The sequence below is a fragment of the Equus quagga genome, chromosome 3 (assembly GCF_021613505.1).
Source record: "Equus quagga isolate Etosha38 chromosome 3, UCLA_HA_Equagga_1.0, whole genome shotgun sequence".
Lineage (NCBI taxonomy): Eukaryota > Metazoa > Chordata > Mammalia > Perissodactyla > Equidae > Equus > Equus quagga.
Window position 1 is genome coordinate 145,535,900 of NC_060269.1, and position 144,179 is coordinate 145,680,078.

The 144,179-nt window shown below is 36.9% G+C and overlaps 1 protein-coding gene across 3 annotated transcripts; it reads left to right on the forward strand.

The window, feature by feature from the left end:
* The first annotated feature begins 21,393 nt into the window (after positions 1-21,393).
* On the forward strand, positions 21,394-111,401 carry RAB28 (RAB28, member RAS oncogene family). Of its 3 annotated transcripts, none has more exons than XR_006888029.1 (8): positions 21,394-21,682; positions 26,358-26,454; positions 31,779-31,867; positions 44,688-44,817; positions 48,549-48,590; positions 60,463-60,551; positions 96,190-96,293; positions 101,483-101,560. XR_006888029.1 is itself a non-coding variant. In XM_046657302.1 (8 exons), the coding sequence occupies exons 1-7, from the start codon at positions 21,608-21,610 to the stop codon at positions 109,206-109,208; spliced, it is 663 nt and encodes a 220-aa protein (XP_046513258.1). In that variant the 5' UTR covers positions 21,394-21,607; the 3' UTR covers positions 109,209-109,213; positions 110,455-111,401. The 3 variants fall into 3 exon arrangements, 2 of the variants coding, with proteins under 2 accessions (XP_046513258.1, XP_046513257.1); XM_046657302.1 differs by lacking the exons at positions 48,549-48,590; positions 60,463-60,551 and adding exons at positions 109,119-109,213; positions 110,455-111,401; XM_046657301.1 differs by lacking the exons at positions 48,549-48,590; positions 60,463-60,551 and adding an exon at positions 110,455-111,401.
* Positions 111,402-144,179: the final 32,778 nt, after the last annotated feature.

A 144,179-nucleotide genomic window follows, 5' to 3' on the forward strand; every position in this document is an offset into this window, starting at 1 on the left:
AGTTGTTTCAGGCTTTGTAAAGTGGGGGCCAATTTCCTATGCAGCTGTTTGAGAAGCACAGGTCTTCTGTCTCTGACAAGTCCCAATGTCCACAGGTCCACACCCACGGCCAACAACACGTCCTGTGCACATGTCCTGACCCTCCGGAGCAGACGCAGTCGCCCCACTGCAAAGGCCCCCCCACACTCCACCAATGCCCCACACACTTCACCCATTCTTCACACCTGCCCTACCCTGCAGAAGCAGACCCACTTGCCCAGCTACAGAGGATCCAGGCACCCAGTCTTCACAGGCTGAAAAGTTGCCTGAGGCCTTGCTGTTAGGTGGGCAGTCCCTTTGGCAGGCTGCCTGCCCTGGCTGAGCTGGATTTAATCAGTCTCTAGTGAGTAGGGCAGACCCTGGGCTAATAGGCCAGGGAAAGAATTCCAATGTTGTCTGCCAGCATCTGTGTCAGCACACCTGCACCAGGTCACAAGAATGGCTGCTGCCAATATCCTAGCCCCTGGAGACATCCCACCTCCCACCAACATGCACCCAGAGCCTACCAGGTGAGTCTCTTTTCACCAAAGGACTTTGCACCTTTCTTTCTGGTGATTTTAGGTTGCTTTCTGAAATTGGTGAGTTTATGCATGGGCCCTTTAAGAGCTGGCTTTTTTCTGCTTATGTCCAATAGCTTTCCTAGGGGTATTCTCTGTTGTAGTTAATAGCCAGCAAAGCCAGGTATTATAACACTCATCTCAGTTCTGCTGAGTCCAAAGGATGCTCATAGTGGTAATGTTCTCCCGTTCAGGTCCCCTGCTCCTCCAGGGAAGGCTGCATACCTTAGGGTTGTTCCTGACCAGCTGTGAAGCTCTGCAGCTTAGGAAGGTGGATTTTTCTCTCTAGACAGGAATTTCTGCCTCTTCCACCTCAGTCAGGACTGTCCCTTGCTGTGGGGATTCTTTTTATCCAGTTTTCAGTTTTCTCTCAGGGGTAATTTTTCCAAAAATATTTGTAACTTGGTTGTGCTTGTGAGAGGAGGTGAGTTCAGAGTCTGCCTATGCTGCCATCTTGACCTCTGCTGAGACGGTAATAATTTTTAAATAAAGTATATTACATTATCTAATTTTGTAAAGTCAAATCAACGTTGCATTTCTGGCGTAAGCCCTGTTCATCATGATTTTAAACCATTTTACTCCATTTACATCTTTCTCTGACTTATATGTTATTATTGTCATGCATTTTAATTCTACTCTTTTAAATGTCACAAGATATAATTATTATTATCTTATATATTCAGTGTCATTTGTTTATCCACATATTTATCACTTGCTTTGCTATTCTTACATGTCAGTCCATATGGGATCATTTTTCCTGCCTAAATTGTATTCTTTAAAATTTTCTTTAGCATGACTCTAATGATGCTAAATCATTTTCATTAGCCTAATACCAATCTTTATTTTACCTCCTTTCTTATATAGTATTTTCTCTGTATATGGAAATCTTGCATGGCAGTTATTTTCTCCTAGAACATCAAAGATCCCATTCCTTACTCTTGTGACTACCACTATGGCTGTTGAGAACCCAAGGGTCAATATGCTACTCTTCTGATGATAACCTAACTTTAAGACCCTCTCTTTGTCTTTGAAGTTCTGCATTTTCAAGAATGTATCTAGGTGTAAAATTATTTTTATTTAACTTGTTTGAGATTCATTGTGATTCTTGAATCAGTGGATGAATGTTTTTCATCAGTTTTTGGAAAACTCTCACCTCCTGTCATTATACATATTGCAGCTGCCCTGTTTTCTCTGCCATTCATTTCTCTTTCTCTTTGTGAACTGCCCATTTTCTTAATTGTGAGGATTATTTGTGGCATAGGGTAAAGGTGCCTTCCTCTACAGATTTGTTTTTGTTTCTTTTGTGTGCCTAGGGGTCAAAGATCTTTATCATTCTTATTGCAGGAGATTCCAAGGGGTTTAGGAGTTCTGTGCCAGCAAGACCAAATATATATTTCTTATTATAAATCACAATATTACAACATAGTAGAAGAAATTGCCTCAAATCAAAAGCTTGCAGAACTATTTTAACTAGAAGGTTGATTGATAGGTATAGTGGGTTGAATGGTGGTCCCTAAAAAGATTTGTTCATGTCCTAACCTCTGAAACCTGTGAATGTAACCTTATTTGAAAACGTGTCTTTGCAGATGTAATTAAGGATCTCAAGTTGAGATCCTTGTAGATTATCTGTGTGACCCCTAAATCCAATGACCAGTGGTTATTCTAAGAGACACACAGAGGAGGAAGATACAGGGAGAAGGAGGAGAAAGCCATGTGGAGATGGAGGCAGGGATTGGAATCACGCAGCCACAAGCCAAGGAATGCCTAGAGCCACCGAAAACTGGAAGAGACAGGGAAAGATCGATTGCTAGAGTCTTCAGAGGGAGTGCAGCTGTAGAGACAACTTGATTTTGGACTTCTGGCCTCCAGAACTGTGAAACAATTTTCTGTTGGGGTGATTTGTTATGACAGCCCTAGAAAACTAGTACAGTAGGAATTACGCATTTATTGTGGTTTTAATTCTTTTTCTATTTTATATGTTGCAAACCTCTTCTATGAGCCTGTCTCTTATCTTGTAAGTGAATATGGGTGATCATTATCTCTCTTCACACAATAAGAGTCCCATTGTCTTCTAAAATGTCTGGGAGTTTTTTTCCAGAAAGATCAACAGTTTTTTTTTCCCTGAAATTAAGGTAAAGTTGGAGTCAAAGTAGTCTCATGGAAAGGTATGTTTCTTATTAGAGGCACTTATAGCAGGGAAGTTAACAGTATCTTTTGGCAAAAACACAAATCAAATTCATAGTTGACATAACATTATTGACAGGACCGAATGATGAAGGACTGCACTTTCACACGGAACATGAAGACAGTGTTTTTATTATCCTAGAAAAATCAGAATTATAGAAAAGTCACTAAAATTTATACATTCAATATATGCTTAGGTGAAGAATTCTCTGTGCATTTGCCTGTGTGTGTTTTAAAGTTCATTGTCTATAGCATTTAAGATGTAGCCTTTTCTAATTTCCTTATATTATTTTTCTTCATTTGAGATATATAACTTTGTATTTATAAATATTTCCCTTTAGGATGACTTTACCTGCAAAATCTCAAACAGATAATATGATGACACTAAGTATTAATAGATGATTATTCAGTAGCTCAGAAATTAAAGTGCATTATCTAAATAGAAAATTATTTTTCAGATTTCTAGGATGGATATTAAATTGCCGTTACTCTCTGAAAGCACAGATCTTCCCTCCCTCGGATCACCAGCAGAGGACCTTCACACACAGTCATATCAATCAGTAAGCATTTTTTCTCATTGATTAACAAGAAAATTGATATTTTTGGTGAGGACGTCGGAGGGGGGAAGCAGGAGTCTCTTACTTGAGCATATCATACAATGGAGCTCAGAGACAGGTATTTTCCCCTCAAGTACTTCGGCTGTGACCTGAACTACTGGAGTTCAGCTTCAACATAATTGCAGCACAGCAAGGAGTCCCTTCTGGAAACCAGCTGCTTGATCAGGGATTCATTTATCAGGAGGATTATGACTCCAAACATTTTTCTAGGCTGTTGTGGCCATTTAAAGGGGGAAAAAAAAGAGAGGAGTCTGGGGAACTAATTAGGAAGGAGTGGCTCCCCTCCGAGTCTTGACCTTAACCCCACTGAGAAAGTATGGGATTTACTTTACCTAAGTAAGGAAGGAACATAAATAGCTGCAAAAATGCTTTGTGGTGTGAGTTCCAGCAAGTAATGAATTGACCTGATACAGAGAGAGAGAGAAAGAAAGAGAGAGAGAGAGAAACAAAATGCAAAAAAACTCAAAATGCTTTAAAAATAACTGTTAACTATATCACAATGAAATGTTATTGTTTTGCATTTTCCTGATTCCAATAAAACAAATTAATTTGAATCTATGATTAGCAAATACAGAAAATAACATGAAGAAACATATTTTTTTGGTCTTTAACAGGTTATGAAGTGTTACCATGGTGAGTCTAGGTGTCATTTTCTATTAATCGACTTAGTGTATTGTGTTTTCTCTGTATTTTAACGCCTTTCGTTAGTTTTGGAAAATCCTCAGGCTTTATCTTTTAGAATGTCGCTTCTTCTGCATCTTCTCTCTCCTCTCTTTCTCCAACTCTATTTGTATGTTACACCTTCTTGTCTTATTCTCCATGTTTCTTAGTCCTTCTCATTTTTAAAAATCTTTTGATTTATTTGTGTTACATTCTGGGTAATTTCATTATATGTATCTTCCAGTTACTGAGCTGTTCCAAAAGTACTTCTTAATCCAGTCATAAAGATTTTTACTTCAATGATTATCATTTTCATTTCTAAAAGTTCTATTTTTTAAAAAAACCCAGAGGGTTAGTTTTTGAAAGTCTTTAATTTTACGTAGGAGGACTTTATAAAATATAGTTTGCAAAATGGCTAGAAGCAGAAATTTAATCTTTTTTAAAGTCTCTCTCTGCTATAATAAGTAAACTGTAGTACAAAAGAAAACATAATCACTAGGAAGCTCAAATTAACAAAAACAAGTACTTGCACATCCTTGTATAATTTATAGAGTTCTTCAAAATACTGATACTTAATTTGATCTTCATAGTATTCTTGTGAGGTTCTTACTCTTATTTCCATTGTATGGGTAACAAAACTGAGGCTATGAGACTTACCAAAGGCCTCCAAGCTAGTAATAAGTAGAGCTGAAATTAAACCCATGTTTTATGACTCTCATCATATTCCATACTTTTCCCCAGTATCTATCATTAAATAATATTTGTGTTTATGTCATGGTGTAGTGGAGGGTTGAGTAATTAGTGAAAGGTGTGCTTTATTCCACTATATCAAAGTTAAACTTTCTTTGGAAAAAGTTAATTAGGCTCATCTTGAGATAACTCAGAATATTTCCTGAGTAAATGACAATGGATTTTCAGAGTAATTTCTTTTCCCTACTTAAGTTGTTCATTTCCGCATTTTCTTATTTCCAGCTTTGTTTTTTGTATTGTTCTACCCCTCTGATTTAGGATCTTATGGTCTGTAAAACAATTCATAAATTGCAATTTATAATAATTTCAGATCTACTACTTTTTAATTTGTTGGACCATTATGAGAATAAATTATATAATGTATATACAGTTGCTCATAAAGTGTCTGGTTCATAATGGGCACTCAAAAAAAGAGGAATTGGTAAATTCTTTTATTTGCAAAGGTAGCATAAATACTAATCCAGTGAAGTCATAATTCTTCATATCTCTCACAGCATGTATCAGCCGGGGTTCTCCCAGAAACAAAACCACTAACATGTGTGTGTGTGGAGAGAGAGAGAGACAGAGAGACAGAGATTGATTTTGTAGAACTGGCTCATGTGACTGTGGGAGACTGGCTTGTCTAAAATTTGTAGGGTAGGTCAGCAGGCTGGAAACTTAGGCAGGATTTCTATGTTGCAGTCTTGAGGTAGAATTTATTCTTGTCCAGGAAGCCTTAGTTTTTGAAAATTAACCATCACACAGCATGTAGTATTCATCCACAGCTTTAAATATACAGGGACTATATCAAATGTTTTTATTGAATTCAGTTATATTTTTTAGGAAAGTTTTTCTCATGTATCATACCAAACTTTAATTTATACATACTTAGTCAGAAAGCTTGCTCTCCCTCCCTTCACCCACCTTTCAAAAAAGATACCTGAAAAATATTAGCATCACTGGCTTAACTGTATAACTTGCCATGGTGACCTCCTCATAGGCAAAATTCACTTGAATATTTATATTCTAGTGTGCTTACTTGATATTAAAATGAGACTTTAATAATAGGCTCTAACATGGATTTGGTGTTGTACCAAGCACTGTGTATGCATTATTGATAAACTTCAGAACAACCCTATGAAGTATATTACTATAATCTCTATTTTATAGATGAGGAAACCAAAACTCATAGAATTTAAATTACCTGTCCAATAAATGTGACTACATCTATCTGAATCTAGGCCACGGCTCTAACTACTATGCTTGAGTAGCTCTTCACATTCTTATGATAATAATTTATTTTGGTAATAATGACAAAGGTGCTGAGAAAGCTTTAAATACCTTCTGAATCAAAACATTTGTATGTTGTAAGATTTAACTCTCTATATATGTAAGGAGAAACTGAGGCCTTTTGCATATGAACCTTTCTATAATGAAGATTTGAGTATTAGAAATCAGCTTCTTTCCTTTTAAGACTTCTTTCTGTTCCGGAATGTTTTAGTTTTATAGTGGGGTTTCTGAAATAGTGTTTTATGCAACATTAGTTCTATACGATATCTGTAAATATTACTTTGGTCAAATAAGTTTGGGAAATTTTGGGTTAAAAAAATCCAGAGAGATTTTTTTATCGTAGTATTTCTCAGAGTATGATATGCTCAATTGCACTGTCACTTTCCAAAAGTACGGTAACTACAGCTGTTTCCAAACTTTATTTGAACAGTAATTCATGAGTCTAGTGTCCTAAAGAATTCGCTTTTGGGAAATGCTTATCCCAAGGTTAAGATAACATTTTATAATAGCATCTCCCTTGTCTGAATGTCTTAAACCTAATTTTAACAACATACATAAACTAGATATCCAGATGACATATACTCATACAGCAGCTACGCTAGAGAGCAGAGCTGTGCAAAACAAGGTTTCAGAAGGGATCAAAGTAGAGGACATTAGGTCTTAGGGAACATTTGTACCACTGCCAGTCCATGGAATCTGGAAATGCAGAGTTTCCTTAGAATCACTGAGTTTTTTCTATGCCGGTTCTTGATGGTCAGGGAAATTCATGTCCCAAGTGTTCCCACAATCAAGTTTCAAATAATATTTTGCATTTGTACCATAATTTCTAGTTTTCCGAAACATTTCCACACATATTACCTTATTTAACCATGCCAGATTCACTGGTAAGTTGTGATAGGTTTGGTTTTCACAGCTGTAGAGGGGATTTGAGAACTCTCCTGCTTTACAAATTTTTGGTTTTGTCTGGAGCTATGCTTTGGGAATCAATGAAGCACATCCCCAAGCAATGAGGCAGAACTGTGGACAGCTGGGAAATCGCAGCTCACACACCAGCCTGGGGTTCTGTTACAAGCAAGATTCTTTTTTCTTTTCAAACAAAGGCTCAAAGATGATTATGAGACTAGCAGGTTTTCTATTTTAGTGGAATCTACTTGTCACACCACGAATTTCTCATCTGCCCACTCTGAGAAGGACTTTGGGTAACTATTTAGTCTTTTGCTATTATTGATGTACTTTTTCTTTTTCTGATTACAACACACATTCATGCACACTGTAAAAAATTCCTACAATAGAGAAATATATAACATCGAAAGTGATAGTTCCTGAAATCTTGCTACTGTTAATGGCTATTAATAACTTGATTTGTATTCTTCTAGATTTAGTTTTACTATGAGTTTACTATTGACCATATATGTATATATTCATAATTTTAATTTAAGAGTAACATACTTACAGAAAATTGCACTAATCTTAAGACTTTACCTTAGTGAATTATAAGAAACTGGACTTACCCATACAACAACCACCCAAGAAAGAAAAATACAATACCAGTACTCTGAAAGGTTCTCTTGTAATCTGTCTTCATTACTACATCCGCCTTTTTCCCAGAGTACCCATTATTTCGACTTCTAATACCAGAGTTCTTTTTTTTCCCAAACTTTATATAAATGGAATCACGGAGGATGTACTCATTTGTCTCTGGCTTCTTTCATTCCACATGATGTTGATGAGATTCTTCTGTGTTGTAACATGTAGCAATTTATTCATTTTCATTGCTGCATAATATCCCATGGTGGCAGTATACCACAATTCAACTGTTGATGGACATTTGCATTGTTTCCAGTTTTGGGATATTATGAATAATGCTGCTATGAATATTCTTGTGCTCATCTTTGAATGCATCTTGGTTGGATAGATACTGAGAAATGAGATTGTTGGACTACAGGGCGTGTAGCTAGCTCTGGTAGATGATGCCAAACAGTTTGCTGAAGTGGCTGAAGAAATTTATGCTCCTATCAGCAGTTCATGGAATGCTTAATGGCTCCACCTCTGCAACACTTGGCAATGTCAGTCTTTGTAGTTTTAGCCATTCTGGTGGGAGTGCGGTGGTAGCTCATTATAGTTTTCCTCTGCATTTACTTGATTACCAAAGAAATTAAAAACTTTTTGATGTTACTGGCTATTTCGTGAAATGTCTACTCAAGCCTCATATCCAATGTTCTTTTGGGTTATTTGTGTCTGTTTCTTATTGGAATAGGTATACTTTCACAAGTCCCTTGTGAGTAATCTGTATTGAAAATATCTTCTTCAATTATGGAGTTTTCACTTTTCCCTTTCTTTTTTTTTTCCGAGGAAGACTGGCCCTGAGCTAACATCTGTGCTCATCTTCCTCTACTTTATATGTGGGATGCCTACCACAGCTTGGCTTCCCACGCGGTGCCATGTCTGCACCTGGGATCCAAACCGGTGAGCCCCAGGCTGCTGAAGCAGAATGTGTGCACTTAACCGCTGTGCCACTGGGCTGTCCCCACTTTTCACTTTCTTAAAGATGCCTTTTGATGAGCAGAATTTTAAAATTTTAATGTAACTCATTTAATCAACTTTTCCATAAAGGTTGGTTTCTTTTGCATCTTCTTGAAGAAATCTTTCCCAACCACAAGATCATGAAAATATTTTCCTATGTTATCTTTTGAAAACTTTCTCTTAGATTTAGCTTTACAAAATGCCTGGAATTGACTTTTGAATATGATGTAAGGCAGGAGTCAAAATTCATTTTTGTTCTATATGAATACCAATTGATCTAGGACTATTTATTGAAAAGAGAGTCCTTTTCTCACTGCTCTGGAGTGCCACCTTCGTGATGAATCAAGAAAAAAAAGTATATCTCTTGGAACTCCAATTATACATTTTGACAGTATTCCATATGTCTCTTACCATCTTTTCTGTATTTTCTATCCCAGTGTCTTCAGTCTAGATACTGTCTTCTGACTTGTCTTCTGCCTTATTATTTCTCTCTCCAACTGTGTCTAACCTGCTATTAAACATACTTATTGGGCTAATTTCAGTTGTTGTATTTTTTATTGCTAATTTACGTTTGTTTCTTTTTTATATTTTCAACTTCCCTGACAAAATTCTCAATCTTGTCATACAAACTCTTACACATATCAGCTATTTTCAGTCCATGTTTTATATGTCCATTATCTGGATCTCTGTGGTGTACTTCTATTGTTTGCAATTTCTCTTGATTTTTAGTCACAAAGTCTTGCTCATTATACACCAAGTTTTTGATTGAGTGCCAGATATTGATCAAGGAAAATTGTGGAGATAATTTGATGCTCCTTCAGGTAGAATATAACTTGCTTCTGGTTGTTCACTGAGGGGCATAGCAACCCCAGATCATCTTAGTTCAAATAGGGATTGAGATAACACAAAAACTGGCTTCAGTTTCTGTGGAGGTGATCTATTTCTGGTTCACCCACCCTTACTCCCAAGATGTAGCTTTTCAGGGTCTTAGTCCAAAGAATTGGGGGCTGGTTTATGAAGGGTCCTCCTCCATGGTATGCCCTGAATGCCAACGTTTGACCCTTCTCCTTCCAGCTCTGTGAGACTATTAAAAGCCCTACTTTTCCTCTCTGTTTCTCAACTCTACTGTTGAATCAGCAGATACCTTCTGGGGAGAGTGGCTCTGAATGCTGACTTCCAATCTTTGGGCTTTCTTCCTCTTAGCCCCATAATTCCTCATATCATGACTTGGTAACTCTCTGATAACTTCAGACAGATTTAAAAAATGTTATAAATAGCTTTTATAAAAAGGTAAATAGTTTTTCTAGTTTTTCTCAGTGAGAATGTTGGTTCTAATCATCTGTTTTATATTTGGTAGAAGCTTATATGATCCTATTGGTGCCTTTTGCCACATGAATGTTTAAAATTTTATGTACCCAAATTATCAATATTTAATTTTTTGACTGAGATTAATGCCATGCTACGTGAGCTATTTCCAGCTTATAAATATTTACCCATTTTTTTCTAGTTTATTAAAGCTTCATCAAAAAATATACTTTAATTTCATGTGGAATTCATTTTGAAGTAAGAAATGAGGTAGACATTTAGTTTCAAAAATTAACACCCAAACACCATGTTTTCCGCCCTTATTAGAAATACCACCTTTACTATGCATTTAATTTGTTCATGTATTGAGACCTTTCTTTTTCTTTTGGTGAGGAAGATTGGCCCTGGGCTAACATCTGTTGCCAATCTTCCTCTTTTTTTTTTTCTTCCCAAAGCCCCAGTACATAGTTGTATATCCTAGTGGTAAGTCATTCTAGTTCTTCTATGTGAGATACTGCCACAGCATGGCCCAATGAGTGGTGCTAGGTCCACGCCCAGGATCTGAACTGGCGAACACGGGGCTGCTGAAATAGAGCGCATGAACTCAACCACTCAGCTATGGGGCCAGCTCCCTATTGGGACCTTTTTTCTTTTATAACTTTTTATTGAGATTATGATAGTTTTACAACCTTGTGAAATTTCAGTTGTACATTATTGTTTGCCAGTCGTGTTGTAGGTGCACCACTTCACCCTTTGTGCCCACCCCCCACCCCACCTTTCCCCTGGTAGCCACTGATCTGTTCTCTTTGTCTACACGTTTAACTTCCACATATGAGTGGAGTCATATGGAGATTGTTCTTCTCTGTCTGGCTTATTTCACTTAACATAATACCCTCAAGGTCCATCCATGTTGTTGTGAATGGGACGATTTTATCCTTTTTTATGGCTGAGTAGCTATTGGGACCTCTTTAAACTTTTCTGTTGAAAGAATTCAGCTATCTATTTCAGTGTCTATTTCACATAGCTTTAATTATCGTGGTTTAATAATACTTACAAAAACCCTGGAAGTTCTAATCTCTTTTCAATACTTAAAAACATTAGGCAAGTACCACTTATGTTTCATGTAGATATTGCTATGGACTGAATTGTGCCCCAAATCTGTTTAGTCAGTTCGGGCTGCCACAACAAATATTGTAGATTGGGTAGCTTAAACAACAGAAATTTATTTTCTCACAATTTTGGAGGCTAGAAGTCCCAGATCAAGGTTTGGCAGGGTCAGTCTCTGGTGAGGGCTTGCTTCCTGGCTTGCAGCTGGCTGCCTTCTCACCGTGTCCTCTGCATGTGTGGGTGTACAGATCTCTCTCTCTTTCTCTCTTTTCCTCTTATAAGGCCACCAATCCTGTAGGATTACAACTCCACCCTTATGACCTCATTTAACCTTTTTTTTTTTGAGGAAGATTAGCCCTGAGCTAACATCTGCTGCCAAGCCTCCTCTTTTTGCTGAGGATCATTTAACCTTAATTACCTCCTAATATCCCTATCCAAATACAGTCATATTGGGGGTTAGGGTTTAAACATATGAATTTTGAGGTGTGTGTGTGTCTGTGTGTGAATGGGAGAGACACACACAATTTGTATGTTGAAGATCTAATCCCCAAGGTGACTGTTGCTCTCCTGTCTCATCCACCTTCTTCTTCCCATGTTAAGGTTATCACTAACTAGAATTTTATGTTTATGATTATCTTTTGGACAATTTTTCATCATATATGTATACACATAGATGTATATACATTTAGTTTTGAGCTCTTGTTTTAGAGTTTTATAAATATGGTATTATACTGTATGTAATCTTTTGGGATTAGCTTTTTTCATTCAATGTTATGTTTCTAAGATTAATCCACATAACTATAGTTCATTCATTTTTCTCTGCTACGTAATATTTCCTTATGTGAATATGCCAAAATCTTTTTGCTGTTGAAGAACCTTTGGATTCTTTCTTTTTTTTTGAGGAAGATTAGCCCTGAGCTAACATCAGCCACCAATCCTCTTTTTTGCTGAGGAAGACTGGCCCTGAGCTAACACCTGTGCCCACCTTCCTGTAGTTCATATGTGGGACGCCTGCCACAGCATGGCTTGCCAAGTGGTGCATATGTCCACACCCACTATCTCAACTGGCAAACCCCAGGCTGCTGAAGCGTAGCATGTGAACTTAACTGCTGAGCCACTGGGCTGGCCCTGGATTATTTCTTGAAGGAAAATGAGCCTATAAAACCGGCACATTTCTCCTGGTGCATTTATGCATAGGATTTTCCAGGATATATGCCTAGGAATGGCATTGCTGGGTCACAGAGTATACAAATCTTTAACTTTACAAAATAATGACAAGTTGTTTTCTAAAGTGGTTCCATGTACTCTCTACAAGAAATGTATGAGTTCTTGGTGACCCACATCCTTCTCAACAACTGGCATTGTACTGGTTGTAAAGGTCTTTAAGCTCCAAGCCTATCTGCTGTACCGACTGAGTGTGATGGGTCTAGTACTCTCCAAACTGTATTGCTCATTTGCTTCCTTTTAGCTTCTGCCAGTGTCAAGAGGCACTAGAGGGAGTTCCAAAGGTACAAGAAGGCCGAAGGGGCTTCCTTTCCTGTTAGTGTGGTATTCCTATCAATGTTCTCCCAATAATGGCATTTCACCTCAGCAGCAGCAGCTGGTTATAGCTGCGGTTATTTCCAGTCTCTTTCTGCACTCCCAGAATCAGCCTCATTGTGCTCATTGTGAGGAAACAGTGGGACAGATTTCTTTCCTCAGAGCTGAGTTCCAGCTCTGTGGGGCTCCTCTACCGATCTTTCGATGAGCGGCCAATAGCAGCCAGGGGAACTCCCTCCTTAGAATTCTGACTATCAGCTCCTTGGGTCCTTCCTCTCTGTTCCTGAAGAAGAGCAGCGGTGAGACAAAAGTCTGGATGCCACTTCCTCAGACTTTCTCCTTCAAGCTTCGATGTCATGACTATCCTTGACCACTTCCCTTTGTTTTCCTCATCTTAGGGGTAGTAACTTCTTCCTCTAGTAAATAACTTTGTGTTTCCTCAGTGTTCTCGTTTTGTTTTTTCTCAGCCCTTCAATACTAGTTAACCAATTCCCTATGTTAAATTCTTTTTGATAACATAACTATGTGGTTTCTATTTTCTTGACTGATAAAGATATTGTTGGGCTTCTTAATCTTTGTTAGTGTACTGGATATGAAATAGTATCTCATTAAGCTCGTTTCTTTGTGTTTCTCTGGTTATATTAAGGAGGTTGAAATTTTTTTTTTTTGAGGAAAATTAGCCCTCAGCTAACATCCGCCACCAATCCTCTTTTCGCTGAGGAACACTGGCCCTGAGCTAACATGCGTGCCCATCTTCCTCTACTTTATATGTGGGATGCCTGCCACAGCATGGCTTGATAAGCAGTGCGTAGGTCCACAGCCGGGGATCCGAACTGGCACATCCCAGGCCGCTGAAGCGGAGCGTGCAAACTTAACCACTGTGTCACCAGCCAGCCCCAAGGAGGTTGAACATTTTTGAATAAGTTTATTGATAATACATGTTGCATTTTCTCTGAAATACCTTTTCATGTAATTTGTTCATTTTTTTACTGGATTTTTCTTCTTATTGATTTGTAGTTCTTTCTAGATTCTGGATAACAGTTGGTTGTAAGTTTTATGTGTTGAAAATATCTTCTCCCAGTTTGTGACTTAACACTTTCACTTTCTTTATGGTATCTTTTGATGGAGTAGTTTTTTTTTTCTTTTTAAAGGCTGGCACCCGAGCAAACATCTGTTGCCAATCTTCAATCTTTTTTTCTTCTTCTTCTTCTTCCCAAAGTCCCCTAGTACATAGTTGTATTTTCCAGTTGTAGGTCCTTCTGGTTGTGCTACATGGGATGCCACCTCAGCATGGCTTGATGAGTGGAGATAGGTCTGAGCCTGGGATCCAAACCGGCGAAACCCTGGGCCACCAAAGCGGAGTGCGTAAAATTAACCACTCAGCCATGGGGCTGAACTCAGTAGTTTTCAATTTTAATGTAATTTTCTTTATATTATCTTTTATGATTAACTCTTTGTGTTACGTCAGGAAGTATTTTTCTATCCCAAGATAAGAAAGTCACCCCAGATTATTTAAATTTTGATTTTCATATTTATATTCTTTTAAACAATTATTTTATTGAGGTCATATTGGTTTATAACATTTTGTAAATTTCAGGTGTGTATCATTGTATTTCAGCTTCTATATAGACTGCATCGTGTTTACCAACAATAATCTAGTTTTTATCTGTCACCAGACATATGCCCCTTTACCCCTTTCACCCTCCCCCACCCTCTTCCCCTCGGGTAACACTAATGCATCCTCCTTATCTATGTGTTTGTTTATCTTCCACATATGAGTGAAATCATGTGGTATTGGTATTTGACTTTCTCTGTCTGACTTATTTCACTTAGCATAATACCCTCAAGCTCCATCCATGTTGCAAATGGCATGATTTTGTTTTTTTTTTTAATGACTGAGTAGTATTTCATTGTACATGTATATCACATCTTCTTTATCCATTCATCTGTTCATGGGCACATGAATTGCTTCCAAGTCTTGGCTATTGTGAGTAATGCTGTGATGAACATATGGTATTTCTATTTTTAATTTTTTGGGAAATCTCCATACTGTTTTCCAAAGTGGCTGCACCAGTTTGCATTTGCACCAGCAGTGGATGAGGGTTCCCTTTTCTCCACATCCTCTCCAACTCTTGTTATTTCTTGACTTTTCTTTGTTGAGGAAGATTGGCCCTGAGCTAACATTTGTTGCCAATCTTCCTCTTTTTGCTTGAGGAAGACTGTCCCTGAGCTAATATCTGTGCCAGTCTTCCTCTATTTTGTATGTGGGTTGGTGCCACAGCATGGCTTGATGAGTGGTTTAGGTCTGCACCCAGGATCCAAACCTGTGAACCTTAACCACTACGCCACCAGGCTGCTGAACTGGGCTGCTGAAACAGAGGGCAAGAACTTAACCACTACACCACTGGGCCGGCCCTTTGACTTTTTAATAATAGCCATTCTGACAGTTGTGAGGTGATATCTCATTGTAGTTTTGACTCGAATTTCCCTAATAATTAGTGATGTTGAACATCTTTTCATGTGCCTGTTGGCCATCTGTGTATCTTCTTTGGAAAAATGTCTGTTCATATCCTTTGCCCATTTTTTGATTGGGTTGTTCATTTTGTTGTTGTTGTTGAGTTGCCTGAGTTGTATATATATTTTGGAAATTAACTCCTTGTTGGATATATGATTTGCAAATATTTTCTCCAGTTGATGGGCTGTCTTCTTATTTTCTTGATGGTTTCCTTTGCTCTGCAGAAGATTTTTAGTCTGATGTAGTTCCAAATGTTTATTTTTTCTTTTGTTTCCCTTGCCTGGTGAGACATAGTATTCAAAAAGAAAGTGCTAAGACAAATGAAAAAGAGCATACTGCTTGGGTTTTATTCTAGAACTTTTATGGTTTCAGGTCTTACATTCAAGACTTTAATCCATTTTGGGTTAACTTTTATGTACGGTGTAAGATAATGGTTTACTTTCATTCTTTTGCATGTGGCTGTCCAGTTTTCCCAGCACCATCTATTGAAGAGACTTTCCTTTCTCCATTGTATGTTCTTGGCTCCGTTGTCAAAGATTAGCAGTCCGTAGATGTGTGGTTTTATTTCTGGGCTCTCAATTCTGTTCCATTGATCTGTGTGTCTATCTTCAGGCCAGTACCAGGCTGTTTTGATTACTATAGCTTTGTAGTATATTTCGAGATCAGGGAGTGTGATACCTCTAGCTTTGTTCTTTTTTCTCAGGAATGCTTTCACTATTTGGGGGTCTTTTGTTGTTCTACAAAAATTTTAGGATTCTTTGTTCTATTTCAGTGCAAAATGTCACTGGGATTCTGATTGGGATTGCATTGAATGTGTATATTGCTTTAGGTATTTGGATTCTTAATTCCTCTGGAATTTGTGTGTGTGTGTGTGTGTGTGTGTGTGTGTGTATGTGTGAACTTATATCAAAGTTCTGCGTATTTGGGAGCCTATTTCATGGCTCTCTATTTTGTTATAATGGTCAATTTTTCTATTCCTGAAACGATAAATACATTATATCTTAATTACAAATTTATGTGAAGTCTTGATATCTAGTAAAACAAGTTCTTTGCCCCTCTTTTCCTGGAATAGATTTGCCATTCTTGGATCTTGCCTTCCATATGCATCATTTCAAATTTCATGAAAAATTTTATTAGAATTGCATTGACTCTGTAGATCATTTGGTAGAATTGATATATTTACAATATTGTGTTTCTATACATGCATGTGGGATATCACTCCATTTATTTAGTTTCATTTAATATCTTGCAATGTTTTGTAATTTTTCCATACATATATTTGTTTTAAGATGCATCCTAAGTATTGCATGATATAATTGCAATTGTAAATAGCGTCTTTTAGAAAAATTATGTTGCCTGTTGATGATCCCTTCATTTCATTCTCCTTCCCTTAATTTTCCTCATATGTGTATTCTTACAGATGAAGTTTAGCATTGTTCTGTCAATTAAAAAAAGTCAGGGAGGTTTTGACTGAAAGTGAGTTTAATCTGTTTGTGTGTAACAGACATCTTTATAATGCTAAACGAAACGCTATGTGGAAACTGAAGTTTCAGTGGAGACCACTAGATACAGTAGATGAGACACTCCAAGAGCAAATCAACAAATGTAGATGTTAAAAAGGTATATCCAAGAACCAGTCCCATGATTAGTAAATACTCCAACATTTCAAGACTGTAAAATGTAGATGGAAGAATGTGTGTGTGTGTGTGTGTGAGGAGAGGGCTATTTGTGGACTGGGATTTCCTTTAGACAAGGGGTGAGGCAGCCTAAAGGGCTAAAGATATTTTTATAACATCCCCTAACTTGAGACAATCTCTATGTCCATCAACAGTAGGGTGGTTAACTAAGTTGTGGCTAATTTACACAACAGAATAGAAGGTAGCAGTGAAACAGAACAACTACTGCTACACATAACAAGGTGGATGACTCTCATAGACGTAAGATTTAGTGAAAGGAGCCAGATACCGAAGAGTACGTACTCTGTGGAGCCTATTTATAGGAAGCTCAAAAACAGGTAAAACTAATTTATAGTGCTTGAGGTCGGAGAGATGGCACAAGGGAGCCTGCTGAGATTCTGAATTGTTGTATATCTTAATCTAGGTGGTGGTTGCATGCACATACACACACACACACACCACACATGTGTGTAAATGGATATAGACATATAACCAAGGGAAAAAAGAATTTCAGGAAGAAAGACTTATTTATTTATTTTTTGTCCTTTAGAAGCTTAATAAACCAATGAATTCTGGAGATCTTTGTTAATTTTTCTTATGTTTTTAGAGAAATATGGCAATACCAAGTACACAAGCTGGGAGCATGGCTGTTATTTTGCCTTACTCAGCAATATTTTCTCTCTCTTTCCAAATCTATATTCACTTGGACTTTAGTCCTAAGCTCTGTATCTTCAGAATTGTGAAATATTGCAAAAAGAGGAAGGGAAAATGATGGATGACTATAGAATTTCTTAAGATGATGGCAGAAATTGGCGGTTTTTGAAATCACTTTACTCTCTGATTCACTTACTATTTTCTTACCTTCATTAGTGATGACTAAAAATGTTCAGATATTTTTACTCTTTATCCCATCTATCAGCTGTTTTGCTATCTTTTAAAATCTGAATCTGAAATTTTTCTGTTGACTTATAAAATTTCTATTTCTCCTTGTATTAGTTTCCTGTGGTCATTGTAACAAGTTACCGCAAACCTGGTGGCTTAAAACAGCATAAATTTCATCTCTCACAGTTTTGCAGGCCAGAAGTCCTAAATCAGCGTTCGTTGCCTGAAGCCAAGGTGTCGACAGGGCTGCACTCTCTTGGAGGCTCCAGGGGTAGAATTTCTTCCTTGCCTCTTCCAGCTTCTGGTGGCTGCCAGCATTTCTTGGCTTGTGGCTGCGTCACTCCAGTCTCTGCCTTTGTGGTCACATTACCTTTTCTTTTTCTGTCTGGGTAAAATTACCCTCTGTCTCTCTCTTATAAGGATACATGTGATTGCATTTCGGGCCCACCCTGATAACCCAGGATAATCTCTCCACCTTAAAAAGCCTTAATTTAATCACACCTGAAAGGTGCTTTTTCCAAATAAGGTGACATTTACAGGTTCCAGAGATTGGGAGTTGATATCTTTGGGGTGGTCATTGTTTAGTCTATTTCACCTCTCCATCAAATTACAAGTTCCCTGGGAACAGAGCCCTGTTATATTTTGGTCACTTGCGTGTCCTCATTGTTTAGAGGAGTTGTGAACAAGAATGCCTGGCACACAGTAGGCATTCACTTAATATCTGTCAAATCAATCATTAATTATAATGGATCAATTCGAAGACATTCCTTTAGAATGGGGAAGTTCTGTTTTACTCCAGAAGACATACACAATACCATTAGTTGGAATTTATAGTGAGAGACTTCAGTTCATCTCATAAAGAATATTCTAATAACCGGGCTTATCTGTCCAGAGTCCAAGTTGCTTCATGAGGGAATAAGTGTTTTGAATCTGGATATATTCCAACAAAGTTTGGATTATCATCTGTTAGGAATTCTAGAAAAGATATTTTGAAGTTAGGTGGAGTGGTGGTTTCACAGAGAGCAGTCAGGGTTATCTTGTGTAACTACTTTTGCTTCTTCCTATCTAAAGAACTCTAATTTCTTGAAATTTCTAGAACTCTTCTCTCAGTATTTTGTTAATTTAATTTATTAGTTTTAAGGCCACTGAAAAAGATTCCCCTAGTTTATAATGCTGTTGTGGGCATTTTACAGAGGCTCCAGAGACTTTTTTCTTTTGTGGATCAGCTTTATTTATCTTTAGAATGAGAGAAGCTTTCAGTGCTAGCTAGCACAGTCCTTCACACAATAAGAATATTTTTTCCTTTTAATTTATAAATATGGCTCCAACTCTTCAAATCTAATTTTCAACCTGGAATATTGCCATAGATGGTAAAATATGGTCACTAAAATAACACAATTGACTTTTTGTTTCATATAGTGACACAATCCTAGGGATGAATCCATATCCAAATAAATTATGTCTCTCCAGCAAAGCAGTTGTCTAGGAAATTGATGATCGGAAAATGCAAAGTTTTCTTCTAGATATCCCTTCATATGAAGATATACATGAAAATCCGTCCTATGCCCTTAGCTAAATCTAGTTTTTGGCCGCAGTAATCATGCCAGTGGGATGTGTTTGTGCAAATAATAGAATACACTTTTGTGCAAGTAATGAAATATATCCCCAAAGTGCCTTAGCATTATCTCCTATAACAAGAAGCCTGGAATGTGGGCTGAAGAAGGCTGTTACAGTTCCAAATATTATGCCTTTATCCAAATAATGACAACAAAGGAAGGGAGGGGGAGATCTTTCCTTCCACATCTATCTTTTATTTCTTTCTCTCTTTTCTCTCTTTTTTTAAAATCTGAGAGGAAAATCTTTCCCAGATGTCTCCTAAAGGGCATCCTCTTGTGTCTCATTGGTCGGAACTGGGTCATAGACCATCTCCATTAAGAAAGAGTGTAAAAGCAAATTTCTGCCATATTAGTTCTGCCATTAGTTCCCCTCTTGGACAAGAAGGGGTTAATTCCATCCTCATTAGAAACAGATTCCTCAAAGAAACAGTTACAAAGAATTTTGCAAACCCCTTTCACATATTCTTCTAATTCTCATTAACTCACTGAGTGACGTAGAAAGTCGTCGTTGTTGGTAGAGGTGGTGGGGAGTAGAGAAAGAACTGGGAGCTGATACTAGCTACTATTGTGGACCAGCGTTATCTACAGATGAAGAGACTGAGGCTCTACACAAGAAACCTCTGTAACATGACTGGAAAGCAGTGATGCTCCAACATGGACCATATCTAATAATGATGATGAGTGTGATAATTACAGTGGTTAACATTGAGGGGCTTACTATATGTTAAGTACTGTGTTACTTTACATTGATTACTTTATTTAATTCTCAAGCCTATGAAGGAGGTATTATCTCTTTTTTATAGATGAGGAAACTGTGGCCCAAGGTCACACAGCTCGTAAGTGCAGGTCTGTGATTAGAACTCCAGGGCTGTCTCCAGGGCCGGGCACTTCTTTTCACTGTGCTGCTTGCCATTTTCCACGGACTACTGCCTCTGAGCTAAGCTTCTTGTGACGTAAGCTTTCTTATCTGTAAACAGGGATAATTCTACCTATTTTACGGAGTTCCCATGAGGAGTGAACCGATAATTTATGTAAAGTAATTCACAATGGGACAAACACAGTAGGCAGGAATTACTATTGTAGAATTTGTTTCCCTATATTGAAATTTTCGTTTACATCTTATACCTATCCTACTGGACTGAGATCATCCAGGACAACAGTTCTCAAACTTTTTGGACTCAGGGCCCCTCTACACTCTGAAGAATTATTGTGAACCCTAAAAGGCTTTGTTTATGTGAGTTATAGCTATCATTACTGCATTGAAATTAATAGTGAGAAATGTTTGAAACAGAATAAGAAGCAAATGCTCCTTCAGATGCCAGAGCGATAATGTCATACACATCACGAACGCTCCGGAAAACTTTTCTGTGTACTTTTGAGAGAATGAACGTGGAAAAGGAAAAAAAAAAAAAGGTGTTTGTATTATGAAAATAGTTTTGACTTCATCAGGATTCCCCCACCCCTACCCTGATGGTTCCCCGGAAGACACTTTGAGCACTACCGCCCTAGGGTGTGCGGTTGATGAATGAATCTACGGATTCTGTGGCTCCTACGAAGAAGCTCCAGACAGGCCAAAACAAGAGGCAGTGACAGAGCTCCACGGCACTCAGGGCGGCCACTGCAGCTTCCCCACCGGCAGCTCTGGACTTAGCAACCGCCCCCTCCGCAGCCGCGCGGCCGCTCCTCCCGGGGCGCGACCCCCGGCGCCCAACCCAGCTCCAGGGGCCCCCTCCTCTGTGCGCTACGCCTGGCAACTAGCTTGCCGGACGCCCAGAGACAGGCCCCGCCCCGCTGCCTCTCCTCCAACTCCCGGCTTCCATGGCAACCGCGGCGCGCAGCCCAGGCGTCATTCGCCCCAACACACATTGGGCTAAACCATTCGCCTCAGGGATCTTCTCAGGGCGAGAGCGAAGCCAGGGAATTTGACAGAACGTCTGCGAGCCACTCTGCTCCAATTTTTCTAACTAGTGTGAATAATACATTTCCAATTTTCCTCTCGCCACCTGCCCCTCCGAGGATAGCGCCGGGCTTCGCCTGCTCGGCTAGAATGCCTACCCCATCCCAGGCCTGCAAATGGCCTGGCCCGCCGGGGAGACTCGCGGTCAGCGCGGGTTGGCGGAGAGGCGGGGGTGCGCGCCCGGCGTTGCGCGCAGGGGGCGGGGCGTCGCGCAGGGGGAGGGGAGGTGGGCAAGATGGCGCCTGGCGATAGTTTCCCTCTGGATACCTTCAGCGGCCGCTGAGACACTGGGGCTGGGGGTCCTGCCCCCACTGCCGCCCTTCCTCTTCTCCCCCGCCCCCGGAGACCCCTCCTTCCCTTCTTTCCTCTACGTCGGGGGGAGGGGGAGGCGGGCCTGGTTCCCAGGACACCATGTCGGACTCTGAGGAGGAGAGCCAGGACCGGCAACTCAAAATCGTCGTGCTGGGGGACGGCACCTCCGGGAAGGTCAGTCCTCGAGCGGGCCCGCTGTCCCAGGCCTGCAGGAACCCCGGCGCGGCCCTGGCGCCCCCAGCCTCCTCCCCGCCGCCCGGCGTCGCCTCATTACCCCGAGTGCCGGGACCTCTGGGCCCGAGCCCGCCTTGGGCCGGACACGAAGGAGGCGCTTGGTGAAGGCCGACAAGAGCCGTCCACCTCCTCTTAAATTAAATTAAAAAAAAAAAGTCACTTCCCAACTCCCTGCCTGGATGGGAACTCCTACTTCTTCTTCAAGACTCGGGTCAGCATCGCCTCCTTGGGAAGCTTTCCAGCTTCTTGTCTCTGAGGACTGGCAAGGATCTGCCAAGGCATCTTACCTCTTTTTACTTTAGTCCGGGTTACACTTTGCCGGCCCCCGGACCCCCCGCCCCCTTTTTACCGTTTGGATGCATTGGGAGCTCCCAAGAGCTTGGCTCTGGAATCAGATTCCCGGGGTGAGAGCTGGGGCTCCATCACTTAACTTGTCGGGTCATTGGAGGGCAAATTGCAAGCCTATTTGTGCTTCATCTGTAAGATGGGTATTGATAGGGGTCGCCTCAAAGGGTTAAGTGTGCAAATACACATTAAATGTGAAAATCCACATAAAGCTTTCAGAACATGGTGTGCACTCAATAAACGTTAGTTGGTGTTTTATAGCATCATACCTGTTCTTGTCTGTTGCCAGCACAGCACCTGTCAGCACAAGCATTCCTTCAACAAATATCTGTTGAGCTCCTGTTATGGGCTGGTTGCTGAGGGTAGAGCTGCTAGCATGATAGAGAGGATCCTTGCCTTAAGGTCTAGACTCCGGTGATGGTTGGTTGAGTGAATGAGAGTGAGTGCGTGCGTGAGAATATCCGGCAGCCCAGTCCCCTTAACTCCTAGGCAGAGGTCTTTAACCCGGGGTTGTGGAGCTCCTGAAATGCAATAAACATTGTCTGGTACTTGCTCTTTGGAGAGGGTCTGTAGGATCTCAAAGGGTTTGTGACACAGACCGCAAATAAAGTGAAGAGCCTCTGCCCGGGGTGCATTCACACCTGTCGATTCTGTCAAAGATGCCAGCACTCTTTCTGGGAATATTGCTAAAGTTTGTCTCCTTTCTTCTTCACTCCTTTTCCCCCAATCAGAGTCTTCAGAAATGTAGCTGATTACAGTTAACAGTTTCCCGATTCCAGCTTCACGTTTCCCTGTTGCTAGTATAGTTTGGACCTTGGTTTCTGTGGTGACGATTGCTCTTTGCCTCTTCCCTGGCCGTTGGCACTGCACAGCTGCTCCTGTGTTTGGTTCTGAGATTGGAGTTCGGAGGGCCTATGGGAAAGATGTCATTCAAATGCAAAATTTGGGGAATTCTAATTTCTTTCTTGCCCTCCCCGATATTCTGTTATTGATTTTTATGGCTGAGGAAAATCAACTTAGTATGCTCTGATTACTTTTAAATATTTTGGAGAAGGAAAGAACTTGGGATCACTTTTCTTTATAAAGTATTAACTGTATGAATTTTTGTGCAAGAAAAACAATTTTCTGAATGGATGAATTGTTTTAAATAAATCGCCGTTGTTTCTAACACCCTTATTCAATAAAAATTTTGTTTTATATTTTTATAGTTTTCTCATCATTCATATTTTCTTTTGAATGCCTTCTAATTTTTCATTTCCTAAATCTTTTTATGGTCAACTCATAACTGAATTTATTTCCTGTTTAAAATTATAATAATCTATAGCACTAATACACTTGTAAAAAGACAAAAATTGCCCATCATTCTGCATTCTATTGCAATTCTTTAAACTTTTGTTTTTTTTCTCCTAGTAGTTGTTACAGTATATGTATTAGTTGAAATTTGTTCATAATTTTGTATCTAGGTTTTTTATTTAGGCTGTCATACATTTTCTTCGTGTTGCTAATTTACTGTGAATAATTATGGCTTTTTATCTTTGTCTAAAATTCTGTCTGGTGTAGGACAAAGCATAATTTTTGCTGTTCACTGTTGTTGAATTAGGATTATTATTTTACTTCAAAGGATAAGATAACAGTGATACTCTTTATGGTGTTCTGATTTAGTCTTCATCATCTTGACTAATTTAAAACCGTAAAGGCTTTTTTCTGCCATAAATTTCTGCATATAAGCGTCAGAAACCTAACCTTTTTTCGTTGTTCATATGTCAAGCGTTTTCTTCCCCCCTCCATACCCTATTCAGCTCTCAAATTATTGTCAGCTACCAACATTCCCATTCTGTTTCCTTTGCTGTCCTTTTCTTCTATGAATTCAGCCTCTCTTTCCTTCTTATTTGTATCCTGATTTAACTCCTGGCCATTTTTCTTAGCATTAGTTTTTCTTGCTAGGTCTAACTCAGGGCATTTTTATACACACTGACAGAAGCAATAAAGTTTGAGATGACCACTTACAGTTTCTCCAAGAGAAATATAGCTCCTCCTCCTAGTAACACGTGTTTCTATTTCTTTCCTGTGTTGATTCATACTTTTGATTTTGTTAACATATTTCTTAAGATTTTTTTGAGGCAAAATATTCTTTTATGGTGTTTTCTCAGTATTAGTAAATGTAGTATTGTTAAAATTGTTAGCAGAAGTGGGCCAAACCAAGAAAAAAATTTTTTTTTGAATCAGATAAAAACATTTTAGATATGGTAGATGATTGTTCACCTCATAAGTGTTTAAGAAGGGCATTTATACAATGACTTGAGAGAAATTATTAAATGTGAAAGATGGCACAAAGTCTAGATAATTGAAGAGGAAACGCCTCCCACTGATTTGGCTCATCTTCTGTTTAATTTTTATAGTAAGATGTCTGGAGAGGATATAAGAACCCATTTTAATTGTTCTGTTTTCTCAATGACCAGTACTTCTAACAGATTGTCAAATAGAGGTCCTATCTTTATGTTTGCCTCAAAAATGTGAGGCTAGGGCTTTCAAAAATCTAGAAGTCCCATTTCCAAGAAAAGAACCTTAGAGTTTTTCTGAATATTCATTAATATAAAAATATTGAACTTTGAGAATCTTAAAGGAAAGTGAAAAATTACCTTAAATGACATTATGCTGATGTTGTATGTGCCTTGAATTTCTCTTGGACTTATAAAAGTGTTTCAACCATCCATATAAACATTTTTAAATATCTGTAATAGTATAAGTAGTGATAATTCTTTTTATCTAGAACTCTCAGCCTCTTTACAGATGATTTTGTGCTCTAAGTTAAACAAGCTCAATGGCATAAATAAGGCTAAATAAAAACCAAAAGGCTTTAAAAAGGAATGCTTACCTTTTTTATTCTGACCTCTGAATTTCCCATATTGTTATATGCTTCAAGGAAGCCAAATACATTTTCATTTTGTTGTAGTGAATTTATTTCTCAGTGTCCAGCAGAACCTCCTTTTCAGGGTGCTCAGTAAATATTGACCAGATATCTTAGAAATTTATTACAAATCCTGAGTATTAAGAGAACTGGAGTTAGGGTGTGCAAATTGCCATTTGTGTGAAAAATATGATTCTTGTGTCAAGAGAAATTTTAGGTTTTTTTGTTTAAAAGAATTGAAATTTGGCTAGGTTTTCTTTTGTACTGCTGTAATTATGTGATAATTAATTATAATAAGCTATCTTGGAAATTTTGTCTTAGTTTTTGTAATTTTAGGAGTTGACATCTAATTTTAACTTTAAAATTAAAAAAGACTGTTTTTCCTTAATTTTGGGAGTCTGTCTTGAAGAGCATAAAAGCTTCATGAAGCTGTGTTTCCCTTCTTTTTGGGAAAGTTTACAAGTAAATAGTGCATTTAAAATGTTTAAGAAGTTTTTGAGTTATTGAGTTATTTCTCTTATTAACAGAATGATTAATTATTCGTTTGCTTTGATAAGAAATGGTACCCTAAAAGGCGGCTTGAGAGTTTTGAATAGGACTTTGAGTCGTTGTTACAAACGTGCAGATAGATATCTGATCTGGTTATAATACTCTTGTGACTTTTAAGCTTTATGATTCTTGGATGGAAAATATTTATTTTTGCTTGCTTAATATTAATCTTAAAAATACCAGCTTCTTTATTTGAGAGATAAATATTATCAGAGTCATTCTGTAGAATTATTTTCATTTAACATCTTTAATACAGAGAAAAATTAGACCCTTAAAGATACTTTTCCTGTGGGGAAAAAGAAAAGAAATTCTATAAACAGATTTTTCCCTCCTTAGTTAGTACTTCTTATTATTGGCTGAGAGCACAAACTACTCAGAATATTTAACCACAGAAGTGAAACTTTTGAGTTCTCTGAAATTTGTATTGAACTGATACATGTGGATATATAAGATTCAGATCTTCAGTCTGAATCTTTAGTTTTAGTTTTCTAAACTAAATCTTTTAGTTTTCTCTTTTGATAAATCTCAAATTCTAATTTCCCAGCAGGAGAAGGAGCTTGACAATCAGGGGATTGAAAGAGATCTAAGGGATTAGTCTGTTGTCCTCAGAGATAGCTGCTGGCAAGTGAAACTTACCTGGTGGAGTGTTTAGTCCCTCCTCCCCTTGTAACTGATCAGAACTGCTTAAAGCTGCTTGTTGGAGTAATAGGAGTATAAATATTAAGATTACTTAATAAGATTTAGTAGTGACTTTATGTTTACATTTCTAAAACAAAGGCAGTAATTTTGATATTCTGTGCATCAATTTTTTAGACCTCCTTGGCTATGTGTTTTGCTCAAGAAACTTTTGGGAAACAGTACAAACAAACTATAGGACTGGATTTCTTTTTGAGAAGGATAACATTGCCAGGTAAGAGACTAAAAAGTCTTAACATAGAAAATTGTGCATATCTTACAATAAGAGACATAAGCAGAAATGTTTAAATAAATTTTGGGGCTGCTTTTGCATGAACATATATGTAATCAGTAAATCTATCTTAGGGAGGTTAAATTTCATCAGCAGCATCTACCGTGAAGACATATTGTCCCTAGGTGTGAGAAAAAAGTTTATATACTCCCTGACTCTCCCACTGTTTTTGACCACTACATATTTTTCAATGATAAACAATAGTTGCTTATAAAATTCTGAAAAGTTAAAAAAAAATCAAATGCCATGCAATTATCAACAGATATGGTATAAACTAAATGTGAAAAGACAGGAAAGGATTATTTTTTTAAATATTATTTTGATTAGCCTCTGCTTCAGTTTTTTGTTTGAGAGAAAGTTGGAACAGAAGTATAATGTAGCTATGGAACTTCTCTGCTCTAATATGTGAATGCTGTTTTATGCAAGGCAGCATGAAATTGCTGGCATTTAATAGACCACTAAAATTTAGGGTCCCTAGGCACTCATAAAAATACAGTTTGAGCATTCAAGATGTTTCAGTTCACCATGCAAAGAAACTATTTAGATGCCAGTTGCAGCACATTTTGTGGGAAATACAGGGAAATAATAACAAAAAAAGAGTGGTTTCTGTTTTAAGTTAGTTTCTGAACAATTGGGGCTTTAAAATGCTCTGTCCATTCACTTGTGATGGTTAAATTATGTTTAAAGTATTTTATTAAAAGCAGTTTATCTTTGTAACTTTGTAAACCAGTCCATCCCTCTCTCCTCTGAGGAAACACATTTGAATAAAAACGGTTACCTATGTAGTGTCAGATTCATATACTGAACGTGAGTGATATAGTGGGAAGGGGTTTAATAAATTTCAATATTGCTGAAGTATGTTCACTTCTCAAACACCCCATCTATCAGACAACTCTCCATAAAAGTTTTAGAGCAGTTAATGAAAACTTTTGGTAATGGAAGGTATTCTGCTTATCTCTCTAGTAATATACCCTGTTATATTGTTTGATCATCTGTATTTGGCTACCAATGAAAAATAAATTAGAAGATATAGCATGAGAAAAGAATTCCAATTTTCCATTACTAAGTTATTGTTCAGCAAGAGGTTTAATGAGAAACATATGCATATTTTGTTTCATTTGTATTTTCTTTTAATGTATTCAAAACTGAAAATCTCATTTTATTTTTATTATTCTCTTATAGGTAGGTTAATGCTACATTCAGAATATTAACAGCAGTCATCAGCAGAATGTGTGCACAGATCATATAATATACATGCTGAAAACTTATTTTTACAAGAGTTTTTTCAGAAATGCCAGTTATACACAAAGAACCTCAATATGTATTTAGTATTAACTATTTTGTTTTGAAGCTAATTAGCAAAAGCACCAATTTTCTGTATTGTTAATATTGTTTAATTTTTCTGATTTTTTTTTAGTTCAAAGAGTTAAATAAAGGAACAAGCACCTATTCAAACATTAAAAACATTTTAAGACTGGTTTTGGACATTTTATATATGTGATGTGATGATTTCTGATCTGTTGCACATTACTACCAATATTTAGATTTTGATTACTTTGTAACACATATTTGGTATTTTTGAAATTCAAATTTATAGTATAATATTTTAGAGTTAGAAAGTACTTAGGTTAAAAAATGTTATTAGGAAATGTGTCCTCTTAATGAATGTATATTTTAATTTTTCTGATTAAGTTTTTATTTTGATGGGCAGAGTTCCAGAAAAAATTTTTTTTTAAAGGCAGTTGGTTCTATGCTACTTAATGGACTTAAAATTATGGTAGAAATTTCAATAGGAAAAATTTGTTTTAATGTAAGTTGATTTTATATAATTAATAGGTACATTAAGAAATGAAGTGAATAAATTACAAGGTTTATAGTATATCCTTTATGTACTTTAACCTTAATTTTAATTTATTGTAAGTGTCAAATGTAGGATGATTAATAATTGAATCATTTACTAAAATATTACAGGCAGCATTATTGAATTTATAGTAAAGCAACACAGTAGGTGAATCTAATATTTGTTAGTATTCTAGTAAGTCTTCTGTCCATTTAGATTGTTAGAGAAGTAATACCTCCTGTCCATCTATTGACATTTTCCTCATGCAAGTTTTCAAGGTCATTACTTTGGAAATACTCATCCATTTTAGTATATTTCATGATTCGGTATGCTGTATAGTCTGGATGCAACCACTGTGCAGATTTTACTGCTTAAAACAGGGTATCTGTTAGTCAGAGATTCTGCTGATAGAGCTTCTTAAGAGCCTTAGTCAAAATACTTTCAGGAAGCTTGTGGGTACAGTCCAGTAAACAGCGTTCTACTGTGAAAAGGATTTCTAAGTCTTTAGTACAAGAAGTGGGCAGACTTGTGTTTTTAGTTCCATCTTGACTATGCAGCACTTTAAGTAAGGTTAACCAAGGCACCAAGTGTACTTTTACAAGGTCACTGTTGAATCCTCTTGGTGGCTTTGGTTCATACCAAAAGCAGCTTACCTGTATTTTGTCACCTCATTTATTTTATTTTTTCCCCTAGTTACATGTCGTTTCTTACAGAGGAGCAGGAATTTTTTTAGCATTTTGCATTTAGGATTAAATTGCTGACAATTTCCTTAATGTTCTTTGATTAGTTAGAAATTTATATTAGATGGATTCTTGATTTTTAAAAATTTTGCAATATTGATTATTTGAATACTTTTCTATAGCTTTATAGGTATGTCATTTTGAAAATATACTAGGAGACTTAGGTTTATGCTTGCAAAGACCAAAATGAATATTGATTTGAATTCCATCCTTCTGTGATTTGGTTCTCCAAATAGGGAACCCCTATTTATGTTTATTTTTATGTGTTACCAAGCCTAAAATTCATATGTGGAAGTTAAAAATATATTTCTAGATGTTCGATATAACTATGAGGTTAATATCATTTATTGAAGCTATAACGATAGTGATTTTTTTTGTTGTTGGCTAGCATTGTATATTAGTGGGTTATCAGTAATGCATAACTATTTTTATTTCTGAGGCACTAGAATATGTGTATTAAAAACAAGCCAACAGCAACAAACAGTGTTTATTTGGAAAGGTATGGATTTAAAAAAATACTCTCAATGCATGAATATAAACCTATCAGGAGACAAGTGAATAAACAATTTAGAGTCTTGAAATGATGTAGTCAGAATTTGAAAACATGTAATGAAGATCATGTGGCTAAAGGATGTATTTGAAGTGTTCACAACACCTAGTTCAGGTAGGATCTGAATATCAGAATTTAAAGGAAAAAAAGCTTCATATTTCTTGATATGAAGTTAAGTGACAAGGTTTATTGGCCTTGAATAAAATGGGAGTAAATGCTTTTTATTAAGTATTGCCTGAATTCTTACTCTAAAAAAGTTAATATTGTTAGGCACTGTTTTTTGAAGTATACAAATGGCTATAAAGAATTTTGCAAGTAAAATGAATCGAGTACTGCCTGTTTATCTAGGGGCTCCTGAAACTATTTTATGCTATAGTTCTAGTGACAGCTAGTCCTTTCTCACCTGCTTGATTTGAGACAGCATTATAGGAGAATGAGTTCAGCTTGGAATCTTAAAATTTTAGATTTTTAAGAAATTGGGTTTTTACAAGTTGTTGGATAAGTCTTAGTCTGTGACATTCTGGTTTTCATATTCATAGAGCTTTAAGAACATTTTGGTCATTACTCTGTGAGCATTGAAAGAGGATGTATGTGAGAATGATGACGGGTAGTAGCTCTCATTAATGCTAATGGAAGTACCTCATGTGAATCCTCTGCACACTGACAGATGGAACAGACCTACATCCAAATAACGGGAAGATTGTAATACAAACCTAACAAAACTTGAGTTAAGGGTAAAACTTGGCTGGTTAATCCAGTGTCATATTTTGTTTTCAGTTGCAAAGTTGAAGGGTGTGACTAACATTCTCCAATTTTAGTGTTTTACATTGGTATAAAAATTCACGTCTTTATAATCCTTTTTTTTTGAAGTGAGACAATGTTTTTAGTGTCTTTTTATTTTGAGTTTTCCCAATTTGCAAATCATTCATAAATATACATTTTTCATGTGGGAGCTCATTTCTAAGGTACTGTTTGAGAGTTTGTCTACATTTGGAGAAAACTTCATGATGCTATTAGGAGAAATAATTTGAAATGTTAAATGAAAGGGTATAGTGGACATGGTCTTTAACTTTTGTAGTTTAGTCATTAATTGCATTGTTAAGAGAGAATAGTTTATAAATTTTTCTGTCAACCAAATATTTTGAAAAATGGACAAAAGAATTTTAAAGATTGCCTTTTAGTATTTTAGAATGCTTTTATAATACTTGTATGGGGAAGAAGATTTGTTACAGTGTTTTATGAAGGCTTTGAAGCACATATAGTTTGTTTCAATGGAAATTCTTTCAACAGGTATAAATGCATCACAATATTTAGTGATATCCTGGGTATGTATCCTATGTCAGTTCTGAAGAGGGCTATCAAACGTGTTTATATTTATAGGTTAAATTTGAAAACATTATTTTTAAAGTATGTTAACTATTGTGTATAGAGCTGACATTCAAGTTAAAATTTATTCATTTGATTTGAAAGTATGGGTCCATTTTTGTAGTCTGTTATTAATCTATGAGTTTTAGAACGTATAGAATTTAGAGCTTACAGCAAAATTCATTATGTGCAATAGGGTAGGTTAGTATATAAAGTTCAATTTTTATTTTAAAGTATATTTCTTAACCCCACATATAAGTGCTTTGTTGTTCTATTCTCTGTTTAAGAAAATTTTGCTTTATTTTCTTTTGTTTGTTTTTTGTTTTTTTGAGGAAGATTAGCCCTGATCTTACATCTGTGCCCATCTTCCTCTACTTTATATGTGGGATGCCTGTCACAGTATGGCTTGACAAGCGGTGCGTAGGTCCACACCTGGGATCCAAACCCATGAACCCCTCGCCGCTGAAGTGGAATGTGCAAAATTAACTGCTGCGCTACCAGGCCGACCCCTTATTTTCTTTTGTTTTGAAGGTGATTATAAATATGGTTACATGGAAATGAGGTAAAAGTATAAACCTAAATTCACCCACTATGATTTCTTTTGACAAGATTATTTCACAATTCCACATATTGGACCAAATGATCATGCCGAATAAAAGGCAAATTAGGTTCAGAGTTTATCATTGTGACTTAGTGTTCTGTGAAACTGGATTCAGTTGTTATATTGTTACTTAACTTTTTTTGTATTCTTATTTTTCTTTTTTTATTTTAGGAAACTTGAATGTTACTCTTCAAGTTTGGGACATAGGAGGGCAGACAATAGGAGGCAAAATGTTGGATAAATATATCTATGGAGCACAGGTATGACATGAATTCTATGATTATTCCAATACTGAAAATACTCTCCTCACTAACACACAAGCAGGTACACAGACACGCAGACACACACACACACTCTCTCTCTCTCTCTCTTCCTAATTTGATTTTTATCTGATATGTGTAGACTAATTTTACATTCGTGCTAATCTTTTAGTCTCATCTTTCCCAAATTGTGTTTGGAATGATTTGGGTCAGGGAACTGGTGTGATTCTAATAGCTTTCATATACTACTTGCATTACTAGATATTGTTGTCAGCAGTTGAATAAATGCAGTGATAAATGATATTTTGATATTTATTAGCTGATTTGGTTATAGTGACTACTTTCAGAATATGTAAACAGAATGAAAAACATTGGGAAAATTTAATTCCATTTTAAGTTGTAAGGACAAAAAGCATATTTTTATGTCTATTTTTGTGCTGTGAATTAGTCTACTAAATATTTATAGTTCTACAGATTTAATAGATATCTTAATATAACAGAAAACTAAGTATGACTATGTATGAAGCACATAGTATTTTAGCATGATAATGATATTTTTTCAGAAGAAAATCTATGTAGAATAAGAAAAACCCCTTGAGTAATTATATAACAAAAATTCTTTGGCAACATGAGTTTATATAGACATAATTTATAAGTTTTTAAATTAAATTATTATACAAATAGAAAATATGCATGATAGTAATATACTTTAAAAAGTTAATTATTGACATGCCATTTACTTTTGCTTTTTCTTCCACTTTTAATTAGTGTGTATCTTTCATATCGTGAGGCATTGGGGGGATGATATTCATAATCCTCATTGTGTGCTTTATTGGAATTTGATGTTTTAAGTGGGAGAATCATAACTTGGTTATGTGGTACTATGTTACACATAAGAAATAAATCTGGAGAATGTTAAGCACTCTTCTCTATGAAGTTTGATGCTTGACAAATACTATTGCTTTAATTTGGGATGGAAAGGAGATTCTAAATTATTTTCTAAAATATTCAGAGAAGGATAAATGACGCTCATATGGTTCTGAATCAGGTATATAGGCCCTAGAGTTTTGCTTTTCGCCTTATTAATATATAGATTTGGCTGTTAGAACTCTTTCTTCTTTGCCTTTTCTTCTATATTATTCTTTGTCTCCTGGAAAATCTTTTTGCTCATTTCATGTTTTCACTTCTCACCATATGATTTGATATTTTATGCATGTTCATTTTTCTTTTAAAAAGTATGTCTCAGATTTTTGTGTCTAGCTTTTTTGTTGTTTAATTTTTTCTGTTTTAAACCGATTATGTTTAAAGTAGATATTAAGCTAAAGGAAAATTGCTAGACAGAGATTTGTGGGAAGCCACAGTCCTTGTTTACTCACTAGTTGGGAAAATGGGATTTGAAAATAAGCTCTTCTTTGCTCCATTAAAGTGTATCTTCAGGGACACATACTGGATTTAAAAAAAAATTACAGTTAGGCTAGTCAACCTTTTAATGATAATGTCAAATAGAATAGCTTCTGATGGTTTGTAGATATATCTAGTATTAGTGGAAAACAGGAAGATTTTATTTGTCTCAGTGTAAATAATATAAAATTCAATTAATAAATTTTTCTTCTCTGAAAAACTAAGGGAATATAGTGCTCATGAATTGGATTCTCTTAATTTTACCTTCAAGTCATTTGAAAAGTTTTATTTGATGTATGTAAATTTATTAGTTAATATTATAAAAATTATCGTGTATAAAAATTAATATTGATGTAAAATTAAACTAATATAAAATTAACTATTTTAAAAGTATATAGGCAGTCGCATTTAGTACATTCACAATATCGTGTGACCATCCGCTCAAGTCAGGTTTTTACAGTGATGTTTTATGCTATTACATAGCTGCTTAATATCAGCAGGCATTAATGGGGAAATATGTAGAAATTTTAAAATTTCCATCTCTTTTGATGGTACTTGAGTTAAGTAAAATGTCTCTCTTCTCTTCTAATGTACCTCATATCTTGGAAGAAAGAGAATATTATATTCCTTCTTAGAACTTGTCACATACGATTTATATTTTGGAGGTACATGTTGACTTTTTTCTCTTTTTGATGGTGTATTATATTGTTTATACTTCATAATTTCTATGAATGTTGTAAGCATATACCCTGTTTTATTAAACAATAATGTAGTACATTATTTCTGAGAAGTTCATAAGCATTTTTCTGCAAATGTACCAGGAAACTAGGAATTCTAAGATGACGAAATGAGTTGTCATAAATTAGTGATAATTTAATAAATTTTCTCTCCTTTCCAGAGATTCTAAATTAAATGCTATGTGAAATCATAAAGTACATTTACCAGTAGTTTCTTTTGTTAAAATATATATAAGTTTTTATCTAGGCCAGAGAAGCTCTCACTATAATTCACTATCATAAACTGGGAGAGATGTTACTTTTCAAAAACAATGCTTTCAAAAACATTCTAATAGCAGTTTAATATATTTAATAACATATAATCATATAATTATTCTTCAAAATGGATCTATATGGTTCCTGGAGTTGTTGTAGATGCTATATATTGCCCATCTGATGAATACTTTGGATTTTGGTATACATGCTATGGGATAGAAGTCTTTCAGAAATAATGATACGACAAACTATTTTAAGGACATTAGTTTAATGTATTATTTAGGGTTTTGTTTTAGTTTCTCTAGCTTATGAGTTGTGAAAGAATTATCTTATACCTGGCTATTAAGTGTTTTTTTTTTAAAGTGTTTTTTAACATCCAGGAAGAAGCTTATTTGTAGGCTAGGAGTTAACTTAGATTCAAATAAAACTGATTATTTTACCCTCTTCACCTTTCCCTCCAATAGCATTAAACTTTAGCAATGGTGTATTGAATAGTGTTGGTTGAAACAAATTGAATTGACACCCAAGAAAGAATTAGTGAGGTATTTTGACAAGAACTAGTAAGTGTGTCTCAGTTATATTCCTAGATTTTTAAATCAACTTAAAATTTTCTGGGAGTCTTCAGAAAGATGTTATAGGCTATTTTTCCTAGTGGTTACAAGCAGACACACAGAACATAGTGTTTAGTGCCTTGTAACCTGTGGCTAACAGAGGCTAATAACAAACCTCAGAGAAGGACTGGATGTTTCATTTTTGTAGCTCTTTCCGTCCTGGAATCTAAGTGGTTTGCAAACACTGTGCTACTGAGCATAAACTCAATGAAGTGTAGTCATTTGTGAGGTGGAACATAACTACTATTGTGTGCCAGTGCCCCACACAGATGAGCTAGCGTGTTAACCACCAACAAAAGAATTTCGTGCCTGTATGACAGTTGGGGAAAGAGCTCATCTCAAAGCTGTACTCCCTGAGACCTTCTGCTGTCTTTTACTATTAATTTTTTAGTTGACTATTTTAATAACTGATTATATTTACAGAACTCTCTTGCATTAGTGTTCCTTCTTACAGGTTGTACTTATACAGCAAAGTATATGTTGTATGACTATTGTATAATCTGTATGATTTAATTCATTTCTATATATAATTAAAAATGAAAGTAGCTGATTTGTTGTACAAATCAGGGTGAAAAAATACCTGCATTTTTGGAATGGGGAAGCTTTCATTTTGGAGAAGGTTAAATTGTGTAGGTACAGTGCATGTTAAACATTAGAGCTAAATCTATGAAATACCTTACTGTTGGCATACTGTTAAGTGTTGCCATCAGTGTTTGTTCCTTCCAGACTGCTATCAGTTTTTCCTTTGAAAATGGTATCCATTTGATTTACTGACTCATCATGCTTATTAGATATGGTGATAAGTGAAATAGATGGAAACAAAGTACGATATAAAGTAACTTTATGTAATATTTACTAAAGGTCTTGAGGTTTAAAAGAGAAAGAGAAAGGTGATAGTATCTTCTGGGAATTGCAGGGGGAAAAAAGTGAAGTTAAGGCATAGAAAATGTAGGAAATTTTTGTTGAAGAATTTGCGGATATAGAAGGATTTATTAAGCTTACAATCTGATTTCCAAAAGTCATGGCAAAAAGATTTGGGAAGAAGAGGAACAGTTGGAGGGTAAATTGGAAAGAGGAAGCAGAGGGCAGTTGGGGATAAGACATAGGAGAGAGATGAATGGCAGAGAGATGGGTGATAAAAGAGGGTATCAGGAACATGAGACGCAGTGATGGGTTTAGACGGTCACAAGATTGCCAAGAAAATTGTTTCCAATAGTTCCAAGTAGATTCTTCTCAGACCTCAGTTGTTGCCATTATGTGTTGCATTTCTGAGGGAGTTGTACTTTCTTGTGCTAAGAAGATTGTGATAGTTTTCTGGAAGGAGTCGGAAGAGGCCTGGATTGATTGATGTGGTGAGAGACTCAGATCTTGAGGGTACGTGTATTATAGAGGTGAGTACTTAAGAGGTCTGGCTTTGGTGTGCTGACGCTGGTGGGTAAAGACCTTGGAGTCAGTGCCTGCTTGTATGAGTTTTGGTGGTTTGTGCCTTGCAGAGAATTGGGCCATTTCATCAATGTTATCACATTTTTGGCCATAGAGTTGTTAATATTATTTCTTTATTATCCTTTTAATGTCTGTGAGATCAGTAGTGATGACCCCTCATTAATTTATGACTTTTCTCTCATTTTTTTGTTAACCTGGCTAGAGGTTTACCACTTTTTGGTTTTGTTAATTTTCTTTATTGTTTTCCTCTTTTCATTGATCTCTGCTAGAATTTTTATTATTTTTTCTTCTGCTTAAATTAAGCTTAAATTTCTCTTCTTCCTCAATTTTCTAAAGTAGGAGCTAGATTATTGTTTCTTCTTTTCTAATGTATGCATTCAATGCTCTACATTTTCTCCTAAGCACTATTTTTGCTGTATCCCACAGTTTTGATGGGTTGTATTTTTATTGATTTAAGATATTTTTAAGCTTCTCTTGGAACATCTCTTTTGACCAGTGTGTTATTGAGAAGTATGTTGTTTAATCTCCAAATATTTTGAGTTTTTCCAGCTATCTTTCTATTATTGATTTCTAGTTTAATTCCATTGTAGTCTGAGAACATGCTTGGTATGATTTCTATTATAAATTTGTTAAAGTATGTTTTATGGTCCAGAATGTAGTCTGTTTTGGTGAATGTTTCATATGAGCTTGAGAAGAGTGTAAATTCTAATGTCTTTGGATAGACCACTCTATAAATGTCAATTAGATGAAACTACCGTTATATAATGGTATGATATATGATACCATTAGATAAATTTCATGTGTATGCCATTATATTTCAATTTCTGTTTAGACTACATCATGTTTACCACCTAAAGACTAATTAACATGCGTCATGTACACATGTGCCCTGTTACTTCCTTTGCCCTCCTCCTTCCCATATTCCCCTCTGGTAACCACCAATCTAATCTTTGTATCTATGTGTTTGTTTGCTGTTGTTGTTTTGTCTGTCTTCCACTTATGAGTGAAATTCTATGGTATTTGACTTTCTTCATCTGACTTGTTTCACTTAGCATAATACCCTCAAGATCCATCTATGTTGTCGGAAATGGCAAGATTTCATCTTTTTTATGGCTGAGTAGTAGTCCATTGTGTGTATATGCCACATCTTCTTTATCCATTCATCCATTGATGGGCACTTATGTTATTTCCATGTCTTTTCCATTGTGAATAATGCTGCAATGAACATAGGAGTGCAAATAGCTTTTCAACTTATTATTTTCGTGTTCTTTGGGTAAATACCCAGAAGTGGAATAGGTAGATTATATGGTGGTTCTAGTCCTAATTTTTTGAGGACTCTTCATACTGTTTTCCATAGTGACTGCACCAGTTAACATTCCCACCAGCATGTATGAGAGTTCCCTTTTCTACATCCTTTCCAACATTTGTTATTTCTTGTCTTGTTTATTATATAGCCATTCTGATGGGCATGAGGTGATATCTCATTGTAGTTTTTATTTGCATTTCCCTAATAATTAGTGATGTTGAATAGCTTTTCATGTGCCTGTTGGCCATCTGTAGACTTCTTTGGAAAAATGTTCAGATCCTTTCCCCTTCTTTTTTTTTTTTTTTTTTAAAGATTTTATTTTTTCCTTTTTCTCCCCAAAGCCCCCCAGTACATAGTTGTATATTCTTCGTTGTGGGTCCTTCTAGTTGTGGCATGTGGGACGCCACCTCAGCGTGGTTTGATGAGCAGTGCCATGTCCGCGCCCAGGATTCGAACCAACGAAACACTGGGCTGCTTGCAGCGGAGCGCGCGAACTTAACCACTCGGCCACGGGGCCAGCCCCGTCCTTTCCCCTTCTTTTAATTGGGTGGTTTGTTTTTTGTTGTTGAGTTGCATGAGTTCTTTATGTATTTAGAATATTAACCCCTTATCAGATATATGATTTGCAAATATCTTCTCCCAATTGTTAGGTTGTCTTTTCGTTTTGTTGATGGTTTCCTTTGCTGTGCAGAAGCTTTTTAGTCTGATGTAGTCTCATTTGTTTATTTTTTCTTTTGTTTCCCTTGCCAAATAAGACATAGTATTCAAGAAGATACTGCTAAGACCAGTGTTGAAGAACATACTGCCTATATTTTCTTCTAGGCTTTTTATGGTTTCAGGTCTTACATTCAAGTCTTCAATCCCTTTTGAGTTAGTTTTCGTGCATGGTGTAAGATAATGGTTTACTTTTCCTTCTTTTGCATGTGGCCATCCGGTTTTCCCAGCACCATTTATGGAAGAGACTTTCCTTCTCCCTTGTATGTTCTTGGCTCTTTTGTTGAAGATTAGCTGTCTATAGATGTGTGGTTTTATTTCTGGCGTCTCCATACTGTTCCATTGATCTGTGTATCTGTTTTTCCACCAGTATCAGGCTGTTTTGATTATTATAGCTTTGTAGTATATTTTGAAATCAAGAAGTGTAATAACTCCAACTTTGTTCTTTTTTCTCAGGATTGCTTTCGCTATTCCGGGTCTTTTGTTGCTCTATATAAATTTTAGGATTCTTTGTTCTATTTCCATGAAAAGTATTGTTGGGATTTTGGTAGGGATTGCATTGACTCTGTAGATTGCTTTAGGAAGTGTGGACATTTTAACCACGTTAATTCTTCCAATCTATGAGCACAGAATATCTTTGCATTTTCTTTGTGTCATCTTTGATTTCTTTATTTTTTGTAATTTTCATTGTCCAGATCTTGCAATTCTTTGGATAAATTTATTCCTAGGTATTTTATTCTTTTGTTGCGGTTGTAAATAGGATTATATTCTTGATTTCTCTTTCCACTAGTTCATTGTCAGTGTCTAGAAATGCAACTGATTTTCATATATTGATTTTGTACCCTGCAACTTTACTGTATTCATTTATTATTTCTAATAGTTTTGTGGATTCTTTAGGGCTTTCTATGTATAAAATCCTATCATCTGCCAATACTGGCAGTTTACTTCTTCCTTTCCAATTTGGATCCCTTTTATTTCTTTTTCTTGCCTGATTGCTCTAGCTAGGACTTCCAATAGTATGTTAAGTAAGAGTGGTGAAAGTGGGCATCCTTCTCTTGTTCCTGTTCTTAGAGTGATAGCTTTCAGTTTTTCACTGATGAGCATCATGTTAGTTGTGGGTTTGTCATATTTGGCCTTTATTATGTTGAGGTACTTTCCTTCTATACCCATTTTATTCAGAATTTTTGTTGTAAATGGATGCTGTATCTTGTCGAATGCTTTCTCTGCATTTATTGAGATGATCATAAGATTTTTATTCTTCATTTTGTTGATGAAGTGTATCACGTTGATTGATTTGCAGGTGTTGAACCATCCTTGCATCCCTGGACTAAATCCCACTTGATCATAGTGAATGATCTTTTTAATGTATTGTATTTAATTTATTAGTATTTTGTTGAGGACTTTTACATCTATGTTCATCAGTGATATTGGCCTGTAATTTTCTTTTTTTATGTTCTCCTTGTCTGTTTTTGGTATCAGGGTAACGTTGGCCTCATAGAATGAGTTGGGAAGTGTCACCTCCTCTTCAGTCTTTTGGAAGAGTTTGAGAAGGATACGTATTAAGTCTTCTTTGAATGGTGGAATTCACCAGGGAAGCCATCTGGTCCTGGACTTATATTTTTTTGGAGATTTTTGATTACTGTTTCGATCTTCTTACTGATGTTTGGTCTATTCAAATTCTCTATGTCTTATTGATTCAGTTTTGGAAGGTTGTATAATTCTAAGAATTTATCCATTTCTTCTAGATTATCCACTTTGTTGGTATAGCTTTTCGTAGTATTCTCTTATAATCCTTTGTATTTCAGTGGTGTGTCCATTGTAATTTCTCCTCTTTCATTTCTGATTTTATTTATTTGAGCCTTTTCTCTTTTTTTCTTGGTGAGTCTAGCTAAAAGTTTCTTAACTTTATCTTTTCAAAGAACCAGCTCTTAGTTTCCTTGATTTTTTCTATTTTTTTTTTGTTTCTATTTCATGTATTTCCATTCACATTTTTATTATTTCCTTCCTTCTACCGATTTGGGTTTTGTTTGTTCCTCTTTTTCTAATTCTGTTAGGTGTGGTGTTATATTGTTTATTTGAGGTTTTTCTTGTTTGTTGAGGTAGGCCTCTATTGCTGTAAACTTCTCTCTTAGAAGCGCTTTTGCTGCTCCATAAATTTTGGTATGCCATATTTTCATTTGTCTCCAGGTATTTTTTTATTCTTTGATTTCTTTGTTGACCCAAAGTTGTTCAGTAGGTTTACTGATTTTCTGCTTGCTTGACGTCTCAATTAACGAAAAAGCAGTATCGAAGTCTCCAACTATAATAGTGGGTCTGTGGATTTGGAATTCCTTACAGTTCTATTAGTTTTGGCCTAACATATTTTGATACTGTTTTGTTAGATGTATATACATAAAAGATTGTTATGTTTCTTGGAGAATTGACCTCTTTATCATTATGCCAATCTTTACATCCAATAATTTTCCTTATTCTGAAGTTTGCTTTTTCAGAAATTGATGTAGCTACTCCAGCTTTCTTTTCATTAGTTGTTAGCATGGTATTTCTCTATCCCTTTACTTTTAACCTGTCCTTATATTAAAGCAAGTTTCCTGAAAGCAATATATAGTTGAGTCTTGGTTTTTCATCCACTCTAACAATCTGTCTTTTAATTGGTATATTTGGACCATTCACTTTAAAGTGATTATTGATAAAGTTGGGTTAATATCTTTCATGTTTGTTTTCTATTCCTTGTGCTTGTTCTTTGTTTTACCCTCTCTCTTTCTATCTTTTCTGGTTTTATGTGAGCCTTTTATCTCCTCTCTTGGCCTATGAATTATTTAAAAAAAATCTTTTTTAGCAGTTGCCCTAGAGTTTGCAATATATATTTTTGACAAACTCCATTTTCATATGATACTATTTTGGTCCATGTTTAGTTCAGATACTTCATAGAAGAGTATTCTCAATTCATCCCTCCCATACCTTATGATATCACTGTTATTCACTTCACTTATCCGTATGCTATAATCACTCAATATATTGTTACTGTTATTACTTTAAACAGTTGTATTTTAGATCAGTTAAGAATGAGGAAAATAAATGATTTTATTTTACTTTTATTGTTCCTTCTCTGATACTGTTCCCTTTTTTTGGTAGAACTGAGTTTTTGACCCATATCATTTCCTTCTCCCTGAAGAACCTCTTTTAACATTTCTTCCATGGCAGGTCTGCTGGCTATGAATTCCCTCAGTGATTGTTTCTTCTTTTTTAATGTGTGTGTGTGTGTGTATATGCACATATATATATATATTTTATTTTATTGAGGTAAATTGGTTTATAACATTATATAAATTTTAGTTGTATATCATTATATTTTGACTTCTGTATAGACTGTATCGTGTTCACCACCAAAAGTCTGGCTGCCATCTGTCACTGTACAAATATCACGCTTTACCCCTTTCACCCTCCCTCCACCCTGTGTCTCCTCTGGTAACCACCACCTCAGTTTTTTTTTAATTTGAGAAAGTTCTTATTTCTCCCTCACTTATGAATGATAATTTTACATACAGAAGTCTATATTGGTCCTTTTCTTTCTTTTAACACTTTACTATTTCACTTCCTTCTTTTCTTACTTACATGGTTTCTGATGAGAAATTCTCTGTAATTTTTATTCTTGTTCCTCTATAGATAAAATATTCTCTCTCTCTCCCCACCTCCACTTACCCACCAGAAAATCTTCTTTTAAGATTTTCTCTTTGTGTTTTGTTTTATGCAGCTTGAATATATGATGTGCCTAGGTATAGATGTTTTGGTATTTATCCTACTTAGTGTCTTTGGAGATTCCTGGATCTGTGGTTTCGTGTCTTTAATTAACTTTGACTATTTTTTGGCCAGTATTTCTTCAAATATTTCTTAAGCTCCATTCTGTCTTCTCCTTCTGATATTCCAGTTACACGTATGATATACCATTCTGAATTGTCCTGTAGTTCTTTGATGTTCTGTTTTATTCATTCTTTTTTCTCTTTACATTTTAATTTTGGAAGTTTCTATTACATGATCTTTAATGTCACTAATTCTTTCCTAGGCTGTGTCCAGTTTACTGATGAGCCCATCAATGGCATACATTACTTGCCTGTTCTTGGATCTTGTCTACCTTTTCCATTAGAGCTTTTAAAATATTAATCATGGTTATTTTAAATTCCTGGTCTGGTCGTTCCAAAAGTCTGTGTCATATTTGATTCTGGTTCTGATGCTTGCTTTTTCTCTTCAAACTGCCTTTTACTGTGCCTTCTAATTTTTTTAAAAGCTAGATATGATGTATTGAGTAATATAAATTGAGGTAAATAAGCCTTTAGTGTGAGGTTTTATGCTAATTTGGTCTGTGTTTAACAGTTTGTTGAAGCTCTAAGTGCCAGAGACATCAAATTCCTCTAGTGTCCTTGTTTTTTTCCTCCCCCTTTTGTTGGGGGAATCCCAAAGAGCTCTTCCTTAGCTGAAGTTTGTGTTTTGCAGCTCTTTTGTGTGTAATCAACTACTGTTTTACTGGGACTGGTTGGTGTTGTGGTAAAGTATGGGGGAGGGAAAGCATTCTATACTCTCATGATTAAGTCTTAGACTTTTAGTGGACCTTTGCCCTGGCCTGTGACTTTCACAGATGTTTCTTAGCTCTTCCCACTTAGGTGAGACAGGATGGCTAGAAAGGGCCGGGGTTGGGAATTGCTCTTCCCTCGTGAGGAATAAGACTCTGATTAAGCTTTTTTCTTGGAGAATATGCCTTTTTTATGGATAATGTTCAGGGCATATTTTAGAATGATTGCTTTCTCCCTCCCTGTGCCAGAGCCACCGGGGGATTTTTCTTGACTCTTCACCATGAGGATCTGGAGGCAAAACCTGTGAAAGTGTGATGGTACCTCTAAGACTGTGTCCCCAGGAGTTTCTCATTCTCAAGCTAGACCCCATTTACCCTCTAGCAGTTTGTCAAAATTACCATTAAAATGTTCTACCATTTACTGGCTCTAGTGGTTTCTGCTCCTGGTAAGCAGATTTTTACTGTGACTCTGGATTCACCTGTCTCTCCAGATTTTAGGATGGCAATTTGCCCTGCAAACTCAGCTCTCTGCTGTGTCCAAGAAAAGTCATTGCTTTTGGTTTGTTCAGCTTTTTTCTTATCATAAGGATAGATGTGATGACTTCCAAGCTCTTTACATGTCAGAGCTGAAACTGAAAGTCCTAGAACTTCTTTTGTATTTTAATGTCTTCGATTTTTCTCATTTTCCCTTCTCAGATTTTCGTGACATTGGTGTAGTTGAAAACTGATACAAAATTTTAATGTTAGATACGTAATAGGTGCAAAAAAGTAGTCAACATTTATGGTTATAACCTAAGAAGAAGGAGACATAAATGCTATTAGGGTCCAGACTTATACTGTATGCAGAGCTTTGTATTAAATGTTTGACCACAATCTGGATGAGAATCAAGAATGTGGCACTTTTATTTTTGTGTATGTACATACTTATTCTCCTTCCCACACAAAATAATGGGATATATTAAACGGAATATGATATATAAGAGGCAGGAAGCAGTCCCTCTGTTATATTTGGCTTTGTTCAGGCTCTTATTACAGTATCATGTCCAGTTTTACATTGCTCATTTTAAAGAGGATGTCAAAAAACTATATGTAGTGTGTCCTGGGAAGAACCAACAACTATGATTAAAGGGATAGAAAATAGGTCCTTTGAGGCAAGTTTTAGGAATTGAGTTTGTTTATTCTGGAAAGGAGATGGTAAAGAGTTACTTAACTATCTTCAAGTACATGAATGGTTATTATAAGGATGATACTGTCATGTTGTTCTCCAAATGCACAGAGGACCCAAAGAGGAAATAGACTTATTTCATTTAAAGAAAATTGTGTTAAATGCTGAAATTGACTATCAAGGGATGTCATGGAATCTCTGTTTTTGAAAATATTTAAAAAGAGCAGCAGCAGATGGTTATTTATTGAAAGGCTTAAATGTTTGACGTCATGAAAGTGACAGGCAGGATTGTAGACCTTGCAGCTTTTTCCACCTCTGTGATATGATTTTCTTATATTTATTGTAACTTACTAAGCATATCCCAGATATCTTATTGGGAAGCCTCTTACAATTTGGTAAAATTATTCTTGAGCTTGCATTGCATCTTTTGTTGGATTTATCTTGAATGGAAACATTTCAGTGTTATCTGTCTGCTAGTAACTAAATTGAAGTCAGTTTTATAGAAAACAGTCTACATTTGTATTTTTATACTCTACTAGGCATATCTGAAGTATCACCTGAGTGTTCAGTGTTAATATTTTTTTCAAGTACTAAATTACAAATATTCTGTAACTTTTGTGACAGGGAATCCTCTTGGTATATGATATTACAAATTACCAAAGCTTTGAGAATTTAGAAGACTGGTATTCTGTGGTGAAGAAAGTGAATGAGGAGTCAGAAACTCAGCCGCTGATTGCCTTGGTGGGCAATAAAAGTAAGTTATTAATGCTTATTTATGTATAGTAAAGTTTATTTGCCTATCTTGTAGTTTTTATTCCTAAAAAAATTTCATGTTTGGCAACATAAATAGGTATAGCTTTCCTGGAGTGAGCAAATTGCTAAAGGAGAAAATTCCTAAAGATGAGTACACATCTTTTCAATAACAGTTTTGATTCTCAATCTATCATAACTGCTCTCCTGCTTTGGCCAATTCCTGTTAAGGTAAGTTCTGTTTGGACAGTGTGTGTTTTGGCTTCCTGTGGTCTAAGGAAGCAGCGTGGACTATTAAGAACAGCAACACAGCTGCAGATTTTATGATATTTCACTGCAGCTTCAGTTCTGCCCCAGAGATTTTGAGAGATACATTTCATTAAATGACCCTCTGTTCTAGGGAAGAAAGTAGTGTCTGCGTGGAATTTTGTGTGCATTGTTTCTTGCACCCATCTCTCAGAAAGTTCCTTTTATGAATTTTTGAGGTTTGTCCTGAAATATAGATAATTTTTTTTTTGAGAAAGAGTGTATTAATTTAGGGGAGGAGTAGTGCTTGGTAAAAATGATGGATAAGTAATTTTTGATATTTGTCTCTTGGGCTATGATTACAGCATATAAAAATTATGAGACTGAATTCAGTACAGGACTGTTATTTGGTTCATAGTCCTGCAATGCAGTTACCTGGGAAAGGAGACATTAATAAGGATTTTAAAATGTTTAAAATACTATTATATGATCTAATCTTTTACAACTTATTTGAGGTCAGAAAAAGAGAAAATAAATTCAGATTATACCATGGAGGATTTAAGTCAGGAACTGTTTCCTGGCTGTAAGCGTTCTTAAATCAATACCCAAGTATACTACCAAGAGAATTATCTTCTCCAATGGTCTTTAAAAATATAGTGTATTTTTGTTAGTAATTGTTTAGGAAATAGTACTTCCTAAAGGACCAAACCAAGATTTATTCATTATGTGGTTTTGCACACTTAGATGAACATTTAATAATTCTAAGCCTTACTTTAAAACCATTGCAAAACAGGTGTGAATATCATTTCTCTGAAGAGTTCATAATGCAAATTTTATAATACATTCTAGAAAACAGTATTACATATAAGAAATGGATGGCTTAGGTAAAAGGCACAGTTTTTTTTAAGCTTTAGTTAAATTTTGCTCATCTGTTTTATAAATAATTCTGATTGAGTGAATCAGCTGCTTTTCAATTCATTGAAATCCCCCTTTACAAATCATAAGTTTTGATGAGCTTAGGTTCTATTTCTGAGTGCAACTTTTCATTTTAGGGGATCATTTCTTAGTCAGTTGTCATGTTACCAAAGCATTGGCTTATATTATGGTTAACTTTGTGCTTTAAATTGGAGATTTCCCATTACCTTTTGGGAAATTATAGAGTAGGGAAGAGATAGGGGGTTGGAATTTGATTTCATTTCTTTGAGGTTATAATCTAACTACCATCTGGAGTAATGGTGTACTGGTGCATAATTATATACATTATGTTATGTATTTATGCTGTCCTGTGAGGCAACCACCATTGGTCACTGTCAAAGACAGGATATCAGACTAGATGGGCTATTGGACTGTGCTGGTGATGCTATTCCTAGGTTTTAAAAACAAACATTTATGTAAGTTGTATGAATTTATGCAAAAAATTATTGCAATGTTGTGTTTGAGATTTAATAGCATAAAAGTCTGGAATATTTTTGCTTATTGCTTAGCTCTAACCCTTTTCTTGTATATATAATACTGTATTTTAGAATATGTAGTAGAGTATATAGTCATACAGAATGTTATAAATGTAAAATGAAGAGATTATAGGTGAACATTTTTGTGGTTATTATTTACTGCATAATCTGTCACTGACTTGATTTCATATGATCATGTAATGGAAGATCTTATAATTTCTGTTTCCAAGTTGATGTTACATTAGCATAGTAGTATGTATTCATTTCCTTTTTTGGGGATATAATTGTAATAAAAAGCAAAGACTTTACATACTGGTTAAAGGCAAAGAAAAAGAAACGTGATGGGAAGACATTTGAAACTTAATTATTATTTTCATTATCTACAGAGTCATCTTCTGCCTAAATGTGCTTTTGAAAATTCATCGTTGTGTCCTATTCTTTGCAGCTTGAATAGAAAGTATATGTTGAAAAGAAATATGTATAGGCTGTGAAAACATTGGCAGCAGTAGCCAACTTTTAGCCAAAGATTAGCATAAGGATAGGATAGAGAGATAATTTCCATACAAAGAGAGAGAGAGTGTATGTGTGAATTTGTTCTATAGTAAGTGCTTGTAATTAGTAAGTTATAAACTCATTTGCTTTTTATTAAAATATAGCAAACTCTCAGAAATTTGGACTAATGATTGAGGATAGTCTTTGGTGAGGATGAATTATGGCTTTATTTTTGTAAAAAATTGAGTTTTATTATGTTTAAATATAAAGAGTAATTAGAATAGGTTAATGAAATAGCCAGTAGAGGAAGGGACTTGCTTTAATGAAATAAACAGAATTGGTAATTAGTAAATTAATTATTTCAGTATATAATACTTAAAACAAATTATTTTATTCTATATTCTATTCTGAAAAGCTCTAAGACACTAGTTAGTGTTCTTTCTTTGTACCATTTAAGATTTTAAATGAAGTATTAAGCCATAGTTAAGATCGTAGGGCTTTGAATTTACAAAGATGTTGCTTTCAAGCCCACTTTCTTCACTTAACGGCAGTGTGACTTTAGACAATTTACTTTATATCATTAAGCCTCAATTTCCTCATCTGGAAATAGGGATAATAGTTTCTGTTTAATAAAGTTGGTTTAAAGATTAAATGAGATATTTCATAAAAAGCTCTTTGCATGTGGTCTTATACACTGTAAATGCTCAATAACTATTAATTATTGTTATTATTAATCATAATAGCCTTTTAAAAGCACTGACTATAGCTTCAATTCAAATGATCACAAATTACAGATTAGAAGAGCTGAGATAGTTATTTTACAAAAGTGGCCTGGAGGAAATGGGTCCTAGAGAATTCCTTTGTCACCATCTTATTCCTTGTTTCGTGTTTTTGTTTTTTTCCATATTGTTAGTTCTCATACCATGTGTTGGGTAGGACAGTTCATTCAGCAGACATTCTTGAGTGCTAGCTGTCTGTGTTTTCAGCTAGCCATTGTTAGTTTCCACAAAGGTTGAGCCGAAGAGAGTGCTTAAGGAGTGGGACCTGCTAACCTAGGTCTTAATTTTATTCTTTTTCTCTGTCTTCACGTTTTCTGAAAATTTGACTGCCATTCTTTTGCTCTGTCTGGTTGTTGGGATTAATAAATACAAGTATATCCAAATCTTCATGGAAGGCCCTACTTTTCCCTAGTGAGGTAAAAATAAATTCTTGGTAGGTAACTTTCAAAATGGGAAAGAGGGTAAGCCATATACTTATTCTGTGTATTTTACGGAAGTTCTGTTGAAGTTTGATCATGTCTGCAGCCCCATGTGGAATGAAATGTCTGGCAGGCTAGAGATCCAGCCACACAAACACTAAGAAATAATTATATTACCATCTAAGGCAACTTCTGCAATTCAGGGAGCCAAATCCACCAGGCCGAATACCTGATTTCCTAGCCTTGAAGGTCTTGCTCTCCTGGCATCGGGGCATTCTCACTTGATCATAGCCTGTGCTGCAGAGCCTTGGGATTTTCAATTTATGTCCATTTATGGACTTATTACAGGTGGACCTGGCTGTGACCTAAAACACCATCATCACCTCTCAGGTAAACTACTGCAGTAGCCTCCTAACTGTTCTTCCTGCTCCTAACTTTGCTTTCTTACAATCTGGTTCCCAAACGGCAAATCATATGACTTCTGCTTAAAACCCCCTAGTGCTTTCTCATCACACTTAGAATGAAATCCTAACTCCTTAATCCGAGTTTGCCAAGCACTAGTTCTCAGACCTCATCTGCTACTGCATGCTCCCTTGCCCCACTATATGCATAAGGTACATTTGTCTTTTTTTCTGTTCCTAGAACATTCCAAGTTTGTACCTTAGGGTTTCTTCTGCTTGAATGCTTTTCCTTCTGGTCTTCGCTTGGCTGGCTCCAGTATGTCATTTGGATCTCATCTTAAATGTCATCTGCTCAGAGTTGCATTCCTCGATCACTGTCTAAACAAGCCATCTAGTCCCTTTCTGTCAGGACATCCTGTTTCAGTTATCTGCGTAGTCTTGTTGCTATCTGATATTGTTTTTTGTTTGTTTCTTGTCTGTCTTTCCCCACTAAAATCCAAGCTCTATGAAAGCTAAAGACCTCATCACTTAGAACAGTGCCTGAATGAATGAATACTGAATGAATGAATAAAAGCCTTTTCATGAAGACTGTTGAAATTACAAGTGTTTATGGCCTGGGATGTGTTATTCAGGGAAAATGGTTTTCTTAATGAGGAAAAATACATATGTAGATACAGGGAATCTATTAGATGGCCTTCAGGCCCTACTGGCCTGCTGAATTCCAACCTGGTGAAGAACATCAGAGAGAGTTTCTTAGGAAATACATAGAAGTTATCTTATGCTGGATCATGTTTGAGATAAAATGTCATAGATTTTATGTCATGATTTTAGGTTAAATAAACATTATAAAAGAATTAAGAATTTTGCTTGTCTTTCTTAACTTGTGACTTTACATAAGGGTAGAAACCTATACTTTTTACTTTATTTACAAATTTTTTGTTTTAGTGTTTAATTTCAAAAATAATAATCTGCACTAAAGTACGGCTTTAATTTTTCTTTAGTGTTTCAGGGAAGGTTCAAATTGAAGTGAATAGACATTCAGGAATATTAATTTTTTTAAAAATTAATTTTAAATTCAATCCGTGTTTTATAATCACATGGCATTTTAATTTGTCATTTTGTTATTTTCTATCTTTAAGCTGTTATGTTTTCCTACTATCTGATCCATCAGCTAGTTTCTCCCCTGACTAGCTAACATTCTCAGTTGGATAGATTGTAAACAGAAATTAACAGGGGTTGCATAGGAGCTGCCCTCTTCTTGATTTATAGCTTCTTAGTTAGTGGAGGGGTGGTGGTTATCAGTAACTTGTATTGGGGGTAGGAATTATCACGCTCCAGGATAGAGTGGATGGATGAATGATTTCTACTCTTAAAGATATTAACCAGATCCTTTCCCAAATAAAGACTAATAACTCAGATTTTTAAACAATCTTCATGACAGATGAGGGCATAGAGAAGAGTGCATCAACACTAATTAACAATGTTGAATGTATATTCTTCTTAACAGTGATTGATTGTTCTTGGAGTACTATCTCTGCCCAGGAAGTGATGTTTTACACTGTGAGGTTCAAAGGTTACATTTTAATGTACCTTGTAAGTTGTGTTCCCTGAACTCAGTGGAAATGTATTATTAAAACAAGTAAATTTCAAGTTGAAAATTTTACTGATGCTCTCAGTAAAATTATCACAAGTCTTTTTAAAAGACTATTCTTTATTCTCAGTAATAAAGGAGAGTAAGAAATGGTTATAGGTCCAGCTTGAAAAACTTCACAGGAATTTACATGAAAGTACTTGCCTATACAGTGACTCTTTTGAGTCTTCAAAAATTCTTATTTATCTAGAGAGTAGAAATGTGAAACTATGAAGTAGGTAACATTTACTCTGATTCCTATTTTGAAGAATTCATATTCATATCAACTTCTATAAAATTTGTCATCTACAATATTACAACAAAGTGAATGAGTGAGTCATTATTATCAGTTTGCTTGAGAGAGTTTCTAATTTAAAAGCATAAACAAAAACTCTTTTGAGGATTTGAAAAGTTCATTGTGTTTATACATTCTAAATTTAAACATCCCGCGCCCTCATCCATTTCTTTTAATACTTTAGTTCTTTTTTGTTCCAGGAATAGTAATCCCGAAGTATCAGAACCAAGTGTCTTTTTCAGATGAGTGCAATATTTCTGTTTCTATTGCTTCATTCTTTTGCTTTTTCCTCTCTTTAAGTGTAAATTTGTCAGACAGAGCTATGATTACTTACTGGAAGATGCTGATCGCATCTTATTTTGATACTGATCGCATCTTATTTTGATACTGATCGCATCTTATTTTGATACTGATGATGTCAGTATCCTGAGTAAGAGAGTATTTTAATATACAGGCATGCACTCCATAACACTGTTTCAGTCAACAACAGACCACATATCTAATGGCGTTCCCGTAAGATTGGTACCATATAGCCTAGGTGTGTAGTAGGCTATACCATCTAGGTTTGTGTAAGTACACTCTGTGATGTTTGTACAATGACAGAATCTCAGAGTCACAGAATTGTGACTGTATATACTTAAAGCTGTTCTCTTATGTGATACTTCACACCCTTACTGTACTTTCAGAACATTTTGATAGCATTTCAAGTTTAATTGGTTGAATAGTTTCCTCAAGTTAAATACATAAATTTGCATTCAGACTGATGTTATGACTGATAATTATTGGGTAAGAAAAATGTCAGATGAGTGCCTTTTCATAGTACTGATCAAAAACCATTTTCACCTGACGGTTGTTGCGGTGATGTGATGTCGTTTCATAGTTACTCTTTTGAGATAACCTCCTTCAAACCATTTTGGCAGTATTACAGTTTACCTAGCCTGAGAAGTAGTAAGGTTTTTGTGGTTTTGTTCTGGGGGAATTATGTAAGTGTTTCAGTCACAACAATCTGTTTATAGGATTTCTGTCCATTTTCTCATTGTCATAATGGAGAGAGCTTATTAAATGCTTAAGGAAGCGTAATCCACCTTACTTTTGTTTCTTTTATGATGAATCTCTGATTTTAAATTTGAGGAAATTAATTATTAGATATTAAATAAAAGAACACAGCTTTCTTTTATTTAATAAAAAGATTTCTTCGTGAAAAGGAGATCTGAAATTTTCATTAATGTAATTAAGCCCCTTTAATAATTTATTTTAATTTATATTTGCGATAATTGTGGTACAAATCCAATATAGATTAAAGGAACACTAGAGTGGAGATCGGAAAACTTCAGTTTTTGTCCTGGTGCTGTCATTTTATCTAGCTTCATGACACTGGGCAATTTACTTAATCACTTAGGATCATCTTCATGCATAAAGTGAGGGGATTGTACTAGGTAATCATAAGTATCTTCTATTCCTAAAATATGATGATCCAAACTATGTTTAGTTGTAAGTCTGCTTAACTGAACATGTTTATTGACATACAATTTTAAGAGAGTATACTTTTAACTTTTTTTTAAAGTGTTTATTTAAGGTATACTTTTTTTTGGTGAGGAAGATTGGCCCTGAGTTAACCTCTGCTGCCAGTCTTCCTCTTTTTTCTTTTTTTGTTTTCTCCCCAAGGTCCCAGCACATAGTTGTATATCCTAGTTGTAAGTCACTGTAATTCTTCTTCTATGTGGGATGCTGCCACAGCATGGCTTTGTGAGCAGCGTGTCGGTCCACACTCAGGATCTGAACCAGTGAACCCTGGGCTGCCAAAGTAGAGCATGCGAACTTAAACCACTTGGCTTATGGGGCTGGCCCCATAATTTTAACTTTATGTGCAGTGTAAACCCTGTTTTCTTATCTTTGCAGAGATGATTTCTTAGGCTCATTTTATCATTCCATTGATAGATTATTAAGAATCTGTTTTCTATATACATAGGTGCATATACCTGATAACAATAATAATAATGAATCTAGCTAAGATTTATTGAATTCTTACTATTTTCCAGGCACACCCTGGAAATTTGCTGAGCTAGGAGTGTTTTGGGGGCTCTAAAAGTAGCATTTCTTTTTAACTTAAAATTGTTCTTGAGCTTAGAATTTAATTATTTTTCATTTTTTGTTATATTTTCTAAAATTTCACACGAATGTCTAGTTTTTGCAGTATAAATAAAGCAATTCAGCAGGTATTTTCTTTGTTTGCTTTCCTATGTCTTCTCTCATTCATTCATTTAACAAATAGTCATTGAGCATAGTCCTGTCTAGGTGTTAGGGATACAGAAATAAACAGACAAACAAAAATCCCTGCCCTCATCTAGCTTTATTTCAGTAGAGGAAGATAGGTGATAAATAAATGAGTAACATATATGATATGTTAAATGGTGATAAGTGTTGTATAGATAGATAAAACAAGGAAGGGAGAAAAGGGAAGTCTTTGGGGAGGGTGTTAAGATTTTAAATATGGTAGTCAAGGAAAGTCTGAGGAGATGATACCTGAGCAAAGACATAAAGGAGGGGAGAGAGAGAGCGCCACATAGATATCTGGAAGAAGAGTTATCCGTATAGAGGGGAAGATTAAGTGCAAAGGCCTTGAGGTAGTAGTCCGTCCTCCGTCCCCCCCCCCCCCCCCGCCCCGCCGTAACTCAGAGCAGGTATGTATATGTTTGTGTGTGTGTGTGTGTAGCTATGTGATATTACGGGAATAGTGAGTGAAAGGAGTAGTGTAGGAGATGAAGTTAGATATAAAGAGGGAAGGGTCTAGGAAGAGGACAGATCAGGAAATACTTTGTAGGCCATTTTAAGGGCTTTGACTTCTACTCAGTGTGAGATGGAAAGCCACTTAAGGATTTGAGCAGAGTGAAGTGATTTAACTTGAAAAGATCACTACAGTTCTTGTTTTGAGGATATATTATAGCAGGTAAGGGTGGAACCAAGGTAAACAGATAGGAGGCTTTTGACATAATCCATGTTAGAAATAATGGTGGCATGGATCATGGTGATAGCAGTGGATAGTGGAAGTGGTTGACTTCTGGATATATTTTGAAGGTAGGGATGATGAATTTTCTTATAAATTAGTTGTGGAGTAGAGGAAAGAAGAGGCAAGATAATACCAAGATTTTTGGCCTAAGCATCTGGAAGGCTGAAATTCAACTTACTGAGATGAGGAAAAGTGCGGGAGGAATAGATTTTGGGTGAGAATCAAAAATTTGCTTTGGACATGTTAAATTTGAGATACTTATTAAGCATCAATATGGAGATGTTTAGTAGGAAGATGGAAATATGAATATAGAGTTCAAGGGCAAGATGAGGTCTAGAGATAAAAACCTGGGAGTCAGTAGCATGTTGGTGATATTTAAATCCTTGAGACTGGGTGAACTTTACATAGAAGTGGCTATAAAAAGAGAAGTGGTCTAAAGATTAATCCTTGGGTTAGAGCCATGTTTTAAAGTTTGGGTAAGTGAAGAGAGATTAGCAAAGGAATTGAAATGTGGCCAGTGGAAGTAAGAGGAAAATCACGAGAGTGAAGTGCCCTGGAAGCCAACTGTAAAGATGTTTTAAGGAGAAGGGAGTAATCAACAGATGAGGACTGAGAATGGTTATCAGATTAAGCAGTGTATCGGTGGTTGGTGTGACCTTGGCAAGCAGGTTCATTGGAGTGGTAGGGATGAAAGCTGAGTAGAGTGAGTTCAAGAGACAAGGGAAAGAAATGAAATGTGGACAATGAAGAGAGGCAACATGTATATGTAATGCCACTGTACAAGAGAGTCAATAAATGGGTTAGCAGCTGGAGGGATTGTGGGTCAGAACTCTTTTAGTGTTATTTTTAAAGGATGGGAGATATGTTTTATATTCACAAGGAAGAGAGAGACAGACATAAAAGGGGAGTTTGCTAATAACTGGTGATATAAACTGCGTGTCTTTTTAAATTTTTTGAACTTGTTCTGTTTTTAGATATGGTTTTGAATGAGTCCTCTCCATTCCTTACTCTTTAGTTTATTGCATTGATTCTGATTAAGTGAAAAGGTACAACATGAGGAGTCTGTGAGAACTTTGCCAATTCCTAACTCCTTATAGGGGGTTGAGGGAAATGAACAAATAGAAAAGGACTAGGACAGAATACTAGAGGGTTTCTAATTTGATTTTAATAATTATTAACTATTTTTTGCTTTTTAAACTGTATAATTCTTCTGAAAAAGTCACCTTTTTTGGAGCAAAGTTTTTTTGTTGTCTTTGGAGTTACACAGGGGTTCTGTAATTAAAGCTCCACAAAGGCAGAGATTGTCTGCCTTGTTCACTGCTGTCCCTCTAGTATCTAGCTCGTCCGCGGCACACAGAGAGTGCTCAATAAATGCTTGTTATGAATGACTAGAAAATCGTTAGTTTTCTGCTTCAGTAAAAGATAGAACTATGGATCTTTTGAGGTGTAAAGTGAAAATTATACTGGTTTTTTTTTTGAGGTTTTGTAAAACTCTGAGCCTAGGTTTTTCATCTGGAAGAGGTGTTTAATAATAACAGCCTCACTTGGTGCTTATAAGTTACTACCACATAAGATCAAGTAAAAAGCCTTTAACATTACACACATAGTTCTTTTGAAAACTGAACTCTTAGCTCTAATTAATCTGTTAATTTTCATTCAAAATTTTAATTTTAAAAAGATGACAAATTGTATTTTCCCCTATGGATATTTATTTTATAGTGTGTTCTAGCACTTTAATATAGAGAAAAAGTATAGAGTAGTGGTTAAAGGCACAGACTTCTAAGACCACTTAGGTTCAGATATGGTCTCACTTATTAATTGTGTGACCATGATAAGGTACTTAACATCTTTGTACCTCAGTTTTCTCATCTGTTATGAGGGGAATAATAATAGCATCTACCTTATAGGGAGGTTGTTATAACAATTATATATAAAGCTAGAACCATGCCTAGTATATAATAAGTTCTCTGTGCATTAGTTGTTACTATTGTGTTTTCCACCATCTCTTCAAATCCTGGGTAAGGGAGGAAGTATTGCTAAGTGTATATATATATTTTTTAATTTAAGGATTTAAAAATAAAAACCAGTAAAAATTGTGTGAAATGTCTCTGAAATAATGATGAATAAAATTTTGGCTATAATTAATGTTTGGAAGCCAACTTTCACTTCACTTGTAGTTTAGAAGTGTATTTTTCTGAAAAATAATTTCAGTTGGTGGAGGTGATATAATTTTGATATCCAATCTAAATGGTGAAAGCTGGTGTACAGTTGCCATGAATTTTTATCTCAAGTTTATTTTGCTATGTAGACATGTGTCTAATAAAAAAAAAGATGCTGCATAAACCATTGTTTGAGTTTGAATGTGCTTCTGTTTTTGGTTGAGGTATAAATGTTATTTCTGGCTGTGTCCTTCATACTTAGCTCTTCTTACAACAAATGGAAAGGCCTTAATTGTACCTAAGGGAATAGTTAATCCACAGTGGACACATGGTGGACAAAAGCTGAGTCTAGTAAACGAAATAAAATTATAAATGGTAAACATGTGAATGCTTACAAAGTTTGGCAGCTAGGAAAGATAGAGTATTGTTTCAGATTAGCAGATTTTGTGTGTAGCATAATAATAATTCTTTTCTTGGCATGTTTATGTTATATATTTATATATAAATTCGATTAAAAGACCTGTTCTCAGTTTATGTATAAAGCATATTTGTCTTTTTTTCTTATTGTTCATTAAACTTTGTGATGTGACTTTGATGTCAACAATAGAGGCTGATGATCTCACATTTTTCTAAAGTTACTGCTCTTTTGATTGGGGGCAGTTAATTAGCATTAACCCAGAACAGCTCTTGGGCTTTATGGATTTGAGCATTATATGTGGTTGCACTGCTCCAGTAAAAGGTTAAGTATTAATGGAAAATGGTCACAGCCCTTTTACTTAAAGAAAACATGTTACTTGTAAGTTTTCTTTTGATTTTACTTTTACAGTTACATTGAATGTCTTCATTCATTTAGCCATCCATAAAGCAAATATTGTTGCACATGCAGTGGATAATAAGTCTTTTTAGGACTACTTGTGTGGTATGTCACAGATCATTAACTGCAAGTAACCACCTGACTTGAGGGAAGCCTGGAAGCATCATTATAGTGAAATAACCTTTTATTTAGGTATCACTGTAGCACATTGATTTATTGAAGTGTCACCAGTTGCTACTGTGAAAATATATTCTCATTATCATTCAGGGAATGGTAGGGATTAACCGCTGTAGACTGTAAAAGAGATATATTGCCAACAATGGAAAAAAATAAGAAAAAAATGAAAAAATGTTATTGTCTGTATTTTATCTAATAATTACTTTAAAAGAATTAATTGGGTCATTAATTAGGCTAAATTAGGTCATTGTTTAGGACACTTTTAAATCTGTGTGTGATTCTGTATATCTGTTATATTAAAGGCATTCTGAGTTCTCTCTAATTTGAAATGCCTTTAAATTAATCAGCATAGAAAGGCAATAGCCAATTTATAACTATTTAACACAGTCAATCCAAAAAGTAATAAATTGTTTCTGAGAGCACATGGCTGCTTCCTAGGCACATATATCATGACTCCTGCCTTCAGGAAACTTAAAATCTTATTGTGGAAGTAAGATTAACATAAGGGACAAAAGATATAAAAGAAAGAAACGTAATTTAGTATTATTGTATGAAAGGGGGGGAAATTGTCAGCTAAGGATTAAGTGGAATGTGGAACTCAGAGTCTTTGCAAAATTAGTAGTGTTTGGATGTATAAATGGTAGGACTGAATTTCAGGCAAAATGTAACATTTTAAGATAAAATGTGTTTAGTGAGAAGTTGACAGAAATCTTGAATCCTTCTTAAGTATTTGATTCATTAAATAGAGTCTCTGCAGGTATTTACTATTTTTTAAACGTGGCATAAGCTATTGTGCTAATTTTTATTTTATTTGGGCTTTATTATTTATAGTAAACATTAGATTGCACTTGGGCACATTGGTGCTATTTTTTTTTTTTTTTTTGTAGTAGTGGTTAGGTAGGTAGCTTGCTAGTCCTTTTGGGCCAGTGCTAAGTTGTTTAAATATGATGATGAAATGATGTCCCCTTTTGTAAAGCATCTGTTATGTGCCAGGCATTGTGCTAAGTGATCTCTCCTATAAGACTGAGCCTCAGAGATTAACTTGCCTCACATGAAATAGCTAGTAGGAGATGGAGCTAAGATTTGAACCCAGCTATTTTCCTCCAAAGTACTTCCACTTCTTTCCATCTTGTTACCAGTAAGTCTTGAGCCAATTCAAGGATAGCTCTCCATTTGGAATTTAATGTTGGCCCTTTTGCAGTTAAAAAAAACCCCAGCAAACATATGTATACATATACCATAACACCAAAAGCTAGTAGGAAGTTAACTCTTGCTTTAGGAGTGTGGAATTTAATATTCCTAAAGTCCCACTGCACCCAAAGTGATTCAACTTATTGGAAAGGAAGCCCAGAGCCCTTTTATACATTTATGTCTCCAAAGAACTCATTTTAGAGTTTCTTGAAATCTGAGTTTCATTTCTGTATTTTGATGGTTGTTTCCATTGCTCCTTACAGGTTAGAGAATCAAAATAACTGAAAAATATTAGAGCCTGTATTAGTTTGTCAGGGCTGCCATAACAAAGCACCTCAGACTGGGTGGTTTAGACAGCAAATTTATTTCCTCACGGTTCTAGAGACTAGAAGTCCAAGATCAAGGTGCTGGCAGAGTTGGTTTCATTTTGAGATCTCTCACTGGCTTGTAGATGGCTGTCTTCTCTCTTTGTCTTCAAATGGGCTTTCCTCCATTCATGACTTTGTCCTAATCTCCTTTTATAAAGACACCAGTCATATTGGATTAGAGCTCATCTATATGACCTCAATTTTACCTAAATTATTTCTTTTAAAGACCGTTATCTCTAAACATAGTCACATTCTGAGGGACTAGTGGATTAGAACTTCAACATATGAATATGAGGGGGCAGGGTGACAATTCAGCCCATAACAGAGCCATTATGGTTTAGTATGTTAGAAGTATGTAAATCTCAGATTCACGGAAGTGGAAACTAGGGAAAAAATAAAAATCTTTTAATTTTATTGTTTTGTTTACTAATGAGGAAACCAAAATTAGAACTCTTTAGAAAACATAAAAATCAGTGGGAATTATATTTGTAGACTACTTTTAAAAATTTAGTATATAAGGAGGATTATTGTGTGTGATTAGTCAGATTATTTAAATAATGTATTTTTTTGGTATTAGGAGACTCAAATGCACATACTATACAAATTAAGGAAGAATGCTTAAAAGTAAATGGTGCCCTCACTCTTTTTTTTCTGTTCCAATGCTTCTAAAATTACAATGGAAGCCAAAGGAGGGGTGAAAGTGAGTTGATTTACAGAAATACAGTATTACATAGGAATTTTAGAAGCATATCTAGCATTCAAGTGAACTCTCTTTTTTTACTGAATATGGTAGGTTTCATTCCAAAAGCTTGATTATTTTACCTCTTTTTGAATTAATGCTTTTTCATGGACTTTTCTCAAATTTAATAAATATCATGGCATATAGAACTATCAACTTTAAATCATTTTTGGAAGATGATGAGGTAGAACTGAACTATCCAAGAATCTGTTGGACACATAAATAATAGCTATGTTTTTAGCAAAAAGCTCTCCTTACAGCTTATTCTGACATTTTATGTAAATGGAATCATGAAATACGTGGCCTTTTGTGTCTGGCTTCTTTGACTTATATAATGTTTTCAGTGTTCACCCACATTATAATGTGTATCAGTACTTCATTTCTTTTTTTTATGGCTGAATAATATTCCATTGAATGGATATACGTTACCACATTTTGTTTATCCATTCATTAGTTGATGGACAGTGGGCTGTCTCCCAATTTATGACTATTATAAGTAATGCTGTTATGAACATTTGTGTACAAGTTTTTGTGTGGACACAGGTTTTTATTTCTCTTAGGAAGATACCTAGGAATGGAGTTGCTGGATCATATGGTAACTCTGACTTTTTGAAGAACTGCCAAGCAGTTTTTCATAACAGCTGCACCATTTTACGTTTCTAGCAGCAGTGTATGAGGGCTGCAATTTTTCCACGTCTTCACCAGCACTTGTTATTTTACTTAAAAAAAAATTATTATAGCCATCCTAGTGTGTGTGGAATGATATCTTATTGTAGTTTTGATTTGCATGTCCCTAACAATGATGTTGAGTATGTTTCATGTACTTCATGTATATTTCTATATCTTCTTGTTGGAGGAATGTGTGTTGCCCATTTTTAAATTGGGTTTATTGTTGAGTTGTAAGTTTTCTTTATAGCATATTATATGTTTACCAGATATGATTTGTAAATATTTTCTTTGATTCTGCAGGTTACCTTTTCATTTACTTGGTAGTGTCATGTGATACACAAAAGTTTTTATTTTGATGAAATCCAATTTATCTGTTTTTTCTTTGGTTGCTTATCCTTTAGGTATTATAGCTAAGAAACTGTTGCCTTATCCAAAGTTATCAAGATTTATACCTTTGTTTTCTTTTAAAGAGTTTTATGGTTTTAGCTCTTAAGTTTAGGTCTTCCATCCATTTCGAGTAAATTTTTTATATGGTGTGACTAGAAGTCCAAATTCATTCTTTTCCATGTGGATATCTTGACCCAGCACAATTTATTGAAAACATTCTTCTTTTCCCATTGAATGGTTCTTGGCATTCTTGTCAAAAATCAATTGACAGGAGATGTATGGGTTTATTTCTGGATTCTCACTTTTATTTCATTGATCTGTATGTCTATCCTTATGTATGTACCCCCCTGTGTTATTAATGTAGTTTTGTAGTAAGTTTTGAAATCAGGAAGTGTGATTTCTCTACTTTGTTCTTCTTTTTCAAGATCATTTTGACTATTCTGTGTACCTGCATTTTCATATGAATTTTAGGATCAGCCTGTCATTTTCTGCAAAGAAGTCAGCTGGGAATTTGGTAGGTATTGTGTTGAACATGTACATCAATTTGGGGAGTATTGCTATCTTAACAATATTGTCTTCAATCCATGAACATGGAAAATCTTTCCATTTATGTAGTTTTTCCTTGATTTCTTTCAACAATGGTTTGTGGCTTTCAGAGAATGAAATTCACAGTTCTTTTGTTAAACTTATTCCTAAATATCTTATTCTTTTTAATGCTATTGTACTATTATAGATGAAAGTGTTTTTTAATTTCATTTTCTGATTGTTTATTGCTAGTGTATAAAAATGCAAATGATTTTTGTATATTGATATTATATTCTACAACCTTGCTGAACTAATTTATTAGCTCTAGTTTTTCTTGTGTGAATTCTTTATGATTTTCAATATGTGAGATCATGTCATCTGTAAGTAGAGATAATTTTACTTCTTCCTTTCCAATTTTATTTATTTTTCATTTTATTTTAACTCATTTTCTTGCCTAGTTGCCCCAGGGAGAACTTCCATTGAACAGAAATGATGAGAGCAGGTACTCTTGTCATGTTTTTATCATGACAAGACAAAATCAAGAGTGTTGGATTTTGTCAAATGCTTTTTCTGTATCTATTGAGACAATCTTTTGGTTTTTCCTGCTGTTCCAGTTTGGTTATGGGTAATCTCAGTTGACCTATCTTCAAGTTCATTGCTTATTTCTTCTGCCTGCTTGAATCTGCTGTTGAGTCTCCTCTAGTGAGTTTTTCATTTAAAAAGTGCTTGTTGATTAATTCCATGACTTTTGTCATTTCTGGCTCTCTTTCTCTGATTTTCATCCTGGTTGTTGCTCATATTTTGTTGTTTCTTCATATGTCTAATACTATTTTATTGGGCTTTGGACATTTTACATTCTTGAATGCTGTACTTTGTTCTCATCTTTTGTACTTTGGTAGGCACTTAAATTATTTGTAGCTTGATAGTTTTTAAGCTTTGTGAGAGTGCCTATACTCTATGGCTAGTTTAGCCCCATTCCTAAGGTAGTTACTTCCTTTTTTTATTTTTAATTTTTGCTGAGGAAGATTCACCCTGACCTAACATCTGTGCCAATTTTCTATTTTTTAGTATGTGGGCCACCAGCACAGCGTGGCTGCTAATAGAGCTATGTAGGTTCATGCCTGGGAACCAAACCCAGGCCGCCGAAGCAGAGAGTGCTGAACCTAACCACTAGGTAACCAGGAGCTGGTCCAGGTAGTTACCCTTTTGTGTTCTCCGTTGAATGCCCTGGGTATTCAGCAAGTTCCTTCCTCTTTAGTTGCTTGGAAGTTGAACTATCTTCCAGGTCTGCTTGCATTCTGGGAATTTTTCTGGTTGTAGCTTTCTGGTTCTTCTTTGCCCAGCTACAAGGACTTTTGCTTAGCAGTCAAGAACAGGCTCAAGGAGGCTCTTATAAAAATTTCTGAACCTTTTTCTTTGTAGATATCTTCTTTCCAGTATGGTGCTTTACAGAATCCCAGATGCTTTAGCTTATTTGAACTGAGATCTCAGTTTTCTCTAGTCAACAAGCTGATCATGCTCTCCTTGTGTTCTCTCTCTCCTTAGTATGATTTGGAAAATACCTCCAGGGGCTGGACCTGTGGCTGCGTGGTTAAGTTCATGCTCTCTGCTTTGGCTGCCCAGGGTTTCGCAAGTTAGAATCCTGGGTGCAGACATGGCACTGCTCTTCAATACATGCTGAGGCAGTGTCCCACGTAGCACAACCAGAAGGACTTACGGCTAGAATATACAACTATGTACTGGGGAGCTTTGGGGAGAAGAAGAAGAAAATAAAAAAAGAAGATTGGCATCAGATGTTAGCTCAGGTGCCAATCTTTGGGGAGAAAAAAAAGAAAATACCCCTGTTAGAAAGTCAGAGTGATTATAAAGCTCCCCTTATTTGTTTGTCATGTCTCAGGGATTACCCTGACTGATGTTCAGTGTTGGCTTTATATGTTTTATCCAGTTCTCTAGTTTTTTATGGCAGGAGGAAAATCTTGTCCCAGTTATTCTGTCATAGCTGGAACAGTAGTCTTTTAAGAAGGTTTTATGTCTTTAAATATTTTATATCTTCAAAGTGTTTTGTATCTTCAAATTTGCATGTCAAATAAAATATAGATTATACTTTCCAGTGTTTTGGGTTAGCTGTTATGAAGAGAGTTTCAAAAATTAGAAATAGTTAGAAAAATTCAATAATAGATCAGTTCGTTTCGGAATCAGATCTATGGGGAATTCTGATCATTTGGATCAGGGGACTGAGCCATTTTCTTACACCACATATATCTTGATTTCATGCAAAGCAAGGAGGAGAAGGATGATGTTAATGATGATTAAAAAAACACACAAACTGACATTTTTCTTTTAGAGACTGGTCTTGAAAATACAAACCTCTAAAGTGTGTATTGTACCCATAGGGTGAAAATATTCTCATTAGCTATAATCTAGAAAGTAAAGGTTACCAAGACTAAAACTAATACTAAAGTATTTTAAAGGCCAACCAAATGTTTTGATTAATACTGTTGAGTAATATGTGTATACAGCCATGCACTGCATAACGACATTTCAGTCAACAGTGGACTGCATATAACGGTGATGCCATAAGATTAGTATTATATGGCCTAAGCGTGTAGTAGGCTGTACCATCTAGGTATGTGTAAGTACACTCTATGACGTTCGCACAATGATGATATTGCTTAACAATGCATTTCTCAGAATATACCCCAGTAGTTAAACAATACTTGGCTGTAATCTCATCAGTGCAAGTAAGGTATTATGTTTATTTAGCAAACATCCATTGAGGGCCTGTTTTGTCTAGGAATCATGCTAAATATTGGGAATACAAAAAGAGTAAGACATGGTCCCTACCCTTAAAGACCTGATAGTTTTCTAGATGTAGCCATAAAATTATGAGGAAGATTAGGTTTACAGGATTAAAAATGGACAGCAGCCAGTTTATGGCCGGAAGGGGAAGTTGGGGTATTAAATGGGGATCATGGTAACGGATCAGTACCATGTGAAGATTATGGAATAAAAGTCAAAGTCATAGATATGGATGAAGCATCATTTGGGGCTTATGAAAGCATTTAATCTCTTTCCTCATGATTCTCATTGTAGCATGGTCTCCATTCATGTTCCCTTCTCAGAGATCCTTTTCCAAGGTTGCATCCTCATTTGTGCAGGAATCCTATCAGATAGGATGAGACTAGGTGATAACCTGAGGCTAAGAAAAGGATGAATTCTCTGCTCCCTCTTCCCCAGTAAGGCTTTTGCATTGAATCTTTATGAAAATCTCACAGGAATTTTTTTAAAAGATGGGAATGTCAAAGAGAGGTTCTCCAGATTGAAATTAAGCAATCAGGTAAATTTTTGCCCTCTTTATTTTGAACATTATTTCAAGTTTAATACTTCAGAGATAATAAATTTAATAGTAATATGATAGTCATAAAACATAAGTTAAAGTTATCAATGTGACATTTTAAATCAAATATTTCCTTTAACTTAAGCTGTAATTTTTTTCTTTTATATTTCACTGCTATAATTAACAAGCAGATACTGAGAGCAAATAGAAGGGAAGAGTAGTACCTCAAAGTGGTAATCCTGTGAGGATAATCACTGTGTATTGTTTAGAATTGCTGCAGCTCCAGAGTGTGACTACTGTACTGTCTGATTTTTCTTTCCACAGAACTCTGTATACATGTGTTAAATTAGAAAAACCAAACCCCAAAAAACTGCCATGACCTGTTAAAATCAAGATCTTTGCCAGAGGTTAAACATTTCTGTTAATTCTCCTATAATGCAAAGTTCATCAAGATCTTGAAAAAATGTATTTGGACCAAACTTGGCTTTCTCTAAGAATTCCTACTGCTCTGTAGTGTGGGTACACACACACACAGCTTTAATGTAGGATCTTGAGTGCTTTTCATGATGCTGGAGATGGAATTTGCTAATATTGGAGTTTTTGAAATAGAATTATCTGTATTAAATTACTGTGACGGATTTCAGGGAAACAACATTTGTTGACATAATTTTATATCGGATTCAGTGTTAATTTTATTAACATCCAAGGGTGCTTAATTCCAGAATCAATTGATATTCTTTAAGACTTTATTAATTAAGACTGGTTTTTTTAGAGAAGTTTAAGGTTCACAGCAAAATTGAGGGGAAGGTACAGAGATTTTCCATGTACCCCCTAATCCCACACATGCATAGCCTACTCCCTCCGTTATTAACACCCCACCAGAGTGGTACATTTTTTATAATTGATGAACCTACAGTGATACATCATAAACACCCAGAGTTCATAGTTTACATTATGATTCACTCTTGGTGTTATACATCCTGTAGGTTTGAACAAACATATAATGACATGTATCCATCATTATGATATCATACAGAGTATTTCCATTGCCCTGAAAATGCTCTGTGCTCTGCCTATTCATCCCTTCCTCCTCAACCCCAGCCAACCGCTGATCTTTTTACTGTCTCCACAGTTTTGCCTGTTCCAGAATATCGTATTGTTTGAATCATATAGTATGTGGTTTTCTCAGATCGTCTTCTTTCACCTAGTAATATGCATTTAAAACTCATCCATGTCTTTTTATGACTTGATAGTTCATTTCTTTTTAGCACAATTTATCCATTTACCTACTGAAGGACATCTTGGTTACCTCTAAATTTTGGCAGTTATAATTAAAGCTGCTGTAAACATCACTGTGCGGGTTTTTGTGTGGACATAAGTTTTCAGTTCATTTACGTAATTACCACGGGGCATAATTGCTGGATCACATGGTAACTATGTTTTTAGTTTTTTAAGAAACTGCCAAACTGTCTTCCAAAGTGACGGTACCATTTTGCAGTCCTGCCAGCAGTGTATGAGAGTTCTTGGTACTCTACATCCTTGCTAGCATTTGGTGTTGTCAGTGTTCTGGATTTTGACCATTCTAGTAGGTTATGGTGGTATATCATTGTTGTTTTAATTTCCATTCCCCTGATGACATATGATGTGGAACATCTTTTCATATGCTATTTGCCATCTGTATATCTTCTTTGATGAGGTGTCTGCTAAGGCCTTTGGCCCAGTTTTTAATTGAGCTGTTTGTTTTTTCATTGTTGATTTTTAAGAGTTCTTTGTATATTTTGGATGATAACGGTACTTTATCAGATGTGTCTTTTGCAAATATTTTCTGTTAGTCTGGGGCTTATGTTATTCTCTTGATACTGCCTTTCCCAGAGCAGAAGTTTTTAATTTTAATGAAGTCCAGCTTATCAATTTTTTCTTTCATGGATTGTGCCTTTGTGTTGTATCTAAAAAGGTATTACCATACCCAGGGTCATCTAGGTTTTCTCCTGTGTTATCTTCTAGGAGTTTTATAGTTTTGTATTTACATGTAGGTCTATGATCTATTTTGAGTTAACTTTTGTAAACGGTGTAAGGTCTGTGTCTAGATTCATTTTTTGCATGTAGATGTCCAGTTATTCTAGCACCATTTGTTGAAAAGACTGTCTTTGCTCCATTGTATTGTCTTTGCTTCTTTGTCAAAGATCACTTGACTATATTTATATGGCTCTATTTCTGATCTGTCTATTCTGTTCCATTGATCTTTTTTTTTTTTTAATTGGCATCTGAGCTAACAACTGTTGCCAATCTTTTCTTCTTCTTCTTCTTCTTCTTCTCCCCAAAGCCCCCAAGTACATAGTTGTATATTCTAGTTGTGAGTGCCTCTGGTTGTGCTCGGTGGGATGCTGCCTCAGCATGGCCTGACGAGTGGTGTCCGTGCCCAGGATCCAAACCAGGACACCCCGGGCTGCCAAGGCAGAGTGTGTGAACTTAACCACTCAGCCACAGGGCCAGCTCCCCATTGATCTATTTGTTTATTCTTTTGCATACCATTTTGCTTACTGGAGCTTTTTAGTAAGTCTTGAAGTTGAGTAGTGTCAGTTCTCTGACTTTCTTCTCCTTCAGTATTGTTTTGGCTATTCTGGATCTTTTGCTTCTCCATGTAAACTTTAGAATGAATTTGTCACTACCTGAAAAATAACTGGTTGGGATTTTGATTGGGATTATATTGAATCTGTAGAGCAAGTTGGATAGAACTGACATCTTGAGCCTTCCTACCCACGAACATGGAATCTCTCTCATTTATTTAGTTCTTCTGTGATTTTGTTTCCAGAGTTTTGTATTTTTCCTTTACATGTATATTTCCTCTACAAGATATAGATCTTGTACATATTTTGTTAGATTTATACCTAAATATTTCACTTTTGAGGGTCTCTAATGTAAATAGTATTATGTTTTTAATTTCAAATTTCACTTGTTTGTCGCTGGTAGATAGGAAAGTCATTGACTTTTGTATAGTAACTTGTATCCTGTAACCTTGCTGATATTCTTGATGAAATTGATGTAATTTCAAAGAATGCCTTAAAAGTACTATCTCTCACTGTACCTCTAGAACATTTCAAAGAATTTTACTTGTCTGGTTTGGTATTGAGTATGATATTCTGGAAGCTAGGTGAAGAGAATGTTTCAAGGAGGGAGGAATCAACTGTCAAGTGCTGCTGATAGGTAAGTAAGAAGAGGATCAATAATTGACTAATGGATTTAGCAACAATTCATTGTTTATCTTTATAAGATCAATTTTGGTGAAATGATGAGGACAAAAGCCAGGTTAGAATTAATAAGTATAGATGATTCTTCTGAGGAACTTGCTGTAAAAAAAGCAGAGAAATGGAACAGGGAGGGAGTGGGGTCAAGAGTTTTAAAATTGTTTTTTTAAGATGGGAGAAATATGCCAATAGAAATGAAATAGTAGACAGAGTAAAATTGATGATGTAGGAGAGAGATGTTAGAATTGCTGGAATGATGTCATTAAGTAGTTGAGAGAGGATAGGATTTAGTGTACAAGTAAATGGTTTGGCTTTAGGTAGGAGCGTGGAGCATTTATTGATTCATGGTATCAGGAGTATAGGTCACTGCCTATACTATGTTTGATGTATAGCTCTGGTGACATGCACAAGGTCTCTTGACTGTTTCCAGTTTCTCAGTGAAATAGGAAGCACAGTCTGCTCTTTGTTGAATTGTTTCCCCCTAAAAGATATGTTGAAATTCCAAACTTCAGTACCTGTGAGTGTGACCTTATTTGGAAATAGGGTCTTTGCAGATGAGTCATACTTGATTAGGGTTGACTGTAAATCCAGTGACTGGTATCCTTATAAGGAGAGAGAAATTTAGGGCCGGCCCAGTGGGGCAGCGGTTAAGTTGGCACATTCCGCTTCTCGGCGGCCTGGGGTTCACCGGTTCGGATCCTGGGTGTGGACATGGCACCGCTTGGCACGCCATGCTGTGGTAGGCGTCCCACATATAAAGGAGAGGAAGATGGGCACAGATGTTAGCTCAGGGCCAGGCTTCCTCAGCGAAAAAGAGGAGGACTGGCAGGAAGAAAACCATCTGAAGATGGAAGCAGAGACTGGAGTGCTACGAGTCAAGGAATATCAAGGTTTGCCAGTAACCACAAGAAGCTAGGGAGAGTCAGGAAGGATTCTTCCCAAGAGGCTTCAGAAGGAACATGGCCCTGCCGAAACTTTGATTTCTGACTTCCGGCCTCCAGAACTGTGAGAGAACAAATGTCTGCTGTTTTAAGCCACCCAGTTTGTGGTACTTTGTTATGGAGCCCTGGGAAACATACCAGTCTTCATCTGAGAGTGAGAATAGGGGAAGGCTTGATGTTTTGATTTCTCATGGCTGTTTTTTTACTTTTCTTTCTTTGACCTAAAGCTTCATATGATGTCAAGCTTCCTTGACACTTTCATTTGCCGATAGGTAGAATGTTTCTAGGCCTGTTTTTAATACATAGAGCATTTCTTTCAGACCAAGTCTTGGTTCTAGTTTTCTCACCTTTTGCAACTCCAAGCACATAACTCTTCCAGGTAGGTTTTAGAAAAGCTGCCTGCAGCACTAAGAACTGATAGACTCCCCTCTCCTCCCAATGGGACACTGTAGAATCAGTTTTTGATTATTGCTGATTTTTTTTAACATTCTGTTAGATAAAATTTCAAACATAGAGAAAAGTTGAAAGAATTTTACAGTAAACATCTGTATAGTCACTGTCTAGAGCAGGGGTCAGCAAAGTTTTTCTGAAAAGAGCCAGATAGTAAATATTTTACACTTTGCTGTCCATACAGTATGTGTTCTAACTACAGGTATATCTTGTGTTATCATGCTTTGCAGATACTGTGTTTTTTACAAATTAATTGGTGGCAACCCTGGTTGGGCAAGTCTAGTGGTGCCATTTTTCTAACAGCATTTGCATTTTTTAGCTATAAATGTGTTTTTTGTTTTTTGTGGTTTTCTTTGTGAGGAAGACTGGCCCTGAGCTAACATCCATTGTCAATCTTCCTCTTTTTGCTTGAGGAAGATTGTTACTGAGCTAACATCTTGTACCAATCTTCCTCTATTTTGTATGTGGGACACTGCCATAGCACAGCTTGATGACCCGTGTATAGGTCCACACCTGGGATCTGAACCTGCAAATCCCGGGCCACCAAAGCGGAGCGTAGGAACTTAACCACTATGCCACCGGGCTGGCCTCAATAAAGTATTTCTTTATGAAGGTATGTGTATTGTTTTTTTAGACGTAATGCTATTGCACACTTGATAGACTACAATATAGTGTAAACATAACTTTTATATGCACTGGGAAACCAAAAAATTTGTGTGACTCATCTTTATTGTGATACTTGATTTATTGTGTTGGTGTGGAACTGAACTTGGCATATCTCCAAAGTATGCTTGTATTCGACTGTTCCACTGTAGTGCAAATACAGCCACGGACAATATGTAAATGAATGAGTGTGGATGTGTCCAATAAAACCTTATTTGTGGACACTGAAATTTGGATGTCATATTTCATCTCATGAATGATTCTTCTTTTCATCTATCTTTCACCTTCTGAAAATGGAAAATTGGTTCTTAGCTCATGGGCTGCAACAAAAACAGGCAGCAGACCAGCTTTGGCCCACAGACTATAGTTTGCTGATTCCTGGTCTAGAGTTTACCATGAACATTCTGCTATGTTTGCTTTCTCACATACATATCTATCTGTCTATCCATTCCTTTATCAGTGTAGTAGTTTGTCTACTTTTTGATGCATTTCAAAATAAGTTGCAGACAGCACGGTTTACACCTAAACGCTTCATCATACATATTATTACTTAGAGCTCAGTTTTTTTGTGTGTGTGGTAAAATTTACTTAACGGTGAAATGAAAAGAACTTGTGTGCTATTTGTTGATTTTGACAAATCATATACCTATATAACGTAAATCCTTATCAAGGTATAGAATTTTGTTATCCCAGATGAGCCCCAGCCTTCCTCACTGCCCTCCAAGTCCTACTGCAGCCATGGCCTCAACCACGATGTCAAAATGAAAGGCAAAATGAGCAACATCCGCCACTGCAGCAGCCTCCACTGCCAAAGTAGGGAAGAGACTGGAGATGAGAAGGATGGAATGCTTGCATTTTTTTCTTTTTGCATTGTCTTTCATTTTCTTTATTGACTAATTTCTTGAGGGCCAACAGCTCTGTGGCCTCAAGTTCATGTTTTTGGTTCTTCAAGATCTGTAGACTCTTGCTTATTCCTATTTAAATATGAGATAGAATTGAATAGTGTTAGTAGCTGATCTGGATTTTAAAATTTATGATGAAGGTCATTGTTGCATTTTCTAGCTGTTTTTACCTTGAATGTGGGGACAAACTTTAGGGCTTACAATATATTTCACCCTGGCCATAGAATATTGGTGTCATTTTGACAATCAGGCTCTACTATGTGTATATAGACAGTCAGTAACTGAGACCTCCTGTCCATTGTAGAAGTTAGGAAGGAATTTCCTTGGACTGATTTAGAGGATTTCACCACTCTGTACAGCTGTCCTTCCTTTTTCTCTTTATACTTCTGTAGCAGCTTGAGGTTACGTGGGGACCACTGACCTGTTTCTCTCTGTGGTGGCATCGTACTAGGTCAACTTGACTAAACTGGAAATATGTTCCTCAAATTTCCTTCCCTGTATTGTTCTGGCTAGCATTAGTTACAAGAGACATTTGTACAAGATTTGTAAGGAGAAAGTGAAGTGGCAGGCATGCTTTTTGACTCTCTGAGGGTCAGAGCTGAGTACCAGGTACTGTGGCAGCTCTCATACCATGTCACTGATTTGCTAGTTCACCTTGTAGGTGTGGGATAGCACCTGGACCAGGAGTTCCTTCAGCTTCTGCCAGATTTCACCCTTCAGCTTCTCTGAGTACTTGCCTCGCATGTACAGCTCCTTAGTGAAGGGTGCAAGCTTCTTCCATAGGTTGCCCTTGGCATCAGGTTTGGAGCTGGTGAGAAACAGATGTGAGTTCCAGTTTGTCATTGCCAATTCCTGTTGTCCTCACAGATTCCAGTTTGTTCTTGTGGATTTCAATTGTCCTTATTAGTTTTAGGTCATCTTCACAGGTACCAATTTGTCCTTGCTCTTTTCCTTATCCAGTTCCTTTCCTGACAGTCTGGCAGTCAGGATATAGTGACTTCAGAAGGATCAAGACTAGATACAGAGGCAATAGCTTACACCTACTGCTCTGACAGCTCCCACAGCTATGTAAGGTCTAAGCCCTATAATAAATCCTTCTTCTTTATCACCCACATTGGTTCTGCTGCTTTGATGTTCCCTAATTGATACACTTTACCTATTCCAGGGTTTATACTAGAAACCTTTTATATTAGGTCTCATACTTAGAGAGTTATTTCTGCCAGCTCATTTTATCTTCCAGAAATTTTTCTGTTTCTCTTCTACTCTTGGTACCTTCTCTTTATTTTTGTTTACTGTTGCTATGTATTCTCATTTTTTAATCTTTCATCTGGCATATCAATGGTAGTTTGGACTAAAAAATCCTTATTGTGCTTAAATATTAGTTTTAAAGACATTTAAACAGATGTAACAATCTTTTAAAGCCAGTTGAAGTCTTATTTTATCATAAAGATCCATTTAACAAAATAGTGAGCTGGAGAGTGTACAAAGAAACCAAAAGAAGTTTTTATATTTAAATGGCCCAGTGAGAGAGAACTGTCATTTTAAATCAGCACTATGGCACAGGCATAGTGAGAGGTGTTTGACAACCAACATTCAGACATATTTTCACGTTATGCTGCAGATGCATAATGTAATGTGATGTAATCAATTATAAAGTAAGGTCTAAAACTTTTCTTTTGGCAAACTTTAAAGGTTGAACACCTGTTTCAGTGACATGTGATTCTTCATTGGTTTCAGTATCTCTTTTTATCATGATTATTTAATATCAGAGGTAGTATATTTTGATTTTTGAGGTTGACTTTTTTGCTGGCAATAGACAGAATTCTGTAGCCATTTAGGTTAATTGACGCCACTTTTGGCCCCAAGTGAGATTTTGTTATAGTGCTTTATTTTCTTCTGAGGCTGTTATATGTAAAAGACAATGTAGTAAATAATTGTTGAATGAATTAATGTCAGATGGGAAGGTCCAAATATATTACTAAATTTTAATAAAATGTAGTATCAAATATTAGTGAAGTAACCGTAACTTCTTGGAGTGTAGATACTGTTGATATGCATGTTTAAAAATTACTTTTATTTCCATATATTTATATCTCATATTGAAGTATTAGCATAGTGAATTATTTAAAATATATAACTTGTGTAATATATTCTAAGATATTGCTATAGTGGGAGTTATTCTTGACTTATTCTCTAATAGATTTTTTTAGGATTTTAAAGTAAAGTGTGATTATTACATATTCAATTCAGAAGGTTTGGAAATTCAGAAACCTATGAAGAAAAATAAAATCACTCATAGTTCTACCTCACAGAACCAACTACTTGTTAATATGTGTATATATTCTTTCAATATTTTTCCATACAGTTTTTTTCACTTAAGGTTTTTAGCCCACATATTTTTTCTTGTTATGCATACTTTTTAAAATTTATTTTTATTTTTTTTCTGCTGAGGAGGATTAGCCCTGAGCTAGCATCTGTTGCCACTCTTCCTCTTCTTTTTGCTTGAGAAAGATTAGCTCTGAGCTAACATCTGTACCAATCTTCCTCCACTTTATATGTGGGTTGCTGCCACAGTGTGGCTGTTGAGTGGTGTTGGTCCAGGCCTGGGATCTGAATTCGTGAACCCAGGCTGCTGAGAAGGATTGTGCCAAACTTAACCACTACACCATGGGGCTTGCCCCAGACTTTTTTTTTAAGCTTTGTTTTGAAGAGTTACCTAAAATTTGTACCCCATAGTTTATTCATTTTTTAATTTCTGATTATTTCTTTGTGATTATTTATGAATTTAAAAAACATGACTTTTACAATGTTTTATAAAGGGGGAAAAATTAACAAGGAGTCAAACTTAAATGAATAGTGATCCCAGTAAACTCAGAAAATGATAGATTTGGCTGTGTAGGGGAGGAGGACATTTCCTCTCCCCAAATAGGGGTTCGTCTGGCCGGAGAACGAGTTAAATTCACATGAGACAGAATAGCAAGAGAAAATTAAACAAAGCTTTATGAGGAGCCATGGCCCGGGGCCTTTCTTCCCGAAGGAAGAAAGGGCACTGAAGAAGTGGGGTGCACAGAGTGGTTATATACCCCCAAAGAGGGTGTTTCACATGTGATTGAAATGTCCCTCCCACAATAGTCACAAGATTGCCCTGTCGCACAGTGCTTGATGGACACAGCAGGTAGTGGTCTGCTATCTCAGTGGGCGTAGCAGGAGGCAAGTCTATGTCTGGAGCTGGGCGGCCACAGGTGAGCGCAGCAGTCAGTTCCTAGCCTAAGGAAAGATGCTTAATCCTTAAAGAAATGCCAAAGTTGGGAGGGGGAGGGAAGTCAGTTACAGGAGGTTACCAGAGAAGCACAATAAAATGCAGATTTTAAGTCCTTGCCTTTGGTATTGATTAAGAGTTTTTAGAGAGAAGGTCATCTCCTTTCTTCTTCCTGGTACAGAGAGGGAGGCACCTTTTACAGATAGAGATTTACCTTATAAATGTAAACGTGTCCTAAGGAAGGGCAAGTTCCATTCCTCAGAGCCTCCTTCCCTGTCCCAGTTTATCAAAAGCAATCAGCCTCAAATAATCCTGATGCCAAAGAGACATATCTTGGGGTGGCCAATTCCAGGTCCCCACAGCTGTTAAAAGGAGGAATGCAAAATTTTTGTTAGTACTCCAAAAGCTGTAATGCTTATTTTTTCTAAATTCTTAGAGTGCTCTTTGTTTATTCTTAAAATAGTGAGTATTCTGAAAAGTGGGAATCAGAGTTCGGTAATTCCCCTTTCATTGCTCCCCCATGATTACAGTATTCATTAAGAAATCTCAGAATTTTATCCATAAATACTGATTGTATTTTTGACATATAATAGGGAAGATTGTCAGTTTTTCTGATTAAAAGCTTTTTTCTCAGGGTGTCAATAAAAGAAGTCTATTTTTTGACAATCTCAAAATCAGATTCATTAACATAAGAACAGTTACCTAGCCAAAGAACTGTAATTTTCAAGTGGATTTTCAGTAGTCTCTTTAACTTACAATATATTTCATATAGGCTAACAGTTTTCTTTTGCCTCTTTTGGCTTCAAACTCATAAGTTTATTGTTTTACCTTCATAGAATGTTTTATACCCATGAGATATACTTCTTGGATTTAATTTCAAATAAGAAGCATTTTTTAATACTTGTGCTGTATTTGAATGTATTTTAAAGTTAGAGTGTATCATTTAGTAACACATTTCAGTAAAAGAAAGACTGCTAGTTCTAAATCATATATTCATAGATTTGGGATTTTGTTTATGTGGATTTATTTCTTCTGTAGCCAGAAAATTTTCAGTCTTCCAGCACTAGCCATTTACTTCTCAAATATGGGTTTAAATTTTCATTAGAAGACAGAGATATCCTACACAAAAGCGATGAATCTTTTGAAAATGCGTACCTGAATGTGGGGTTTCAAAGATCTTTGGGTGGTTATTAAATTCTATTTTAGAATTTTCTGTAATTTGGGATTAGTCAAAAAGTAGAGTGGTCAGTTCAGTCTTAACAAAAACACAGCCAAATGGCAGGTGTATGAAAACAAACAAAAAACAAATTAGTGTTGTGAAAACTTTTCAACTGAATTTGTCTATTTTAGTTTCTGTACAAAAGGATTTTTTGGTTTAAAACTGAATACCAGAGATGGTTGTAAAATTTTGTTTCCTCCTTTATGCCTACTTCCTTCCTCACCATTGCCATTTATATCCATAGAGATATCATTTGATATGCTAATATTTTGAGACTGTGAACTGAATCTTTGTCGGTGGAGATGAATGTTTTCTAGGTTTGCAATTAAGCTCCCCCTTTCTTCAGGATCTCGTATTTTTTAAGCATTAAAGATTATTGATCGCTATTCTATATTTTAATAAGAGTTGGTGAAAAATGATTAAATTTTACGTTTATTCTTAGATTCAGGAATGAAATTTTCCTCTTTCAAAAGAAGTTTTCTATTAGGAATTATCTGTGCTTGTGTTTTTTCCTTAAGTAGATCCATTATTTTGTTTTTAGAGGAAGCATTTTTTTTAACTTTTTATTGAGATTGTGATAGTTTACAACCTTGTGAAATTTCAGTTATACATTATTATTTGTCACTCATATTGTAGGTGCACCACTTCACCCTTTGTGTCCACCCCCTACTTCCCCTTTCCCTTGGTAACTGCTAATCTGTTCTCTTTGTCCACATGTTTAATTTCCACATATCAGTGGAGTCATACAGAGATTGTCTTTCTCTATCTGGCTTATTTCACTTAACATAATTCCCTCAAGGTCTATCCATGTTGTTGTGAATGGGATGATTTTATCCTTTTTTATGGCTGAGTAGTATTAGATTGTGTGTGTACACACACACACACACACACACACACACCCCATATCTTCTTTATCCAATTATCGGTTGATGAGGACTTAGTTTACTTCCACGTCTTGGCTATTGTGACTAATGCTGCAGTGAACAAAGGGGTGCATGGATCTTTTTGAATTGCTGATTGCAAGTTCTTTGGATAGATACCCAGTAGTGGGATGGCTGGGTCATATGGTATTTCTATTTTTAATTTTTTGAGAAATCTCCATACTGTTTTTCATAGTGGCTGCACCAGTTTGCATTCCCACCAGCAGTTTATAAGGGTTCCTTTTTCTCCACAACCTCTCCGACATTTGTTATTTTTTATTTTTGTTATTTTAGCCATTCTAACGGGTGTAAGGTGATATCTCATTGTAGTTTTGATTTGCATTTCCCTGATGACTAGTGATGATGAGCATCTTTTTATGTCCCTATTTGCCATCCGTATATCTTCTTTGGAGAAATGTTTGTTCATGTCCCCTGCTCATTTTTCGATCGGGTTGTTTGATTTCTTGTTGTTGAGTTGTGTGAGTTCTTTATGTGTTATGGAGATTAAGCCTTTGTCAGATATATGATTTGCAAATATTTTTTCCCAATTAGTGGGTTGTTTTTTTGTTTCAATCCTGTTTTCCCTTGCCTTGTAGAAGCTCTTTAATCTGATGAAGTCCCATTTATTTATTCTTTCTATTGTTTCCCTTGTCTGAGAAGACATGGTGTCTGAAAAGATCTTTTAAGACTGGTGTCAAAGAGTATACTGCCTATATTTTCTGCTAGAAGTCTTATGGTTTCAGGTCTTACCTTTAGTCTTTGAGCCATTTTGAGTTTATTTTTGTGAATGGTGTAAAAGAATGGTCAATTTTCATTCTTTTAGATGTGGCTGTCCAGTTTTCCCGTCACCATTTGTTGAAGAGACTTTCTTTTCTCCGTTGTATGTTTTCAGCTCCTTTATCAAAGATTAGCTGTCCATAGATGAGTGGTTTTATTTTTGGGCTTTCAGTTGTGTTCCATTGATCTGTGTGCCTGTTTTTGTACCAGTACCATGCTGTTTTGATTACTATAGCTTTGTAGTATGTTTTGAAGTCAGGGATTGTGGTGCCTCCAGCTTTGTTCTTTTTTTTCAGGATTGGGAAGTACTTTTTTTTGAATGGTTGTCTTATTATTTATTTATTTCTAGACTTACTGACATATTGGGCTAGCACCATCTTCTGAGAGTTTGTTACATTACAGTTTAATGTTAAAGTCTAAGGAACATCTTATACTTAATAAAATGCTTTCAGTTTTTATCACATTTTTTTTATTTTTCTAAAATCAGTTTGGTTAAAATGCATTTTGATGACCATAGAAACATAACTACATGTTAGAATTTCAGTTTGTTCTTATATATTGTAAATATTTGCACACATTTCAGTTTCCTCTTGTATTTTAAAATATTCATTCATTCAGGAGTACCTTTGATGTACCAAGCACAATGGTAGGGGAGACAGTATGATAATGTCATAGAGTAATGTACTTGGTATATAGAGGAACTTTACAGAAGAAGTAAATACTTAGATGGAATCTTAAGGGATATGCAGGAATGTGTCATACAGAGTAAGGGAAGAAAGGACGGTCCAGGAAGAAGTAAAAGAATGAATAAACCTGAAGAAGCTAGGAAATAGTCTGAAATATGAGAAAAATTTACAACATTTTGTCACAACTGGAGCATAGGTGTAAGGCAAGAAGAGTTGAGAAACAGAGACAGTGTTTTAAGAAGTTCAGATTTTCTCCTAAGAGCTATAAAAGTCATTAAAGGTTTTTAAGCAGAGGAGAGATTTAAGCAGTAGTGTAGAGCAAAGGTCAGCAAATTATGGTTCATGGCCTTTGTTTGTATGGCCTAAGAATGGTTTTTATATTTTTTAATGGTTGGAAAAAAATTAAAAGGATAATAATTCATGATACCTGAAAACTATATGAAAATCAAATTTTAGTGTCCATAAATAGTTTTCTTGTAGCAGAACTGTACTTATCTGTTTAGATCTTGTCTGTGGTTGCTTTTTCACTACAACAGTGAGTTGAGTAGTTGCTATGAAGAACGTATGACCAGCAAAACCTAAAATATTTGCTATCTGGCCCTTTACAGAAAAGTTTGCCAACACCTGGTCTAAATACACCAATTAAAATATAGAGATAGAATGGATAGAAAAGTAAGATCCAACTATAAGCTGTCTAAAAGAAGCCCACTTTAAATATGAAGATATAGATAGGTTAAAAGTAAAGGGATGGAAAAAGATAGATTCTGCAAACACTAATCAGAACAAAGTTGGAATAGCTGTGTTAATGCCAGAAATGAGGAATTTAGCAGGGATATAGAAAGACGTTACATAATGACCAAAGGGTCAATTAACAAAATAGGCATTACAATACCAAATGTACATAAACCCACCAACAGAACTTCAAAATCCAGGCATACCTCGGAGATATTGCTGTTTGGTTCCAGACCACCACAATAAAGCAAATGTCACAATAAAGTGAGTCATGTGAATTTTTTGATTTCTTGTGCATATAGAAGTTATGTTAATACTATACTGTGGTCTATTAAGCGTGCAATAGCATTATGTCTAAAAAAAGAAGGTACATACTTTAATTAAAAAATACTCTTATTCCGAAAAAATGCTAGCCATCATCTGAGCCTTCAGCGAGTTGTAATCTTTTTGCTGGTGAATGATCTTGCCTTGATATTGATGGCTGCTGACTGATCAGGGTGGTGGTTGCTGAAGGTGGGTGGCTGTGGCAATTTCTTAAAATAAGACAGCAATGAAGTTTGACACATTTATTGACGCTTCCTTTCACGAATGATTTCTCTGTAGCATGTGATGCTGTTTGATACCATTTTACCCACAGTAGAACTTCTTTCACAATTGGAGTCAGTCCTCTCAAACCCTGCTGCTGCTTTGTCAACTAAGTTTATATAATATTCTAAATCCTATGTTGTCATTTCAACCATTTTCACAGCGTCTTCACCAGGAGTGGATTCCGTCTCAAAAAACCACTTTCTTTGGTCATCCATAGGAAGCACCTCGTCATCCATTAAAGTTTTATCATGAGATTGCAGCAGTTCAGTCACATCTTCTGGCTCCCCTTCTAATTCTAGTTCTTTTGCTATTTCTACCACATCTGCAGTTACTTCCTCCACTGAAGTCTTGAACTCCTGAAAGTTATCCGTGAGGGTTGGAATCAACTTCCAAACTCCTGTTAATGTTGATATTTTGACTTCTTCCCGTGAATCATGAACATTCTTAATAGCATCTATAGTGGTGAATTCTTCCCAGAAGGTTTTCAGTTTACTTTGCCCAGGTCCCAGAGGAATCACTGTCTATGGCAACCAAAGCCTTATGAAATGTATTTCTTAAATATTAAGACAAAGAATAATTGAAAGTTGAAATTGCTCCTTGATCCATGGGCTACAGAATGGATGTTGTATTAGCAGGCATGAAAACAACATTAATCTCATTATACATCTCTATCAGAGCTCTTAGGTGATCAGATGCATTGTCAATGAGCAGTAATGTTTTATTTATTTTTTATTATTTTTTTATTGCAGTAGTACTAGTTTATAACATTATATAAATTTCAGGTGTACATCATTGTATATTTAGATTTCTCTGTGGATTAACAGTAATATTTTAAAAGGAATCTTTTTTTCTGAGTAGTTGGTCTCAACAGTGGTCTTGAAATATTCAGTAAACCATGTTGTCAACAGATGTGCTGTCATTCAGGCTTTGTTGTTCCATTTTTAGAGCATAGGCAGAGTGGATTTAGCATAATTCTTATGGGCCTAGGATTTTCAGAATAGTAAGTGAACATTGGCTTCAACTTAAAGTCATCAGCTTCATTAGCCCCTAACAAAAGAGTCAGCTTGTCCTTTGAAGCTTTGAAGCCAGGCATTGACGTCTCTCTAGGTATGAAAGTTCCAGATGGCATCTTCTTCCAATATAAGGCTGTTTCCTCTGCATTGAAAATATCCCTCATGAACATAGACACACAAAAAATCCTTAACAAAATATTAACAGATTGAATTCAGCAATATATAAAAAGGATACTGTCTTATGACCAAGTAGGGTTTATCCTGGAAATGCAAGCCTGATTCAGTAGTCAAAATCAATTACTATAATTTACTGTATTAATAGGTTAAAGAAGAAGAGTCATATGATGATCTCAATACATGCATAGAAAGCATTTGATAAAATTCAGCATCCATTCCTGATTTTAAAACTCTCAGCAAACTAGGAATGAGAAGGAACTTCTTCAACTTGATAAATGGCATCTATGAAAAACCTACTCTTAATATCATTATAGTGAAAGAGTGAATACTTTCCTCCTAAAATCAGTACAAGGCAAGGATGTCCACTCTCACCACTCCTATATTCAACATCATTCTTTAGGTTCCAGCTATTTTAAACAGTAAGAAAAAGATATATATACAGATTAAAAAGGAAGACGTAAACTACCAAGTTCTCAGATGATATGATTAGCTATAGTGAAAATCCCTGTGTTGAGAAAATTATACAATTTTAATATAAGGCATGAAAACAAGACCCAAGTGAAAGAAGACAAATACTACATTCAAGGATACAAATACTTAGTATAATAAAGATGCCAGTTCTCCTCAAATTGATTTGTTGATTTAACATAATTTCAGTCAATGCCCACAGGTATTTATGTGTATGAAGTTTAAGTAAACGAATCTAAAATGTATATGGAAGGATAAAGGGCCAAGAATAGTCAGTACACTCCTGAATTACAAGGTGAGAAGCATTTGCCATGCCAGTGATCAAGGCTTTTTATAAGTAGCTTGTATTAAAGACGTTGTGAAATTCACTCAAGGAAACAGAATAGACATGCTGGGAACAAACCCTCACAAAAATGGAACTTTGATGTTAAATGGAAGTGGTATTGAAGTTCTCTGAGAAAGAAGAAAATGTGTAATAAGTGTAAAAAAGTTGTTTTTATGGAGAAAAAGAAAATGGATCCCTGTATTATCCCCATACACAAAAATCAGTTCCAAGTGGATTAAAGCCTGAAATGTTAATAGCACAACTTTTTAGAAGAAAAAAAAAAAAAAATATTTTTCCTACCTTGGGGTATGGAAGGATTTCTTAAACAAGATGCAGTTGCTAAATTTAAATGTTGAATATATCAACCACCTAAGATAAACATGTTTGTTTCTATCAAGTGACACATAAAAGAATTAAAGATAAGCCACAAACTGGGAAAAGGTACATGTAACACAAATAACGGATAGAAGATTAGTATACTTTTGCAAATCTACAAGAAAAAGTCAACTCACTAGAAAAATGGATGTAAAACAGAAATAGGAATTACACAGAAGAAGAAAGACAGATGACCCAAAGACATATGAAAATAAGTGCAATCTCATCACTAATCTAGGAAGTGGAAAAATAAGACCACACGTAAGTGATAAGGTACAAATCGAGAAGCCTAAGAATAACAAGTAATAGAGACACAATATGAACCTACAGGAATTTGTATTCACTGCTGGATGGATTATAAATTGGTATAACCACTTTGAAAATAATTCAGCATTATTCTTTAATGTTGAACATTTATAGACTATGATTCAGCAGTTTTACTCTGCTCTGCATCAAACAGACTGCTACACGTATGTATCAGGTGATATGTATTAAGAATAGTTATGGTGCTTCATTGTTGATAATAGCTAACAAATCGAAACAACTCAAATGTCCATCAGTTGGAAAAAAGATGTACAAATTGTAGTATGTTCATTCAAAGGTATGTTATATGACAATGAAAATGAATGAGGTATTTTACTTGGGATGACATGGATGAAACAATGTTGTGTGAAAAGACAGTCCCCAGAAATCTACATGTTAGTAGATTTTTGTAAGATCTATCCTAGATCATTGTAAGATCCTAGGATATGCTGATGTCTAGACAAGACAAACACACTTCATTTTTTCCTACGTCTATGTATGAAAGACATAAGTGAAGTTGGACCTTATTATATCTATCATGCAGAACTTTGCAAATAAACCTATATAGTACTGTACCAGTATGAAATTCTCTCATGAGTTATAATAAAGAAAGGCAGTTTATTAATTTTCCAGTTCCTTTAGGCTTTTGGCATGTGGGCAAATGCTAATCTTAATGATTTATGCACAAATATTGTAGAAAGCAATATAAGTTGTAGACAGCCGCAAATGTAGAACAACTTACTTACTCTATGGTTCTATGTCCTCATTTAGACATATTGTTTTATTTTAGCCTGAATTTAGTAGTAGTTGCCCATTATCCCTCACCAGAAAGAATTTAAGTAATCTAATTAATGGTACTAAATAAGTTGAGAAGTTGAGGAAATAATATAATTATTATTATATGTAAATAATATGAATTAATAATATGAATTAGTACATACTCCCTCCATGTCCTCTTGATACTGTTAGTGTTGTTCTGGTGACTTCACAGAGTTAACAGTATTCATCATTATCCTCTCAGAATCCACATAGGTCCATTGGAGGATATGTGTGTGACTATACAATAGAAATACAAGGAGCAAAGTGATTAGGCAAATTTTGTAGCAATACGGAGAATCTATAAAAGTGTGGAGAATTGCTAGAGGCAAAATAATTAATAAAGGAGGATCTGAGAGTGTAAGGTAATAAATAATTTTAGAGAAAATCTGCAAGATTCATGACATATATAGGTAAGTCAAAAGAGTATGATTTGCTAATTAAAGGATTAATAGAAGTCCTTGGGAAAAATTATGAAAACTATGAATATTTTTGCAACAGTGACCTTTCTTTATGTTCATATGAAAAATTAGGTTTGAAGAGAAGATGGTCATATTATTATTGTAATTTTAATAGGAATTTTTAATATAGTGAGATGCACAGCAGAAAAGTATGTAAAATATATGTGTAGGTTAAAGAATAGTTATTCCAAAGTGAGAAAATAGAACATTGCCAAGCATGCCAGAGGCCTACCAGGTACCTTATCAATCCTTTCTCTACCTTCAGAGATAACTGTTATCCTTTGTCCTTATCTTTTCCTTGCTGTTCTTTTTATTTTATTTTTGAGGAAAATTAGCCCTGAGCTAATGTCTGCTGCCAATCCTCCTCTTTTTTGCCAAGGAAGACATGAAACATTTGAAAGGAAGACTGGCCCTGAGCTTAACATCCGTGCCCATCTTCCTCTGCTTTATATGTGAGACGCCTGCCACAGCATGGCTTGACCAGCGGTGCGTAGGTCTGCACCCAAGATCTGAACCAACGAACCCCGGGCTGCTGAAGCGGAACATGCGAACTTAACTGCTGCACCTCCGGGCCAGCCCCTTTGCTGTTCTTTTCAGTTTCATCATCTGTATATGCTTCACTAAATAATATTTAGTTTTGTCATTTAAAATTTAATATGAATGCTATCACTTATATGTATTTCTTTGTGTCTTGCTTCTTTAGCTCAGCATTTTTGTGCTACTCATTCTTATTGTGGTATGAGACTTGAGTTCATAAAATTTTCAGTCCTGTATTATATTCCTATAAAATGAAGGAATATATATTATTTTAGACAGTTGATATTTCGTATTTCTTTTAAGGGCCTAAAAATATATATATACTTTTTACTTTTTTTCACTTTTATTTAATTAATTTATTTTTGTTGAGGAAGATTAGCCCAGAGCTACCATCTGTGCCAGTCTTCCTCCACTTTATATGTGGGTTGTAGCTACAACATGGCTGATGAGTGGTGTCAGTCCACACCCAGGATCTTAACCTGCGAACCCCAGTCTGCCCAAGCAGAGCGTGCCAAACTTAACCACTACACCATGGGGCTAGCCTCCTAAAAATATTTTTTCTTTATTCAACAAATACTTTATGAGTGGCTGTTGTATTAGGTGCTTTTTTGTTTATCTGTTTTTGTTCTTAGCTGCACGTAACAAAAGAACCAAGTAAGTGTAACTTAAAAGCTCAGAAATGAGCTTATTCTCACTGTATTTGATTTCATAACATCTTAATTTCTGTGTCTCTAAAGCATCATGAAACATTTGAAAGGAAAATCCTAACCTGAGGGAAATGTTTGGAACAAATATGGCAGAGGTCCTTATTATAGAAAGCGCTTATACACACTGATAAGATAAACGCTTAAAACAGTAGAAAATGGGAAAAGGAAGGAAGAGACATTTCACAAAGAAATTGAAAACCTAGTATACAGGAAAAATGTTAAACTGCACTGAGGTTTTCAAATTTATACTAGAAATTAGTTTTTTGATGACACCTTTTTTCTTTATCTGTTTGTGGATCTCTGATTTTCAGGCAGTTATATTTTTTTAAAAAGGTCGGTTTAAGAATCTACTAAATCAAAGTCAAGTTCTGGTAATTTTTTATTTTCTTGCATTAGCAATTCTTCTAATACAGTATGATTTACTATGTCATCATAGAAAGACAGCATAAGAGAGTGTACATGGCGGGGTAAAATTAAACACATGCTCACAATCAAATTAATGTATTTCATCTGTCTTCAACTAATAACAATCTGTCATGTTATCTATCTGAGTAGGGGCATAAACAGTTTATTTTGTGTTTGGAGTAACTTCCTGGAGGTAGTTAATGTGACAAGTAGTTTGTTTGAATTGAGTATAACCAGATCAACACTCTAGATGTTTCCTTGATAACCTAAAAATTACTGTGAAAGTCTGTACAAGTGCTATATTTGTATTTTGCTTTTACTTCTTTAAGTTAGACTGTGACATATTTTATAATCATTTCACTGAGAATATTCTTTTTCTGCCATCATATATGGACTGAGCAGCAAAAATAGTGTATACTTTTAATGCTTTCTTTCCATTGACGGGGACTAGACATTAATAATATAATTAAGTAGCATCATATAATACTCTCCCTTTTTTAAAAAATATGAAGTAATACATTGTAGTTTGAATGAAAAAAGTCATATTCATTGTAGAATATGTTCTTATAGCTTGTGAAAAATGAATATTTAGGAAAATAGGAATATTGTAAAGTCTCAGGCCTATATAAATATAATGTAGATTTTATTGTAATGTTTTTCAAAATTTTAAAATTTTACATTATTTAGTCAGATCTGTACCTTTGATTATTATACATTTGATATATCTAGTTCTTCAGCTATTTATTACGTTTAGTACTGTATCTTTGAAGACTATTCTGTTCATTATATCAGTAATCCAATAGATAGATACAATGGACATCCTGAATAAGGATGCCTGAATCCCAATAAACAAATAGGACTTAAAAAGAGAAGTTGTCATATCCTTGCCTTCTTAGCATTAGTGTGTGTGTTTTAGACGTCAAAACATATACATAATTTTAAGCACATGTAAATCAAATTTAATAAATTATTAAGGGTGTTTTACTTGTCATGTTTGGGCTAATCATGATGGATCATTTTTAAACATTATGTAATTTCTCGATTTGTATGTACAGCTGCAAGTACTTTGTAAAGGACTTTATGTAATCAAGTACTAAGGCAAAGAGTATCTTTTTATTATTTTATAATGCTGATGGGCTCAGTTTTGTGATTTATTCTTATTAATGAGTGTTTTTAAAGTACTAATAATTAATGACCAAGTATATGAACATTTAAAGTTTGTATGTCTTTATTCTTTTAATTAAAATTCTAAATAAAAGTTAGACTAAGTGATCTTGCCCAAAGCTGATATTCTTTCTTCTTTCTTAGACACTAACTGGATTTGGAATCAGATGGTTTGCTTCTAATGCTGGTGCTACTAATGACTAGCATTGGGACTTTGGTTACATTACTCTGAACCTCAGTTTTTTTGTGCGTGAAATTAGATTAATGCTTTCCTATCTGCCAGGATTGTTATGAGGCCCTGAAGTGTTCTGTACGTTTTGAAACGGAGTTTAGGTTGCTTTAGAAATCTCCTAAAGTGGTTTCTCTGCATCTGCTTTTGCCCCCTTCCTTCCTCTTCATCGTAGCCAAAGTAATGTTTTGAAACTGCAAAGCTCACATGGTCCCACTGGTACAACCCTCCAATGGCTTTGCATTGCTGTATTTGAGTAATATCCTCATAGTAGACTACAGGTCCCCACTCTTGTTCGTTATTCTTCGTTTCCCTCAGTTGTGCTTATTTTTCACTTTGAGGTTTTGTTCTAGTTGTTCCAGTGACTGAAACGTTTTTCTCTTCCAACCTCCTCTTAACTTGGTTGGCTTATTCTTATTCTTTAAATTTCAGATTAACGAGGTCTTCCATGGCTATCATAGATAAAATTGTCGTAATTGCTCTCCTGGTTCTTATCACTCTGTTACTGTCTATCTGCTCATCTTCCCCTAATCCCACCTCCATTTTAGATTATGATAATTGTTACATTGCCCTGTTTATTTATGTGTTTACTTGTTTACCAGTCTTTCTCATTAATGTGAGAGTAAGGATAGTATCTATTTTGTTCTTTAATGTATTGCTTGTACTTAGTGCAGTACTTGACTCATAATAGGTGCTTATATTTATTTAATAAATGACTTTTAGGGTATTATTTTGTCTCTTTTAAAGAAGTACATGAGCTATCCTTTCCTTTTTCTTTTCTTTTTCGTTTTTTTGGTGAGGAAAAGTGTCCCTGAGCTAACATCTGTTGCAATCTTCCTCTTTTTGCTTGAGAAAGATTGTCTCTGAGCTAACATCTGTGCCACCGTTCCTTTGTTTTGTATGTGGGATGCCACCATATTGTGGCTTGGTGAGAGATATATAGGTCCATGCCCGGGATCTGAACCTGCAAACCCAGGGATGCTTGAAGTGGAGTGCGTGAACTTAACCACTATGCCACTGGACCAGCCCATATCTTTTTCTTTTTTTAACCTGCGATTTTTGCAACTACACAGTTAATGTGAATCATCTTTAGGTTGATTAATGTATAGGACTGTAATGACTTTCAGGAGGAAGAATAATCAACTGTATGTGTATAAGTATAAAACTTGCCATCTTCTTCAAGGGCCGGCCCCGTGGCCGAGTGGTTGGGTTCACCTACTCCACTTCAGTGGCCCGGGGTTTTACCGGTTCAAATCCTGGGCTCAGACATGGCACTGCTCATCAGGCCATGCCGAGGTGGCGTCCCACATGCCACAACTAGAAGGACCCACAACTAAAACTACGCAACTATGTACTGGGGGGATTTGGGGAGAAAAAGCAGGAAGAAAAAAAAGAAGATTGGCAATAGGTGTTAGCTCAGGTGCCAATTTTTGAAAAAACAAAAAACAAAACTTGCCATCTTCTACTTTTAAAGTTATGATTTAGATAATGGTAACTATTTATGTATATAAGATGGCTGAACTGAAAAGAACGTCATATTCATGAAATCTATAGGAATGCAACATTTTTTATCATTTATAATTTTGTTTTGAAAAGCCTCTGAATTTAGAAACAGAATTATCACTGTATAGGGAATGGAAGTGTTTTGAAGCCAACAGGGGAAAGTTGAAGATTTTCTAACATGTGTCACCCACAGGATTTCCTTTTTGTGCTTATATTTTTGTGTGTGAGGTAAGATGGGTGAAAAGAGTAGCTGTGTGGATGTTATCTATGTGCATATAAACTTCTTAGCATCCCATGCAAGACCCTCATGCTGATTTCACCAGCTCTTAGAAGCTACGTTCTTTCAGATGCTTTTGCACACATTCTTTTGGAAAGGAATGTACGTCCTCTCTACTCCCAAGGTTGTCTGGCTAATTTTTCCTCATTCTTCAGGAGTTAGCTGAAGTGTCACCTTTTTTGTGAGATCTTTCCTGTTCCCCTAAGCAGTTTTAGAAATTTCCTTTCTCTGTTCTCCTGTCGTACTTCGTCTTATACAGACCACTATTGTTCTCTTGGTTTCAGAATTTTATTGTATATTATCTTTGTACATATATTCCTCTTAGCCTTCCCAGCAGTTAGCACTTAGAAGGTGCTGGGTAAATATTTCATAAATAAATGAATGGATAGATAAACCACAGTAACACTAGCTAATACTTATTATTATGTGCCAGTCATGCTCTGTGTGCTTTATATGTATTTACTTATTTTATTTATTATGATAACATTGTGAGGTATGTATTATTGTTGTCCCCATTTTATAAGTGAGAAAACTGAGACAAAAAGAGATTAAGTGATTTGCTCAAGGTCTTACAAATAGTAACAGAACAGGGAATCAAACCCAGGCAGTTTGGCTCTGGAGACTGCATTCTTTACTACCACATTCTATTTCCTCTCCAAATGAATCAGTGAGTAATTGAAAAACTGTACATTTGCCTAATGTAAAGAATTGAGAAGTTCAGAAAAGTTATTTCTTGTATGAGACTAGTTCATGTATATAATCCATCACTCTAGATCAATAAAATAGTAACAAAGATCATCTATTGTGGTATGAAAAATTTTGCTATATTTATATTTTCTTTATGATAACGTTTGCCATATTGTGATTTTTATCAGAATTGTTTATTGTTTATTATACACCATTTACTTCCTATTACTCGTCAAAATCTTCTCTATATCCTAATGTATGAGCCACTTTATCCTGGAGGTTATCCAAGTAAATAAATTTTGGAAGTCACTGTTCCATTGGAATCAGCAGGGCCAACTGAAGGATAAAAGTGACAGCTTTAGAATCAAAATTCAGATTTGTTCCTTCTAAATCAATGCTTTGAACCTCAATAAAATCAAAACAAAATATTTTAAGAAAACGATACTTATTTATGGATGAAGTCATATGTTATGTGTTTGATTTGTTTTAAAATAATCTGAGAGTAGGGATATGGATGAAACAAGATTAGTCGTGACTTGATAATTTTTGAGACATCTTTCTTTTTATCTTCCAACAAAACGTATTGGTAAAGGAGAATGCATTTTTGGTTTCATGCTATTTTCCATGTATTACTTGAGCCATTTAATGGCAGAAGAAAGAACATTTCTCCAATGGTAGATGTTTATTTTTCCCTAGTAAGTATAAAAATGCAAAAGATGCGTCTCAATTTATAATTTAATTTGATGTAATTTTGTGACCATTTAATTGGGTATGACCTCACCAAAATCACAGAGACACTTATAATGCTTATATTTTTGTCTTGCTAATTATAACTTTGAGTTACTAGCTCAAGACAGTATATTCTCAGGAAGAAGTTCATTGTTAACAAGAGTGGATGTAAATCTATACTTTAAATTGTTTTTCTGTTAGTTAAGGTAATGCTAGATCCTATGAACACACAATCCCTAAAGTTTCAATGTCTTAGGACAATAGAAATTTATTTCTTATTTAGGAATAAGACCAAAACCAGGTAATGCTTATCAGTAATGGTTCATCGCCTTTTCAGCACCCAGACTTCTGGCTTCACAGTTTACCATGAAAAAGGAAGAGTAAGGACTACCACACATGGAAGTTTTTTGTGGGTCAAGCCTAGTAGGTATTGCTGTCACTTTTTCTTCGTTCAGAAGTTAGTCTTATGGCCACACCTAACTGCAAGCCAAGCTGGGAAATGTGGTATAGGTGAATGAACAGCTATCCAGTCTGCTCAGCTTGTCATTATATATTTATTTTTCTCTTCTTTTTTTCAAGAACAGTAGAGGATCTTAGATTTTACCCTACTCGGAAGCTAATGAATTAGCCTGCTAACACCTTGGTTACTGGCAGAAGGTGTGAGGCTCCTGGGTGAGAGATAAAGGACTTTATTACTTGTTGCATAGGCAGCAGGACGAGCTCCATATTTGCATTGGTTCTCCTTACCCACAAAGTTCCGCTAGGGCAATCTAAGGGAACCTGCACAGATGATGTACATGCAGTGGTTTGTATCACAGCTGAGGAACCCTGAGCTTAGGAAACTTAAATCTTTTGTAATGGGCTATAAGTAAACCTCTGACCTTTGCTCTGGAGGGAAATATTATCTTTATTATACAAGACAGTGAACAAACTTATACTTTATCCCTGAGGGATAACTATCTCTAGGCTGCTTGCCATGTAAACATCCTTGAAAGGATGGTCCAAAACAAAAGCTGTCGTTTTTAAATTTTAGTCTTCCCAATTTTAATTTTTAAAAATTTATTTAAAAAGTTCTAGTGTATTTTTATTTGTTTATGCATATATACATATAATATGTTTATAGTTTTATTGTATGAGTATTTTGTACTCTACTTTTTAATTTAACATCCTGTACTATTATTGTATATTTCACTTAATTTTTTTTCTCCAGCTTGATTGAAATATAACTGACAAAATTTAAGGTGTACAATGTGTTGATTTGATACACTTATATGTTACAAAAGATTACCATCATGGCGTGGTAACACCTTCATCACCTCAGGTAATTACCATTTCTTTTTTGTGGTGAGAACATTTAAGATTTACTCTCTCAGCAACTTTCAAGTTTATAATATATTCGTGTTAACTATAATCACTATGCTGTATATTAAAATCCCAGAACTTATTCATATTATAATGGGAAGGTCGTACCAACATCTTCCCATTTCCCCACCCCTCAGTCCCTGGTAACCACCATTCTGCTCTCTGTTTCTATGTGTTCGACTTTTTTAGATTCCACACATAACTGATATCATACAGTATTTGTCTTTCTCTGTCTGACTTATTTCACTTAGCATAATGCTCTCAAGTTTCATCCATGTTGTCTCAAATGACAGATTTCCTTCTTTCTCATGGCTGAATAATATTCCATTGTATATGTATGTACCTCATCTTCTTTATCCATTCCTCTGTTGACAGACACTGAGGTTGTTTCCATATCTTCGCTATTGTGAATAATAATGTAGTGGTCATGGGAGTGCAGGTAGCTCTTCGAGATCCTTTTTCATTTCCTTTGGTTAAATATTCAGAAGTGAAATTGCTAAGTCATGTGGTAGTTCTATTTTTAATTTTTTGAGGAACCTCCTTACTGTTTTCTGTAGTGGCTGCAACAATTTACATTCCCACCAACAGTGCAGAAGGATTCCCTTTTTTCCACATCCTTGCCAATGCTTATCTCTTATCTGTTAGGATGGTAGCCATTCTAACAGATATGAAGTAATAGCTCATTGTGGTTTTTTTTTTTTTGAGGAAGATTAGCCCTGAGCTAACTACTACCAGTCCTCCTCTTTTTGCTGAGGAAGCCTGGCCCTGAGCTAACATTGTGCCCATCTTCCTCTACTTTATATGTGGGACACCTACCACAGCATGGCATGCCAAGCAGTGCCATGTCCGCACCTGGGATCTGAACCGGCAAACTCTGGGCCGCCGAGAAGCGGAACGTGCAAACTTAACCGCTGCGCCACCGGGCCAGCCCCTTATTGTGGTTTTGATATGCATTTCCTAGATGATTAGTGATGTTGAGTATCTTTTCATGTACCTGTATGTCTTCTTTGGAAAATGTCTATTCAATTCTTCTGCCCATTTTTTAATCAGATTATTTGTTCTTTCACTAGTGAGTTGTATGAGTTTTTTATATATTTTGGATATTAATCTCTTATCAGATAGATGATTTGCAAATATTTTCTACCATTCTATAGGTTACCTTTTCATTTTGTTGATAGTTTCCTTTGCTGTGCAGAAGTGTTTTAATTTTATGTAGTCCCACTTGTTTTTTTTTGCTCTGTTGCCTTTGCTTGTGGTATCAAATCCAAGAAAGTCATTGCCAATACCTCACCTAATAGTCTTTAAGTCCAGAGATTTTTTTATGGCCAGAGAGTATTGTGTTATGTGGTTGTATCATTTAACTGTATTTCTATTTTGGGACATTTATATTGCTTCCAATATTTTTTATATTACAAGTAACTCTGTGGTGGAGATATAATTTGTAATTCTTATTATAAATCCCTGATAACTTATCATTCTTATTATACACCCCTGATGTTTTCCTCATGATAAGCTCTTCCAAGTTGTGTTACTTGGTCACAGAGTATAAATGTTTGTAAGGCTCAATACACATTTCTAAATTGCTTGTCAGAAAGCCAGTACTACCAGCTCTCATCAACACTGGTTGTTCTCATTTTTTTTTTTCAGTTTCACCAATTTGAAAGGTAAACGTCAGTACTTAATTTTTTTAAGTTGCATTTCTTTGCATACTGAGATTGAACAAGGATTTCACAGGTTTATGTGAAATATTTTAAAAGGCCTTTCAGGTGGTCTAACATTCTGTAACATATGATTATTAGTTACATTTCTGAGAAAATGTCACTTCTTACTGAATTGTTAATATTTTGTGAAGCCCTGAAATGTACTTTTGTTGGTATCTTTTTCTTGTTGTAAACCTAAAGGATAAAATATGAAATACTGTAACTTTCTTTTTAAAATTTATTAAACTAAAAATTGTACATATTATTCTTTCAAACAACTTTCCAGGTTGTATTAAAATTACTCTTATTAACCAAAATTAATTGCATTCTCTTAAGACTTCTATTTCCTGTACCATGTGATTTTAAGAACATGACAGACTTAGTATTTTACCTTTTTTTTCCTTTTCACTTTAATATCCAGGTCAGGGTTAGTGAACCAAGTGATTTTTTTTGCACAGTTGGTTTTGACAGTAAAAAAGTTTGGATTTTCTTGTTCTGTTTAATGCAGTCTTAGAGTTTTTTCGTCTTCATTTTTTTTTTTAATCCCCATTTATGTTAGCTACACAAGAAAGCCCAAGACAATGATACCATTGGTGTAGCTCCTGCATTCTTACCCTACGCTACTCTGTCCTCTGCTTTTCAGACACCAGTTTTATCCTTTCTTAACTTTTGAGACTTCCCTTGAGTCTTCAGGAGCTTACAAATAAGACATCAATAAAACTCCTTTATTCTCAACATCTTCCTCAAACAAAAGTTTATAAAATTCTTCTTATGTCACTTGCTCACCCAAAAGGACAGTACTGCCTTCTCCTGAAGCTCTTTGAGGTGTTGATTTTTCCCTACTATCTCTATGTTATCATTAGGACTGGATGTGGGGAAGGTGACCTTCTTGTTCCATGTTGCTCTTTCCAGATCATTTTCCTTCCTCTTCCCTTAGAGCCCTTAGATTTGAATATCCAGCTATATGATTATACTTCCTGTTACTTAAGTTTGTTGGAGTTATCAGCCAAACCCTGAATCACTGTCTTGAATTTCTTGAAGATTTTGGCTCCCGGTCACAGTTATTCCATTACTGTTGCTGTCATGATTCTTGGTAATTTCTGCAGATTATCCTTCTAAAACCTTGGTCTCTTAGTTCCTCGAATTCTTCACCTCTGGTCATCTTGCCCCCCACTTACACTAACATAGTTATTCTGTAGACCTAGTCAATGTCAGTTTCTGCACCCTCTCCATAATTTCAGTATTAATTTCATGCATCCCAGTCTGTCTATTATCTCCTGTCTTTCCAGTTCACTTTCTTTACTAACCAACTCCAGTAATTTTTAAACCCACACAAGACCTTAAAATCAGTTCATCTTATCAGTTTTTCATTTTCCTGAGCCCCCTCCTTACCCAACTTAGATTCCATGCTCCATCAATATATAACTCTATTACGTTTACTATCTTCAACTTTCTTGCCCTTCTTTTCAGTTATTGTACATGGTTGGGAAAACCCCAGCTCTACTTAAATGCAAATCTTTATCTGCTCAGCACCTCCACCCATGCAGCTGAATGTGTCTGGAACAAAACCTACCCATACACTGTGTCTCATTTTAAATTCAGGTTAACTATCTTCAAGTGACTTCTCTGTATCTTTCACATCCCACGTGAAATCCATTAGCATATCTTATTCATTTCTTATTCCAAACATATATTGAGAATCTGCCCCACTTTTTACTATCTCTACAGCTACCACTCTTATCTGAGATACCATCTTCTCTTTCTTCGATTTTTACAGTAGCCTCCTCAGTGGCTTCTCTGCTTTGCATTTGACCGTCTATAGTTTATTCTCAACAAAACAGCCCAAAAGAACTTTTTACAATGTAAGTCAGATTACCTGTTTTTATTTTTTCCTCACAACCCCCCAGTAACTTCCCATCTCTTTTACACTGGCCTATACGCCCTGCATGATCTGGTCCCTGGCTTTTTAAACCTCATTTCCCACTATGTCCCCTCTCTTGCTAACTCATTTCAGCCCCTCTGGCCTTCTGGCTTTTCTTTGAATCTGCAAAGCATGATCTTGCTTTACTTTAGGGCCTTTGCACTTTTTAATTCCCTCTTCTGGGAAGGCTTTTACCCAGATTTTCTTGCTCCTTAGCCTTCTTAAGGTCTTTGACCTACCTGTTTAAAATAGTCCTTCCACTTATGTACTATTTATTTTTCTCCATAAAATCTGTCAGCATTTGCCATGCTATATATTTTACTTATTGGTCTCTTTCCTTTTGTTAAAATGCAAGCTCATTGTTATATCTGCAGCACCCAGGACAGTGCCTGGCCGTAGTAGGTACTCAAATATTTGTTGAATGAATGAATGAATGATCAATAAAGTGGTTACCATTGAAATTGTTAAGCACTTGTTTAAGCAGGGTGTAGTATGGTTGAAGTAAAAGAAATTGCACGTATACAGTATTAATGCCTTTGTGCTTCAGTTGCTTAGACACACCAAAATGTTAACAGTTGTTATCTCTGGTTAAGGGCATTTTTTATATCATTTTATGAATATTTTGGAAATGAGCATGTATTACTGTTATAAGGAAATTTTAATTCCATTTTGAAAAATAAATTTGAAGAACTAGAAAAATGATATGGTTTACTGAAGGACATAAAGGAAATTAAATCATTACAGCAGAGAGAGTGTTATCACATGTATGAGAGACGAATACTGGATATTAATTTAAGGATGCTGTTAAAAATGTAAGAAAAGAAAGATTTTGCCTGTGTCTCACTATGACTTTACATTTCTGGGTTATTTAGAATGAAATACTCTAGTAACTAAGTCCTCTTAAATGTTGCTCACCAAATTCTAACACAACAGAGGAAAACTTTGAAGTGAAGTTCTGTGAGGGCCTTTTCTGTATCTACTGTCTCATTTGTCAGAATCTCAGTTATTTAAAATAACTTCTATGACTCATAACAGTTCATAATACTGGTGGTGATGTTTTAAGGACCTGGATTATGTCTTTTTCATCTTTGGGTTCTCAATGTCTACTACAGCGCTTGGTATATAATAGGTGCTCAGTAAATGTTTGTTGAATAAATGTTTGTTTTCTTCAATTGATCAGTTATGGTTATCTTTATTAGGAAAGGACTTTTGCTTGGATAGTCACTCCCCCAATGCTATAGATAAACTGATGTGGTATTAGGGAGTTGAAGAAGGGGGAGGAAGAAAGGAAAAAAAGAGAAAGAAAAAACAGAACAATGATAGACTATTTTATTAGAAAGACAAATGCACACACACATTAAATGACAAATTTCACGGTCTTTTTTTAATTGGGTAGTGATTTCATTGGGGAATTTTCCTAGTGACATGATTTGTTCTTAGTCTTGTTGAATTAGGAAAGTATTTTAGCTTCAATATTATGATAAACCAGATATATAAATGTCAATGCTAATAGCTTAGTATTTTAGTCTTCTACAACTTGATGCCTGTGGTATCTGGATATTTTTTGGCCTGTTCTTGTAAATAAGGTCTTAATGATGTTTAAGGAACAGCAACTTGTGGCCAGAAAAGAAAAAAACTCCATATTATCCAAGCTAAGCAATATAAATGGGGCTTAGGAATCTCCCGCTAGATCAGAATTCTCCTAGAGAAAGATCTCTTGAGCCTACAAACTAAAAACCTTCAATATAATTTTAAATAAAGCCTTTTATGTAGTATGAGAGCATTTTTTTAGTTGATAATCAATTGCCACTATTATGTAGGCTTACTAGATTTGCAAATTTACAAGTTTTTACAAGTCTGTTGGGTCCCTTCCTCAGGAAATCAGTTTAAGTTTTTTTTTCCTATATTGACTCAAAGAGCCTAGTTGTCCTTAAATCCTGTGAATATATTTGCCTTATAATTTGACGGCATTGAGTCAACACCCTTATAGGGTCTGTAGTGTTGTAAAAAGAGAAACTGTTCAATAAAGGATCACATTTGAAAAAATGAACTGTGCCGGATGAAACCAGCATTGGATATGAGTACTGAGCTTTGCTTTAAAGCACTCACAACTATTCAAGGAAATATACCCTTGCCCATTACTTTCAAAATGGATCCTTTAGGTTTGGAAAGCAACTGAGCGGTATCTTTGTGCAATTAAACCATAGATGTAAAAAAATTAAAATAAATATGTAATGAAATATTGATTATCTTTTAGCAGAAAATTAATTATATATTTGTGTTAACATTAAAATTTGTATAGATTCCAGAAATATTCTATCAAAGTAATTAGACTGTTTCAAATCAGATATGTTTGGGTAAGTGCTTCTTACTTTCAATTAATCACTGGGTTTAAACACATCGTTATACTAAGTAGATCTTTTCTGAGTATCATCAGTGTCCCTGAAGCTAAATAGATAACAAGAATGAGCTTTCATTTTTTGAGCACTTTCCATGTGCTGGTCATTGTGTGCTATACATGGAGTAATTCTCAAAGAACTAGATATAACATAGGTATATTTGTTTTCCAAGTTTTTAGATGTAGAGACTGAAGCATAAAGAGGTTAAAGAAGTTGCCCCGGATTACACAGCTAGTGTCTAAGCTGGGATATAATATTGGAAAATAAGTCAAATTTAAAAATGTTAAAAATTTATTGATTGACCCTAATATTGAATTTTGTTCTCTGTTTGTTTTTGTTTACCTTTCTAGTTGATTTGGAGCATATGCGAACAGTAAAGCCTGAAAAACACTTACGGTTTTGCCAGGAAAATGGTTTTAGTAGCCACTTTGTCTCAGCAAAGACAGGAGACTCTGTAAGTAAAATAATGAATACTGAATATCTTAAGTGATGTTTCACTTTTATTTACTAATATTCATAGGAAGTATACTTTCTTTACTTAACTTTTGGAAGAAATTAATTCCTGTTGAAGATTTGAAATAGATTAGCTATAACATATTTATTCTGTTTATATTTTTAATTCATTTACATAATTTTGTGGCTGTTTTAGGGAATTTAAAAATATGAGAGTTAAAAAGAATATAAATCACCCTTAATTTCAGCATCCAGAGATGCCCATTCATAACCTTATATGATTCCTTCTAGTCATCTTTTTCAGATACTCACAAGTACTAGTGCTACTGTGCTACTGCTGCAGATTTCATTTACTGAGTGCTTACTTTGTGTTAGGCACTGTACTACTCTATGTCTGATTTATAGATAAGTCTTAGAGAGGTTATGTAATGAGGGCCCAGGTTACAGAGCTAGTTAAGTGGGTAGAGATAGGATTTGTAGTGACACTCAGGGTTCACCATATTAACCACACTAAATATTTACTTTAAAAAATTAAGATGACAATATAGAAATAATTTTGTATTTTACATTTTTTTTTTAAAGATTGGAACCTGAGCTAACATCTGTTGCCAATCTTCTTTTTTTTCTTCTTCTCCCCAAAGCCCCCCAGTACATAGTTGTATATTCTAGTTGTAGGTCCTTCTGGCTCTGCTCTGTAGGGCACCGCCTAGCATGGCCTGATGAATGGTGCTAGGTCTGCGCCCAGGATCTGAACCAGTAAAACCCTGGGCCACCTACGTGGAGTGCCCGAACTTGACCACTTGGCCACGGGGCCTGCCCCTACTTTTTAATTTAATATATTTATGTGTAGGAAATTTTGCCATGTCATTCAGTATTATGAAATAGATTTAATAATTCATTAGATTTAATGATCCATTAAATAATTGTTCAAAAATTTATTCAACCAGGTCCCTGTTGTTGGACATATAGGTTGTTTCCAAGTTTTGGACATAATACTCTAAAATTTTGTCCATAAGCTTTGATGTTTTGATTATTTCCTTCAGGTAGATTCCTTGAAAGGGAATTGAAACATGTTGCCAAATTACCACCAGAAAGGCTAATTTATACTACCACCAGCGTTGTATGAGTGCCATATCACTGTATTCTTTTTTAACAGTCAAGATTTATTTATTTTGTAATCTTTGTCAATTTGGTAGGCAAGAAAAAATGAAAGGTATTTCGCTATTTAAATTTGAATTTTTTTGATTGCTGTTGAGGTTGAAATTTAAAAAATTTCATTACCTATTTATTTTTTGCTTATAATCTGTTTATAATTTTCTATTGCTTTTTACAATTTTGTATGACGATTTTTTTTAGGGATACCAACATTTGTTGTAATTTTTGCAAATATTCTCCACTGCCCAATTTTTGTGTGACTCTTAATTTTTTTGACATTTGTAACCAAAGGAAGTTCTTCTGTGGTTTAATCTTTTTGATGTTTTTTCTGTATGATTTCCTTCATGGTTTTTGTGTTTAGGATAAATAATAAATAATATAAAGGGTGTTTAATCTTTTTTGGGATCAGATTCATTTAAAAATTTGACCTTTTGGAACCCTTTCCCCTGGGATAATACAAACAAAGGCACATACCCACACATGCTATTTGAAAAAATACAATATCAATACTCTTTGATAAGTCCATCCATGGATTGGGCTTCTACCCTCACTTATCTTCCTAGGATTTTTTTGCCATTTTAGAATAATTTTAACTTGCAGTATTTTATCTTGTGTTTAACCACTTAGTACTTTTTGTATACTTATGTTGAACCACCCTTAAAAATCCTCATTGTTTTCTTTTTAAATGCAACTTTGAAATGATTTGTTCTTGTGGAATCACTTTAAGACTTATAGTCATCTCCAACTGCAGGTTACTTCTCTTCATTGCTTGAGGAGTTGAGCTCCTGGCTTACTGTACTTTCTCTAATACTACCTTAGACATAATTCTTAGTGATTTCAGTATCTTTGTCCTTTACCTTATCTCAGCCACTCACTCCCATGCATTGTCATTACAAATCACTGCAGCTCTTCTGTTATCTCATATTTCAACATCAGACATCCTGATCATTGACTACCATCTCATCTTTCCAGCTCACACCCTTGAATGCCCTAATCCAATCAGTCTGCAACCCCAGCAGGACCTACAAGACATTGATGCTAACACCTTTTCTATGTCCCTAACCTCCTTTCATGTCCTCATTTTCCTCTTCCTAACTTAAATCTCATGGCCAATCAAAATCATTTCCATGCACATACCTTCAATTCTCTTTCCCCTCTTTCACTTTATCAGACTTACTTGGCTAAACCTTAGCTCTGATTTGAACTGGGCCCCCACCTTTCTATGGCTGCACCCGTGTATTTGAACATGATCAGAGAAAAACACAGAGGCATGCTGGAAGTTTCACTTAAAATTTGGAATTACTAACCTTAACTAGGCCCATAATGATCCTCAATAATTATAGCACATATCCTTAGTCCTTTGTCTCCTCCTCACCCAGAAGACTGTTTCATAGCTTCTCTTTTCTCCTCAAATCTTCAAAACTTCCTTGTCCATTCTTTCAGCTGATGACTTTGTTTCTTATTTTACAAGAAATTTGAAACAAACAAGGCAACTTCCACGTATTCCTGCCACCACATCTGCCCCCACTCTCCTTCCCACCCTTCATATGTCCCCATATCTTCTGTCTCCTTTGTGGTTACTGTGGGATGAATTATCTCTGCTCTAGCTAGGGTCAACTCCTCCATTGTGCATTAGTCCCTCTTCTCTTTGCCTAGTAATGAACGTTGCTTAGCAGTTCTCTCTTCCCTACATCATCATTTTTTTCAGTCTACTGGATTATTCTATCAGCATACAAAATATTGTGACTTTTCTTAATCTTAAAAACAAGAAAACTCTTGATCCCACTTCTCTCTCTAGCTATTGCTTGCTTTCCTCCACTTTCCAGTAGAATGTTTTAAAAGAGTTGTCTCCAGTTCTCTTCTCCCAGTTTCTCTTGAACGGTTCTAGACAGACTTTTTCCCCCAACATTTCACCCAGACTGGTGTCATCAATGTCATCAGTGACTTCCTTTTTGCTGAATTCAGTGGCCAGTTTTTAGTCCTCATCTTACTTGACTTAGTTGCAGCATATAAAATAATCGATCACTCTCCCCTCTTTGAAATACTTTTTTCACTTAGCTTCCAGGATACTATACCTCCTGGTTTTCCTCTTACCTTGCTAACTGCTCTCTCTTAGTCCTCTTTGCTGATTCCTTCTTATCTTTCCAACTTCTAAATATGGAAGTTTCCTAGGACTCAGTCCTTGAATATCGCTTTTTCCTAACTTATTGCCTTTGTGACCTCATCTAGTCTCATAGCTTTGACCAGACCTCTCCTATGAACTCCAGATCATATATTCAACTGCCCCCAGCTCCTCTGCTTAGAAGTCTAATAGGCAGCCCCAATTTAATTCAGGTCCGGAGCTGAGCTCTTGATATTCCCTCTTCAGATCTCTCATAGTCTCCCCCACTTCAGTAAATGGCAGATCTTCTACAAGTTGCTAAGGCCAAGAAAATTTTGGAGTCATCCTTGACTCTTTTCTTTCTTTGACATCCCACATCTGTCTATCACCAAGTCTTTTTGGTTCTGCTTTGAAAATATATCCAGAATCTGGTAACTATTTCTTACTGTCTCCATTGCTACCACTTTGTTTCAGGCTTCCATCATGTTTTACATAAGTGTCCTTCCTGATTTCTCTTTTTGTATCCTTGATCTTCTATAGTGAATACTCAATACAATAACCAAATTGACCCTGTTAAGACAAAAGTCAAATTAAGTCACCCTCCCATGGCTTCCATTTCACTTACAGTAAAAGCCAAAGCCCTGCCAAGGTCTTACATGATTTATACCCCCTTAATCTCTTTGCTCATTTTGTTTTACAATCCCCCTCTTTCTCTCCATTCCACCACATTAGCTTTTCTACTTTTTCTTGAACACTGACCACCAGTGAACTATAATATTAATGCCTTTTTGGCTACAGATGACCTAAGTCTTTTGGGGATACTATATTTTTTTGTTTAGAAATCAAAATTAAATTAGTAAAGTTGCAGTAAATATTTAGTAAGTAATCATGAGATAAGTAGGGATAAGAATATGATAGGACACTTATGAAACAAAGACAAGTTATACATGACAGTGAATGTCTGGATTGGAGCTCTAGGAATCATAGTGGACTCAGCAAAAGGTAACTATGTATGAAAGGCTGTTTATCGAGAAGTATTTGTAGATTTTTGTTTAACGGTAATGGAGCATACTGCTCCTTTACTCTGAACTGATAAAATACAGTAAAGATTACTCAGTTGTTTTGCTCAAGAGATATGGAGAATTTATTGAAATTGAAGAGAGCCACAAAGATTATTAAAGGGTTGAAAAGTAGGACCTTTTAAGAGAGGCTAAAACCAGTTCAAAAGACCAATATAGAATTTGGCAGTGAAAAACCTGGATAGTAAAGTAGAGACTAATTTATTCTCATTTTCTTCAGGACTTATGGGAGTTTGTTATGCCAGTAGTTTTTTTTGGTTTTTTGTTCGTTTTTTTTAACATGGTAGCTGTTATTAATTGTTTTATTTTAAATTTTTAAAAATGTAAATTTTGGGGCTGGCCCGGTGGCACAGCAGTTAAGTGCGCATGTTCCGCTTTGGTGGCCCGGGGTTCACTGGTTCGGATTCTGGGTGCGGACCTACACACCGCTTGTCAAGCCATGCTGGGGCAGACGTCCCACATATAAAGTGGAGGAAGATGGGCATGGATGTTAGCTCAGGGCCAGTCTTCCTTGGCAAAAAAGAGGAGGATTGGCAGCAGTTAGCTCAGGGCTAATCTTCCTCAAAAAAAATTAAAAAATAAAAGAAATAAAAATGTAAGTTTTTAGGGATAAATGTGTCTGTTTAGACCAACTCAGTGAATTACATGGATTTTCAAATTATGGTTTAATCATTTAAAGAAATTATTACACTTAAAATGTTGCTGTATTTGACAAATAAAACTATTTTTGGAATAACCTGGTACATCATATTTTTGTAATTCTTTCTGTTTATCATTTTTTAGAAAGTTCAGTTTATTTGAAGGTAACTTAAGCATGCCTGTTTTAAATCATTTAAATCTGTTTTTGTTATGTAGGTCTTCCTGTGTTTTCAGAAAGTTGCTGCTGAAATCCTTGGAATCAAGTTAAACAAAGCAGAAATAGAACAGTCACAGGTGATTATATTGAATTTTATATTTTAAAAAATAATTTATTTCTGGAAAGACATTAATTTTCACCCCAAATCCTTTCACATTTATACATTCTATATACATATCCCTAAAAGCCTTAGAAATAGATTGTGTGTATAAATCAGTGTTTATTGCAGAAGATGGAGGATATTAACTTTTTGCCAAATTATGATACCTTTGAAACTTCATTTTGTCATTTTTGTTGGAAAAATGAGATTATATAATAAAAGTTTCATCAATGTTTAAATAATGGGTTAAGGTGCTGACCATATTGTTTTGTACTTTAAGTTCTTCCAGGACTACTGTATAATATTCTTTTTATGTTTCATACAAAATCCCAGCTGTTTATCAGCGTTTAGTCTTATTTAGTGAGAGTTTACTCCATTTGGCATCTTCCATGTTTGCTTTAGTCAAACATTAGTTTTTCAGTTTTTTTTAAGTCTGTGCTCTCTCTTGTCTAAAATGTCACCCACTGTAATGATACTAATTTTTGATGTTATTTCATTGTTGATTTAATAATGGTATTAATTATTGAGGATTTCTGAATTCTTTCACTATTCCTGGACAATTCTCTTAGACTAAGAAATAAACATGATACTAACAGTCAAGCATTTAAAAATACCATATAATAGCACACCAGTTCACATGTTTGAATGAACAAAGAGCCAGAGCAAGAGCCTTTAGTTTAAAGTTAAGCTTCAGAAGTGGTTTGGTTAGAAGCAACAAAAAATTATATTTTTCCTTAATTACTTCCACTCCATCCTCATCTCATGCAGCTAAAAAGGTATAATTATCTTTTCTTAAATTTTTCTTTAATTCTTTTAGAGTTAGTTCTGTGTCTTATTTTCATGCTCATTCCGTGTATGTGTGTGTTTTAAAACAATTAGAGCAAATATCAATTAAAAATTGCTATGCTGATGTGGCTATTTCTAGAACTTGATTAAAATATTTGGAATTCTGGATATCTGCTACTTTTACTTCTCATTATTCAAAAGACATTTATTTCAGCATTTACTATGGCCAGGCACAATGTTAAGACATTTTGTGCTCTATAAATTGCTCCCAGACACACAAAAATAGTTACATGGTTTTGGCTAAGGAGGATGGATACTAAAAGAGAAATTGCCATGATTTGCTTGATTGCGCACAAGTTGGCAGACTCCAGAGGTCAAGTGATTCCCTTGCTTTTGAGCTTCTCTTTCTAAATGATGTTTGTCTCTGATTAGAGTCCATGAATGATTATCACACAATCATGAATGATTTATTGATCATATATTATATATATGGTATGGTAGTGGGTCTAAAGAAGATTTAAAGGAGTTTAAAAAGTAGTCCCTGCTTTCAGTAAAGAAAATTAATATATGATTTGCCAGGCACTGTGTTATCTCATTTAATCCTCCTGATAACTCTGTGGGGCAGGTGCTATTTCATCATTTTATGGGCAGGAAGCTGAGACTGTGGGGAGGTTAAGTAGGTTGATCCACTAAACCTAAGGTTAGGCCGTGGTGGAACCAGGTTTTGAACTCAGGCCTGTCTGACTGCAGTCCCCCTAGTGTTTCTACTCTACCATATTGGGGGAAGATTTACTGGGCAGTTTGGAGTGGGCGGTAAGAAAATGGCTGAAAGAGAAGCTGGCATTAACAATTTGAAAAGCTTGGGTTGTATTTTAGAAACAGAAGACAAGTTTGGTTAAAATAAATGACCATGTGTGTTGGAGTGTGAAGGGAATTTGAGAAAAGATTATGGAGATTTATGAATGCCAAATTGATAAATTTTATCTAACGTATTGACAGTGAGAAATAATTTTTTAAGCAGGGAAATAAATGAAAGCAGTTTTTAGATAGAATTAATCTAATGGGATTGGCGTATGTGTGGTTGGATGGGAAAGAGATTGAAGCAAGGAGACTGTGTTTTGGCTCTCATGTGATAAGGACCAGAATCAGGGTGAAAGGGAAAGAATGGATGTAAGAGACATTTCAAAGAAGAATCAATAAGGCTTGTGGAATGACTGGCTGAAAGAGAGAAGAAGTCCAAGGTCACTTTGAAGTTTCTTGCCTGGGGGAATGGAGAAAAGGGAGACCCAGTGATTGGTGGGCCCTCCCTAGAGGAGAAGGTGTGCTGATACAACACAGGCAGCCTCTCTGAGAATGAACTCTGTATACTGCCTGAGCTCTGTGGCAGTACTCAGGTTCAAGCATAACACTCCAGAGAGATGGAGTAACTCAGATACTTTTGAAAGGCAAAATTTTAGGGAAGCTTTATTCATATTCTTAGCTCACTGTTATCCGCCAAGAGTCAGAAAGTTACTATTTTGACTTTAGAGAGAGATTTAACATCTAGGCATATTTTAACGAAAGAGATATCAGATGTGTTAACTACATAGCTCTCTACCCTTCCTGTACACTGCACCTTGTTTATTAGTGTACTCTATCTTGTTTATTGTGCAATGAGATTTAATTCGATCGTTTGTTGGTGGCATTTACTTTGAATTCATTCATTTGAAGGTGAATTCAGGTTACTAGAGCCCTGTTCTATTATGTTTGTCAGAATCCTTTGAATAGGGAAGAATGAATTTGGTGCCTTTGCCAATTAAATTATTCATTTCACAATTAACATTTCTCAGTGTTAACATCTCTCAAGGAACAGTTTTTAAAGGTCATTTTTTTAAAAGATGTTTTTAAGAACATACTTGTAAGCTGTGTTGAGCAGCTTGTATTTCTTTTTTTATGGAAGTTTATTTGACTTATAACATTTAAATTTATAGATGTATATGTTAATTTGATGCATTTATGTATTGTAATATAATTGCCATTGTAGCAATAATTAGCATCTCTGTCAAGTTACGTAATTACCCTTTCTTTTTAGTAGTTGGAATAATTAAATTTTACTCTCTTAGCAAGTTTGATGATCATAATACAATATTTTTGTCTATATTCACTGTACTGTGCATTATATTGCTAGGGCTTATTTATTACTCTGCGTGAGTTTATACCCTTAAACTAACATCTGTCCTGTACCTCCACCCCCCTCCCCAGGTAACCACCATTTTATTCTGTTTTTACAAGTTTTTTTTTTTTAAATTCCACATGTAAGTGATATTATACAGTACCTGTCTTTTCTCTGTTTGACTTATCTTACTTAACATAATGTGCTCAAGGTCCATCCATGTTGTTGCAAATGGCAGGATGTTCTCCTTTCTCATGGCTGAATAATATTCCATTGTATATGTGTGTACCACATTTTCTTTATCCATTAATCTATCAATGGACACTTAGGTTGTTTCCATATCTTGGCTATTGTAAATAACACTGCAATGAACACTGGGATGCATGTGTCTTTTCAAGTTAGTGATTTCATTTTCTTTGAATGACTACCGAGAAGTGGAATTGCTGGAAGTTCTGTTTTTAATAGCGTCTTTTCTTGTACCTCTTGGCCACTTGGATGTCTTCTAAAGTTCATTTAAAAGACAAAGAAGTTTAGATCTTATATATAAGGGAGGGGGCAGAGAGAGAGGGAGAGGAGGGTGAGGGAGAGCATGTGAGCACCTGTTTTCTGTGGCTTTTATGCCATTGGAAAGATCCCTGAGGGAATTCGGTGTAATGTTTGAAAGTGTTATGTATTATTTTACAGAGAACGAGCTAGATGGTAGATTCACCACTCACATGGAAATTGATGCTATAGTAATTTAGTTTGTGACATAAATGCTCGTAATGAGGTTTTAGTCTTACTTCCATTCACTGATTATTTAAAGAGATTCTGCTATTTTAGTTCTAACCTAGATTGTTTCTGTTTGGAAGTCATACGAAGTGAGTTATCAGCACATTTTGCAAGCTTTGCAAGGAGGGGAAAGGGGAAGAGGGAGAAAAGAAAGGGAATGCAGTTAATTAATACAGCATTTATCTTTTTGCTGTTTAACACAGCAAACATTTTTTGAAGGTCTCCTTTGTGCCAGGGACCACATCAGGATCTAAGGATACTGTGATGAATGAGTTAAAGTCCTTGTCCTCAAGGAGCTCCCAGAATAAACGGGGGCAGACATATATTTAGACAATTAAGTATACTCTACATGCGTTTTTCACAATTCCCAGTGTAGTTAATAGTTTCATCTACATTACTTATCTGTTCTCCTCTTTGCTTCCCCTAACTATTCTCCTCTAAGAGAGTGTAGTAGTTGGGCATAGTTGTTAGCAAATGTACTAGCTTCCCAGATTGTTCAGAATTTTGTTTACAAAGTAGTCAAATCTTTAGGAGAAAAAATAAATTTTCAACTGCTATTCTCCAGGAAGTCCAGCATTCAGCTCTTTAAGAATTTGTTAGATAATCTAAGAAGAAAATGCATAATCCTGTATCTTATTTCTTTCAGTCTTAATTGCAAGAAGGTTTTGCGTATATACTTGGTGTTAAGCGTTCTTAATACATTTTTATGCCTTGACATTTTCACTTGCCAGTTAATAAATTGTGAATTTCTGTATTGTTCGAACTAGGTCTGCATTAGTTTCTTCAAAACAAAATTTCTCTCATGTCTGAGATACTCATGAAACTTGCTAAAAATTCCTTATGTCCCCTCTGAATATTTTCATACTTTGTATGAAAGTATCTAGCATAGGGCCTGGCATGTACTAGTCATGCTCAAGATTTTAGTTAAGTTTTACTTAGCACACAACTGTACAGCGCAAGCACGCATTTAAACCCTGATCCTAGGGGCCCTCTCTTTTTGGCTTTGTCTGAATATTGACCTTCCTTAAGGACCCATAAGGAACTTAGATTCTTCTAACCTAGGTGTTAATCTTTTCAGCATTTTCTCCAGTGTATTACAAAGACTGCACTGGAATTCCTTTCTTATCCTAAACATTACCTGTTTTCCTTGTAGAACATATTTATTCCCTTTGTGCATATTATTCTAACTCAAAGATATTGAACATTGCTTAATAGATTTCCATATCATATCCCATTTTTTCATTTTTCTACTCATGTTTTTAATTTATTTTTTCATATAGTTTCAGAACCAGATGGGTCCTTAGAGACCATGTAGATAAATTTTGTTTTACAGATTAAGAGATTGTGAAGACCAAAGAAGTGAAGTAACTTGCCCAAAATTATGAATGTTGCTGGTAGCATGTAATGGTACATTATATAGAAGAAAAAGAATAGTAGCTTTCTTTAAGCTCCTGCTGTGTGCAGAGTATTGTGCTTTTAAAAATCCTGTATCCATGCTTTAAGTGCAAATCTATAATCTTGTTGCACTTTTTATGTGTATCAATCAGAATATTCTTTAATAGTTTACACATCTGTTTTCCATGCTAGACTCTTATGCATCTCAAAAACAGATCATGACTTATTTATCTGAATGTCTTCAATACCTAGAATAGTGATTGGCTAAAACAAGTGTTTTAGCCTTCGATGTATGTTTACTCCATACCCTGAGCATGAAAAATTGACTTTTGCAATGGTAAATATGTTACTGCTATCTGGATTAAGGCATAGTTGCAAAATTAAGACTAAATTTATCTTTAGTGTCTTCCCAAGAATCCATCTCTACTCCTTATACCTTACTATTCCAACTCCTAGGTTGCTTTCTTGCTTTCCCTCTGAATAGCTACCACTTTCATTCCCAGTATCTATTCACAAATATTCTTAGATAAAATAAGGGTTAAGTTTGTGTTCAGCCACACAGCTTCTTTCCTTTTAGGGATACTTCATTATTTTTACTCCATTGACTAATAGCAGAGAATAATTGAATATACTCTGTGGCTCCAAAAATAAAAGTTGGTGTTTTGTAAGTAAGATTTCCTCTGAAAGCCTCAATGAATGGCTTGTAAACAAGCCAACTACTGTAAAATCACCTATCATGAAGTTTATGTCATGGAAATTATGTTTTTTCTACTCAGAAAGCAAAGTTTTTAATCTACAGAGCCTTGGTTCTGGCTTTCAGTTGAGAAACTATACAAAGCTTTATGTCAAACAGCCAAGGACCTCAAGAAGGATGTTGGCTTGTTAGTTCAATTTGATGAAAATTAATGGTGAAAATCTAAGTCATTTATGTTAGTCAATACTTTGACCAAAATGTCTTGACTGTAGGTCAGAACCTGGTTGTGTTTATAGGATAGGGTTTAAACCACCATTTTGGAGGATTAGTGAGTTGCTTACTGATTATGAAAATCCCGTCTCTTTATTGTAACCCATAGTTTGGCCTGAAACAATTAGGTTTGGGGAGGTCAGATAGTGGTGTTCAACATTTCACTCACGTACCCCCTCATACCCTCATATCTCATGTGGCAGTTGGTAATGCCTCTGTTGATAGCATCAGGCTGAGTGCCTAGTAAATCAAGAGTCTTGTCCAGAAGTTAATACTACTTGATAGAGAACTGGAGCAGAGCCCATCCAAGGCTAATATACCATAGCATCCTGTTCATTTACTTGGGGTTGTTTATCCAGTCTTTATAAATGTTATCACAAACAACAGCCCATATTAACATGTTTTTCTATATGTGTTAATTAATAGATGCTATTATGAAGGAAGAGTTTTTTGAAATAAGGTATCTGAATCATTAAAAAAAAGGATAATTTCATGTCTAAAAAATTTGGGGAGCATGTTATCTCTATCTTACATAGTTTTCATAAATGGTCTTTTCGTCCTAAGGGTTATAGCAATCAAAAACCTAACAAAGTAGTTTTGAGTCTTTATTTAGCAAAACTCTTAGATATTTGAAAACAACAGGTGTTGTATTTTAAGTATTGTATGTTAGGATTTGTTTTTAAATGACAGAAAAGTGCATTTTGAACTTGTTTATTTCTATATGAAATTCGAAGCATGGAGGTTAGAGTGGTGAAGGATTGGGGAGTGAGCATCAAAAGGAAGTCTTTGACAAGTAATAAATATTATCAAATGTAAAACTTGTAAGTGGCATATGGCTTCCTCTGATTTATGCATTCTCTCCCCACCTTCAAAGAAAATTAATTACTCTTTCCTCTATGTTCCCACAACGTAAGTCCACTAGTAAGGCACTTATCTTGTATGACAATTAGCTGTGTACGTGTTTCTCTTCCAGTTAGATCCACAGCAATCTGTGAACAAATCCTGTGTAATTCACCCATACTTTCCCAGTATGGAGTGACTGGCACATAATAGATCCTCAGTAAAATTTATTGAAGGAAATGGAATTAATACTTTTACTATACTTTAGCATAGAAAAGCCCCATAATTCTTCTTTGTCCTCTGAAATACTGGGTATTATATATATTATGTATAATTGTGATATCAAAAATAGAACTGACAACTTGCCTGGGAGGTTCAGTAGACTTGTCTATTTCAAGAATTAAATAGAATTGTAAAGGATAATGTTTCTTGGATCTTTGTTCATTTTCTTTCCTTTTATATGTATATGTTCTGCTGTTTCTTTTGTGACATATTTAAATTTATGTGTGTATTTCTTTTTCTACTTTAGTGGTCCCTTCTATTTTCAGTCATTGAACATACTTTCTATTTTTTCTTCTTTTTTTTTTCTTTCTTCTTCATCTTGTTTATGTTGTATGGAATTGACAGCATATTGTCAGGGCAGAAATAGTGAAGTACCCGGAAGAAGATATTCAACATATCAACTCTGCTCAAAGTAGAATCTGTTCAGTACAGTAGTGCAGGTATTAATAAATTATTGCAATTTTGGGGAGGTGGGGGGGAGAACTAGTGAATGCTATCTTATTCCTTATCAATAGAGGATTTCCAATGATTATTGTACATTATTAGGAATTAATATTGCATAAGTCCTGTTTTAGAACTTTGAAAAGTTGATCCTTTGCCAGGAGGCTTATGAATTAAACAAGGAATTGGGAACAAATTAAAATAACATTTCAATTACTTTCCAAGTATTTGTCTTTATGGGTTTGTTTATTACATATGCAGTGAAGTAGAAAATTGAGGCAGTTATTTCATTATTCATTCCTTACCATTTTTCCTGAAATAGCCTGGTAATTGAAAGAGTATTTTTAAAATTTGCCTTGAAATTACCTTTTGTCTGCTTATGTGCGCAGCCTCAGTAACAGTCAAAAACAATCAAGAATTTGTTTTAATTTAAATTGTTACTTAGAGATGAATATTAGGGCATATTGGTAAATTCATTGTTTAAGGTATTCTTGAGGTGTAGGTTAGAAGGAAGGAAGGCAGTGTTAAAAGTATCTTTGGTTTAAATTATTTTAAAACCATGAATGTGAGGTAATTTTCTAAATTTCTCATTATTCTGTATTTTGTTAGAATCATTATTCATAATCTAATAGTGAGCTACTTGGAAGTAAGTTGGAGATTTAGGAGGAAAGTTTTAAAAATTGGAGAAGTTTTAAAAATTGGCTTGCTCAAAACATTTCTGCTTTATATATGACTCTTTTTAACATTTATACCTTTTCTCACTAACTCACAAATTGTTGTAAACATTCTAAAAACAGTTATGGCTGGGTATAATAATGGTGTATGAAATATTAATAAATCATGACTTTTTAACTTTGAAATGATGAGGTCTTGTCTATGAATTAAAATATGTAAATAATTAATTTTAATTCCTTTGCATTAAATTATAACCAGGGTTTAATTTTTCATATTGATGTGTTAGTTTTTTGTTAGACTTGCGATAACCTCAAGGTGATGTCATAAAACCAGGCAAGACTCAGTAAAGAAATTGTTGTTACATTGTTAAACCACCCCCTCCCCGCCCCTAATCCCAGCTCTGCATTAGTTTGTTCTGGTTGATGCTTTTAATATCAACTCCTGCTTCATTTATGATGTCTGTCATCAGGAGTTCACCAAAGTTCAAAAAATAAAAATATACTTTAAGGAGTTCTTTCTAAATGTTCTGATGTCCTGATAATAACTCTGTTTTCTTTTATGACAGCGGGTGGTGAAGGCAGATATTGTAAACTACAACCAGGAACCTATGTCAAGAACTGTTAACCCTCCTAGAAGCTCTATGTGTGCAGTTCAGTGAGCGTATTTTTCTTTTGTACTGATAGTTTTGGCTGCCCTCCGCCTCTGTGTGGGCCCTAGGACCTCTAGGAACTTGTTTTATCAGTGACCATCTCTGTAGTTCAGTTAACACTTTCCTCCCAACTTGCTTCATCATTAAGTGTTGCCTCACAGCCGCAGGCAGCTCCTTGGACTGGAAAGAATTCAACTTTGGGACCACACACTTTGAATTCAAAATGGAAAGCCCATTCTATGGAATTAGACTGCTTCATTGAAAAAGAGTAATGTTGGTTCTCTTTGTGTCCTCACTTCTTTTTTCCCTGATGTAAATTTTTTTAAACAAATATGAAAACTATCCAAGGCTTGATTATCAGCCAGGATTTTGCCACAGCACAGTTTCATTCTCTTAGCTAAACTCATACATGGCAAAGTATGCTTCAGAGTGCAAACATTTAAACAAGTAATATATTTTATCTACGGATACTTAAGAAGGCATTCTTTTGCTATCTATTGTGAGTGAAAATATATAAAGCTGTATCTAAATGAAAATGCTTGAAATAAAGCTGTAATAGAAATATTTTTTTCATTTTTTAGGAAAAGGCCTAAATTGTTTATACTGTAGCTGTAGCTTACAAAGTAGTATTTGATATTGTATTTTTATTACTGTGTCATGGGCATTATGCATTGTATAATATTCAGGGTAGACGGCTTTATGAATTTTGATAAATGTTCAGCTGATGCTCCACATGGACTTTCTCCTGCAAACTGCTTAAGGGTACTCCCAGAATGAGTTACGACTATTGTTGAATCATTGTGGATCAGACTGTACCTGATGTTCAGATGTTTTTCTCCTGCAAATAAATTTATTTAAATTACTTCTTTTGGGGATTTTCTTTCAGCCATTTTCCTTTTGTTTACAGGAAAAAAAGTGTATTTGGATACAAAATCAGTGATCCTGTGAAGTTTAATAAGCATTCAGTTACTTAGAGTTGTTAGGTTATTTTGTTGGACTGGTTAAAATCTAGACTCCATAGCCTGGCATTTCAGGGGCTCCATATCAGCTGCCTCCTACCCCTCTGCCTTGTCTCATGCCCATCTTCTGTGCACTGCCTACCTCTGTGCAAGTAGAGCTATGGACTTGCTCCTGTGTGCTTTATGATGCTCTGCCTTCCTGTCTTTGCTATGCAGGTCCCTCCACCTGGAATTCCTCCCCCTCTCTAAATGTCTACCTTCTGTCAGCCAGCCTTTAGGCACCATGAGGGCAGGGATCTGTCTTGGTCACAGTTGTGTTGTGCTTTTTGTGCTAAGGCACAGTCCCTGGCATGGTTGCTGCTGCATATTTACCACATCGAAACAGGAATGAGTGCTGCCCCTCCATGAAGCCAGTCCTGGACTCCACAGCTGAAAGTTCCATGTGAGTACCTCTTGGGTGGTGATAACCCCTTCTTGCCTTGAATCACAGTTATTTGTGTCCTTGTGTTTTATTAATAGGCCATGAGCTTAGTGAAGGACAGTCCCAAGTCTGTTCTTTCTCACTTCCTTCAGGAGTGCCTAGCAGGGTACTTTTCTTGCAGGAGACTTACCGTAAGCGTGTGCAGAAATTTTGGACACCTAATTTTACAGCTGTAAGGAATTTTAGAAAACTTGTTATTTCACATTCTGTGTGGCTAAGGAAACTGAAGTTTGGAGAGAAAAAGGAACTTGTCAGAGGTCATGAAATCACAGAGCTAGACCTGAAGGGAAATCTTCTGTCTCTAAGCCATGGTGACACTTTATCAAGAATGATTTGAAATCTAAGAAATTTTAAAAATTGTGACTGCTCTACTCATTAGGCAGGGGGTCCAATCTTTCTCTATTTTTATTTCTATATTTTTTAATGTTGTAGTAATGCAGCAGCCTTGACTTTCAAGGTGATGAGCCCTTCAAGGTAGTTCAGTTTATGCCTCCTTTTCACATCTTCATAATATAGGTTGGTCAGTCTGCTAGGGAAAATATATTCTCCTTATTTTCTTTAGGAGAATATAAAGTTGAATTAAAGAGATCTCAACCCTCAAGGACCTTACGGTCTGGTAGGAGACATGTTTGTTGTTGTTGCTTTTTTAAAAGCTGTGATTGATTGAAGTCTACTATTAAACTAAACTTGCCCAAGGTTTTACATTCAGTAAGGGATGAGGCCATGTTCTTTTGGTCATTTTGTGTTGTTTTTACATCTGTTGAAAACTTGAGGATTTTCAAAAGTTTTTTTTTTTTTAATCCAATTGTAGTACTAAAAGCTATGACTTGACACGTATATATGATTTTACAAGCTAAGTGCTACAAGCATTCTTAGAGGAGGCAGAGAGAAATTACACAAGGTCGATGATCAGATCAAATACTTTGGTTGTGTGCTTATAAAGTTAGAACACTGATGGGACTGAGCAGGGGACAGAGGAGAGAATGACCTTTTGTAGGTTTGCTCTGTCCTGGACATTCCAGGGACTCGTCACATGAGCTGTTTTTTTTCTCACACCAATCTATGACAGGGGTATATTGTCCTCATTTTACACATAAGGACCCTGAAGCTGAGAGTGAGTGATTACATCAAGTCCCTCCTTGAGTAAGTGGTAGAGCGAAGATCCACAAAAACCGTTTCTGAGATCAGATGGGCAAGGCTGGGTACCGATTCAGGCTCCTTTCCGTTGGTGGATAACTCACAACTGACCTCCCTTCTGGGAGTTGATCAGGCCTGGACGTTAAGTTGTTCTTTTGAGAAGTGTTGATGGCCAGTGCTCATCCATGCAGCTCCTCACACTGACCACCGGGACCAGCAGTGTGTGTCCAAAAGTGGCTGGGGATGGTAAGTTTGCCCTCTGATCACTGAAGTGATGACAGAAAATTGTTCCCCCTGCCTTTGGTCTCATTGGTTTATGTTTATGTCTCCCAGCTAAGCTTGACCAGCCATTGAGAGCCTTTGGCTCGAGGAAAGCAGAAACAGTGAACATTCAGTATAGCATATGGCCAAAGCAGATTTCTGAATTCCATATTACAATTTTCCCCATACCTCAGGCTTTATTTTTGAAGCAAAAACCTAGGATTCATGCTTATTTTACTTTGACTGTTACCTCTCCTGTCTACAGTTTTTAATTTAAAAAATTACAAGTCTTTCCGTCTAGTTTTAGGCACTTTGTCTCCTGAAGACGCATGCTATAAAGTTTCAAACACATTGTGGTCACTTCTGCTGCTTATTGAACTTTTGAAAAACACAAAAGTTTTCAGCCAGAACTGGTCATCGGACGCTGCCTTTCAAGTGCACCCTCTATTATGTGTGGCAAACCGCTCTGGAGTGGTTTTTGGAGTGGCCCAAAGAACTCCTCCTGTGACTGCTTTATTATTCCAGGAGGAGGTAAGCCAGGGCCCTTTAAAGTCGATCACTGAAACAATGTGATGGAGCATAATAATTTATGTGTCGTTTAAAAATAGGAAAGTTTTCTGGCCGTAACCCATGCTAGTGATTGCTGTAATGTTGGACATCCTGAAAAACAGTTGCAGGATTCAAAAGAAATGGAAATGCAGACCTACTGAGCATTGTGGTAGACATCTGTCAGCTGCCTCCTCAGTATCCATGTCACCATGTCTCCCAGCATCAGTTTCCTGATTTCCCAATGGACCCCTCCTTCATTTACAGTCACTCACAGCTTTAGGAATGAATCCTCACTGGCTTAATAAACACATTGAGATAGTAAATCCTTCTGGCCTCAGTGATTGGCTCAGAAATGGGAGGATAATTCCATCAGAGTTAATGAAACTGGGGGTGATATTTGCTGAGGCTTCTGAAAAAGAAAAAGAAAAGAAAAAGTACTTCCATCACTGAAGTTTTCAGGTGACTCTCTGCCCACTAGACTTGAATGAGAAAGGCTGTAGCTCTGAGCAGCATTGGCAGCCATCTTGACGATGCAAAGGGAAGCCTGCCCCAGTACCAGGCTGGCTCCAGTGGAGCAGAGGTGAGAAGGGGAGAGAATCCCAGTCCCCAACACTGAGCCCCAGATCAAGTCTGCCATGAATTAACAGTGTATCTCTGTTTCCTTTATCATTTTGGCTAGTGTTAATTTATTATATTTTTTGTTAATTCTTATATAAGCAGCTATTACATACCAGGGCCTTTGCTTGGCACCAAAGGCAGAGATGAAAATGATCTGTATTTTGTCCTCAAAATCTTAGTCTAGAATGAGTATAACTCATCAAAATGTAATCAGACTGTTAAATGCTTCAATAAAACTGTAATATACTATGGGAAGATGTGGCTTAGCAGTGAGTGTGGAAAAACAGGGATTTCAGATAACAGGAATCAGGGTCCACAGTGTAACATAATTGCCTTCAAAAGCTAATGTAGTCTTAGGCTACATTAATGCAAAAAGAGTCTTTGTTCTCTGAGTTGGTTTTTGCGCATACAAAATCACCTGGAGACTCTTGATTCAGTAGATCTGGGGTGGGGTTTGAGGTTCTGCATTTATTACAAGCTCCCATTGATGCTAATGTTGCTCACTTTTGGATTACACTTTGAATTGCAAGGGATTAGACCATGCCTACAGTATTTTTCCACTTATGGGTGCCCCTCTTTAAAAGGATAGCAGGGTGCATTCTGATTATGGTGAGAGGATCCAGTGTCATATGAAACAGTTGAAGGAAGAAAAGTATGCTTAATATGGAAAGGAGAGGGCCTCAGAGAGACTCTGATGGTGGTTTCCAAATAAGTGAAAGACCGTGCTTTAGAAAAAAGTTAAACTGCTACTAAAGAAGCTATAGCACCCCAGAAATAGGACAGGTAGGTAGAAGCTGTAGAAAGAAGATTTAGATCTAGCCCAAGAAAGATGCAAACATCTGCTTCCCAAAGAGAGAAGAAAAGAGATTGCTTTATGAAGTGTGTCATGTTGCAGGCTTGCAAACTCATATGACATCAGGGGCGAGATAGGTAAAAAAAATTAAAAAAAAAGCAGTTAGGAGTACAAGACAAGAGGAAGTAGGGGGTAAGCTGGAGAGCATATGCCTATCTAAAGCCATTCCAATCAAGTTTTTACAGTTATATTGGCTATATAAAACCTATGTATGGATAGGGCCACTGCTAGCCTATATAGAACTGTTGTGCCATTTAGAAAAAATTTTCCTTTCTCCATCACTTTACTTTCCTCTTTTTGAAAATTGTTACAGTATTTTGTTACAACAAGGCACTTTACTGTCCTGAAAATGAGTGATAAATCTATAATACTTGTTTTGGGAATGGCAGCCCTATTGATGGGCTGAATTCAGCCCTTTGGTGGCCAGATTGCAACCCTTATGACTGTAAACCTTAGTGTCTGGAAGTAAAGCTGATGAAATTAAGAGAGAAAATTATTTGTCAGATTTTTTCGGAGGGGAAAATCATAGTGTTCAGGCTGGGCGCTAGGGACACACGATGCCTAGGGACATAGTTTCTGTCCTCAAGTTAGCAGGGTATTGTGGCATCCTAGGTATCAGTAGAGAATCCATCCTGGTAACTGGTGTGCAGAGCACTGAGAGCAGGTCAGTTCTGTGTGGATGAGGGTGAGGGAGTGGCCAGAACAGATTTGACAGGGGAAGTGAGACTTGGACTGACAGCCTTGGGTGAGACAACCCTCTCTTCCAACACCTTCAGCCCCGGAAAGAGAGCCTTTCAGTAAGGCAGGGCCTTTGGGCTAAACTCAGAACCGCATACATTCCATTCTGTCTGGCCCTTCATCGCATCAGTTTTCCCCACTGGAGAGCTGGAAGTGAGACGAAAGTCAGACTATTTGTTTTAAAGTCCTGCTTCCAAGTCATATTGAATGTTCTTAGGCCTCCCACACTGCAGACTGAAGTAGACTCAGGGCTAGAGGTCGGGCTGAGGGAGGCAAATATCCTTGGCACTGCCCACATACCAGCTCAGTTAGCCACTCTCACCTTAGCCTTGTGACTTGGCCTCCTTGATCCTTAACTAACCTGAATCCACAGGTTGCGCATGGATAGGGTTCCTAGCCACTGTGTCTCTTGGGCCCCTTCTCTTCTTCCACTCCTGCTGCCCTCATCCCCTGGTGCCTGGATAGCTCCAACAGCCTACTTCCTTCAGAGACCTCCACAGTCTGCTGTACACACAGCTATGATAATGAACTTGATTTGAATTAAGTCACTCTTACTCCAAACTCCTCAATGGCTCCTCATGGCCTTTTCCATCAAAGGAAAATGACTTCCTCAGCCTGACTTTCAGAATCTTCTAATGGCTTCCCCATCCTTCCTTCTGAGACATCTGTTCATCTTCAACTCTGGTGACTACTTTGTTCTAGCAAATGGTCCTTCACTTCTGTGTCTCTACTGGGATTACTGGGATTTCTGCTAGGGAAAGAGGGACCCTGAAGAGGCAAGCTAGAAAACCTGCTTTTTCTCCTGGCTCAAAAACCAAATGACTATATGACTAGTCAAACTGTGTTAACATCTCTGGGCTCAGTTTCCTGGGACCAGTTCCTGGAGTGCAGTTGTCTGTGATCTTTTTCATCACTATGGCTATGGCTGCAGTGCAGGTATACTGAGCTCTTTGTAAACATCTTCTCATTTGATGTATGTAATAGTCAGCCTTCAAGATGGCCCCTGTGATTCTTGCCTCCTGGTATTCACACCCTGTGTTATCCCCTCTCACATTGAATCAGGGCTAACCCATGTGACCCATAGAATACTGCAGACCTGATGGTGTGTGATTTCCAAGGTGAGGTCATAAGAGGCTTTGCAGCTTCCACCTTGGTCCCTTGAATTGCTCCTTCTGAGGGAAGCCAGAGGAACCTCATGTGATGAGGACACTCAAGAAGCAATGTGGAGAGGGCCATCTAAAGAAGATGTCTCACCAACAGGGAACATCGACTTGCCAGCCCTTTGATGTAGCCAGCTTGGAACTGGATCCCAGGGCTTTTTATCTGATTGCAACCTCACCAGAGACCCCGAGCTAGAAGCACTCAGCCGAAGTGCTCCCCAAATTCCTGATCCAAGAATCTATGAGAGTTAATAAATCATTATTTTAAGGCACTAAATCTTGGGATAATTTGCTTCACGGTAATAGGTGACTAGTACAATGGGTATTTGTATATCTCTAACAGATGAGGAAACTGAGGCTGGGGGTAGTTTAATAACCTGTCTGAGGTTCTACACTTGGGGAGTGATGGGACAGGGATCCAAACCCAGGTTAACCTGGCCCTGAAGCCTGACTTCTTAACTATCGTGTTATACTCCTCATTTATTAGTATCCCTGTGCCTGATTCATTGTAGGTGCTTATTAAACAGTTTCAAATGAATGTACAAACTGTTTTCATGACTGTATATGTAAATGAATTACATGAGTGTATATTTACAAGGGAAGACTGTAAAAGTAAAGAATGAATAAATATTTGCAGTCTTCATTAAATCAGGTTGGAGTGTCTTATCACCTAGGACCAACTTCTTCAAGAATTTTAATCTCCAAATGAAAATAATCCTGTCTTTTGTTTGGATTATATAATATTGTAAAATACTTAATACAGAGAAAAATAAAGAAATTAAAATCACCCCTCCACTGTTCATTATTGTTGACATTTTGGTGAAAAGTCATCTTTCAAATGTCTCTCTATGCATAAGTCCATGCATCCAGAAGTTATAGTAAGTTGCATTATATTAAATAACTCATTTTGAAATTTGATTTTTTCTCTAAGTCGTATTATAGACATTTTCCTACATCCAGAAGTATAAATACACATCATCATTTTTAGTGGCTTCACGGTTTTCAAGTATATAATATGGTAATTTATTTAATCATTCCCCTATCTATGGACATTTGTTTTTTCCTAAGTTTTCACTGTTATTATACACTGTGCTTTATTGAACATCCTATGTATATGTTTCTATATTTGCCTTTATATACTTATCCTTGGGATAAATTCCTAGAAGTAGAATTGCTGGTTCAAGGGCTATTTTGGAAATATTTTATATTTTCATAAATTTTGCCAAACTGCACTACAGAAATATAATATGGCTTACCCTGCTAATGGCAAATGAAAGTGTCTACTTCCTCATGATCTGGCGACATTAGAGACAGTAAATTCCTCATGTAAATTTTGCAGTTTGCTGGGCTGCCTGGTCCTCTACACAGAACTGATATGGACTGACTTTCATCAACAACCGCGAACACAGGCGGCATGCTCTCCTTATGGTAGTGAAGACTTGTGCCTACAGGGATGTTTTCCTGGTGCTTCTGTTTTGGTCTTAACATATTTTAGTAATGTCAAATTGTTTCTTATACACCCACTAAATATCCTTAGAAAGCTTTCATTCGAAATTGTTTATTCTAACTTGAGTTGTATAAAGTCACAGCACACAAGTGGCTTATTAAAACAAAAGTAACCAAGCTTCTATATAAGGAGCCTTTGTTTTCTTTATTTTTCTCTCCCTTCTTCTGCAGCCTTAGTCCCTCCCGCCCCCTGCCCCCTTGCACTGCACCCCACCTCCTTCGCTCCCTCCAGCAGAAGTTACTAAGCCCTCTTGTGCTCTTTGCTTGTACATGGCAATGAGTCCTCGAGCTTTTCATCTGACCACAGCTTCACCAGAGACCCCAAGCTAGAAGCACTCAGCCAAGCTCATAGCACCACTACACCACCTTGCAGCCACGAGGTTACTTGTCCCACTCCCCTTCAGACCTTGAATTCTCTAAGGCTGAGAACCCTGTTGATTTTATCTGTCTCCCTGGCACCTGACATCAAAGAAGCACCCAATAAAGGTTTATTGGATGACTGAAACCTGGGAAGAGCTCTGCCCTGGAGACTGTTGACCAAGTGACTAAACTTGTCTTAGCCACTAACCAGCTGTGTGACCTTGGGCAAATAGTTCTGTCAGGCTCCACCTATGTCAAGCTCCATTTCGTTATCTGCAGTGAGTTTGTTAGATGCTGTCTGTGGTTCCCAAACCTAGTTGGTCATCAGAATCACCTGGGAAGCTTAACAAAATTGCAATTCTGGGTTCCACTTCAGATGCAGGGCCTTGGCTTCTCTTTGAGACCCACTGGACAGACTCATCTCTCTTTGTATCTACCTCCCCCTTATGTGAGCAAGAACATATTGTCAGCTTTGAAGGCTCAGTTTGCACATCTGTGAAGTGGGGATGATAACCATGGTGACTTCCCTGAGACTACATAGGGCTGAGGTGAGACTAGTCATGAGGGGGAAGGATCTCAAAAACTTACAACAATTTCAAACAAGTACATGAACTATTGGTCTTTTCTGTCTGCTTTTCTTAGTGTGACGTGGAGTCTAATTTTGGCTAACCAACCCTAACAGAGCAGTAATGGAGCTTACCCTTGTTATCATAGGTAATCCCCTACTGAGGCCTCATCTTTTGCCCCTCCATTAGCAGTCCAGATTGACTTGAAATCCTCTCATTTGTTTCTAACTTAGGGGTGGGGGATTGTCTCTTTGCAGCTTCCCAAAGTCCCTTGGAGCCAACTTAACCACTTCCTCTCACCCCATCTCTACCCCCTATTCTGTCCCTTATCCCAATCCTCTGACACCCTCTCAAATTTTCTTCCAAATTGGCAGCTGGCCTACTAACAGGTTGGCTAGCTGCCCTGTGTTTGGGTCATGGTGTAGGGATGATGCTGTAAAAAGCTGACAGCGAGCTGAGTGAGCCAAGATGTGGGTGCTGTCTCATTACTCCTACAACCAAGTACAGAGGGGACCTAGTCTAGTTTGTTTTTGGTGCACTCTTTGGAGGCCCACTCCTGAAAATTGTTGATGATGAGGAACAGGAGAGGGAAGATAGAGGGAAGGCATCAAAAACTTACTGAGTACCATGCTGGGCACTTTGTACATATTTTTCATAACAGCCAAGGTTTATAGCATATCTACTTTGCCATGCAGTTTACATAGGCCATTTAATCTTTATCCCAGTCTTGCAGTGGGAGTTGTGATTCTCATCTTTTAGATGAGGAAGCTGAGACTCGGAGGAGTGAAACATCTTGTCCAATGTCACATGGTCAGCAAGAGGCAGGATCAGGATTTGAACCCTGCTCTTACTGACTCCAGAGTCTGCCCTGCCCGATGGGAATGGTATTTAGTCACGCTCCATATTTAGCATTTAAATTTCCAGGGAAATGCTTGAACTTAGAATGGGATTTCTTTTAAGTTTTTTGGAGCCAAAATTATTTTAATTTTATGGCTAGGAAAAATGTAAACTTACATTTTCAGCAGACCAGAGATGATAAAGTATGCATTTGTCAAATAAAATTCTTTGCTATGATAAAGTAAATCATTCCTTGGCCTTGTAAAAAATTAGGCCTCACTTGAACTGTTTTCACTTCAGCCTTTGCTAATATTTCTGTTATCTCCATTAGGGATTACTATGATGAATGCCTTTTATTCGCATCGTTAAGCACTTCAGTGAATGTGTGAACACACAGAACATCATAAGTCACAGGGAAATGAAACAGCATGGTCTCCTAGAAAGAAGAAAAATCTTGAGAGTCTGACAGATTGGGGTTAGCATCCTGTCTCTGCCACTCTCTAGCTGTGCAAACTTGGTCAAATTCCTTAGCTTCTCTGGGTCTCAGTTTCCTGAAGTGTAAAACATAGATAATAATACTTATCTCACTGGGTAATTGAAGGATGGAATGAGAAGACTTAGCACTTTGCACAGTTCCTGGCGTAAAGTAAGTACATAGTAAATGCCATGGTTATTATTGGAATAGCTCTCGTGGTAACTAGTTATTTAATGACACATCCAGGGCTCACTTTATTTGTTAAGAAGTCCTTTGGGCAGCAAGACTGAGTTTAGGTCTTACTGTCTGGTGGGCCCCAGCTGCTATGTACTTCTGCCCCTGTTTGAAATAGCACAGGCAGTAGGCAGGTAAAGCTCATTAATGGGTGTAGCTGTTGAGATCCTTTTGGCTGCAAGTAAAAAAATATCCAACTTAAAGTGTCTTAAACGTTTAAGAATATTGATCACCTCTCACAACAAGTATTCTCAGGGTAAGGTGATTCCAGGGTTGTTTAAGTTGCTCAAAGATGCCAGAAAATTCCCAGGTTCTTTCCTTTCTCTGTTGCCATCCTTAGTCTGTTGGCTATTTGACTGAGTCCCTCATGGTCTCAAGGTGGCTCTAATAACTCCAGGCATCACATCTTTACATCACAAAATCCAAAGGTCAGAATGAGAAAAGAGGGCCTATCCCACCATGTTTCCTTGAAGAAAAATTTTCCCCAAAGCCTCACCTACCAGAAGACTTCTCACCCTTGTTTTTTGGCCAGAATTTTATCCAATGCTCATTCCAGACCAGTGGTAAGGGAAATGGTTAGGGCCAATGATTCTCAGCTCTGGCTGCAAATGAATTGGGGAGTCTTTAAAGTACATACAGCTGTCTAGGTTCCACCCTTAGAGATTGATTTAATTATGCTTCCTTGGGGGCCTGGGGTGTGTGTGTGTGTGTGTGTGGGTGTGTGTGTGTGTGCGCGTGCATGCGTGCGTGTGTGTGTGTATATTCCAAGGGCCTCTGACGAGCATCTAGGGTTGAGAATTATTGGTTTAGACTCTCGAAGCTTCACCCTCTGGGATGGGGAGTATCTTTGTCTTCACTGAATCACATGGCCATAGGATATCTGAGCCAATTAAAGTTCTGGAAAGGGGAGTGTGGCTATTGGGTAGATATCCAAAAGAATCTGCCAACGCAGGTACAGTTGGGGTATCTGGATTTGGCCACATGGTTTTGTGCAAAGAACATATATTACAATCCGACAGACCCGAGTTAGAACTCGAGAGTTGTACCGCCTGTAAATTGCATCAGTTCGGTTAACTTAATCTCTCTCAGCCTCAGTTTTCTTATCCAGACAATAAAGAGAATACTATTTACCTCCCGGAGTAGTTTTGAGGTTAAATGAAATCGAGGAGGAGAACAGCTGACACAGATTAGGGCTCAGTGCATTTAAGTTAATGTCCCCGGAGGTCAGATTTTCCTATTGCAGATCAGAAAATATAATTGGACTTGCCCTGGAGTCCTTTTGGCCTGTCTGATGTGGTTTTGACCTGAATACTTGACCAAAGCAACAACAGCAAAGTTCCTTTGTGTTGTTTGGACAGGAGCCTCGGCACAGAGTTGGTCAGAAAGAGGCCCTAGGCAGGGTTGGGTGGAAGGTTTTCGATGACCATGTAGGAAAGAGTGAGGTGTGAGTTCTGGCTAGATTTTAGGGTGTATCAGAGCCCACAGAGTCCATGCTTAATTGCCTAATGGAAGCTCTGGGCATGGCCAGCCTCCTCCCCATCAACCCAGTGGCCTCTGTATTTGCCTACCGTCCAGGAAAAGAGTGAAGTGTAAACTAACAGTTCATGGACGTGGGTTGTCAGGTCACTGACCCAGTATGTTACAATTAATGTGTTAAAAACAGCAAGTCTCCCCATTTGTAAACATCTCCTTGATAAGCTCTTCATAGCACATAAAACCTAGGAAAATGAATGGTATCCCACCAGCTTCCCTGGAATCACTGTCCTCCTGTGCTTGTCCAGATGACCTCCCAATTCAGCTCGGCCCAGCCCAGCCCAACCCAACCCAACCCAACCCTACACACATGAACCCACCTGAGCAGAACTCTGTACTGCTTCTGGGCTGCGGGCCTGGGATTTCCAGTGAGGAGAAGGTGGGGACCGCCATCTTTAAAAGACTCAGAGAATGGGGGATGAAGTAACTCCAGGACACTTCGTGGTATAGAGGCATGATCATGGACTGAAAAGTCAGGCAACCCTGGGCTTGGATTCTGCTGCTCAAGTCAATGATATGTGGCTTTGGTAAATTAATGAGTCATCCTATATGTGTTTAACTTCTGTAGATTTAACTCCACAAACTTGGTAAAGAAAGCATGAGAAGAAGAGACTACTATAAATAGATAGTATTTCAAGATAGTGTGAGTGATTTTTGCCTGCCAGTCTATTCAGTGAGCACGTACCCTAGAGGGAGATGTGAACCTGCGTTGTCTGTTAGTTTGGGTTCTGCTTCTCTCTTATGCCATGAGCATTTTGTGTTGGGTATGATTCAAGTATTTAGGACAATCATATTTGGCTATAGACCTTTTTTTTTCCTTGCTTGCTAACTTTGGAATCCAAATCCTGTGTAAGATGAGATTCCATTCTATCTGCTCAACATGGTGGTGGCACTGGCTAGGCCGTATCATGTCATTTTCTCTTCCAGAGTGGGAGATTCTTTGAGGGAGGAATCTGGTTATTTTCCAACTTTTTCTTTCCTTTGCTGCCCTACCCTAGAACCTAATACAGAGCCCTACACTTATAAACATGAAAATTAACACTTGGTCCCTGTCTGCTTCTACCTCATCCTAAAATGGAACCAGAGGCAGGAACATTCCATTGTGACTCACCCTCTCTAGCTAAGGTGGTCAACTCAGTGGTGAGTTCCTTCTCTAGGATTACTCAATTCAGTAATGGAACAGTGGCTTAGAAATGAAAGATGGAGAGAGAGTTTTTGATGGCATTCAAACCCCTAGTTCTGATATGTCCTGGAGTCCAATACCTATATATCCTTTAGTGAGACCCGGTGTCCTAATAAGAAACTCACCGGCTCACCTAAGCTAGCTCATGGTAGATTTCAGTCACTTGCAGCCAAAGTAGTCTTAAGCAACACAACAATTTAGGTTAGGAAATCACCGCATGTCACTTGGCTCAAAGGTTCTTGTTCTCAAAGTTTCAAGATAGACTTATTGGCAATTCCGCCTTAGGAATGAACCCTGTTGAGAGATATTGGAGTGGCCACAGAGCTGAAGCAAGTAGTTGATTGTCATAGGCCTGGACCATCAAGGCTTGAGCCAAACCTGGTATAAGTGTACCCTATAGATGAAAATCTCTCAGGCCATACAGTTAGGATACACTGGTTATGTATCTTCAGACATAACTACAGAATCAGATGAAATATGGAGACTGTTGGCTTTGCCTTTCCCATGATGACTCTCCCCTCAAGCAATTGTACTTTGTGGAAATGCCTCAGCTTCAATGCTTTGGTTCATTCTAACCTAGGGATAGTGCTCCCATTCTACTGCTTTTGGTAAAACCATAACAAACTATTTTGGGAGGCAGTGTGGGAAATCAGAAGATCTGAATTCTAGTTTGCTGTGTGGTTATGAACAATTTGCTTCATCTCTCTGGTCCTCCATTCAATGGTTTGTAAAATGAGAGTATTAGATCAGGAATGGAACAGAGGTTTGTCTGGCCGTGTGCTCCCACACTTGGCTGCTGACTCTACTTCTATCTTTCTACCCAAATTACCATGGAATGTTCAGTGTGCAGACTCGAGACTGCAAGAAATACACCTTTGTTTTTCTACAGTGAACTTAATTTTTGTCTCAAGCCTCTTTTTACACCTGAGTGGTCTGTCCTACCTTTCCCCACAGTCATTCACAAGTTCTGGAAGATTTTTAAAAGGTGATCCATTTGGCCTTTACTACCATCTACCTTTATTAGCATCCAGAGACATCCCCCGTTATCCTGTCTTGTCCTCCATCATTGGTAGTTCAGTGACTTGCTCAAGGTCTCACACAGTTGGTAAATGCCCACATTGAAATACAAACCCCAGGCTGCAAAATTCTAAAGTTGATTTGGATATTGTTAGATATAGATGCAATAAGATATACGTATATATACACATATATGTGATGCTTCTTTTTTGAGAATTTGGTGAAGTAGGTGTCATTACCTCCATTTTACAAATGTAGCGATTGATGCTCCTTTTTCATAATTGTCTTGCCCTAATAAGAAGAAGGCCTGGAGATTCTAAGCCACTTCTGTCTCATTCCAATCCCTGGGTTTTCCCCTACAATCCCTAACTCGATTACCTTTTCAGAATTAGGCAAAACCTTAGGCAAAGTGTCAAATGGAACATATACTAACTTCAGGCTTGGCTTACACCTCAGCCACCTGCCTTATGGTGAGGACAGAAGCTTTCCTGTGGGTTGGACACAGTTCTTTGGATATTCCCACTGAAAGCCTGTATTTATGCCAGTGGCGGACTTCAAATTCTCCAGGGGAAGGGCTGTGAAGGAAAAGGTGAGGAGTAAATTATAAGGCAGGTGGGATGGTCCCATCATGTGTAAACTGAAGGATGGAAGAAAGATTTCTAGTAGAGGGAAATGCTATCTGGGCCTCTGATTCCCAGATACTTTAGTGTAGAACAATGAGAATTACTGCCTATGGAAAAACTTGGCTATCATCAAGTAAGTCCTATTTTAACTTAATTTTTTAAAAAAAATTTCAAAATAAATTCAATGAACTTGTAGAAAATCAAAGACAAAGTACTAAGAAACACTCACAAAATCTCCATACCTTAACACAATCACTGTTGGTGTTAATATTCTAGAACTTTTTCTGAAGTTTCTTTTAAAAATAATTGTAACTCTTATATTAGTAATTGTCCATCCTTTTCATTTAGCTTCGTTTTATAACTCCTTTTCTTATGGCCACATAGGTTCATAACTGTTTTTTTTACAAGTGTAAAATATTTCATTGGATAGATATATCATAATTATACAACCATTTCTCTATTTTTGGACATAGAGGGTTCTTGTAACTTTTTAGCTGTAGTAAGCGATTCACCATCCATCCTCTGCACTTACAAAGCAATCTCCGTGCCTAGCCTGCATCTTCTCACTGTCTCAGATGAAGCCACATCATGCATTCTCTCTACTTTGTTGCCAGTCTCCTGTGTGGGCACCTCCTGTGGGATCTTATAGAGTAGATGATCCCATTTCTCTCCTATATTCTCGACTCTCTAATACTTCCAGCCATATGTAAGGTTCTCTTGTCCTAAAACATCACCCCATTTGCCTTGAGTTCCCCTATTACCCTACCAATATCCCTCTTCTCACTCCCATGTTACATCTCAGGGTATTCTGGCTTCTGTCTCCTCCATTCCACTGGAATCACTCTTGCAAAGACCCCAAATGGGTCCCATGGATCCTTCTCAGGGTGTATTTTTAGGACCTTGCTTCTCCATATGACTTCCTTGGCCTCTGTGATGTTGCTGTCTTAGTCCTCTTCCAACTTCTGTGCCTTTGGTCTCCATCTCCTTCCACTGGTCTGTCTTGACCATTCCTTGCATGTTGGTGCTCCCCAGCATCTCGTTCTTGGTCCTCTTCTCACTCTAGAGACTCTCTTTCTCTGGAGTTTCATTCATTCTCAGCTTTAACCACTCTCAATAGGTTGCTAACCTTCCCCTTAAAACCTCTATTTCTACCTCATAGCCTTCTCCTAAGCTTTATGCAGGCTCCCATCCTTCCAATTTACAAAAACTTGTCAAGAGCTTTTTGTGTGCCAGGATTTGCTCTATTTTGGATCCAAAGATGAATAAAGCATGGTCTTCTCTGCAAACTTGTATGTCCATTTGCTGTTGGACTTCTCCACTTGGATGACACACGCACACAACTTATGTTGTACTCATTTTGTGACTCCTCTCCCACTCAGACCTGCTGTTATGCCTGTGCTTAGTTAATGGTATCACTATCCAGCTAGTTACCCAAGACAGAAACTCAGTGGTTATCCTAGACTGGCTCTAACATCTATCTCTATGTCCTTTGATTCTCTCAATGAGTATTTCTGAATCTGTATGCTGACCCTCTCCCATTCTCCCACCTCTCTATCCTTGGCCCTCGTCTCCTACCTATACTTTTGCAATTACTTTTTAATGGACTTTGGGACCTTCAGGATGGTTCCTAAACACCAACAAAGCTATGCCACCCCCTGGTTAAAACTTCTGATGGCTTCCCATTGCATATGGGGTAAACTCCAGATACTCTGCTGTGATATCCAAGGTCCTTATGCAGCCTGGTCCTTGCTTACCTCTAGCTGTTTTTCTTCCATTCTGTGTCTTACATGCTATGCTTTTAGCACTGAACTGCTTGTAGTTTAACCATCCTAGTTGGTTAGTAGCCACATTATTCCCTTTGCTGGTAATGCTCTAATCTAATTTCTCACTTATACAGTTCCATTTTGTTTCTTTAAATCTAACTTCAGTTATCATCATCTCAGAACACCTTACTTGATCTCTCCCTCCCACCTCACTGGGCTTAGTCACCCCAGGTTCTGTGCAATCCTAACAGCCTGTACATGTCTTTTCCACTACACACATCACGTTGTGTATCTGTTCACATGTCTGTCTTCCTTAGGAATTCAAATAAATGTTGAGTAAATTAATTTAAAAATTCCACATATGTGCCTAGCAATTCTATGTTAGTAACTGATCACTCTAGTTCAGAATAATTTGTGGGATTTCCTGTCATAAAACCAGGGGAGAAATGTACCTACAAGATTGTCCAAAAGTTCCCCAAATGGGCCAAGAGTTGGGATTTCACCTTTGACTTCCTGACTTCCCCTCCCAGGCACTGATTTTGAGACCACAGCAAAGCTCCCAGAATTTCAAGGCGCTGGACAAACTCTCTGCCCCATAGATTAATTTTAGAGTCATTGAAATTCTGCCAACTCTGGGGGGAATGATTGGGAGCCAGGCTGACAATCAGCAAAGGAGGAAATTACTCTGTGTCTATTTCAAGATGAGAGAGCTGTAACCACGGTGCCTCCCCCAGTGATGCTGTTCAAAAAAACATAAATTTAATACTTTCATGAAACTCAATCTTCTAACCATAAGTGTTTCAGGGCTCTCTTTGATGTTTAGGAAAAGTAGCCTGGTGCCAATGTTTTTTGCACATACGGTGTGAAAGCCACCTTCCATATTAGCCCAGCGTCTTGGGCCCACAAGTATCTGGAAGGAAGAGTTAACATTTATTTCAATAATTCAACAAATATTTATTTAGTGCCTGCTATGTTCAAAACACGTTGTGTTGCTGAAGAATGAGCACAGATTTTTGGGTCAGATGAAAGGATGTTCAAATCCTATCTTGGCCCCTAACTGGCCACAGATCATTAGCAAACCCTTTCTTCCCCTGAGCTTTGTTTTCTTCATGTGTGAAATAGGGTTATAATATTTACCTTTCCGGGGTATACTAAGGATTATGTCAAGTAGAATAAGAAAGAGTGTGCCTAGCACAGTGCCTGGTACCTAAATGGTCATTTAAAAGAGAAACCAGGAGAATCCAGTTCCCTACAAATATAATTTCAGTTGGCAATTGTGGCTCTTATCTTACAAGTAGCATTAAAAACCATTAGGGATGCATCAGTTAGAAATGTCTTTGGCTGCAGAAACATAAAACCAGTGGCAGATGAGTAAATGATTAACAGTTGACTCTGAGGAAAAATAAAACCCTGATTTGTAGTGTTTGCTGATTTCTGTGGTGGAAATACTCCCATCATGGCTGATTTCAAGCTACCAGTCTGATGGAACTGAATGTGGAGTTGGGAAGATATACAGTATCTAGTATAGTATAGACTGTAGTATATGGCATAGATTTGGGAGATAGATGGTATCTCGACCATGTAGATACAATAGATGTATATAGCCTCAAGAGCATAGAGAATAGGAAAATTTGTGAAATATTTAGGAATTGATGAGTTTTGAGTATTTATTACCTTTATTTTTACCGTAATTTATTTTATTATAAGATTATATAACTTATTTTAAAATAAGTTTTAACAGCTAGCCCACAAAATTCCTGTAATTTTAACAATTCCCTCTCAGGAGCTAGTTGGGTCAGCCGCAGCATACCACTGCGCAAAGTCGTACTATAGTGACTTAAACATACCACGTTTTGTCTTATGTGTAAAGAAGTTCAGGGATGGGCAGCCCAGGGCTGGTGGCTCAGTGAAGCCATCAAGGACCTGAGGCTGTCCCAAGCTTGAATCCTTCATCCTCATGGGTATTGCTGCAAGATTGCAAGATGGCTGCTATTCCTCTAGACTCCGTATCCACATTCCATGCAGCAAGAAGGGGGAAGGAGAAAAAGAGTGACATGTTTATTTGAGAAGAGATACTGTATTAGTTTCCAGTTGCTGCTGTTAACAAATTACCACAAACAACACAAAAGCAACAGTGACTGGAAACAATATAAATACAAATTCTTTCTGGACTAAGGTCAAAGTGTCAGCAGGGCTGTGTTCCTTCTGGAGAGTCTAGGGGTGAATCCTTTTCCTTGCCTTTTCCAGCTTCCAGAGGCCGCCCATATTCCTTGGCTTGTGAACCCCTTCTAGCTTCAAAGCCAGTTGAGTGTTTCTCTTATCACATCACTCTGACTCTGCTCTTGTCACATCTCCTTCTCTGACTTTCTTGCCCCCCTCTTTCACTTATAAGGACCCTTGTGCTAACATTGGGCCTACCTAGATAATCCAGAATGATCTCCTCACCTCAAGATCCTTACCTTAATTCCATCTGCAAAGTCCCTTTTGCCAGGGAAGGTGACATATTCGCAAGTTCCAGTGATTAGGACATGAACAACTTTGGGGATCCTTATTCTGCCTACCACAGACACCTTCCCCAGGGACTATTTCCTTCCTCCCACTGGCCAGAGTGGACCATCACAAGGCCATCTGTAGTACAAGGCAGGCCGGGAGATCAAGTTTTAGCTTGTAGAGCAATATAGAAAATGTGGATAAGATAGTAGAGACTGGAAATAACAGTTGGGTCAGCTAACCAACAGTGTCTGCCACATGGGGAAATAATTCATAAGTAACCAAGCAGGTCCATCCAGAGGGTAATACACCTCAAGGTCTGCTACTTGAGTCAATGAAATTATTTTTTTAAAGTGTACTACTATCTTAAACTAGTGATTGGTGGGTTTACTATATTGAAGGTTATTGTTCAAGTGTGCTTTCTTGCTTGCCCTCCCCTCTCCTCTTTCTTCCTGTGGGCTTATCTCAGTGTCCCAGCCTGTCTTCTGGCATGCAGTAGACAAAGGAGATGAGTTTCTGTGCTCACTTTTATGTCTTACCCAGGGCGAATGAGAGGTTAACATCTCTTCCCTTCTAAGCAGGGAGGAGGGAATAGGATGCAGCATTGCAGCCAGTTGCTTTCACCAATCCACCATTAATCATGTTGGAAAATTTATCCCACATGACTCTTCCATCCATTTTCAGTTGTAATGGGAGGGGGCTATGGGTGAGGGATTAAGTAGCCACAGGCATCTGACGGTCAGGTATGCTGACTTAGAGAGTAGAGTTACCTTTAGAAGAGGAAGGACTTAAGGTGTGGGCTGACAAAATAGCTCCTTCTTAGCTTTGCCATGGGAGCTGAATTTTTCCACATGGCAGGAAATATGGCATTGAAAACTTTGTAACTGGAAGACCTCTTGATCCCCAACTTGGCCACTGTGAAGAGAATAGAGCCCAAGAGAAAATGGTCTTACCAAGAGGTAAGCAGTAAAAATTGGAACATGACAAAGCCACATGAAATTTTTCATATCCCATAAAAGTGTTGTTAATATCCTATTATGTCACTCAATGTCCCTTTTATAGGGTAAGAAACTTCAGAATTTACTACCCTCAAAAGCTTTGTTTCCCTTAGAAATTTCTAGGCTTTTTCTTTTGACAAGGAGAGCTGGTATGATGGTGCATCTCTCTCTCTGGAGCTCAGCTACAGCAGCCATGATAACTTTTACAGTTTAAATGTTTTCCTTCTCCCTTTCTTTTTCAGTCCTGATTATGTCTATTCTGCTTATGTTTATGTATATATGTGCTTCACCAATCTATTGGGCAAATAAGTGAAGTAAAAATAAATGTGAAAACTAAAAGAATGCGCAAGCGAGAGGAAAGCTAGAAGATCAGCTATGGCAGTCCAAGAGAAGCCAGGACATTCAGAGCCAGGGAACTGAGAAGCCACATTCAGAAAGAGGCTGAGCCACAGACAGCAGGAGGCGATTTGGATAAACACTTGACATCTCTATATAGTGCTGAGGTCGGATGAGGCCCGGAAGGAATTTTCAGGGAAGAGATATTATAGACTAAGAACTTCCCTTTTGAGCCTCTCTAAACAAGGGCTTCATATGCATATGGAGTGGTGTGGTTTTTGCTGCTGCTTCTCCTTTTTGTAAACCACATCTGCTGTATAAATGAAACCAGCATCTCTGAGATGGAGCTGAGCAAGCTGAGAAGTCGGTTGATGATACACGAGCCCCCCTGGAGTAGGCTCCATGCCTCTAATGGCTCGTTCAGCCACTTGAGACAGTAGGGGCTTAACATTTTGACACTGATGTCCAATTTTTCTTTGTTCCTTCCTGTTCTCTGCCACATGGTGGTAGCCTGGGTTACACAGGATCTTGTGAATCCACTTAGTCATGTCTGCAAATGGGAGCCTTTGGAGTGTAAACTTTTTTCATCAGGGTGATTTAAGCCACGTCGTGGTGAAAGGGCATCCATCTTAACAAATGGTGTGGGGCCAGCAGGAGCCAAAGACTCTCAGCCTGGGTACATGACCATTGTTCAGACATGTGAGAAGTATGGAAAGTACAGAGTCTTTTTAAAAAATTGTGGTAAAATATACATAGTATACAATTTACCATTTTAATACTTTTTAAGCGTACAGTTCTGTGGCATTAAATATATTCATATTGTTTTCAACCGTCACCATCATCTATCTCCAGAACTTCTTTGCGTCTCAGATGAGAACTCTGTATCCATTAAACAATGGTTCTGTTTCTCCTCCCTCTAGCCTCTTGCCTCACCATTCTGCACTGTTCTACTTTCTGTCTCTCTGATTTAACTAGTCTAGATACCTCCTATAAGTGGAATCACCCAATATTTGTCCTTTTGTATTTGGTTTATTTCACTTAATGTAATATCTTCAAGGTTTATCTGTGTTGTAATATGTGTCAGAATTTCATTCTTTTTTATAGCTAAATGATATTCCATTGTATGTATATATATGTATATATATATATACCCTATTTTGTTTATGCATGCATCTCCTTGAAGTCCTATCTTATTGTGGTTTTGATTTGCAGTTCCCTAGTGATTAGTGAAGTCGAGCATCTTTTCCTGTGCTTACTGGCCATTTGTATGTCTTCTTTGGAGAAATGTCAATTCAGGTCCTTTGCCCCTTTTTTAACCAGGTTTTTTGTTTGTTTGTTTGTTTTAGCTATATACAGTACAGATTCTTGGACAACAGACCAGGTAACAGTGATAACTGTGACTTTTAGAGTATTCAATCACCAGTAAACAGGTCTGCCCACACTTCTCTCATTTTAGGCCCAAGGTTTTTAAGTATCATTTACATTAACTTGTGTCTAGAATATTCCAATCTCATTTCATCACCTTGACAATCACTGGGTGTATCAGTTAAAAGGTATTCATGCAAATGATGCAGCATTGTTTTAGAAATAGAGAATTCACAATGGGGAGAGTTGGAAATCTGGCAGCTGGTCTCAGTTTGAATCTATAATGTCGACTTGGGCAGAGGGCCTGAAATGGTAGAACCCAACCCAAGATTTCCATGTTCTAATTATCTTCTGACCACTGTTGGGAAAAGCTCCATTTGGCCTACCTTATTGGCACTTCTGCTGCCCAGGCCATACCATCTTGAGGGAAAATAGAGTGGCTCTCTGCATAAAATGCCAAGGAATATAAAAATAAAGCCACTCCGCCTTACTGCAGGAGGAGAGAGGGTGGGAGTGGAGTGGGGAGAAACTCCAGCCTCCAAGTGCCTCTTAAAATCTTTCAAATGATTCTGGGAATCTCAAGAAGTGAGTACATCTTGTGTCTTCTAGGAACTTGTCCTTTGGAGTTGTGTGGCTTTCGCTTTTCCCTCTACCACTCTTGATTTCTGGAGCATGTATCTTCTGGTATTGCCTGTCAAAGCTATCACCAGGTCTGCTGATACCCACTAGTATCTGCCTCAAGGCTGCTGAAACTGGCCTCAAACACGCCATGTCCAATTGGTACTTCAGCTGTTGGCTTAAAGGTTGTGAGCATCTTACACTTAACTTGTCCCATTCTTCCAACTTGTATTTGCTCTTTTATGGCAGACCCCTTACCACAAACCAGGCCAAGCCCTCTGTACAGGACTTAAGGGCTGTCTGACTGGTAGCAAGAGCTGTATCCAGACTCATCCCACTGATCCAAACACTTGCTCTCTGGTCAGACTGGTGTGAAGGAAACCACTCTCTTTAGGGCAAGCTTTTTCCTACCAGGATACTCTTATCTCTCTCTCTTATTAAAATATATCCCGTTGGGCCCCACTGTACCTTCATCATTACCAACTGAGAATAAATCTCAAGATAGGTACAGATGAGGCTCTAACTAGGATCCCATTACATTATTTTGAAGAGAAAAACACTATATTTCAGCTACAGTTTTTCATTCACTCATTTTTCTCTGGAGATGATTCTAGCACAAAGGTACTTCCATATTTCAAATTGGAAGATCTAAATTTTATGCTTCCAATGAGAATATTCTCAAATATTTTGGCATTTTATCTTAAAATGTCTATGTATGTATGTATATTTTAACACCTTCATTTACCAACCTTCCCAGAGAGAATGCTGAACCTAGAGAATTTAATTGAGTTTGGAGTCTTCCTGGAATAACTAAAGGAACAGCCATTAAAGGGTAATGGGATGTATTTAATACCCTGCAAACCTCCTCTGCATACTATCCTAATAAACAACTCTGGTGGAGAAGAAACCAAAGCTAATCTGTGTTACATGGAGACTCACAGATGGGCAAGGCAAAGTGCTATGCTCATTGAAGAGATATTCCCTTTTTTGACTTGGCTTTAAGTGGTATTATAACTGAAAATGGAAGAAGCACTTGTGGTTAATTTAACAGATCTGTTAGTGTAAGGACCTTTGGAAACATGTCCAAATTTTTCATTGTATAAATATGTAAACTGCTCAGATGAGGAAAATGAGTTGCTTGAACTCAACTACTAAGAGCCAAATGTCACTTGTCCATCATTTATGGCCACATAAGTCTATGCAGGTAGTTCTGAATCATAGTTATCCTTGAACCATTTGTTAATGGTTGTTACTAACTAGTAATGGCTTGTTGTATTTACTTTTCCAGGGTCTAACATTTTAACATGTAACAGAACCTTGATGCATAGGAAGAAGAAGATTTTGACAGTAAAATCATCTCTAATCTAAGACCATCTGGAAAACTAGATGGGCAGGGATTCTTTACCTGGGATCTTTGGAAGGACTCTAGCCTCTGATATTATATACAGCAAGCCCTTGAAGTGATATGAATTAGTTTATGCATGTGTAGCTATGTGTGTTTTCTTTAGGGAGAAGATCTGTTTATCCTGGACTCTTTTAGTTGGAATAAGACAGAAACCTTGAGCATAAAGGTATTTTATTGGCTTATTTTCATGGGCTCATACCCAGGATGCTAATAGCTTCCAGAATGGCTGAATATGGTTGTATCTGTTTCTCCCTTTCTCCACCTCTTAGCTTGCCTGTCACCTCATTCTGATTTGAGGTTATTTCTATTTGGTGGACAGAAGGTCACCAATGACTCCACACTTACACCTCCCAGCTTAGTACTACCGAGTGGTCAGAGAATGACTCCCAATCGCCTGCATGGGTCACATAGACATGCCTTCACTGTTCACTGGGCCTAAGACATTGATCCACTCTTGGTTGATCAACCTGGCTCATATCTGCACCCTATCCTCACATCTTACAGAACCTCTTGGAGCAGGTTAGGAGTTCCGAGTAGGCACCTGAAGAAGGGAGAAGGGGAAAGTAAATGGAGCAAGTAAAGCTATAGCAAACTTAGGCTACCTTTCACTAGATTCCCAAAGGGTGTGTGATCAAAAAGGTTAAGAAGCCTATATGTTCTCAGGGGCAAAGGCCATATTATATATCTCCTGCTGGATCACATTACCCACTCTTCTGGCCTAACTTAAGAACACAGAACATTTGGTTTTATACAGGAACACATTTTTTGCTTTTTTACAAAAGTGTACTTTGAGTACTCACTCTGCAACATAAACGTGTTTGTGCTTTAGTTTGTTGTGGGAGACATGCTGTGTTTGGGTTCACTTCGTCTGCACAGCCTACTGATACGCTCAGTGTCAGTTACTTGGAACAAATGAAAACAACTTTATTCTCAGTAACATGTACTTTGTACATGATATGATTTTATCACAGCCTGCCTGTCTGTGAGCCTGCATCCCTGAAGGACTGCCAAAATTTCCATCAGTCAGAACTCGAGTGTCCTAATTCAAGGAGATCCCAAATGTTTACCTTAGTCTCAGTGCCGGGGAACCCTGCTGTAGTGAACAGCTCAAAGGGGCTCAAAACCTTTACAAAATTACATGGACACTCAACTTATTTTGTCTTCCTTTTTGGAATGAAAAGACGTGATATTTTGAGCCATTCTAAAGCAGGGGAGTTATCTTTCCTGGGATTGATAGAAAACACCTCCTCAGGAGAATGAAAATTAGACAACGTTTTGTGTAGGCAGGGCCCTCAAGGAGAAGGGAATGAGCTTTCATTGCTATTAATGAGGGAATCTCTTGTAATGCTCCATCGAGGCTCTTTCTGATGGCACATCGGGGTCTGTTGAGAGGGATATTAAACTCCAGGGCTTTCTGTATGAGACGTCAGGTCAGATGGGATGGGGTGATGGAGCAGCAGGGAGGAAGAGAAAAGCAGAGAGATCCTGATTGTCAGGTGTCCTGGTTTCAGTGCTGGTCAACTCTCTTGTCTGAGGGAGAACAGTGCTGAATCAATAGCCCACCAGCTGACTGTTCCCTCTGGGAGCTAAGTTCTACCACTGGGAGAATTGTACCCCCTATCTTCCCTCAGGACGACTGTAAGACTGAGGAGACCTAGGGGATAAAAGCTCTAGTACTCTACTTGAGATGCTAAACCGAGCCTATGGGTGCTTACCCTGGGCTGGGATAGTGGGGTAGGGACACCACTATTACACAAGTTACATTTATCAGCTGAAAACTATAGTGAGTTCCCTGTGCAGGAGAGTCTGTTGTTAATGTCAGCATGCTTCCCACCATTCTAGGGTGAAGATTCCATGCTCCTCTCTAAATCACAGGGTCTGGAGCCTGGGAATGATTTTTCCAGAACTCCTTGCAGCAAGTTTCCAGATTAGATTTGATCAGTGATGACAGTCACTAAGATGTGATATACAAGCCAAACAGAGGCAAAATCATTATCATTGCTCCTCTGGCAGTGATGGGCAGATACATGGATTTGGCAAATGGGAGCTTTGTGATGGCTTCCAGATGTCGTCCTCAGATTACCTGTCCCCCTGCTGCCTGCTGTTGTCATCAGTGGTCAGTTTTCGACTCCTTCAACTTCCTGATCCTCTAAAAGCCGGAAGTGAATCTGGGAGCTTTTGGGAGCCCTCCCTAGCTTTCTCTTTTTTAGCTCTTCTAATGGTTTTAGTAGAACCTATTTTCCTTACTGTTTGAAAAACCTACCATATATTTTTCTGACAGATCATTGACTACTACTAATAAGGGTATTGTTGAAATAAATTTCTAGGCCCAGCGTGGCGCCACTCCTGCCTGGGGTGCCATGGCAGCAAACAGAAACTTTGGTAACTTTCTTGTCCCTATAAATGCTCCAGTTGATCAGAAACACAGTATATCCAGTCAGCCAAGCCCTGAATGCCAGGCCAACTCTTGGCCTTCTCATCCCAAACAAGGTTGACTGTGTGACCACAGCCAATCAGATATTTTCTACTTTTCTCTTCCTTGTTCTTCATTTTTTATCCTATAAAAGCTTCCTGCCTTCTTCCCCATCTTGTAGTTCTCCAGATGGAGACTGACTGCTTCATGAAGTGTTAAATAAAGTTTGTTTCTATCACGTAAATTGTCCTCTTTAATCATTTTTTAACAGTATACATATGCAAACATGTCTGCGAGTGAGAGAGAATGTGAAAAGTCGAATTTTTCAAAAAGGTGAAAGTCCAAAGTAGCTTTGGAAGAATACCACCTGCCATGAGTATTGCTTTTGATACGGTGGTTATTTGGGGACAGAGAGTCTATCAGAATTTCTGGGCAGTGGCTGTTTCATTTGAAAGAGCATATTTAATATTATAACATTTTATATTTGGATTTATATATATTTATTTTTTGCATATATATATATATCTCCAAATACTATATATATATAGTATTTTATATTGTGCTAAAAAACACAACAAAACAACTCAGGATATTGTTTTGTTAATGCAAATTCCTAAAAGTAAAGCTCAACGAAATCTTGTTGGTGGTGACACTTGGCAGACGGACTTGATACCTAGGGATTTAAAGGAGAGGACTGAGTCCCCGGAGAGAGGAATTTCAGAATCTCCTCTGGGTTCTGGTCACTCCCTTGCGTTTTTCAGGTCTGTGTTCAGACATTATCTTGTCAGAGGAGCCCTCCCTGAACACTGTTTCAAACAGCACTCGGCTTCACCTTCTGAGCCTTCCCTGTCTCCCACCTCTGCTTCATTTTTCTTCCTGGCACTTATCACTGTCTGATAGATTATATATCTCACTTGTTTCAGTTTTACCGTTTGTCTTTCCCCGCTGAAGTCCATGGGCATAGCCAAGTTGTCTGCTGTGTTCGCCACTGTATCCTTAGTGCCTGAGCTGTGCTCGGTACCTAGGAGGCTCTTAGACAGTTGTTGGACAAGTGAGTCCCACTACCTAGACATAACCACAGTAATTGTTTTTCTTTCCTTCTTTTTACATATATATTTAACGTAGTTCTATATGGAGGATCTTAGATTCTTATTTTTTTTTTTAAATTTTAATTTTTTTCCACTTAGCCTACAGGGTATACCTTGATGGAAAATAAAATGAAGGCGCGCATTTCTTTTTCAAGGACTTTAGGTTTGGAGGTATGGATGAGTAAAGCATGGTCTCTGGCACTTGGCTAGTCTTTGGGCCCTGCCTCCTGCTGGGGATTCATGCTGGTGCCTGAAAAGAGGAAGATGCACCATTAAAAAAACAGGAAAGACTGCACATCACTGAAAGGTCTGAAAGATGCCGTTTACTGAGACAAAGGCATATAGGTGGTAGATGTTTCCTCTACCTTCGTCTGCCTCGGACTGGGAGGAGGCCACAGGTGTCTCTTGCTTCTGAAGCAGGAAGTGGCAATGGTGTCACCTGACAAGGCCTGGCAGGAGAAGGCAAAATGTCAGGCTCTGTCCCCCAGCCAAGAGGACTGTCTTTCCAAACAACGGTCTGTGTGTTCTCAGGCACACAGGGGACACCCCGTGCAGACTTTCTGAATGGGTTGGGAGGAATTAGGAGGCAGGGGTGCCTGCAGAGTCTGACAATAGTGTTTTCTTGCTGTGACTGTGGACTCTATTTTGCTCTCAGCATGGAGGCCTGAGAAGTCACTCGAGTCTCTGCTGCTTCATTCGATTCTCCCATGGTTGCAGATACCATTACAGCAACCCTCCAGCTGTCACCTGCCTCTTCTCCTCTATGCTAATATGGCAGCTTTCATTACTGCTCCTGCTAGGCACACATAATGCTAACTAAGTTCTTGGTCTTTTTAGCATTAGCCTTTGTCAGAGTGGTATTGTTTGGCTCTTATTCAGTGGTCAAGACATCATAATTGGAGGTCTTAAATCTTATGGCAATATTTGCTAATGAAACAACAATCTAGAACAGCACTGTCTACTACAACTTTCTGCACTGTCCAATATGTAGCCACGAGCACTTAGTGGCTGGTGTGACTGAAGAGCTGAATTTTTAAATTTATATAATTCTAATTAATTTGAATTTAAAATTTTAGTAGCCGCATATGGTAGTGCAGATCTAGAATATATTTATACACTTTTTTTAGACTGTTTTCTGAAAGAAAATACAAAATGTAACTGAAAATATAATCCTTGGAGAACAGCAGTCTAGATGACATCTGGATTCAGCCCTTCTGTACCATTGCTTTCATTTCACTCATTATGTAATGATTTTGATAACTAATCTTAAGGATGGTAATCTTTGAGAAAGGGATCCCAGGAAAGGGATAGACTTCCTTGACGGCTGCAGGATATATCCATTCGTTAGCAGGAGACTGATCCTCTGGGTGTACTGAACCAGTTTCTAAACCTCAAAGACTGAGGATCAGACCCCAGACGGTGATGCATTACCCAAGGAGGTGCCTCACTGGGGGCCACCAACTGGCTGGTCACCCTTTGATGTCACCTCATCAGCACTGCCTATAACCTTCCTTTCAAAGGTCAATGGTACTCATGGTAACTACGAAGACAGACACAGCATATTGAATTGACAATTTGGGACAGACACTGTGCTAGGTGTTTCACTACACATCATTTTATTTAATTCAACTTTTCCTGAGCAGTATTGTCATCTTCATTTTACACATGAATAAACAAACTGAGCCATCTTCTTCTGGTCACACAGCTAGAATGGGGCACTTGGCCTTGAACTCAGGACTCTGGTTCCCAAAGATGGTGCTCTTCCTCTGTGCTACTTGCCACCATAGCTGGGCTTGAAGCAGCCTGATGAAGACAGGAAATGTAGCTTGACCCACTTACGCAGAAGTGAAAAGGCTCTTCTTAAGCAGCAAGATATTAACTCGGATAATTCTCCCAAAGCATACATCCTTTTGGGCTTTAGGCTTCCATTTTACAGAGCATATGTTTAAAATGAAATCTCCTTGTGAGTCCTCTTGTTGAGCACTATTATTGTCTTTGAGAGATTTGTCAAAAGATGCTTGTTCCTACTGGGATCTTGTCTACAAAGGAATCCTTTGTTGTTCACAGAGACTCTCCAGTCTCGGATTGGGGAGCAACCAAGTCACGTTTGGGATGATCTAAGTGAGCGGAAGCCAGCTCTCTCTGCACACAGGTTACAGTCGGGCTCAGGCTTAGCTCAACTGTCGGAATGCCAGAGCAACGATGGCGCCTTTTGCAGCTGTCCAATAAAAGAGACACAAGCCAGATATTTGGTTTGACTAGAGATTAGGGAACAGAACAATTGCCATTTTCCCAGCAGTCCTGGCCCCAGGAATTATGGGTGGGTTGTTGACAATAAGCAGAGGATGCTGTTGAGAAGAGGCATTCCCAGAGCATTGCATGTGATGCCTTTTCTTTGAAGACATGCTCAAGTTACCTTGGTCTTCGTTCTGGGAGAATCCTTCCTTTGACATTGTGTGTGTGATCACACTCCTTTGAGCTTCCTCTGAACAGATTCTGGGTAGTGCCCTCAGAAGTGCTTCCAATTCAGATTTTACTCAGCAGCCAGTTGGGATCTGAGAGGGATTTTCTTTATTTGCCAAGAAGCCCTTTGTAGCAGAATGGGTTGTGGTGGGGAGAGCGTGGGTTTTGGAGTTGGGCAGACCTGGTGTCTAGCTTGTTGGTGCCCCTGCTTATCCGTGTGACCCTGGGAAAGTCATTTCTGGATGGACCTCTGTGGTAGGGACTTCTGATGTCACCCATATTCAGTTCTCAGTGCAAAGGAGGGCCACCCTCACCATTCCCTTTGTCTTTAGGTGGGCCATGTGACCAGTCCTGGCCAATGGGCTGTAAGCACAGGAGAGGTGTGTCACCTCTAGGTGAAATCATTTAACCACCAGAATGAAACCCTCCTGTGTTCATTTACACTGTTGTGTTCATGCTGGAAGCTTGGAGGGAAGTGGGAAGGAGGGGAAGAAAGGGAACTGACACCACAGTGAGATGGAGGTTCCACGAGATTGAGGCAGGATGAATCTCTGAGCCACTAGTAAAGGCCATCTGCCTTGAAGTTATCCAAATCCCCAATGGACTTTCTGGATAAAAAATAAAAGCTAATTAGATGTGAGGGTTTTTGTTTCCCAAACATAATCTTGCCTATTTCAATGATATAACATCTTTTTTGTTCTGTACAATGAGAATACTAAAAAGGACCAGGTGTTCTGTCCCACCGCATGCCCAGGCTGGTACTGAGCCATGGGTAGATATTATCTCTTTCAGCCTCAGCATCACTTTGCAAGTAGTAGATGTTTTTACTTGGAGGGGCAATTTTGAGGATAAAATTTAGATAATAGTATGATAGAGATTCTTTACTTGGCATATCCAACACCCTAGCCCTAAATGGAGGGAGTGGCCACATCAAAACCGTGGGACAGGCCATTTTAGTAGAAAAAAAGATTCAGACCACAATTTGAGAACCACTGATATAATATTTCAAATTTGTATATACCTTAGGGCCTTTGCACAGGGTGCATCTCTGCCTGCTCTATGTTCTTACCCCAGATAGTTTAATGACTCATTTGCTCAGCACTTTCAAGTGTTTCTTAATGAAGCCAATCCTGACTACCTCATTAAATCACAGTTAGTGCTCCCCCCCCACAGCCACTCAAATTGTTTTTTACTCTGCTATTGTTTCTTCCGACAGCACTTATCCTCTTCTAATATTGTATTATTTACTAATCTTGTAACATTATATAATTTACTTATTTACTGTCTGATTCCTCCATTAGAACATGAATTTCATGATGAATTATTTTTTTCATAAATATATTTCCATCACCTAGAACAATATCTGGCATGTACTAGGTGCTCAAAATGTATTTCTGGAAAGAAAGAATAGAAGGAAGGAAGAAAAGAGGAAGGAAGGAAGGAGGAGGAAGGGAAGGAGGGAGTGAGAGAGACTGAGAGAGAGAGAGAGAAAGAGCAAACGAGTTCCATGGGACCAAGCACTTTCTTTTATTCATCGCTATTATCCCCGGCACCAGAACAATTTCGTGAACATATTGGTGATTGAATGAATGAAGTGGAACTTCAAGTTTTTTATGTTGCCAGAACCCATACTCGTAACCTCTAGATCTTAGAGAGATTCGGGGAGTCCTTGCTGGGCCATGCCTCATGCCTTACTAGCGGCAGGACAGAATATAAGGGTTTCTGTGTGCTTTTGAGTGTCTTATTGATTTACTTATTGATTTATTATCAAAGGAATCATACGTTGAAAGAGGATGAGAAACTCCGGCAGATGCAAAGGGCCTAGTGGGTAGTCTGGAGCCCAGCTGATATCAGTTCCCTTTCTTCTCCTCTTTCCCACTCCCCTCCTGGTCTCTCAGTGATGCTGTGAGGAGATGACCTGTGCCCCAAAGGGGTTCAGGCCTCTTTAGACGCTAATTCCTTGAAGGCTGATCCATGAGACAAGCTGAGTCTTGGATATGAAGTTCTGCTGCTAAATGCCTGTCAAAGTGAAGAAGACGTTGCCTGAGAACTGCAGTGTGAAGCAGCTTGGGGGAGTGGGGGCCACGCCTCCGCCCATCCGAATTAGTCTCTTCCTTGACCTCTTTCGCAGATCATCTCCCTCTACTTCCCGAGGACAACTTTGCACTAGAAGCCAGTGTCTGCCAAGTGGGTGTCAGGCGTGCAGTCTCCACAATGGTTAGCAGTTGCCACATGCCATTTCCATGCATGTTAGGTGCTAGGAACAAGGGCCCTTTGGAAAAAAACTTGTGTAAATACCAATGGTCTAAATTAGATCTTAACTTTGGTGATCCTTAGATTCTTGAAATTTATCTTGATTATTTCTGTACATTCTTCCTCTAGAGTCATTCTTTTGTTTCCATTCTAAGTCCTCATCTGTGTGTCCTCATATATGCGTATCTACTAAGTGGTGGGAGTTATGCTAGGTACTGTGGGAGGTGCAAACATGACTTAGACTTGCATCCTTCACTCAAGGAAGGGAGAGCTAGAGAGTAGAGGAGGTGAGATCTGAACCTAAATAATGACATGACATTGGCACTGCTGCTGCTGCTAGCTAGCACCGAATGAGAGTTTACTTTCATTTAGTGACAGGCTCTGGAGGAAGTCTCTCCATACATCATATTGGACATTAATATGTATATTAATAACTTGTTTAATACTTATAATAATGCAACCAGGAAAGTATTGTTCTTATATCTATTTTACAGATGAAGAAGCTGAGCACAGACAGCTTAAGAGAATTGTTCAATGTCACACAGCTAGTAAGCAGTGAAGAGATTTCCAGCCAAGATCCAGAGCCTGGGATGTTGACTACTGCTTTAGTCCCTTCAGGCGTCTATACCAGAATATCATACACAGGGTGGCTTAAAACAAACATTTATTTCTCACAGTTCTGGAGGTTGGAAAGTCTAACATCAAAGAGCTGGCAGATTCGGTGTCTGGTGAGAACCCACTTCCTGACTTACAGACGGCTCTCTTCTCACCTGTGTCCTCACATGGTGGAAGAGGACAGGGAACTTTCTCTGGTGTCTTTATAAGGACACTAATCCCATTCACAAGGGCTCTACTCTCATGACCTAATCGCCTCCAAACGCCCCACCTCAAAATATCAGCACCTAGAGGGTTAGGATTTCAATGCATGAATCTTGAGGGGGACACACACATTCAGTCTACAGCATCTACCAAGAAAAGAACAAATGAAAGACTCTGGAATTTCACCGACTGGCTATATGGCTTTCATGTGGACAGTCTATGGCATTTAGGATCGTGACCTGAAAGGATGAGCAGACTTAGACAAGTAGAGTTGGGAGAAGGAAGGATACTTTAGAGAAGTGTTGTGTAATAAAACTCCCTGCAGTGTTGGAAATGTTCTCTTTCCATGCCATCCAATATGGCAGCATGTGCCATCAAATACTGAAAGTGTGGCTAGTGATTGAGAGACTGAACTTCTAATTTTGTTCAATTTTAATTAAGTTAAATTTAAGTAACCGCATGTGACTAGTGGCAGACATTGGTCAGTGTAGCTTTCGGGAGCTCCTATGTTATGGTCACAGTTATGAGCATCACAGGGAA

Excerpts from the sequence above, each read along its gene's own strand:
- RAB28 (XM_046657301.1), top strand. The coding sequence starts at position 21,608 with ATGTCGGACTCTGAGGAGGAGAGCCAGGACCGGCAACTCAAAATCGTC. Across the intron at positions 21,683-26,357 it reads GGGACGGCACCTCCGGGAAG|ACCTCCTTGGCTATGTGTTT; the intron begins GTCAGTCCTCGA and ends TCAATTTTTTAG. Across the intron at positions 26,455-31,778 it reads GAGAAGGATAACATTGCCAG|GAAACTTGAATGTTACTCTT; the intron begins GTAAGAGACTAA and ends TTTTTATTTTAG.